The sequence below is a fragment of the Dasypus novemcinctus genome, chromosome 13 (genome assembly GCF_030445035.2).
Source record: "Dasypus novemcinctus isolate mDasNov1 chromosome 13, mDasNov1.1.hap2, whole genome shotgun sequence".
NCBI lineage: Eukaryota > Metazoa > Chordata > Mammalia > Cingulata > Dasypodidae > Dasypus > Dasypus novemcinctus.
This window is the reverse complement of record NC_080685.1, coordinates 22,488,579-22,608,928: the sequence shown is the minus strand read 5'-3', so window position 1 is coordinate 22,608,928 and position 120,350 is coordinate 22,488,579. Positions and strand designations below refer to the sequence as shown.

At 44.3% G+C, this 120,350-nt stretch overlaps 8 protein-coding genes and 1 pseudogene across 17 annotated transcripts; 7 read left to right on the top strand and 2 right to left on the bottom strand.

The window, feature by feature from the left end:
• Positions 1 to 9,192: 9,192 nt before the first annotated feature.
• On the top strand, positions 9,193 to 13,737 carry HJV (hemojuvelin BMP co-receptor). Its single transcript, XM_004480485.5, is given in 5 exon segments — positions 9,193 to 9,408; positions 10,696 to 10,882; positions 11,256 to 11,818; positions 12,276 to 12,829; positions 12,831 to 13,737. Coding segments are annotated over 4 exon segments (1,284 nt in total). The 5' UTR covers positions 9,193 to 9,408; positions 10,696 to 10,779; the 3' UTR covers positions 12,895 to 13,737.
• A 10,687-nt stretch (positions 13,738 to 24,424) lies between these two features.
• On the top strand, positions 24,425 to 28,887 carry TXNIP (thioredoxin interacting protein). Its single transcript, XM_058309609.1, has 8 exons — positions 24,425 to 25,199; positions 25,714 to 25,786; positions 25,901 to 26,048; positions 26,268 to 26,370; positions 26,531 to 26,787; positions 26,879 to 27,035; positions 27,150 to 27,301; positions 27,439 to 28,887. The coding sequence occupies exons 1-8, from the start codon at positions 24,950 to 24,952 to the stop codon at positions 27,472 to 27,474; spliced, it is 1,176 nt and encodes a 391-aa protein (XP_058165592.1). The 5' UTR covers positions 24,425 to 24,949; the 3' UTR covers positions 27,475 to 28,887.
• A 5,146-nt stretch (positions 28,888 to 34,033) lies between these two features.
• Positions 34,034 to 47,187, bottom strand: POLR3GL (RNA polymerase III subunit GL). Its single transcript, XM_004480486.4, has 8 exons — positions 47,008 to 47,187; positions 41,420 to 41,586; positions 40,996 to 41,125; positions 40,176 to 40,244; positions 39,791 to 39,847; positions 39,469 to 39,542; positions 39,220 to 39,333; positions 34,034 to 38,907 (listed from the first exon to the last, which is right to left on the bottom strand). Exons 2-8 carry the CDS (start codon positions 41,543 to 41,545, stop codon positions 38,821 to 38,823), a joined length of 657 nt encoding a protein of 218 aa, XP_004480543.1. The 5' UTR covers positions 41,546 to 41,586; positions 47,008 to 47,187; the 3' UTR covers positions 34,034 to 38,820.
• Positions 43,861 to 43,971, bottom strand: LOC111761146 (small nucleolar RNA SNORA8; annotated as a pseudogene).
• On the top strand, positions 47,166 to 52,296 carry ANKRD34A (ankyrin repeat domain 34A). 2 transcript variants are annotated; one of them, XM_071207393.1, is made up of 3 exons: positions 47,166 to 49,311; positions 49,423 to 49,486; positions 49,870 to 52,296. In XM_071207393.1, the coding sequence occupies exon 3, from the start codon at positions 49,983 to 49,985 to the stop codon at positions 51,468 to 51,470; it is 1,488 nt and encodes a 495-aa protein (XP_071063494.1). In that variant the 5' UTR covers positions 47,166 to 49,311; positions 49,423 to 49,486; positions 49,870 to 49,982; the 3' UTR covers positions 51,471 to 52,296. The 2 variants fall into 2 exon arrangements, with proteins under 2 accessions (XP_071063494.1, XP_023440991.1); XM_023585223.2 differs by lacking the exon at positions 49,423 to 49,486.
• Positions 52,297 to 53,764: 1,468 nt separating this feature from the next.
• LIX1L (limb and CNS expressed 1 like) lies at positions 53,765 to 75,685 on the top strand. Its single transcript, XM_004480490.5, has 6 exons — positions 53,765 to 54,116; positions 64,819 to 64,982; positions 67,414 to 67,554; positions 72,005 to 72,100; positions 73,162 to 73,239; positions 73,540 to 75,685. Exons 1-6 carry the CDS (start codon positions 53,825 to 53,827, stop codon positions 73,780 to 73,782), a joined length of 1,014 nt encoding a protein of 337 aa, XP_004480547.1. The 5' UTR covers positions 53,765 to 53,824; the 3' UTR covers positions 73,783 to 75,685.
• Positions 75,686 to 78,252: 2,567 nt separating this feature from the next.
• On the top strand, positions 78,253 to 80,110 carry RBM8A (RNA binding motif protein 8A). 2 transcript variants are annotated; one of them, XM_058309611.2, is made up of 6 exons: positions 78,253 to 78,397; positions 78,726 to 78,785; positions 78,921 to 78,995; positions 79,171 to 79,307; positions 79,646 to 79,782; positions 79,901 to 80,110. In XM_058309611.2, exons 1-6 carry the CDS (start codon positions 78,331 to 78,333, stop codon positions 79,944 to 79,946), a joined length of 522 nt encoding a protein of 173 aa, XP_058165594.1. In that variant the 5' UTR covers positions 78,253 to 78,330; the 3' UTR covers positions 79,947 to 80,110. The 2 variants fall into 2 exon arrangements, with proteins under 2 accessions (XP_058165594.1, XP_058165593.1); XM_058309610.2 differs by having other exon boundaries at positions 78,918 to 78,995.
• A 6,303-nt stretch (positions 80,111 to 86,413) lies between these two features.
• PEX11B (peroxisomal biogenesis factor 11 beta) lies at positions 86,414 to 91,909 on the top strand. Its single transcript, XM_004480492.3, has 4 exons — positions 86,414 to 86,514; positions 87,305 to 87,420; positions 87,817 to 88,018; positions 90,734 to 91,909. Exons 1-4 carry the CDS (start codon positions 86,459 to 86,461, stop codon positions 91,137 to 91,139), a joined length of 780 nt encoding a protein of 259 aa, XP_004480549.1. The 5' UTR covers positions 86,414 to 86,458; the 3' UTR covers positions 91,140 to 91,909.
• A 661-nt stretch (positions 91,910 to 92,570) lies between these two features.
• On the top strand, positions 92,571 to 112,164 carry ITGA10 (integrin subunit alpha 10). 8 transcript variants are annotated; one of them, XM_004480494.4, is made up of 30 exons: positions 92,648 to 92,795; positions 95,308 to 95,419; positions 95,623 to 95,732; positions 95,952 to 96,043; positions 96,282 to 96,396; positions 97,267 to 97,394; positions 97,556 to 97,704; positions 98,739 to 98,889; positions 99,092 to 99,257; positions 99,393 to 99,466; positions 99,704 to 99,848; positions 100,067 to 100,215; positions 100,450 to 100,593; positions 100,742 to 100,942; positions 101,237 to 101,367; positions 101,752 to 101,918; positions 102,013 to 102,155; positions 102,586 to 102,699; positions 102,918 to 103,003; positions 103,159 to 103,300; positions 103,477 to 103,569; positions 103,743 to 103,819; positions 103,949 to 104,038; positions 104,449 to 104,527; positions 104,684 to 104,797; positions 105,054 to 105,134; positions 105,282 to 105,395; positions 109,573 to 109,668; positions 109,927 to 110,040; positions 110,313 to 112,164. In XM_004480494.4, the coding sequence occupies exons 1-30, from the start codon at positions 92,744 to 92,746 to the stop codon at positions 110,376 to 110,378; spliced, it is 3,495 nt and encodes a 1,164-aa protein (XP_004480551.1). In that variant the 5' UTR covers positions 92,648 to 92,743; the 3' UTR covers positions 110,379 to 112,164. The 8 variants fall into 8 exon arrangements, 5 of the variants coding, with proteins under 5 accessions (XP_071063492.1, XP_004480551.1, XP_058165591.1 ...); XR_011645367.1 differs by lacking the exon at positions 104,449 to 104,527; XR_011645366.1 differs by lacking the exon at positions 104,449 to 104,527 and having other exon boundaries at positions 105,037 to 105,134.
• Positions 112,165 to 120,350: the final 8,186 nt, after the last annotated feature.

The following is a 120,350-nucleotide window of genomic DNA, read 5'->3' as shown; positions in this document are numbered from 1 at the left end:
TCATTTGTTTGTTGTTTGGTTTGTTTTTAGAAGGTACGGAGAGGGGGGATTGGGAGTAGGGGGAGATCAAACCTGGGACCTCGAACGTGGAAAGCAGGTGCTCAACCACTTGAGCTACATCAGCTCCCCAAGTTATATATTTTAAAGTCATGTGAATTGTTTGGATGGGGGCATTTTACATTTTCATAATAACACCCTTTGTGGGAGACAGACCCAAGATCTCTCAGAGTAGGAAGGGAGCAAGAATCTGGTTGGGCAGGAACCTGGTTGAATCAAGAACCAAAGAGGGAAACGGACTTTGGCCCAGTGGTTAGGGCGTCCGTCTACCACATGGGAGGTGCGCGGTTCAAGCCCGGGGCCTCCTTGACCCATGTGGAGCTGGCCCATGTGCAGCGCTGATGCCCGCACAAGGAGTGCTGTGCCACACAGGGGTGTCCCCCGCGTAGGGGAGCCCCACACGCAAGGAGTACCTCCGCAAGGAGAGCCGCCCAGCCCTAAGGAGGGAGCAGCCTGCGGAGGAATGGCGCCGCCCACACTTCCCGTGCAGCTGACGACAACAGAAGCGGACAAAGAAACAAGACGCAGTGAAAGGACACAGAAAAAACAGACAACCGGGGGAGGGGAATTAAATAAATAAAATAAATCTTTAAAAAAAAAAAACAACCAAAGAATGGCAGTAACACCCAGCCTCCTGCCACTAAATCCCTATGCAAGAGAGAGAAATCAAGCATCAGCATAAACTTACCATCATAATCAGATGCCTAGACATCAGCAAAAAATTACAAGCCATACTAAAAAAAATGGCAAAAAAATACAAGCCATACCAAGCAAAGAAATATATCAAAGCCCCAGATGAGACATGAGATTTGAGACAACTAATAAATGAGATTAATACAAATTTCTGAAACCAAATTAATGAGTTGAAAGACAATATGGCTAAAGAGGTAAAGGACATCAAGAAGGCACTGAGCATTGGGAGCAGAGGTAGCTCAAGTGATTGGGCACCTTCCTCCCACATGGGAGGTCCTGGGTTTGGTTCTCAGTGCCTTCTTAAAAAACAAAAACAAACAAACAAACAAAAAAACAAGCAGCAAACAAATGAAGGAAAACAACTCAAGGGAACTGATGTGGCTCAGTGGCTAAGCACCAGCACCCCAAATACAAGGTCCCAGGTTCAATCCTCAGGCCCAAAACCTCAAAAAAAAAAATTGGAGGCATACAACAGCAGGGGAGCAGATGTAGTTCAGTGGTTGAGACCTGCTTCCCATGTATGAGGTCCTGGATTCAATCCCCAAAACCTTCTTAAAAAAACATTAGAGGCATACAACAGCAGACTCGAAATGATAGAAGAAAGGATAAGTGATACAGAAGACAGAACAGCTGAAACTGAAGAGAATGAAAAAATTGCACAAGGGCTAAGGGTGTTGAAGTGTAGCACAAAGCTCAACAGCATATATATCATGGGAGTTCTAGAAGGAGAAGAGAAGTGAAAAGGGGCAGAAAGAGTATTTGAGGAAATAATGCTGAAAACTTCCTACCTCTCATGAAAGAAGTGAATTTATAAGTTCAAGAAGCACAGCACACCCCAATCAGAATAAATACAAATTTTAAAAAATACAAATAGACCTACCCCAAGACACAGACTACTCAGACTTTCAAAGATAAAGAGAAAATTTTGAGAGCAGCAAGGGAGGAGCACACCATCACATAAAAGTGATGCCCAGTAAGACAGTGCAGATTTCTCATCAGAAATCATGGAGGCAAAGAACACAGTAATCTGAGATAACTAGATACTGAAAGAAAAAAATTGCCAGCTAAGAATTCTTTATCCAGCAAAACTGTCCTTCAAATAAGAAGGTGAGTTTAAAATATTTACAAATAGAAAGAAACTAAGAGCATTCATAAAGAAGAATCCACTTTTGCAAGAAGTATTAAAGGAAGACTTACAGCCTTACAGCCCAAAAGAAATAGACTGGAGAGGCGGCGGACTTGGCCCAGTGGTTAGGGTGTCCGTCTACCATATGGGAGGTCCGCAGTTCAACCCCGGGCCTCCTTGACCCGTGTGGAGCTGGCCCACCAGCAGTGCTGATGCAGACAAGGAGTGTCCTGCCATGCAGGGGTGTCCCCTGCATAGGGGAGCCCCACGCACAAGCAGTGTGCCCCATAAGGAGAGCCGCCCAGTGCAAAAGAAACTGCAGCCTGCCCAGGAATGGTGCCACACACATGGAGAGCTGACACAACAAGATGATGCAACAAAAAGAAACACAGATTCTTGTGCTGCTGACAACAACAGAAGCGGACAAAGAAGAAGACGCAGCAAATAGACACAGAGAATGGGTGGGGTGAGGTGGGCTGGGGTGGGCTGGAGTGGGGTGGTGAATATAAATAAATAAGTAAATCTTAAAAAAAAAAAGAATAGACAGGAGAGGCTTGGAGGAGAGTGTAGAAGGCAAGACTAGCAGAAAGGATAAACAAAAGAGTAAAAAGACAGATGAAAATAAGAAATGACATATGTACACCAAAGAATAAAATGGCAGAACTGAATGTGAATATCATTGAATGTGAATGGATTAAACTCCCTAATCAATAGATAATGGCTCACAGAATATATTTTTAAAAAACAAAACAAAAACATCTATATGCTGCCTACAAGAGACGCACCTTAAACCCAGGGATACAAACCAGCTGAAAGGAAAAAGATACTCCATGCAAACAGTAAGCAAAAAAGTAGCTACACTAATATTGGACAAAACAGACTTTAAATGCAAAAAAGTTAAGAGATTAAAAAAAAGTTATGAGATACACAGAAAGCTATTATATATATATATATATATTTCTCCCCAGAGATGTCTTGTTTGTTTACTTGTTGTTTTTGCTCATTGTTTGCTCTCATTTTCTGCTCATTTTTTTTTTGTTTTTTTTGCTTGTTGTCTGCTCATTGTCTGTTTATTCTTTTCTTTTGGAGGCACTGGGAGCCAAACCTGAGACCTCCCACATGGGAGATGGGTGCTTAACTACTTGAGCCACATCCACTCCCTCCTCATTTGTTTTTGTTCATTGTCATTCACTGTTTTTGCTCGTTGTCTGATCATTGTTTTTGCTCATTTTCTGCTCATTGTTTGTCTTCTTTAGGAGGCACCAAGAACTGAACCTGGCACCTCCCATGTGGGAGGTGGGCACTCAACTGCTTGAGCCACATCTGCTCACCTATATTAATAAAAGGAACACACCACCTGGAAGAAATGACAGTCATAAATGTCTGCACACCTAACCATAGTGCCCCAAAATACATGAGGCAAACTCTGGCAAAACTGAAGGAAGACATAGACATCTCTACAATAATATTTGGAGACTTTAACATCACTCACATCATTAGATTGAATAATTAGACAGAAGGGCAACAAGAAAACAAAGAACTGGAACAATACAATAAACAAGCTAGACATAAAAGACATATCCAGAACATTATGTCCCAAATCACTGTATTATATTAATACATTCTTCTCGAGTGCTCATAGATCTTTCTCCAGAATAGACCACATGTTAGGTCACAAGGCATGTCTCAATAAATATAAAAAGATTGAAATTATACAAAGCACCTTCTCAGATCATAATGGAATGAAATTGGAAATCAATAATAGATGGGAAAGGGGGGGTTTGCAAATGTGTAGAGGCTAAACAAAACATTGCTAAACAATCAGTGGATCAAAGAAGAAATTGTAAGTGAAATTAGTAAATATATTGAGATGAATAAAAACAAGAACACGACTTATCAAAACTTATGTGATACAGGGAGTAGATATAGCTCAATGGTTGAGTGCCTGCTTTCCATGTACAAGGTCCTGGGTTCAACCCCCAGTATCTCCTTAAAAGGAAAAAACTTATAGGATACAGTGAAGGCCATGCTGAGAGGGAAATTTATAGCCCAAAATGCCTGTATTAAAAAAGAAGAAAGAGGTAAAAATCACCACTGTAACTGAACAATTGGAGAAACTAGAAAAAGGACAGCAAGCCATTCCCAAAGCAAACAGAAGGAAAGAAATAATAAAAATTAGAGCAGAAATAAGTGAAATTGAGAACAAAATAATAGAGGAAATCAACAAAACCAAAATCTGGTCCTATGACAAACCCGTAACAAGGAAAATAAGAAAGAAGATGCAAATAAACAAAATAAAAAGGAAAAAGGCTAAGTTATAACTGATGCCATAGAAATAAAAAGGATCATAAGAAGATATTATGAGAAACTCTACGCCAACAAGCTAGACAACCTAGATGAAATGAACAAATTCCTAGAAATGCACAAACAACCTACACTGACTCTCAAAAAATACAAGAACTTAACAAACCAATCACATTTAAAGAGATTGGACCAGTCACCAAAAATCTCCCAAGAAAGAAAGATCCAGGACCAGATGGCTTCATAGGTGAATTCTACCAAGCATTTTGAGAAGAATTAACACACATCTTGCTTAAACTCTGCAAAGAAATTGAAGAGGAGGGAAAATTACCAAACACATTTTATGAAGCTAACATCTCCCTTATACCAAAGCCAGAAAAAGATACCACAAGAAAACGTACCAATCTCTCTAATGAATATATATGCAAATATTCTCAACAAAATACATGCAAATAGAATCCGACAGCATATCAAAAGACATACACCACCACTAAGTGGGATTTATTTCTGGTATGCAAGGGTGGATCAACATAAGAAAATCAATCAATGTAATACACCACATTAACAACTTGAAGGACAAAAATTACATGATCATCTCATCCAATGCAGAAAAGTCATTCGACAAAATCTACCATCCTTTCTTGATAAAAACACTTTGAAAGACAGGAATAGAAGGAAAAGTCCTCAATATGATAAAGGGCATATATGAAAAATCCACAGCAAACATCATTCTCAATGGGGAAAGGTTGAAAGCTTTCCCTCTAAGATCAGGAACAAGACAAAGATGCCCACTGTCACCCCTGTTATTCAATATGTGCTAGAAATTCTAGCTAGAGCAATTAAACAAGAAAAAATAAATAAAACGCATCAAAATAGAAGAAGAGGAAATAAAACTCTCGCTATTCACAGACAACCTGGTCTCATATTTAGAAAATTTTGAAATGTATACTACAAAGCTATATGAGCTAATAACTGAGTTCAGTAATTTGGCAGGATACAAGATCAACACAAAAAAATCAATAATGTTCCCAGTATTGAACAATCTGGGGAAGAAATCAGGGGGGAAAAATTCCATTTACAATAGCAACAAAAAGATTCAAATACCTAGGAATTAATTTTAAAAAATACAGGAACTATATTCAGCAATCTACAAAACATTGCTAAAAGAAATCAAAGAAGACCTAAACAAATGGAAAGACATTTCATGTTCATGGATTGGAAGACTATATATTGTGAAGATATCAGTCTTCCCCAAATTGATTTATAGATTCAATGCAATACCACTCAAAATTCCTACAGTCTACTTTACAGAAATATAAAGGCAATTACCAAATTTATTTGGAAGGGAAAGTGTACCTGAATAGCCAAAAGCATTCTTAAAAAGAAGCAATGTGGGAAGATTTTCACTGTCTGACCTTGGAACATATTACAAAGCTACAGTGGTCAAAAGAGCATGGTATTATCAGCACAAAGTTAGACACATTGATCGGTAGAATAGAATAGAATAATAAACCCTCACCTCTATGGCCACCTGTTTTTTTACAAACCTACCAAGTCCATGTTAATGGGACAAAACAGTATCTTCAACAAATGGTGCTGGGATTACTGGATTTCCATCACCCAAAGAATGAAAGAGGATTCCATCTTACTCCCTATACAAGAGTCAACTCAAAATGGATCAAAGACCTAAATATAAAAGCCAGGACCATAAAACTACTAGAAGGAAATATAGGGAAACATCTTCAAGATCTTGTGGTAGGTGGTGGTTTCTTGGATCTTACACCCAAAGCACAAGCAACAAAAGAAAAAATAGACAAATGGGACCTCCTCAAAATTAAGCACTTTTGCACCTCAAAGGACTTTGTCAAAAGGGTGAAAAGGCAGCCAAGTAAATGGAAGAAAATATTTGTAAACTACATATCCAGTAAGGGTTTAATATTCATGATATGTAAAGAGATGCTACAACTCTACAATAAAAAGACAAATGACCCAATTAAAAAATGGGTAAAAGATTTGAATAAACATGTGTCCAAAGAAGAAATACACATAGCAGAAAAACACACAAAAAATGTCAATATCACTAATGATAAGGAAAATGCAAATCAAAGCTACAAGGAGGTATCATTTCATACCTATCAGAATGACCACTATTAAAAAGACAGAACACTACAAGTGTTGGAGAGGATGTGGAGAGATAGAACACTTATTCACTGTTGGTAGGAATATAAAATGGTACAGCACAGTGGAGGACTGTTTGGCAGTTCCTAAAGAAGTTGAATATAGATTTGCCACAGACCCAACAATACCACGACTGGGTATGTACCCAGAAGAACTGAGAGCAGTGACATGAACAGACTTCTGCACACTGATATTCATGATTGCCAAAAGATGGAAACAATCCAGATGTCCATCAACCAATGAATGGATAAACAAACTGTGGTGTACACATATGAAGGAATATTATGCAGCCATAAGAAAAAATGAAGTCATGAAGCATATGATAACATGGATGAACCTGGAGGACATTATGTTGAGCGAAGCAAGCAAGACACAAAAGGACAAATACTGTAGATAGTGCTATTATAAACTAAATATATTGTGTAAGCTCACAGACTTAATAACTAGAATATGAGTCACCAGAAAACAGAATGAGGTTAGAGAATGGAAAGCTGAAGGTTAACTTGTGCAGAATTGGTAAAAAGCTTGTGTGTTAATCTTTAGAAAAGAATAGAAAAGTTGAAAATGCATAGTGTTTGTAACTAGCTTTGCTATTTATTATATGGGTATGACGGGGTTGAAAGGGAAAGACTAAGGTCATGTATATTACTAAGAGGAAAGCTAAAAAAAGTAACATGGGACAGTATAGCATAGCAAAACCTCATATGAAGTATGAATAGGGGTAATATTGCATATATAAGAATGTTTTTCTTTGAAACTTAATGACTGTTATATATGTTACAAGATGTTAATATCAGGGAAAAAACATCAAGAGAAAGAAACCAGACACAAAGTACCAGATAGCATACAATTCCATTTGATAAAACGTAAATACAAATCAATTTATAAAGATGGAATTAGATTAGTGACTATGAAGGACAAGGGAAGGATAGAGGGATTTAGAGGTGACTGATAAGGGATGTGGGGAAGTGGATTTGGCTCAATGGATAGAGCGTCCGCCTACCATATGGGAGGTCTAAGGTTCAAACCTCCTGACCCGTGTGGTGAGCTGGCCCGCGCACGAGGCATGCTGTGCCATACATGGGTGTCCCTCACATAGGGGAGCCCCACATGCAAGGAGTGCGCCCAGTAAGGAGAGCCACCTCACACGAAAAAAAGTGCAGCCCACCCAGGAGTGGTGCTGCACACATGAAGAGCTGACACAGTAAGATGACGCAACAAAAAAAGAGACAAAGATTCCCGGTGCTATTGACAAATATACAAGTGGACATAGAAGAACACATAGCGAATGGACACATAGAGCAGACAATGGGGGAGGGGGGTAGAAATAAATAAATAAATCTAAAAAAATAAGAGATAAGGGATGTGGAATTTTTCTTTTTGGAGCAATGAAATTGTACTAAAAATTTTTGTGGTGATGAATGCACAACACTGTAATTACACTAAAAGCCATTGATTGATTGAACACTTTGGATGGATTATATGGTATGTGAATATACCTTAATAAAACTGCTTTTTTAAAAAACCCTTTGTGATCTCCTTATGTGGTAAAGAGAAAACTAAATTTTAAAGTTCTCTCTCTACATATATAAAGAATGCTGTGCAGGCCTCTAGGTTCTGAATTAAATGTAGAGCCAATTGATGCAGGCATCTTATTGGCACTATTTGGAATCAGTCCTTGCATTAATTTCATTTGGAAAGTACTAAATTATGATGATCCCAGATACACCTATGGCTGCAAAAGCATGGCATGGCTAAATTCTTTGGTTGCAATATCATAAAAGGTCACATGATTACACTACTCCACAAAAACATCTTTCTGAATCTCTTTCTCTCAGTTCACATCTCCAAGTCAGTCTCTCTGTTTCTGACATTCTGCTTCTTTCTCTCTTCCTCTTAATAACTCATTTCATTTTCTTTCTATCTTAACTGGTCATCATACAGAATCAAAGAACCTTTTAATTATTTGTCACATTTATTGAAGAGTTTCATGTTTATTGCTCTTAATTTTTAATGGGTGAGTGGGTTTGTACGTGTTTTTTTCTCTCTACAATAATTAATTTTATTGTTTCTCATTTTAGAGGTTTTAGACTCATTTTCACCTCTCTGTTCCCCTCCCTTGTGGACTAGTAACCTTCAAAATTCCATCCCATTCATTCTTCTCCTCTTTACCTTTCCTAGGCTTTACCCCCAGCAACTCAAGAGGTTATATTTTTTGTGTGCTGGTGATGGGGAGAAAAGGGGAATTGCTGCCCAAGAGAAGGGAATGAAAATGGAAGAGAAGGGGGATAGACAGCTGCAGGGATCTAAGTTGGATGGACTGAACAAGACTTCATCCTAAACAACTCAGAGCTCATATTTCTTCTCTAGACAGCTGGCTTTTTTTAGTCCTACTGAAATACTCTGCAAAGATGGGGGAGGAGCTGTGACTACCTCTGCTATGGATTTTACTTAAAGTTAGCGACCTCCCAGATATTACCTGTAGAAACTGAATACAATATTCAATATAGCAGGGATGAGGATGGTGAAGGAAATGTACATAATTGCTCACTATAATTTCCAAGGCCAGGAGCTCATTATCAAGAATGCTGGAGGGCTGCCTGGAGTAGGCAGTGAAGACAGCCATACAAATTGGAATTGGACATCTGATTTACCTCTTATGTTTCTCTCTCATCTATCCTGCCATTGGCACCTTATACTCTGTATTATTCCTAATCTTCCTACACTCCCCACTCTTCCTACTCCCATACCCTACCCCCGCCGACGTTGCTGGAATTTTGGACTTAGCTATTTTTAAAATCGTCAACTCAGTAGTCACCTCCCTCCCCTGCCCAGCTGTCCAGTACTCTGGCCAGCCGCATACCCTCCCTTTCCCCCACAGCAAGGCTTCTCTGGCTCTCTGACCTCAGTGAGATTGCAGCCGGCTGGGGACCTGAGGAAGACATGGAGAAAGAGACATGGAGAAAGAGATACCCTGGCTGGAGCTAACCGGCAGTGTAGGCAGTCATGGCTGGAGAATTGGATATCAAATTAATGTCTGACCTCTGGAAACAGTAAGTCAAAATGAAATTGCAATTCCTTTAATAAGCTTTTAGATTTGAAGTTAGATTTTTATAAAATCAAAGATACCTACTTGGGGGTCTCTGCTCCAAAAGCTAAGATCTCTCCCATACCAATGTGCCCTAATCTCCATTTCTCCCTCTGTCTCCATTTCTTCCTGGCTTCTGGCCTCTGACCATTTGAAGTTTAATCCTCCTTCTCCTCCAGCAGTTTTAGCTCCCTCCTTACCTTCTTACCTCAAGACTTCTATAAAGTTTTAGGAGGAGTTCCCCACACCCTCCTTTCTGTGGTTTTTCTCACCCAAGGCCAAATTTAACCTCAGATGATTAGTCACTGACACCCTTCTACCTTACTTCTTAGCAGTGCCCTTCATGTTGGGCTCCCAAGGGTGGGAGAATTGTAGCAATTTCTTCCCACAATTCTAGTCTCTCCATCCTATTCTCCCACCTGCATGACTCTTCCCCCCATCATATCCATACCCCAAGAGAGGGAAGTTCAGAAGGAGGGAGTTAGCCTCTCCCCAACCCCTGTTCTCATCAAAAGAAGGACAGAGAACTTCTGAATTTGCAGAGGGAAGACTAATGGAAAGAGCGATTCTTCAGTCAGGTTTAAAAAAATACAAAAACTGTTGACTCAGAAAGCAACAAATTGATTCACATGCTTGGCTTTCATCCCTTTATTCCATGAAAGAGAGAGGGATTATAATTGTTGCTCTCTTGAACAGATAAAAGGATTGGTTCCCTTTTTATTTGAATGCTGATATTCTAGAGAGGGGACATACATTCCACTTTTACTCCTTCTTGCTGAAAATCCTGACACAAAGGAGGAAAAGAAATGAATTCTCCCTGGAGGGTAGCCCCTCCTGATGGGAAGTAGCAAATAAGAGGCAAGTTTCTCAGTATTTTCAGATCCTAATTCTATTGGGGAACCCACTGGAGTGACCAGAATTTGACCTATCCCCATGATTCTTCAATTTTTGACATTTCTGCTATTTGGTAGCTCAGGATGGGTCAATACAATGGACTCTGCCCTGATCCCCACCCCGAGTCCACTCACCCTTCCCTCCACCCCCAGCTAGGGGTATTGCACAAGGGACCTGAAAGTGGCCACTGGGAGCAGGGCATGGAAGCTAAATAGCCACACTTAGAGTTCGGGGAGCCCCATTCTCCCCAAACTTGTCTTCTTATGCTTTACTTGATCTCCCCAAATTCTCTTCACATACCCTGACCAATCTTCAACTCTTCTCTCTCGTCTATGCCCAGCCAAATTTCTTTTTTCAGTCCCTTACAGGACGACCGGTCAAAATTCACTAGGTAGGAAGGTCATCAGCTGGAAAGAGCCGGAGCCTGGGGGGACCTGGTTGGATGGGTATGGGGGATCCAGGCCAGTCCCCTTGTCCCCGGTCCCCCCATGGCAGTCCCCCAACTCTAAGCACTCTCACTCTCCTGCTGCTCCTCTGTGGACATGGTAAGGAAGGGCCAGGGAAGGGTTTGGGGAAATGCAGAGGGTAGGCTGCTTTGTAAGGGAGGGCATGTGCGCATGTATGGGTAGGACGAGATGGGTGCCGAGGAGTCCCAGTCACTCTCCACTCTTAGGTCTTTCTTTATTTCCCACTCAACTGGGGGAAGGGCATTGGGGAAGCCCTTGGTCGACAGGGAGAAGAGATCTAGCGGGATCGCATACGACTGAAAAATATGGGCAAAACTATGGGGCTGGGGACTGGAGAAGGCCCTCACTTGGGTTTTAGGCTGAAATCCCCTAATGAGATTTGGGAGAGTTATGAGGAGACGGTTGGTGCGAGGATCTGGAGATGATCTCACGAGCCTCTCTCGGTCCTCAGCTCATTCTCAATGCAAGATCCTCCGCTGCAACGCTGAGTATGTGTCGTCCACCCTGAGTCTGAGAGGAGGGGGTTCACCGGAAGCACTTCGAGGAGGAGGCCGGGGTGGAAGGGTGGGCTCCGGCGGCCTCTGCCGTGCCCTCCGCTCCTACGCGCTCTGCACTCGGCGCACCGCCCGCACCTGCCGCGGGGACCTGGCCTTCCACTCGGCGGTGCACGGTATCGAAGACCTGATGATTCAGCACAACTGCTCCCGCCAGGGCCCCACGGCCCCGCCCCCGCCCCGGGGCCCCGCGCTTCCAGGCGCCGGCCCCGCTCGCTCCTCCGGACCCCCAGCCCCGGACCCCTGTGACTACGAAGGCCGGTTTTCCCGGCTTCACGGCCGTCCCCCGGGCTTCTTGCACTGCGCCTCCTTCGGAGACCCTCACGTGCGCAGCTTCTATCACCACTTTCACACGTGCCGTGTTCAAGGAGCCTGGCCCCTGCTGGATAACGACTTTCTTTTCGTCCAGGCCACGAGCTCCCCCGTGGCATCTGGGGCCAACGCCACCACCACCCGGAAGGTCAGGGCCTCAATTGCTCCTCCCAACCCACCTCAAGAGATCCTCCCTTGATCGCCCCGGGGTCAAGCGCCCTCCCCATCCCCACTATTCCACCACAACGCTTCCTATTCCTGTTCTTCCTCGACCACTCTCCCATCTTGGGTCACGGCCCTTCTACCAAACACTTGATCCTGTAAATTACTTTCCCCTGATGAGAATTTCACTCAGACACAGAAAACACTGAAGAGAAAGTTGAGGAGAGAAGAGCTGAGGAACCCCAGGTTGAGGAGTTTCAGAAAGAAACTTCCTTCTCTTATGGAAGTTGAGACTGAGACCAAAAAGGAGAGAGAAGGGTTGAGTAGGGATGAGGTGATACTGGAGCATAGGAAAAGGGATCAAGGAGTGAGGGGCACGATAAGCCTTGCACTTCAGGTTGGATCAGATTCCTAATAAACTATTTTCCCTCTGGCCCTCACAGCTCACCATCATTTTTAAGAACATGCAAGAATGCATTGATCAGAAGGTCTACCAGGCTGAAGTGGACAATCTTCCTGCAGCTTTTGAAGATGGTTCTATCAATGGAGGTGACCGGCCCGGAGGCTCAAGTTTGTCCATTCAAACTACTGACCCTGGGAGCCATGTGGAGATCCGAGCTGCCTATATTGGCACAACCATAATCATTCGTCAGACAGCTAGGCAGCTATCCTTCTCCATCAAGGTAGCTGAGGACGTGGCTAGGGCCTTCTCAGCTGAGCAGGACCTGCAGCTTTGTGTGGGGGGGTGCCCCCCAAGTCAGCGACTCTCTCGATCAGAGCGCAATCGCCGGGGAGCTATAACCATTGACACTGCCAGACAGCTGTGCAAGGAAGGGTTGCCAGTTGAAGATGCTTACTTTCATTCCTGTGTCTTTGATGTATTAATCTCTGGTGACCCCAACTTTACTGTGGCAGCTCAGGCAGCTCTGGAGGATGCCCGAGTCTTCCTGCCAGACTTAGAGAAGCTGCACCTTTTCCCCTCAGATGCCGGGGTTCCTCTCCTCAGCAACCCTCCTAGTTCCATTCCTTTCTGGGCTCTCTGCTATGTGCCTTTGCATTTGATAACTAGGCCAGTGATCCCATGACTAGTTTGAGAATAATCTGGGGAATGGGGATTGAAGAGACAATGGAGACTAGGAGACACTTAAAACAATGACATTTATCCAGAGTCATGAGGCTGCAGTCCAGGGTTGAAATGGTCACAGGATAAGGATTCTGGGCAAGGTTTCTGCATTCCAGACTGCTTGATGGGCTTTTCACCAATTTTCCTAGACCCTGGATAGTAAGCAAATTGTTCCAGTTCATCTACTCCTAAGATTACACCTAAAGCTGAGAGGTTTTGGGGATCGTGACATTTAGTAGGAAACCTAAGTATTGATACTGCTGAGAGGAAGGAACTGAAAGAGCAAGGAATGCTCATTATCCATAAGAAATTAAAGATCTAACATTATTTTCTCCTGGAAAGTAGAGAGGTGAGGGAATGATTAGGGAAAGAAGTCTATTTGATGGCAATATGTGGGCTAGGTGTGCCCTTCTTGGTTTAAAAGTGGATCTTAGGTGAAGGGAGTCTCTACCTTTGGAGAATGGCATAGATAGGAGAAAAGCTATCCTCACCCCCCAACTAATCTATCATTAAAGCTATGAGCTCTCCACACCCTTCTCTGTTGCCTGTGTTGGATCTCATTACAGATGCCAGAAATGGAATAAAGGCAATATGTTCAGTCCACTGAAAGTGCCCAAAAGTATCAGATTTTGTCCTTGCCTTCCGGGAATTTACAGGTTGCTGGAGAGACAAAAACTGATCACATGAAAAAATGATGAGTGTGTAATTATTTGCTAAATTCTATAGTACTGAGAAGATGGTTATGAGAAGTGAAGTAATAAAAAGTCATAAAATGTTATAAAGGACTGGGGATTTGAAGTGAGCTTGGAAAGCTGGGGAGGATTTGGATTGTTAAGGACCTTTCAGGCAAAGGCAGCCATCCAGAGTTATACAGATTTGTGATGCAGTGAGGAAAACAGCAAGATTCAAATGAAGAAGACACAGAGTAATGGATAGGTTAGATGGGCAGAGGCCAGATTATAAAGTGCCTTGAAAGTGTGGCCAAAAGTTTTAAATTTGATTAATAGCCAACAGTTTTTGAGTGCTCAAAATCTGTCAAGCAATATTCTATACAATTTTTTTTTTTGAGGTACTGGGAGCTGGGCTTGAACCCGGGACCTGGTATGTGGGAAGCCAGTGCTCAACCACTGAGCCATATTGACTTCCCAGAGTTGTTTTTTCATGTTTTGCTTATTGTTTTTGTTTTTTTCAGGAGGCACTGGGAACCAAACCCAGGACCTCCCATGTGGGAAGCAAGCACTCAACTGCTTGAGCCACATCCGCGCCCTTTAAACACTTTTTAAATATCAATTCATTTAGTCTTCACAACAACTATCTAAGGAAGGTAGTAATCTTATGTCTATTTTTCATGTGAGGAAATGGAGGTATAGACTTGCACAAAGTCACACAGCTAATAAGTGGCAGAGCCAAAATCTGAATCCAGGCAGGCTGGATCCACAGCCTGAACTCTTAACCACTTTAGTATGTTGCCAGACAAAGAGAGTCATTGAAGATTCTGGTTGTGGAACTGGGGGGGGGGGCCGGGTTAAAGTGGTAGATGCCACCACAGAGCTACCTTTTTTTTTTTTTTTAATGACTAAACTACTTTTTGCCTTACCTATACGAAGTTGAAAGGAGAGAGTTGGGAAGAGGGAAAAAAGCCCAAAGGAACCCAGTTTGAAGAAGAGAAGATTGAGAAGAGAAGCTATCCCAGTGTGGGACATTCTAAAGTAACAGTACTATACTGAACAAAAAACCATGAAAGAGAGAACTTTTATCTTCAGTATCTTACCCATTTCTGGTCTCAGTCTCCTTGTCCTCTCCTATCAATTATTCCATTACCAAGGGGCTCCCTTCCCTGATCTAATTAAGTACTTACTATCATCTTCCCCCTCTCCTCTCAGTCCTGCCCACCCCACAAAACTCTCCCGAACACATATGTACACTGGCCAGTGCTTACCAGAGAGGGTGTCTTATCTGGTCTGCCATTTCAAATTTCTTCTGCAATTATACATCCCCTATTTCCTTTTCTCCACCTCCTCTGAAGGCCACAGTCCTGCCATTCCTTCAAAGCAGTCTCTATGCTTTCTGAAATGACCTTTAGCTAATCTAGTAACAACAATGTGGAAGAAAAAAAGGGGGGAATCCAGGGTTGTCCCTTCTTTTATAGATAACATACGTTGTTGTTGTTTTTTTAAACTCAAAATACATTTTTTAAGAAGCTGCTTTTTATACTCATTCCTTTAACTCAGAAGAGTAATTTTTCCCCTCGGATGTGAGAATTTTCAAGTTAATTAAGAAGAATTTCATAGCCAGCTGGTGAATGAGAGTCTAAAATGGTAACTGTCATATAACATTGCTTCCTTTAACCAGACTTAGGGTCAGCCTCTTAAAAATGGGGTTTTTAAAAGTGGATAGCTCAAAATAAACATGTGAAAAGATGCTCAATATCATTAATCCTTAGGGGAAAACAAATTAAAACCACAATTTTGGTAATGGATCATGGTGACGGTATCACAACATTTTGAATATAATTAACAGCACTGAAATATATATTTATTTTTGTTTTAGGAGGTACCAGGGATTCAACCCAGGACCTCATACATGAGAAGCAAGTCCACTTCCCAGAATGTGGATAAATTTGAAATTTGAATGTGGCTAAATCTGAAAGGGAATTTAGATTGTATATGTTACCAGAATAAAAAACAAAAGCAAAAATAAAAACAAAAAACACAAAGGACTGTACAACACAAACAGTGAATGCTAATATAAACTGTGGACTATATTTAATAGTACAATTATAATATTCTTTCATCAATTGTAACAAGCTCACCACATTAAAGCAAGGTGTTAAAAGTAAATTGGAACTATTTTCTGTATGATTTTTCTGTAAAACTGGAATTTCTACAACAAAAAAACTACATACCTACTGGTGTGGCTAAAATGAAAAAGACTGACTTCAAGTGATGACAAGGATGCAGAGATCTTATATAATGTTGGGAATATAAAATGATACAACAGCTTTGTAAAACAGTTCGGCAGTTTCTTAAAAAGCCAAGAGCATGATAGCTGGTGTAGCTCAGTTGTTGAGCACCTGCTTCTCACATACAAGGTCCCAGGTTCAATTCCTGGCCCCAGTACCTCCCCCCAAAAAAGAAAATTTAAAAAAAAGTCAAGATCACACTTAACATACAATCTAGATATTCTACTCCTATTTACTGACCTAACAGAAATGATAACGTGTACACCCAAAAATGTTCATAGGAGCTTTATTTGTGATAACCAAAAATGGATACACAAAGTGTGGTAAATCCATACAATGGAGTATGATTCAGCAGTAAAATGAAACAAACTACTGATACACACAACAGCATAAATGATGCAAGAGAAAAAAAGTCAAACAAAAAAGAGCATGCACTATTTGCTCCCATTTTTATATAATTATAAAAACATCTATAGTGGTTACCTGGGAATGGGCAGAGGAGGGAGAGATGGTTTACAAAAAGGCAGGAAGAAACTTTGGTGAGTGATGGGGACATGTTCATTATTTTGACTGGCAGGGGTTTCATGTTATATTGATGAAATTCATGAAATTACTTACATTCAATATGTGCAGTTTATCATATGTCAGTTATCTCTCAATAAAAATGTAATTCTAAAATTGGTGGCCCACTTTTTCCTCTACCTTTGGTGGATCAAATAAGAGGCAAAGTGCTTAGAATGATCATAGCTTGAAAAGGAAGAGTATAGTCAAGGCATCCCTTCTTTTAGAAAAACTCAGAAGAGCATGATGGGAAAAAGGAAAAACAATGTTTAATGATTTTATATTCTCTCCTATATTCCTATCACAAGAATCATAGTCCTTCCTCCGGACCGTCATTCTCAAAGTCAGAGCATGAAAACGTGTCTTTCCACTCTACAATTGTCAGCAGGTGGCGCTAGTGACTAAAAAAATTACATGTCCTCACCAGGGCTAGAAAAGGGGAAAAAATGGTAATTTGCTAGATGATCTGATATGTTAGCCACTTGGGGAAAAAAAAATAATAGGCATTTGACAGAACTGACAAAACTGATGGCCTACTTCAGAAATAAATTGAAGAGTAAATTAAACTGTTTAAATGAGAAAATTATTTCATGACAAAAGTTTGAGACATGAAATAATCAAAATACATTATTTGACTCCACGATGGATATTATTTACACAGTGATAATAATGTACACACAGACTATTGATTTAGCCAAAATTGTTATATAATTTTATTAGGAGGATGAGGTAAGGGGGAAGAAAAGGTGGGGATAGAGTGCTGTAGGAGAGCTAAAATCTCAATTACTATAACCAAAATACAGAAGATGTATCTAATATTTATAAATTAAGAAATAAAAGAAAGACCAAATCATTAAAAAATATGAAGTCACTAACAGATGAAAAAGCTGAAAGAATTTTAAGACTGCCTTGGTACAGGGATCCAGACTGCTGGGTTTTTTGTTTGTTTTTTGCAAAAGCATTTAATATTATTTTATTTTTAACTCTATTATGTTACATTATTTTGCTTTTAAAAGGAGAAGTATTTCCACCTTGGTTAGTTCTAAGCTTCTCCCCTTCATAAATTTATGGTAACCTCAATTGCTTCTCAAATCAACCCAGCACCTTCCAACTCCCTCCCCACCCTATACATTTCATGATAAGTTCCTTCCTACATTTCTTCTCAAGGAAACAGAGATAATACCCATGACCCAGTAATTGTGTTTTTCAAAATCAGTGCCAGGAAACTGGACCAGCACTAAGGAAGAACAGAGGGCAGAACATTAGAAAATAAAAAGGTCTTCCTCAAATTTTTTGCCTACTCCCAAACCAAATTATTCATCATCTTCACAACAATTAATAGGAAGAAGTAAGTTACATATGTTTCCTGAGATAAAGCTTGTATATAAATGGAGGGTGGGCTTTGAGAATGTGAAAGGGAAACCAGAAAGGATAATTAGATTCTGCCTCCACTGCAGGGTTATTTTGGACTAATTCTCTGCTGTTGGTTCAAAGAGCTTAAATGTTTTTTATTTTTATTTTTTAATGTTTTTTAAAGAAAGGGTTTCATCTGTCTTTGATACAGCATTTTTCTTTTGCTCCTTCCTTTCTCTAACTGTTTAAGTCAGATTTTTTAAAAATTTAGATTAATCAGACTCTTCATCCTGCCCTCCCAGCCCACCTCACCCCAGCCAAGAATTGAAAGGCCCTTTGATAAAAATGACAACATCTGAAACAGAAAGTGTTCTGCTATGGTATTATTGTCTCTTTATAGGGGTCACTTCCCTGCAGGGAATGCCATCAGGGTTGGAGAAGAAACCAAAACCAGAAGGATTCTAAGGTCCACATATGCTACACATTAGCTCATCAAGCTAAAATAACCCTATTGATTTACTCCTATATTGATTTTAACCTTTCTTTAGAATTTTTGAAGAACCTAAACTATGCCAGGCCATAAGAGACAAGGGGCCTATCTTTGGGGAGCTCAGTTTAGTGGGAAGAAATAGACAAAAAAAAAACACAGAAAATTGTAAGATAAATGATTAATATTCATAACATAGAGAAGTATGTCCGACATGCTATAGGAATACAAAGGAGATGGAATTAAATCTGCTTGAAGAAATCAGAGAGTTTTACAAAAGAGAGTATATTGTTTTTAAGGGGCAGTGAAGGCAGTAGTGGAAAGATATTTGAAACGTAAGTCAGATGATCTGGAATTCTGTCCTCGTTGAGTGACCTTAGGCAAGTCACTTAAGCTCTCTGTATTTCCAATATTCTCTTCTGCAAAATAAGACATCATAATACCTGTCTGCCTACCTGGTAGGACTCAAATGTTCGACCAATTGCTTTCTAGCACACATGTATGTAGCTCTGTATGAACTGTAAACGCTATTCACAAAGAAAATTGTCAGTCTGGATAAAAAGCAGAAACCAGTTTAGTATATAGTCTTCCTCTCAGTCATGAACACCAAATTTACTTCCTCTGCTCCTTCTTATAAGGGAAGAATCATCTTCACCACTCACAGGGGTCTGGGTCAAAGTTTCCTGTCTCAGAAAAGCTTATGAGGGTTTGAGACAAGTCTTAGACTAAGAATCTTGACAGTACATGTATCTTCCCACTGGGTGGCAAGCCTGAGCAAACTAGATTCCCAAATTGTGTAAAAAAAGAATTTCTCAGAAAAGGGGAAGTTGGGCTAAGCACACACTGTCCCATCTCCTTTTTTACTTATAAACATCAACACAGTCCAATTTTCTCTTACAGAAAAACCAACCATCACCTCTCACTACCTCGCTCCCTTGCTCTGATACATTATTGAGCCATAAGCTTTGAGGAGGGAAGGGTTATGTATGTCAGAGTACAGCAAAAGGGACTGAGGTTGAGGTTTTAAAGTTCAACAATGATAAGAATAAAACCAGGTTCTGAGTGAGTAGCATATTCTACTCCAGAGACACACCCCAATCTTTCATTTCAATTTATATTTAATAATATATTTACACTGTGAAGTATACTCTACTAGTTACAATGAAGAATACAAAGATAAAAAAGGACATAGTTGCTGCTCTCTAGGAAATCATTAGGAGAGAAAAGACAATTTACACATGGCACAATATAAGTGTTGTATGAGAAATATAAACAACATGCTATAAAGTATTCAAAGGAGAACTAAATTATATTTGGTTGCAAGGATTGGGAAGCAGGAAAGGCTTCAGAGAGGAAATGTCACTTTTTCCTCAAGAGGGGTAGAAAATTTCAAATAGAAGAGATGGGGAAGAAAGGTCAGACATTCCAGGTAGAGAGAAAAGCATGAGCAAAGGCACAAAGGCAGAGGATACATTGGGAGAACACTGAGTACTCAGGTTTGGCTGAGATATAGGGTACATTCAAGAGGAAGTAGTGGGAAATGAGACTGGAAACTGTGGCTAAGGCCATTTTATGAAAGCTTTAAATGCCAGATTGAAGCATTTGTATTTAATTCAGTAAACAATGGGTCCTGGAGCATCACAGGAACAGCAGGAACTTAATTTTTGTTAGATTCATCCAATCTTGGTCTATAGATTATACAACAGGAAGATCAACTAAAAGCTATTAAAATAAACTAGGCAAAAGGAATAAGGGCATAAATCAGAGTGGTAGCAATGGAGTAAGAAACAGAAGACAGATTCCAGAAACACTGGAAAGATGGGCTCTACAGAATTTGGCAGTTGATTGGATGCAGGGAGTGTCAGAGAGGAAAGAAATCAAAGAGAATTCCTGGACTTTAAGTCATGATGATGGGCGATGTAAGTCATGGTTTCATTAAAAGAAACAAAGAAGGAAGGAGAAGAAATTGGTTTGAACACAGGGTGAAAATTATGAGCTTATTATTGAGCAAGCTGATTTTGAAGGGCCAGTTGGAACTTTGGAAACAGGCTAGAGGTAGTGTATAGATCTGAAAGTCATTTACACAGAGTGATGTATAAATAGGCAAACTGAAGTACGAAGTGTAAAGTAAGAAAAGGAAAGAGTCAAGGAAAGATTTCAGGGTGCAGAGAAAAAAAAAGAATCGCTAGCAAAGAAAAAGACCAATTCCAAAAGTCAAGGTAAGTGTTTAAATTTTTAAAAGATGACAATTTTCAAATTACATAGAAATCAAAGGGAATAAGGTCTAAAAACTATTCTGGTTTGCTCTGGAAACCCTGAAGTAAACCATCTCAGAGTTAGCAGAAGCGAAACTACAAAGGACAAGTCCAGTCAACACAGAAAGCTAGTATAAGTTATTCTCTTAAGAAATTTAACATTAAAAGGAAGAAAATATATGGGGTGAAACTGTGAGGAAGGAAGGTTTTTTTCTTTTTTACTATGGATAAGGGAAACTAAGAAATATCTAAAATGTGAACTGAACAAGTTAATTCAGCCCCTCTCCCATTCTTGTCTCCCTAAATTAGATACTATCTAGACCTCCATTCTTTCCTCAGCATAGTAGAAAAACATGAAATGTGGGTTCCCAGATGAATATTTTTAATAATTAAAGCTAAACTAAAAAAAAAAAGAGTCCTCAAAAAGCGTCATAGAGACAACTGTAAGTATCAAGAGTCCTGGTTTTGGGTTGTGGCTCTACCAGCTACTAGCTGGGTGTCCTAGAGAAAGTCACTTTACCAAAAAAAAAAAAAAAAAAAGAGCAGGGGGACATTTTAAAATGTTAAAAGAAAAAAAAACTCAAGAGTTCTTTCTAGCTCTAAAATTCTAAGAGTGCAATACCCTGAATATTTTACAGGACTATTGTGAAGATGGAAAAAAATATTGTGTGTTAAAACACTCACTGAGAGACAGGAAAACACAGTAAAAGAGTATATACTTCAGACAGATTGGGGTTAAAGATATTGTTCTACTTATAAGCTCTGTGACCTTGGGCAAGTTACTTAACCCTTCTGAACCTGACTTAATCAGCTCTGAGTCACAGGGTGATTGGAAGAATTAAATTAAATAATCTAACCTTAAATCCTTTCTGAAAAAAGATAGCCTTATAAATAAAACATCATGAGATGCTTAGGTAAAGAACTTGGTCCATTATATACACTCAATAAATGGCAATTATTTAAAAAGTCATTTTTCAGTCTAAGATGCTATACAAATATTAATACATTCTTATTCATCTATGTCTTAAAACCATGTACACAATTCTTAGTCTCAAAGTCTACACTCCTATTCAAACCTTTATTTGCCTCTAAACTAACATTTCCTTAGGGAAAAAATGGAAAAGGACAGCAGGGAACAAGGTAAAAGGGAAGTTTACAGAGTGGAGGGGGCAGCAGTTATTAAAAGGACAACGAGAGGGGTTTGTTTTGCACTGGGAACTATGAGTCTTTAGAGTTCTAAATGTTTGTCAGGCCAGAGGTTAAAGAAAAGAGAAATGCAACTAGGAACTTGTCTCTGACTGGCAGGAGAGTGCTGAGGGAACTTTCCTCCCTGAAAGCTTTGACTTTACTCAACTACCCACATACAGTAAAGCAAACAAGTAACAGTCATCTCTTGGTTTCCAATTGGCACTTGGAGGGAAGTGAGGACCGGTAAAGATGATCTAACTTGCACAGCTCCTGGATTTCGCCCTACTTGCTGTTCCTCCTGTGCCCTCCCGTTTTCGGCACGCTGCAAGTCTGTTTTCAGGACAGGCGTTATACAAGAGTTTTTCTTCCTTCAACCAGGGAATTTAGAAAGAAGAATCAGGGGGGCAGATTTTTATCAAAATACCAGGTTATAAGGTGAAAGGTTGTAAACAACCTTCTCCAGAAGGGCTCCATTTCAGAACATGCCTTGGCTACAGGCCTGGTAGGCTGCAGCTGCTGCCAAAACTAAATAGTTTTTTGGCATTGGAGGGAAACCAGGCATAACATAGAGTAAACAAGGGGTCTGTACTGATCTCTGCAAAATGGGAAGGAAAGAAAAAAACAGAAGCCAGAAGCCAGAGAGAGTTTGAGAGCAAGATGAGAATTGTAGAATTTTTTATAAAACTAAAAAACTTGGCACTTTATACATGTGCCCAAATAAACAACAGGGTTTCCTTCTCTCCAAGATATCCCAAATTACACCACCCTAATCATCTCTACCCACCTCGCCTCCCATCCTCTCAAAATTTATGTACATATAACACTGTTAAACAATATTGATTCATGTATTTCTTTGTAAATATTTTGATGTTCTTTTCATAATTATGTACACTTTCATATCCATCAAACCGGAAATTCTCCGAGAAGGCATGATTTTTGAATTTGCAAAATTATCTTAGTAAGAGTCACACCTGCTCTGCTCCCAATAACTCAATCGTTATTACTGACCAACCGAAAACACCCCACACTTACTAGTTGGTTAACTTTCTAGAACAAGGTGCCACTTCAAATTTTCACACCCTAAGGATCAACATGTTCCCCTCTTTGTTCCTGGGGATTGGCACCGGCTTGTTTTTTTGTTTTTCCCAACAACAAGAGTCATGATGCCTGATTACTTGAGCTTGCTTAATACCAGGGCTGAGTTATATCTTGTTAGCCTTAGGGTGTCAACCCAGGCAAGGTGTATGAGTAAGAAGAAATGATCATGACAGCAATAAATAAGACTTCTTTTGGCCGAGAGGGTAGGATATCCATATACTCTAATGCTTCTCTTCACTTTCCCACCTCAATCTTGGGGACATTTTCTTCCTCTTTTCAGGATGGAAGTGAGGTAATCATCTTCTGCATATCCCAATACAAATATGGGAGGAGCTCAGAAATCAAAGGAGAGAGAATCCCTGAACCTCTGTATACAAGTTTCTCTTATTACATTTATGAGTAATTTCTAAGGATTCAGCTCCTAAGGTATCTCCTGGCCAGCTAGGGGAAAACCCATCTGACAGCCAAATAAAACCAACAGAGAAGAATGAAGAGACTAAGTCCCTTTTAGCTTTAATAGTGTCCTGGTGACCTTTTTTTCTTCTCTTTCCATTTTCCCTGATTTCTAAAGTGCTTAGGAAATAAATTTAAAAGACAGGGAAGGTCTTCCTTCAAACAGGATACAGCCATCTCTCCACTTACACTTTGGTTATGAGAACTTTCCTGAACTTGTAGGCTGTGAGGCGTTTTGGGGGAATTTATGGATGTACATTGGACTGAATGAACTGGAAAAGGAATGAAGACAGACGTAAAGTCAAAGAATGAAATGCGCGAAGCATTCTTTTTTCTGGTCTTTTTGGGAGGAGGAAAGGGAGATAACGAGTCTTAAGGACACACCTTACTAAAGAGGCAATGAGGTAAATGGGAACACAGTCAAAGTGTTCCCCAACTCTGCAGGTACAAACTGAAGAGACGAGGGGATAAGCAACAGGATGTAAACACACCCTTACTATTTCCGTTCCAAAGAACAGAGAGAACAGAAAAAAGGGTACAGGGGGTGGGTACCAGCGCACACACACAGCCCCAGAACCCCGAGGGCTTTTCAGGGGAGGGAGCAGGCGGACCGGAGTCCCGCACACCCGCTTTACAAATGCGGACTGAAGAGAGGTTTAAAACTGTGACAAGTTCTTCTTTCCTTCAGAGACAGCAGGATTTTTATTTTTATTTTTTTACATAGAGATGCGGAGAAAGAAGTACAAAGGGGCCCATTCTAAACAGCACCACCACCTCTTCCTGCCCTCCGCCCCAATCCTGAAGTTTATTTGGGGCGAAGGGATTGTCTTTCACGGGACTTGAGATTTGAGAGCCTGGAATAAGCGGGTGCCTCTAAATTAATCGCCCTGGCTAACGTTAGGAACGAAATTCCCTCATAAGCACATTTTCCCTTTACCTCAAAACACCGCTGCCGAACAGCAAGCATCCGCGCCCTCCCTCCGACGGCCGCTCGCCCTTGGATAGGTTTGAGGGTCAGCCGGGCCCGCCTCCCATTGGCCGCAAGGGAAGCCGCTCCTCTGCCCCCTCCGCCCCCTTCACCCCCGCCTCCCTCCCAGGCCGCGGTGCGCCTCAACCATTTTCCCCGGCAGGAGCATACCGTGTCCACGCGCTCTGCGCCCTCGCTGATTGGTCGGGCTCCTGGTAAACAAGGGACGGGCAGCCAATGGGAGGTCTGTGCACGAGGGCAGCACGAGCCTCCGGCCCAGCGCTCTCTTGGCCCTGCCTGGAGCTGCTACTATATAGAGCAGTTTCCGGCTCCTTGTGGAAGCCTTCTGTTTTCTCCGACAGAGGTGTGCTGAGGGAGGTTTGGAGCGCTCCAGCTATTGAGAAGAAAGCTGATCTTTTCTCTTGAAATCTTTTAGCGTTACCGATAGCTTAATTTTTCTGACATCTTTCCGAAATTTTACTAGGTGAGAGTAAGTCGTTTGTGGGTTTCTTTAAGCCTTCGTATTTTGTTTTAAAGCCCAACCTACTTGAAGACACCCTCCTTCCTTAGGAAGAGTGAAATAATTTAGTTCCCTGCCAAGAGTCCTCCTTGGTCTTGAGTTAGTGGGTTAGTTTTCGGCTTGTAACTGTTGAGCCCAGTCCGTCCAGCCATGGTGATGTTCAAGAAGATCAAGTCTTTTGAGGTGGCCTTTAACGACCCCGAAAAGGTGTACGGCAGCGGGGAGAAGGTGGCTGGCCGGGTGATCGTGGAGGTGTGCGAAGTGACTCGAATCAAAGCCGTCCGGATCCTGGCTTGCGGCGTGGCCAAGGTCCTCTGGATGCAAGGATCCCAGCAGTGCAAGCAGACCTTGGAGTACCTGCGCTTCGAAGACACGCTCCTCCTGGAAGACCAGCCGACAGGTGAGAAAACCACTCTCCACTCCACTTCTGCCCCTGAGGGAGTGGCCCAGGTTGGGTATTTGTTAAGCAGGGTGTGGAGGGTGAAAGTGGATTAGAGAAGAAAAGGGGTATAATGAATAAGTGAAACCTGTACTAAATACCCAAAGTTGCTGAGGTGGTTCATTTGCCAGCACCCTCTCTCCCCTCGCCCAAAAAGAATGTCCTAAGGTGATTCTGGGGGGAGCTGCCACAGCTCTTCAAGGATTTCTCCATGCATAAGGCTGCTTACTCTCTGCTTGCTTTCTGTTAGAGATGATAGTAGTTTAACTGTCCTGGTTGAGGTTTTGAGTATTACAGGGCTTTGCAACTTTCTGCAGCCAAGAATGCATCAGCATTTTTTCATTTAAGAACATAAGGGGTGAAAATTGGGGATATGACACTACTCTCACATGCGGTGCAAGCCTTTCTTATCACACAGATGCATTTGTAAGTGTAAGGAGAAACCTAATGGATGCTCATTTGTCTCTCCCTTCAGCTGAGAATGAAATGGTGATCATGAGACCTGGAAACAAATATGAGTACAAGTTCAGCTTTGAGCTTCCTCAGGGGTAGGTATCAGCTGTGCACACCTTTAAATCCTTTGATATAAAAATCTTTTCTATGATCATGTACTGTTCTTGGTGAGCACTTTAAAATTAATCGTGTCCTTTTTGTTAACATAGGCCTTTGGGAACATCCTTCAAAGGAAAATACGGGTGTGTAGATTACTGGGTGAAGGCTTTCCTTGATCGTCCCAGCCAGCCAACACAAGAAACAAAGAAAAACTTCGAAGTGATGGATCTAGTGGATGTCAATACCCCTGATTTAATGGTGAGCTTCATTTTAAGATTCTATTCCTCTGGGTCTCGGGTGATGAATTGAGGTATTTTGAGCATTAGACTGAAGTGTACCTCAGGGAAAAAAGTCCTCGTCACGAGGTGGGAGGAAAAGCTTCCTCCTCTGGGTAAGGTGTGAAAAGAAAAGAAAGGCTGGGGAAAGAGCTGTAGAAATTCACAAAGCACCTTTTTTTTTTTTCCCCATTCTACATAGGCACCTGTGTCTGCTAAAAAGGAGAAGAAAGTTTCCTGCATGTTCATTCCTGATGGACAGGTGTCTGTCTCAGCCCGAATTGACAGAAAAGGATTTTGTGAAGGTAAAAATACAGTTCCTAAAGTGACATACTTATAATAACAGGAACTACTACTTTGGAGGCAAAGTGGATGTTGGGGGGGGGGGGCAGGGAGAGAGGAAGCAGAAAAGTCATTAACTGTACTGAGTATCAGTTAATAAATTTTCGTTTTTCTCATTGCTAGGTGATGAGATTTCCATCCATGCTGACTTTGAGAATACATGTTCCCGCATCGTGGTCCCCAAAGCTGCCATTGTAGCCCGCCACACTTACCTTGCCAACGGTCAAACCAAGGTGCTGACACAGAAGTTATCATCAGTCAGAGGCAATCATATCATCTCAGGCACATGTGCGTCATGGCGTGGGAAGAGCCTTCGGGTACAGAAAATCAGGCCTTCCATCCTGGGCTGCAACATCCTTCGAGTTGAATACTCCTTACTGGTGAGTGTGTGGGGGTGGTTCTAGAAGAGGAATTACAGCAGTCTCTTCTCCCAGACCCTCTAGTCTAACATATTTTCAATTTCATTCATAGATCTATGTTACTGTCCCTGGCTCCAAGAAAGTTATTCTTGACCTGCCTCTGGTCATTGGCAGCAGGTCAGGTCTGAGCAGCCGGACGTCCAGCATGGCCAGCCGAACCAGCTCCGAAATGAGTTGGGTAGATCTAAACATCCCTGATACCCCAGAAGGTGAGCCAGACCAAATGTCTTTGCTTTCCCCTTCTGGCTTGCTTGGGTTTGGAAATTGTGATGGGTAGTCATTTCTTGGCCAGGCTGCTTATCTCCCCCTATTTTTTTTTCTAGCTCCTCCTTGTTATATGGATATCATTCCTGAAGATCACCGTTTGGAGAGCCCCACCACACCTCTGCTAGATGATGTGGATGGCTCTCAAGACAGCCCAATTTTTATGTATGCTCCTGAGTTCAAGTTCATGCCACCACCTACCTATACTGAGGTGAGAATCATCATTTTTACCACTATATTTTGTCTTAAGGTTTCTATATAGGGTGTTGATTCAGAGGGATTACTAAACTGTGTTGCTCATTTTGGTTCTCATCCGAACTAAAATAATCTCTTCTTTCTTCCTCAAAGGTGGATCCCTGCATCCTCAACAACAATGTGCAGTGAGCGTGTGAAAGAAAAGCAGCAACTATACCTACTTGTTCCTTTCCACCTCTCTTTCTGGACTCTCACTTTTCCAGAGACTCAGCAGTCTCTACAGTGGGATGTGGGTCCACCCTAGCCTCTGACTCATCAATGTGGGAGGTCGTCAGCAGGCAACCTCCTGGGCCTGTGCCCAGTGTGCCAGTGTGATAATAGGGGTGTTTGCTGGATGGTTTAAAGACACATCAGAAGAACTCAGGTCCATCCCATTTTTTCAAATCTCTTTGAAAATTGAGGCATTTTCAGTAGTTGTGAGTCAGGTGTAGAAATGGTCCTTGGCCTAGTCTCCCCAAACTTTTTGTGGAGGGGATTGTAGGTTGTTACAACATCAGACCTTGAACTTTTGTGCCATATGTGGAGCAGAGCTGCTTTAGTAAACTAGGAAAATGAAAAGGAGAAATTGTGGCCAAAACTGGGGAAAAGGAGGTTCTTAAGATCAGTGTTGCCCTTTGTATACACTTACTATCAGAAAAAAAAAATCCACGGCTAATTTGATGAGGCCTGTGGAGAGAGCTTCTCCTGTGATAAATTAAAGGAAAGAAGCTCTAAGTTGTCTTGGCTCAGAATGTACTTTAACCTGGCTTGAAACAGTGGTTATATGCCTCGCCAAATGTCTTAAAAGCCATTTTTAGAGCTTTTTGAACTGTGTTCTCTTGCAAATATTTTCATATGGGAGAGTGTTTTTATTTTCATGTGACTCCTTGGAATTAATTCTAAGGTGATGTTCTTAGCACTTTAGTTCCTGTCAAGCTTTTTGTTTTTCCATCTCAAATGTAAGCTGAAACTGGTCTACTATGTCTCTAAGGGCAAGCACAATGACAAAAAGAAAAAAGTGTTGCTGTTTTTACTTCTGAGACTTTGTCCCAGTGTACATAATTAAGTCATTCTGACTCTAATCACGTGAGGATTGCTGCTGTCAGCCTTGCCCACTGACTTCTCCAAACCCAAGGAGGGGCTCTAGATCATGGTGTCCTTAACACTGTCATCAGAGCCTCTGAACACTGCCATGAGAAACCAGAGGGCAGGTCCTCACAAAAACCCCCAGACCCTTTCCTGTCTGGTGTTGGAGATGGGGTCATAGACCACCCCTCTCTCACTGTAGCCCCCCTAGCACTTGGTCAATCATCCTCAGCCATAGCACTTTGTTGTTCGCGGTCCTGTGTCAGAGCACTGAGCTCCAGCCTTTTCTTAGAATTACACAGCCAGAAAGTATGAGGGCTGAAGGTGGCTTTGTTTTTGTGTTTTTATAAAGAAAAAAAATGTATCTTTTTGTATGATAAAAACTATATTTTGTACTTAACCAGATATATTTTCTCCCCAAGTAGGGGTATTCTTTGTAAAAAATAAAATAAAAATAAAAATTGTTAATGGCAAAAATGTTTTCTTCTTGTCTGTGATGGTCTTGGAGAAGTTATTAGGAAGAGGGGTATACCTGAAGAATCTTCTCCCTGAAGTTCACAGTTCACATTATTGAAAACTGTGTGGAGAGGATGCTCCCTGATAACCCAAGAGAAGGCATTCAGAGTGTGGGGATAGAGAGGGTGATGAAGAGGGAAGGAATTTGTTCTACATTTGATTTTCCTTCACTGAAAACTGTCACAGGATCCACTAAACTATCAATTCAGTGGTCCAAACTAATTTTCTCTATCCATGGCTAATATTACTAAATTCCCTCAAGTTGAAGTGTTTGAGCTTTTGAAATCGGGAAACAAGGTTTGTGAGGGGATTTGGAAGGAAAGGATCATGGTTCCCTTTTTCATAATTTGGTTTTATCAGGGTTTCTTTTTAGGGTAAATCTGGTTGATAGGCTAGTTATTCAGAACTTAATAGTTTAGAGTTAGAAGTACTAAATTCCTTGAAGGCAAGTGCTGTTTTTTCTTATTCATGCAATTCCTAGCACAGTTCCTATTGAGGCACATAATCATAGCTCAGTAAATGTTTCCTGAATGTTCAACCCCACCCACTTCCCTTAGGATATGCTTCTGCAGTTGCTATTTCTTCCTTGCAGGGTTATACCACACTTCCACCTCTTAATTGAAATCGTTTTTATTATTCTTAAAGGGGTGTCTAGAGTGAAAAACCCTGAGATGGCAGAGGCCAATGGACTTTCTGGTTTCTGAAACCTTAGAGACAAATCTAGTCCTGGCCCTTATTGGGGGTCAGCACTTGTGTGCACCTCCACGTACTAATTCCAAACATCAGACTACTCGATGTTCTACATAAAGTAGAGGTGAATTGAGTAGAATGTGAAGTTGAAAAGATGCTGTTCCATTTCAGTTTCCACTTGTCTTTCATTCTCAGTAACTCTATTGCCTTCTACTGGCTCTCGGTCTCTCCCGGTTTTTCATTACCCAACTGTCAATCTCTAGCTCTTCCTGTTGCCAGGGGGACTCTCACCTAAATGCTTACCTCTGCTCCTCCCTTTCTCACCTATTCAAGAATCCAGTAGCTCCCCGCTTTCCCCCTCCCCTCCCCCCCAATGAATTTGTGACCAGGAAACTAGGTCAAAGTTGGTGGAAAAGTTTTTTCTGCAGCTTGTTTTCCAGGGACTGAAGGGGTGGAGCAAGGACAAGAGCATGCCAGAGGACTGGACAAAGGGATGGAGCTCAGGAGCCTGGTTGTTTATGCAAACAGCCTCAACTACCAGTACATGATATGAGAAGGGGAGGGGGGAGAGAGGATGGATAATGGATACTTCAAATCAAATGTTAAAGATTTGATCCTGGAAGGACCAGCACAAATGTATCCTCTCCTTATACCTCTAAAACTCTTAATTCAGCTGTGTTCAACAGAACTTGCTACAATAATGGAGATGGTATTCTATATCTGCATTGTCCAATAGGATAGCTACTCGCTACATGTGGCTATTAAGCTCTGAATTGTGGCTATTGTGACTTGAACTGAATATTAAATTTTGTTTGGTATAAATAATTTTAATAGCCTGGGGTGTCTAGTGATTAGCATACTGAACAGTGCAGCAAAATCTGAGGAAGGAAGTAGGCAGCTATAGCTGTTCTAGGGGAAACCCATCCCTCCCTTAGGGCACAAAAGACTATAGTACTTCCTTTTCCCTTTTATACACAACGTCTAAACCCCACCCCAGGAGCTTTTCTGCATACCGGCTGGCTCAAGTACCGTACACTTCCCTGTACTAGTACAGCCGTTTCCCCACTAAGTGAGTGAATATTTTGGGTCTTCCTTTCCCATGCTCTTCTCAGATGACTTTTAATTGTTAAAAAGCTGTAACCTACAAGTCAGCCATCAGATAAGATCCAGTTCTGAGTATCATTTATTCATTAGGCCCAACTGGTATAGAAAGATCTGAGAGAAAACAGGAAAAAAAAAAAAAAAAAAGAACTAGAGAAAATAAAATTAACAAGAATTAACAGACTGAAACACAAACCTCCAACCTGGGCTGAGGCACTGGGAGTGAAAAGTGTGGAGAGTGATCTGATCAAGCTCATGGTCAGCAAGAAACAATCACCTAGGAGCTGAAGGGCGTGAAGGAGGGTGGAGTGAACCGTGTCCGGTTCTTTCAGCAACCACTGACCACCCCTCCTAGAAGAGGATCTAGCTACCATAAGATAGATAATTTAAGAGAATCTACCTACCATGGGTAGATAAGGAAAATATTTCACTGACCCTCCAAAGATCAGTTTCTGCCCCAACTCTTCTGACCTCAATAATTCTGGACTGGAAGACCAGAAGCTTGAATTCCCTTCTCTATTCTGGCCCCATTTCCACCCCTATTTCTGAGCTGAAAAATTCCCTCTCAGAGATGATTTTAGGTCCAGGGTTGCAGGTCCTGGCACACTAGATGAATCTATAGCCTGGAAAAAGTTCGGGAATTAGCTTTCCTCTACTGTTAAGGAGAAATAGTATAGTGTAGTAGTTCAGCATGTTGACCCTAGAGCCAAACTATCTAAATTCAAATTCCATTTCTACCACTTAACCAGCTGTTTGACCTTGGGCAACTAGTTTAACCTCTCTGTGCTAGTTTGTTCATTTGCAAATAGTGATAACAATATTGCCTACCTCTGAAGATGGTTTTGAGTGTTGAGATAACATATGTGAAATGTTAGAGCAATGGCAAGTAAGTACTTGCTATCTAAAATTTAAAAAGGATATGTACCCTCCCCTCACCACTACCTTGAAGAATTCACTTTCAGGTGCTTCCCAAAGATTGCTCTTCCTCTCCAACCTATCATAGTTAAGGCAATCTCTCTTTGCTTCCCTTGATTCTCTTGCCGTGTAGGAAGAACAAAACAAGAATCTGGAAAAGAGGCCACTGCAGAGAAGCTTATTCAGCCTGGAGTTAATTGTGGCAGGGGAGAAGAAGTCACTACTGAGGCTGCTGCTCCATGCCAGGAGGAGCCCTCTGCACACCCCCAGCATCTCATGGTATAGCTCTGGGAGCAGGAGGTTTTTCTTCCATGCTCTAAGGGTGCTTCACAGGCCTCTGGAGTAACCCTGTCAGCTTCTGGAAACTAATTGAGCTTTCTTAACTTTTCAGTATACAACTCTAGAGAAAAGCTCTGTATCATTTTGAAACATAAACTGAGGAATGCAACATGACACGACAAAGAACTCTGAGTCCTTATTCTAAGGTATTGCATCTCAGTTTTGTTTTCCCTGAGGTGGATTGGACTGAGCAGCACAAAAGTCAGGAGATGAGCCCATTGAGGAATCCCTATTTAGCATATTTAGACTATTTTTGTCCTGTCCTGGTTTTTCCCTTGGTTTGGCCCTACCCTATACTCTGCTGGGCCTGTTATGCAAGGAGAAAAAAGGAACAGTTTCTGAAGCCTGGGATTTTTCTGACTGCCAATTGATTGGTCATCAGCGGGCAACAGAATGATGGGAGAAGGAGGAGGGCAAGGAGAACATGGGGACAGGATTGCGAATCCCATGTGCCCTGAGTTCTGGGATGCCAAGCAAAGTCCATTCTCATTACTTGTTGGGTGATGGAGCTGACTCCCTCTATGAAGTCAATCAAATGGTCAGTAAACAGATTCTTGGAAATGTCTGGTTGGGTGCCCAGCTTTGATATTTTTAACCTCTTGGACAGATGGACAGAGGGAGGATTTCAGTTGCTGGGGACAGGGAAGGTTCAGAGGGTGTGAGAACTGTGCTTCCCTTATATGGTCCTGTGGCTAAAAGACCCCCCCCCCATCCATCCCACCTGTATAAATTCTGACTTCATCTGTCTAGACTCATGGTTAATCCTTTATCTTCTGTTCTACCAGTTCTCTCTATTCCCTGTCTTTCATGCTTGCCTCTCCTTCCAACCTTGAGAAACTTTGGTTTCCATTCCAGACCACAAATTGTTTTTAGCTCTGTATCCCTGAAGATCAGGAAAAGGGCAGTTGGGCATGATCTAATGGCTCCTTTTCTACCACTTGTGAAGGGTACAGCCCTGTCAGTGGTACCCAGAGCCTTCTCTGCAGTTTTAGGTCCCCAAACTGACCTACAGGAGAGAGCTAAACTCTCCTGCAACCTCATACACCCCTTGGCCCCCAACTCTTGGAAACGGAATTTGATTCATTGGAAGCTCAGGTTTGGGCTTCATATACATTTGGAAAGTAAAAGAAAGGTCAGTGCAGGTCAGAGAGGTTGGAAACGGTGACAAAGTCCACAAGATCTGTTGTCTCTGATTGTGGAAAACTCAGTCACCTGGAAGGTGGAGGTTGGAAGAGAGGCAGATCATTGGCTTGCCTTTGACCATCAGTGAAATCTGGAGATTAGGAATGGAAGTGAGGTAGATGAAAATTACCAAAATTCCCAATTTGGGGCTTCATCCTCCTTTGGTCTTCTCTTTAAATTAGATACCCTTCTATACTAAAGTCTGCTTCCTTCTCTTTCCTTTTCTTTCCTGTATCTCATCACCCCTTCTGATATTGCCCTTCCTGCTTTGTGGATAGAGGAAGGATCCCTGACATAGACACTCCAAGATGACTGGGAAGTCAGAAGAAGATGGGACTGGGGAAGTGAAATCACACTATGACTCATGTTTCTCTTTCTGTCTCTATTTTAGCTGAGGTTGGTGAACTGCAGCATGGCTGGAGGAAACTGTAAGCTAGAGGCAGGAAACTGGGGCCTGTAGGCTGCATCAGTTTGCAGACATTCATATCAGCTCGGGTTGCAAACATTTAAAAACCAGAAGATTTCATTAAGATCTACAGTTCCAGCTTCTCTTAAACACAATCATATTTGATAACACTGGTCCACATTCCTTCATGGTATCAACAGCCTGGCGCTGAATGGGCCAGGTAGGCTCTGGTTTGCCAGTTCTCTCCCCCCCCTATTACTCTCACTTCTTCATTCCTTTATACCTGTCTGACTCCTGTCTGGTGATAGGTTTGTCACCTCTGCTCTATGCAGAGCTTTTCAAACAGTTCCTCTGCAGGGTCCCCAAGATTAAGGAGAGAGAACCATTTTCCCCAGGACTGCCTCCCAGGGCCGTCCAAAGTAGCCCATCACAAGCCAGAAATGTGTTACCTATATTATCTTTGAAAAAGACAAATTTTGATTTATAGTGCATAATATATTTGTGTTGGTTTTAGTACAAAAAAAAAAAAAAAATTTACTTCCCTGACCAAATCTTACAATTGTGCCATGTGTGTTCTGTGGCTTCACATAGTCCTTACCATACCATTCCATGAATAACCAAATTTAAGTTGCACAGTGCTGAAGAAATGAGGTGAAGAAGGACACGGAGAGAAAATAAGAAGAGCAAAAGAATCTGAGAGAAAACAAGAATGAGTCTGAGTGATAATCTCTCTTTCTGGCCCTAAACCACTTGGCCTGGCCTGGCCCAGTCCAGCTCCTGAGAAATTTATAGCCATCCCTGGTATCTCTGGACAGGTGTTAGAATGATGGCTCACGGTGGAAAGCAAGACCCAAAAGAGGAGCCAGGCCAAGTAAGTGAGAGGTGATGAGTAGCCAAGTATGGTCAGACAGTAAAGTTTGTCCACGGCGACAGAAGAGAGGCTTGGGGAAAGGAAAAGAAGGACTTAGAAAAGGGCTGGTCAGCATTTGTCCTTTCTCCCACTGAGCCCAACTTTGTTTCATTTCCTCTTATCGACCCTTCTGAGAAAATGGGGTAAAAGCAGTAACTTAACTTCCATAGATGAAAAAAGTTCCTCTCTAAAAAATCTACATCGCTGGTCCCTAACAGAGCTTAAGGAGATTAAGAGAATTTTACCCTTTTCCGAAAGGGAACTCACTTATTCTCTCCAAAATGGGAGAGAACTCAAATCTGTGTGTCTGTGTCCCTGACTTAGGTGGGTTTCTTCTCTCTTTCCCCCTAAGCCCCCCACCTTGAGTAAGATAAAGACAGGTCTAATGAATCTCCCTCCTAGTCTAGGACCCTCAGCACCGCTCTAAGTGTAATAAAGAATGTTAGAGACAGGATTCAGATATTTTCCCCTCTATCTATAGTGTACACCCAGAGAAAATGAATACTGGATGAGGAAAATTCAGGGAGAGGCAGAGGTCCAAGCTTTGAGGAGTCCAGCACACAGCTGAGGATCCTGGGAGGACAGAAGCCTGACACGGTGGAATAATCGCAAATTCAGAGCCCGTGGACTCATAGCCCCTCCCTGCCTTAGTCAGGACCGGGTCTGAGAAAGCCTTGGACGTCCTCAGGGGAGAGCACTTAGCCTCTCAGATCCTGCAGTTGGGGTTGGATCTGTGTCTTCCCACTGACTCCCACTGGGGTGGGGTGGGGAAACCTCCCTTCCCTCTAGGCAAATTAAGAGGCAAATTAAGGTCTCCTGCGGATAAGGCAAAGTCTTTTCTGTGGTGATACTAGGAAACTCTAACTCCTTATTTTGAGCTTTTTTGACATTTCTGTCTAAAAAGGTGGGTCTCGGTAGGGGAAAGGTCAGGGAAGAAGGAGTCACCACAGGTCGGTCTGGCCACATTCGCTGAGCTATTCTTATCTAGTTCAGTTCTGATCTCTGTCCTCTGGCCAAAGATGATGTATGAAGAGAGAGGGAGAGGACCTGTCCCATCTGACCCTGTCTCCGTCAGAAATCCCTTGGTGGCTTGCCTAATTTGAGTGCTGGCTTCTGAGCTGTGACCTTGAACTCTGCTGCAAGGTTTGTTTCCTTCCTCGCTAGTCGAAGGGATTGCTAATCCTCCTGCTACTTGGGCTGGAGCAGGTTCTCGGAAATGACTGGCTAGATGCCTGAGGTATCCTTACCTTGCCTGGGCTGACAATAGGGTGGGGAAATCCAGCAGATTGAATGAGTTTAGCAGAAACTGGACATGTTCTGACCTTTGTTCTGTCAGGCAGATTAATGTCAGCACTACTGTGGGAAAGTTTGAAGGGTTCTGGTGGACATCAAATCCAAATTCATGTTACACCCATGAGGAAATTGAGGTTTGGAGACTTGACATGCCTTTCTCAAGGGCACAAAGCTATAGAGTGGTGAAACTAGGACCATAAACGAGTGCTTTGTCCAGTTGAGACGGCAGCCCTTCCCCTTGGCTTAATTCTATACAAGGCTACACCTACAAACCATCTATCATTCCTTCCAAAGTTCAACAGCAATAAAAATGAATTGAGACATGACTTAGAACTGTCTTTTCCTCCCTGGCTGTCCAATCACCCTATCCACCTCTGACCCTCCAATTTTCTTTGGATCTCACTCCCAAACTTTTAAACTACATATTGCAACCCAGTCTCCCATTCAGTTGTCCCTCAATCCCTGGAGTCTCTGTACCTAAATTCACAGACCCCACTCTCCCCAAGTTTCCTGGCCAAGGTAGGAGGGGGTCAGGAAACTAGGGATGGAACATAGGTAGGGAAGGATAGGATCTATCCTGCCTGGGGTCGATATAGCCCAGGCTTTGGACAAGGGAGCAATCTTTTCCACACAAGCAGGCCTTTGCAGGCATGTAGCTCAGGGCTACGCAAGCACTATATGGTCCTCTATAAATGTTTGCATGTAGACCTTCAACCCCTAACCACTCAAGTGGTCCTCCAGAGGTTTACTACACCTTAGAGCTCAGCTCAACCTGCCTGCTAAAATCTATGGAAAGTGGGCGAGAGGTCAAGGGAACCAGTCGAGCCCATGCGTGGAACTGCTCAGGAATGTGGGGCAGCTGCTGGTCCTGTGCCTCTGGCTTTGTTCAGCAAGGTCACCTGCCAGAAGGGGCAGGAGGCCAAACCGTGCAGAGTCCAAGAATAGTCTGATCTTTCTAACACTTTGTCTTTGAGCAGGGCAACAGAGCCTAAGTGGGCACATCGACCTTTGTCCTCCTTTTCCCAGTCTTATGAGAAATGATGTGTGTGTATAGAGGGAGGAGGCAGGGCTGTGTTCCGGCTCTCCTCTACTGTCTCTTGTCCAAGATCTTTGTTTCTGCTCTTTTAAGTTCTCAGACTTTTATCAGGTGATATAGGTGATAGGGTTAGGACTGCTACGTGTGTGTGTTCTAGGAGAGGAGGGCAATAGGAGGCTTTTCAATGCTTTTACTTTTGTCTCTTGCTGATTTCTCCCTGGCTACAGTCACAGACTGAAGTACGAGATGGGAAACCCCAGGACATGTCCCCTGGCCCCTCCCCCAACCCCAATCACACAACACCTCAGAGAGCTAGAAAAGGAAACACATCAGTCACCGTGAATTGCTCAATAACTCTGGAATGTTCTGTTTCTATTCCTGTTTCCTTCTCTGTTCTTTTGGCTGCTTCTATCTTAACATCTACTACAGCGCGCCAGCCGGGCTTTCAGGATGCTTTTCCTCAATGGAGTCACAGCCCCTCTTCATTCCTTACAAGGGGGTCAAACACACATAACCTCAGATTGCTAGTCTCTATCACTCCATGCTGTGGGGAATTCAGTCTTCCTGCCTGAATAAAGCTGAAAATTTCTTGAAGGTTCTCTCTCTGCATTCCATCTTAGGGCTTTCAAGTGCTGGGTAGGGTCGCTATGACAGCATCCCAGATATCTGTGCCTGCCTTCTTATTCAGTGCCTATTCTGGACACGCAGCTTGCCCGTGACTGTTGCGTGTCAAGTGCCTGGAACCAATCAGGTCCTCTGGGCCTTCCTCAAAAGCCAATCAGAGCTTAGGGAAGTGACCTCACCCAAGGGAGAGCGGCGTGGGCGAGAATGCATCTCTCAGAGCTGTGAGTGTCCCTAAGTCACTCCCCTCCTCCCCACTCTTACTTCCTGTATAACCAACCCCACCCAACCACCCTCACCCCCCGAAAAAAAAAGGGAGGGGGAAAAGCTAACTAAATTCCACAAAGGGAAGAACCAAAAGAAAAATTGCAAATTAGCCACATACTGGCTCAACACATGGAGAATAGTATCTGTAGGGGGTTTCCTCTGCACAGAGAGACCCTTCAGTGCGGGGTCTCCAGAACCTGCAAGAGGAGGGAATGTAAGCACCTGCTCCCTCCTCCTTCCCCACACCTGACAGCCCAGAACTCTCACCACAAAAATAGCTGTAATCATTCCTTGTAAACAAGGACAAGATCAAGGTCAAGTGTGGGAAAGAGAGGGCCTGTGTTCCAGTGAATGTGTGTGAACAGAAACAATCAGCTGGCCTGGGGATCATGGGCTCAGAAGCCAGCAAGGAGTTGGTCAAATAGTTCAGTCAGGAGAATGTTAGACTGAAGAAGCCAGCAAGGTATGAACTGTTCTCCTTCTCTACTACTTACTCTGCACAGCCCTGCAGATTAGTTTCTGCATGTTCCATAGGAAGGCCAGATTGGGAGAATATGCTTCAACATGGTTGTGTGTGTGTGTGTGTGTAAATGACAGGAAGAATATAGGTCCCCAATGTGTCTCACTGGATTCTGACAGGTAAAGGGAGATGAATGGTTCTGCTAGGCATGCCCCCTTCATTCCTCCAGCCCTCTCCCTCCAGGCTCTCAACCTGGACAGAGATGGATAAAAACATTTTATTAAAAAATATAAAACTGGCTATATCCCGCCTAACTGCTCCCACCTACAATCATCTTCACAAAAAAGCTGTAAAAATGAGTATGGGTATGTAAATAGCTTTCTCAGCTCTATTAGCCCCAGGTCTTTCTTCTTTCAACACTCCTTTCTCCATTTCTTGCAATTAAGACAGATATCAGTGGTGATACAAGGGTGGAAGGAGGGGAAGGGTAAAATAAAGAACTATTTGCCATCATTCTCCACTCCCACCTCCAGGGACCATATGAGTTATCTGAATTCTGAGTAAAGTCAGAGGAATAATTTGCTTGCCTACAAACCAAATAATAGGAACAATTACTCTCTGTATCCTAAATCAAGAAAAATATGAGGGTCTAGGATATTGTTCAGGGCCCTTCTTCAGTATATAGCCTCATCCATGTTGTCATCACTGTCACCCCCAAAGTCCTCTCCATTGTCAAAATATGACATGATGTAATCGGTTTCCTAAAGTGGGAGAAAAAAAAAAAGGGGTGAAAGTCAGGTATCCTTTGGGCATTCTCTTTCCTCCCTATGTATCAGACCCCTTCCTTCCTCCCATCACACCATGAAAGTCCTGGCCCTTCCCTTCCTACAGCAGCTAGCTCTTGAGAAAGCCTTAGGGACAAATGACGTAGAGGAAAGCCCCTACACTGTGGGAACGCTATCTCCCTTGGCCCTCCCACCCTCTGAAGAGAACATCCCTGACGGAAAAGGAGTTGAGATCCCCAGAGTTTCTGGGGGAAAAGAAGGGGGGCTGAGGGTGGAAGTCCCCTTCACCTCTTCATGTTCTTCTTCATCGTACTCCTCTTCTTCTTCCTCTTCCTTCTCCTCTTCTTCTTCTTTCTCCTCATCTTCCTCTGAAGTCACTTCTTCCTCCTTTTTCTCCAGGGTCTTATGTGAAGATGAATAAGAAGAGATAGTCAGACTCAGCTCCCAGAAGAGAAAAATTAAGGCGTACATTTTTAGGCCAAGCTGTGTGGAGCACATCTGGGGCCTAGGAGGCCTCTAAGCACACTTCCTCCTCACCTCTAGTTTCTGTATTGTTTCTTCCTTGTCTTCTGGGGCCTTAGGGGGCCTCTTGGGGAGTAGGATGGTAGTTCCTGGGGGGTGGGGGGTGGAGAGGGATCAAAAGGTGAACGATCACTGGGCAAGCCTCCTTCCCGGTCTTCTACACCACCCACCTGCAGGGACCGCGTCACTCTGCTGCCCTCATGTGGCCACCAAGGCATCCAGCAACAACACTTGGGTTGGGAAGGAAGTTGGGGGCAGGCAAGACCACCAGCAGCCTCCACCCTCCAGCTGATGAAGGAAACCTTTCTTCTCCCTCCTTTTTTCCAGAGTCACTCACGCTCCTTCTGCAGCTTCCGCACCCGTATCTTTAGCTCCCGAGGTAGACGTCGCCAATCTGGGAATAGGGGGAATATGGGTGTCTGTAGGACCTCGCCTGGGGTCTCCTATGAATGAGGACTGGTTTTAAAAGAGAGGGGAGTATGGGGTAAGGGTGGGAAAGCATGGGGCTGGGTCAATGTTGCTCAGAACAAAACTGTGGTTTGGAAGCCTCCTGGGGGCTACTGCATAGGTTTTTCAGGTAGAGTCTGGGAGTATTTGGGAGTATATCTAAGGCTTCTGTTGCCTTAGTAAGGGAAGAGAAAAGTTGAGTGGGAAAGGCTTGTGGTTTGAGGCATCTCAAGTACTTGAAAGTAGGCTAGTCAATGAAAGAGTCCATCACCTACCAGGGTTCCAGTCGATGGCATTGTCTATCGGTCCGGACATCTGATATTTGTCTGAGTAACGTTCCACATCTGAGGGGTCAGAGGTGAAGGATCAAAATTTTGTACCTTCAGAGCCCTAGAACAGGGTCATTTCTGAAAACTCTGCCCTCTTAGTATTCAGGAATTATCTGTTCCCTTTCCCCAAGCCCAGAGCCCAGGGAATCAGCTTTAGTGAGGACCTTCAACACTCTTCTAACCAGCCTCTTTGCCAACCAAAATAACATTTAAAAAAATTTTCCTTATCCCAAAGACATGGCTATATTGAGAGGTAGTGTGATGGAGTGGGACATATAGAAGAGGGTATAGAAACCAGGGTTTTAGTCTTCCCTTCACTGCTTATTAACTGAGTGAATTTAGTCTTTCATCTATCTCTCTGAGTTCCATCTTCCAAGGCTTCAAAATTCTGAAATGCTATAATTCCACAGCATTTGGTAAATATCCAGTCCCTTCTTGGCCACCCTACCTCCCCAAGATCAACTAACAAAAGCCTTAATACTTTACCTAGCAGGAGTTCTCAAAGACTCAGTACCCCGCCCCCCTTCTGATTGGCCAGTGCCCCTGATAATATCTGTGAAATGGGCAACAGAATTTGTAACCTTTCACTCTTTCGAGACTATTGTGAGAATCAACACAAACTATTTCAAATGCAGGAGTAATTATGATGATTTCCCAGATGGGCAATGAGCTTCCTATGTCTCTTTTGGCCTCTCTGGTCCCTAGTGGTGCTGAGGACAGGGTATTGCCCATAGAAGGCAACATGATTACCAGCGTTCCAACTGACCTCTCTTGGGGACAGCTGGCCGGATGAAGTAGGGGAGCTGCCTCATGGCCCCTCGTAGCTCCTGCTTCAGTGCCAGGACATACTCTCCTTCCTCTCCTGAGGGCAGAGGGACTGGGCGGAATTCTAAGGGCTAAGGAGGCATGGGGTAGTAGTCAGTTCAGGGAGAAGATGCTGGAATGCAAGTCTGGGAGGGTCTCTTACCACTGAGCACAAAGTCAAAGAACAATTTGGGGAAAAACAGAGCATTCTGAAAGCCAGGGACCTGAAGATGTGAGAAGTAAAGGTGGACACTTCCTCATCCCATGTGAGTTGGGAGTATAGACACAGGGATGAGGATGGTTTTATGATGGCCCAGGAGGAATCCAGGATTATATACGGTCATCCAGGGGCACACAGGGGTCTTGGGAAGAGAGGAAAGACTCACAGGGAAGAGCGGAGAAGGCTGCAGGGTGGGCGGGGGCAAAGCATCCCCTTTCCCAATGCCTACGGCTTCCATGTTGAAGGTCAACTGGCCTCGGCCACGACCCCGGCCCCCACCCCGGCTGGCCATGGTGGAGGGGGCCTGGGTGTTCAGAGGTGTGGGAGAAAAACCTGATAAAGACAAAAACAAAGACAAAAAGAAGTACAATTGAATGGATAGGAAGCTAAAGAGGTACAAGACACACATTGTTCTCTCCCGGGGACCTGAAAAGCCAGGGTCCTTCAACAAATTTTGACTGAGAAGGCGCAGTGCCCAGCAATATAAACATGGATGAGATATGGTCCCAACAGGGTAGATAATTTCAAAAGAATGTAACTGGCACATCCAAGAGAGTGATGAGCCCCTTGGATAAAAAAATTTACCTACATCTCTAAGATAATTTGATGTTTATCACCATCTGCATTTCCACGTATGACCTTTGATTTCTTTCTCTCCCTGGCCTTCCAAACCCAATCAGGCTCCAATTCAATCCAATGCAATACACATTTCAGCAAGACATTTATTAAGTATCTCCCATGAAAAATGTAATATGCTAGGTACTGTAGGGGCACAGGAATGAGTCACTATTCTCACTCTCAGCCAGAGGGGGAAAGAGACACTGTGGCCTAATTGATGTTTTATAACACCACTTAGAAGCATAGAATCTTAGAATTGGAAGAACCGTAGAACCTCAGAGGTCTTCTAGTGCCAACCTCCTCATAATGCACGATTCCACTCGATAGGTTGTTAGTCATTCAGCTTCCGGTGGCATTTTCCTAAAGACAGGCTGTCTATTCTCCCCTAAGGTAGCCCATTCCACTGTGGTCAACTCCGATGACTGGAAAGGCTCCTTGTACTGAAGTGAACTCTGCCTCTTGTCACCAATCCTGATGGGCCAGTCAGGGGCAGTTAGGATGGAACTAAAGTTACCAAAGGCGAATGAAATTGGAAAGAACCCACATCTCAGGAACAATGAGCACACTAGTGTCCAAATCTCAGTTTTTAATACCATTCTCTAATAAAAGGAACCAAGGCTCCTTGGAGAAATGGCTGACTCTAGGGCTGAGCAAGAATTATACATGATGAACTGAAACATCTTGTAGTGTCAGAAAGCAAGAAGTGCTAAAAACGAACAAACAGAAAACACCTCACATTGACAGGAGTATGTGGTATATCAAAGGGGCACAGGAGTCAAATGAAAGAGCTCTCAAGTCTGAGATGCTCAGCCAAGAGGTGCCTAAGGAGATACTACAACTAAATGTAATATGGTATCCTGGATGGGATCCTGGACCAGAAAAAGGACATAAGGTTAAAAACTAAGGAAATCTGAACCAAGTATGTACTTTAGTTAATAAAAATGTATCGTTATTGGTTCCTTAATTATAACAAATGTAACATTCTAATGGAAAATGTTAATGAATAGGGGAAACTGTACTGTGTATATGGGAACTCTGTACTATCTGCTCTAATTTTTTGTAAATCTAAAACTGTTCTAGGAGATATTCATTTTTAAAAAATTGAAACTTTAGTAGCAATTCAAAGTTCACAAAGACTAGTTTGTGAAAAACGACTAAAATCAATATGTATAAGGTAATCTATTTTGTCAAACATATACACACATATATGAATAATATGAATAAAAATGTTCTTCTTGAAGGTAATACAACAAAAATTAGCATAGGTTAATTTAAGGTGATGAGGGGGTCTTATTTTATTTTTTATTGCTTGCTTATGTGTTTTAAGGTGGTTCTTTTTCCTAAACTGGATGGATACTGCTTTTGTAGAGAGAAAAATAGTAATTTAAAATAAAAAATATATATATAGTAAGAGAATAATCCTAAGAACAGCTATTAATACAGATGTTAATCATCTGTAGCAGGAAGAAGAGGGTAGAAAAATGTGTGTCTGAGGAATGTAAAAAGCTTTCAAGTCCAGCTGCAGTGAAAAATGTGAGGAAAAATGGCTATTAGTTAACAGATTAAATTGTGATCTGTTTGAAAAGGACACATTAGGGGAGGAAGCATGTCTCATGGAGGCTAGATAAAGAGCAAGAATTCATTACCATGTCTTCAGCCTCTTTCAATAGAAAGAACACTCCTCTAGCCAGCTGGCTTACATGTTTTCCTACTTGACAGACACAGTTCTAGCTGTGGAGATGGCAGTTGTTTTGACTGCAAAGCAGTGAGAAGTCAAGAAAAGGCCCTGAGTTCTTCATCTCCATATATTAATGGAATGACCCCCAAAGAGGCAGAGTCAAAAGAAGGCAAAAAATTCATTTTTACCAGTTGGGGGTTGAGAAACTATAAATCATCTCTACCACATACACCTCAGAAACCTAAAATGAATTTTTGCTATTTGAGAGTGTGATTGAGTCTCAATTATTTTCTTCTATTTTTTTGTGGAAATACTGTACCAATAGAAACACCAGGTTTAACATGCACAAAGCCAAGAAAATGAACCATGCCAGATACTGAATTTCTGAAAAAAGCTGCTGAACGCAGATACCATGCAGTACAAGGATCTAAATTCTCGAGGATATATAAGGTATCCCAAAATTTGGTCCCAATCTCCTCTTCCTTCACACCAGCTCTACTGTGTATTATGGTGGAAGTTACTAAGCGGCAGGTTTCAACAAAACATATAGAAAAACATTCTAAACATTATTTTCTTTAAATTCTAAAATTTAAGGAAAGTAGTACAGTGTAGGTTAAGAACATGGATTTGAATACCAGTCTCATCATTTCCTAGCTACGTGACATTTGACAATTTTTTTTTAGGAGGTACCAGGGATTGAACCCAGGAACTCTTACACGGAAAGCAGGTGCTGAACCACTGAGCCACAGTCACTCCCTAAGAACTTTTTTAATACCTCTAAATCTGTTTCCTCATCTGTAAAATAATAATAATAATAATACCATCTTAATTCATTAAACAAATGTGTATTGAATGCTTACTATGTGCCAGGCACTGTTCTAGGTGCTAGGGATATCAATGAGCAAAACAGACAAAAAACTGCTGCACCCATGTAGTTTAATAGAGCTCAGATTCTAGTGGAGTCATCAGTATACAAACGAGATTTCATGCCATGAGACTAGAAGGGATCCTGAAAGGAGTGAATGTGGATAGAGAAGAGATCTAAGGACTAAGCCCTGGGGGCACCCTAATGTTTAGAGTTTGCATATTTGTAATAAATAAGGGAAGAGTTAACATATTGATTATATTAGGGATTCTTAGAAATCCAAATGAAAAAAGTCAACCCAACAGTAAAAAAAAAAAGGGGGGGGGGGACAAGATATGAACAGGCTACTGACAAAAGAATGGCAATAAAATCACTTTTTTGCCAATTAAATTGACAAAGATTTAAATAGTAATCATGCTGTCATGAGTTTTCTGAGGTGAGCACTTTCATACCTCATTGGAAGGACTATACAGTAGCAAATACAGTCTCGCAGGAGAGTAATTTCACAACTTGAATCAACAGTCTTTTAAATATTTATATCCTTAATCAAGTACTGCTACTTCAAAAATCTATTACAAAGGGAAGTCCATGCAGTTCAAGTGGTTGAACTCCTGCTTCCCATGCATGAGGTTCCCTAGTTCAATCCCTGGTACCTCCTATAAACAAAAGGAAAAAATGAACTCTTATCTGGAAAGCAGATGTAGTTCAGTGGTTGTACACCTGCTTGTCAGGTATGAGTTCCTGTGTTCATAAAGAAATTATCAGATATAGAGTCAAAGATATAGGTACATAAATGCTCATCACAGTTATTTATGGTAGCAAAAATTCTGAAAATTCTAAATGGTTCAACAATAAAGATATACTTTTCCTAAGAAAAAAAATATCCATTTTAGACTACTATGTAGCCATAAAATAATGACTTCGAATAATATTTGAAACTTTAAAAATGCTCACAACATAATGTAAAGGGGGGATGATGTAAAATTATATTAGGGAAGCGGACTTGGCCCAAAGGATAGGGCGTCCGCCTACCACATGGGAGATCCGCGATTCAAACCCAGGACCTCCTGGATCAGTGTGGAGCTGGCCCATGAGCAGTGCTGATGCACGCAAGGAGTGCCCTGCCACGCAGGGGTGTCCCCCGCATAGGAGAGCCCCACACGCAAGGAGTGTACCCCGTAAGGAGAGCCGCCCAGCACGAAAGAAAGTGCAGCCTGCCCAAGAATGGCGCTGCATACACGGAGAGCTGACACAACAAGATGACACAACAAAAAGAAACACAGATTCCCGGTGCCACCTGATAAGGATACAAGCGGACACAGAACACACAGCGAATGGACACAGAGAGCAGACAACTTGAGGGGGGGAGAGAAATAAATAAATCTTTTTAAAAAATTATTTATGGTTATCCCTACACATGGTCATAGAATAACAGGTATTTTCTTTATGCTTTTATGCATTTCCAAATTTTCTTCATAAATGTATACTACATCTATAATCAGAAAAGAAAAACATTGTTTTAAAGAAGTTACCATTAGAACAGACCTCCTTCTTTTCCAATGGAAATGCAAAATGCATTTCATTGAGCTATATATTTGTTTCGAATATTTGTTGGAAATTAACTGAAGAACAAATACCCAAAAATGTTACCACCTGCAGTGAGGGAGTTTTCTTACTAAAGATGTTTAAAAAGTTAGATAATTTACAAACTACGGTTTAACAGAGAAAGGATTCATGCTTAGAATAGAAGATTCACTGGGATCTCCATTATCTAGCAGCGCGTCTGACATATAGTGCATGCGTAATAAATATTTGAATAAGTGAAAGAATAAATATTCATGATTTCTGAGGGTCCTTCTAACTTTAGGTCTTGTGGTTCATAAGGCCTCCCCTCACCATTCCAGCCCCCCTGCTCTCCTCCCTTCTCTTGACTGTAGGAGCAATTATATTATGAACCACTAATTTAAAGGTACTTGATTATACACTGTATGGTCTTTTATTGTTTCCTAATCACATTACGATTTTAAATTTGCCTCCCTAACAAGAGTGCTAGTTTCTGTATTTCAATTCCAATCAATAACCCTTATGGGGCATTATGTACTAAGGACTAGTCACTGCCCTCCAAAATCTGTATAATCTAAGCAGGACAGAAATATGAAGAGAGAGCGCACGCGCACTAAATCCTCTAACAGATGCCTGTAGTGCTATCAGAAGTCAGACTGGGAGGGGAACAACTAATTCTGCAAGAAAGGGAGTCCAGGAAAGCTATAGGTGACAGGTACTGCTTAAGTTGAGACTGGTTAGATAAATAGGAGTCTGTGAGTCTCTCAGGAAAGGAGTGGTGGTGGTAATCCCATCGCAGAAGAGTCAAAGGTACAAGAGTGAACCTTTATCACTTCCTCCTTTCATATCTCTCCCCTGTTGCGCGAAAGAAAAGTACAGTCCACTAGTATATAATCGATATGGCAATGGGCGCTCAGGGAAGAAAGGATAGGGAGCGGAAGGAGGCGGGTCCAACAGACTACCGCAAGAGTTGCCTATCTCGCAGACTAGCCCTGGTCGGAAAAGGGTGGGACCCGGGTGCAAGCCTTACCTGCGCCCCTCCCCCAAGCGGAGCCCACGCCGAGGCCAACTTGAAATTTGCTTGTCGTCCTCAGGCCCCGGGCGACCTAGGTCCGCCTCCCAGCTCTCCCGATTGGTGGGTTCTCCGGGCCAATCCAGGAGAAGCCGGGGAGGGACGCCGGCCCACTCGAAGCCTTGGAGGCGACCGAGTGCGGTAGCAGCAAGGCGGAACCCCCGGTAGCCCGCACCTCGGCTTGGGAAGCGAGTCTTGGAGAGAGATGGGGTTGCGGATTCAACTAGGGGTCAGTTTTTCCGATCTCACCCCAGACGAAGGCGCCCTGGCTAGGGAGGGTTCACAAAGGCAACCTGGCATTCACATCTCACGGAAGGATCCTGTGGCGAGGAAGTCGCCAGAGAGGTCAAATGGTGAAAGCCCCGACAGAGGAACGAACCTTTATGAAAGCCGCTCCTTAGGCCTCAGTCCTTTTTGTGACTCTGACTGCACAGCTTGGCCTCTCCTACGTTACTCCAACTTTCCCTTCAGATCCTACCCTGCCCCCTCCAGCACCACCAAGGGATACTTCTTTCCTAAAAATATTTTTCTGTGGGTTGCTGCCGTGTGTGAGAAAAGGTGGGAAGAGGATTTGGGAAAGGTTTGGGGGTCAGAGAACAAGGACTGGGGAGGCACGACAAGGCCCCAATATTTCCTGAAATTTCCACTGCTTTCCTGCTCCTTCTGGTCCTAGATAAAGCTGGGTTGGGGGTGGGGGTCCTATTTTCACAGAACACAGAAACAGAGGGAAAGAGTTCCCAGGGAAGAAAAAATCTAGGAGTTAGTCGAGATGAATTTCCCAGATGACAGGGGAAATGGCCCTGGGAGTGAAGCCTCTGGACTGGGAGGATATATGTATACTGGTAAGTGCCTGGTCTTTGGAAGAGGATAGAAACGTAGCTGTAAGGTTTTGGAGAACTTAAAACCTTGAAGTTTCCTCATCTGTAACAAGAAACTAATAATTCCTACAGAATAGAGTTGTGAGAATTGGAGGTAATGTATGTAAAGCACTTGGCACATAGTTTGTGTTCAACAACTGGTAACTGGAAAAACGGGTGGTTTTCCTGCAAGTATTTCTCTCTCCCCCTTCCCCAGGCACATTATTTTCAGTATCCTGTGTATAGTAGCCTTCAGCCTCTGAGATATTTCAGTACCTCAGATGAGATTTTGAAATCCTTAGGATTGTTTTCCTCATCCCTGACATCCCCTAGTGCCTCCAGCTGGACACAAACTCATTCCTAAAATGTGCAGATGGAAGCTATGGTAACCATGGAAGTAGGGCAGGTGGCACAGCAAGGCAGAGACAGACAGTGAGAGATATTGACAGAGACAGATAGGAAGAGCGAAGGCAGATAAGGAGCAATTCTGACAGAGACCATCAAGGAAGACGAAAAAATAATAAATGTAAGCTAACAGGATTAGCTTTTCTCCCGGCCCCTTTTATGTATCCACTCTCCTATCCCGTGCTCCCCAGAATATGAAAATCGGGCTTGTGGGAATGACTCTTGCTCTATCTAAAAATGACCCCAGGTATTCATCGTTCCCATACTAAGAGGTGTATTCAATGGAACTGAGGTCCGAGATGATCTGTGATGTGTGTTCCGTTTTGGGGTAGGTGTGTTGGAGATGTACGGCTGTGTCTTGCTCCTGGCCGGACCGTGCTCTTCCTGACATTTAAACCACAGGAAGGCAGATCTGCTGCTCTGCACAGTATGGACGCCGACTGTGGATCCCAATCGGCTCTCTCCACCCCTCTGCACAGTATGCCATGGGCAGTGTATGGCAGGTCAGGTCTGGCGCACAGGCGTGCATAAACGCACCAAGCGCAGAGAATGGGGATCTGCCGAAGCTCAGCGAGGAATCGGGACGGTCCGGGTCTGGGTTCGCGGAGGACTCCCCTGAGGAACGCCTGGGTTTGTTGGGGCTGAGGGGAGGTCGGCTGGGAAAGAGAAGTCAGGATTGGAGCCTCTTGGTTCTGAGGGTTTATGGGTGCATGGGTGAGGGAGCGGCTTGGTGCCGGACGCCCCCACCCGCAGAGACGCGGCTATAAATAGCAAGGCAGAGCTCCGCCCCTCCTCCCCCCAGCTTCTTTCCTCCGGAGCCGGCGCTGTGCCCGGGGCGCACCGGGAGGAGGGACCAGGATCCGGCGCCGGGGCAGATACACTAAAGGAGTCCAGGTCCCCCCCACGCCATGTGGGCCCCCGGGAACCCGGCTCCCCCACCCCGGCTGCCCCATGGCCCTGGCCTCAGTACTGGCCTGGAGGAGATTCTGCGGACATTCAGGTACCTATTTGGGCTCACAGCCTGGGAGGGGGATGAGCATGGAGTGATGGGGAGCATACCAGCAGGGGCAAAAGAAACCCCCAATTCTCCCCCCCCCCCCCCCCATTTTAGGTCCCAAACACAAGCTGCTTCCCTCCCCCCACTCAATATCTGGGGCTGTGGCCACCTAAAAGAGGTTAGGAATGGGAATGTGTGTGTGAATGTGTGGGTGCATGTGTGTCGGTGGGTGGCGTTCAGCAAACTAGAAAGGGGGATTCCGAGTGCGGATGCTGGAAAAGGGGGATGATGGAAAGGTCTGATAAGCCTTGGGGTGAGGGTGGGGGTGCGGATATCCCCGCGCGTGCACGTACGCATTTGCACGCGCACTCGTCCTTCAGTGCTGGTGCAACCTTCCCACCTTCTCAGGCATGCGCTAGCGGGGAAGGGGCGGCTCAGAGGCATGGGTTAGAGGAAGGACCGTGTGCCGTGGAGATCTACCCCGCCCCACGCCAGGTCCGTCCATCTGTGCCTCAGTTTCCCTGCCCGAATCCGTCACTAAGGTCTCTCCCTTTCTCGCAGGGATCGGTTTCGCCGCTGAACCCTCGGGCCTCTGCCAGCCACCCTCGGGCTCCTAGCCATCCTCGGCAGGTCGCAGTTCCGGCTCCATCGGTATCCTTGCCCCAGGCGCAGCTATGCTGCACACCGAGGGCCACGCTCTTCTTCGAGCCGTGGGTCAGGGTAAGCTACGCTTGGCCCGTTTGCTTCTGGAGGGAGGCGCCTACGTGAATGAGGGCGATGCCCAGGGAGAGACTGCGCTAATGGCTGCCTGTCGGGCCCGCTACGACGACCCCCAGAACAAGGCGCGCATGGTACGCTACCTCCTGGAGCAAGGCGCGGACCCCAACATCGCAGACCGCCTGGGGCGCACGGCGCTCATGCACGCCTGCGCCGGAGGTGGGGGCGCCGCGGTAGCCTCGCTGCTCCTGGCCCACGGCGCAGACCCCTCGGTCCGGGATCACGCGGGCGCCTCGGCCCTTGTCCACGCCCTGGACCGCGGGGACCGCGAGACCCTTGCCACACTTCTGGAAGCCTGTAAGGCCAAGGGCACGGAGGTCATCATTATCACCACCGACACTTCGCCCTCGGGTACCAAGAAGACCCGGCAATATCTGAATTCCCCACCGTCCCCAGGGGTGGAGGACCCCGCCCCCGCTCCCTCAAGCCCAGGCGTCTGCACCTCGCCCTCGGAAATCCAACTGCAGACCGCAGCAGGAGGGCGGGGGCTGTTATCTCCGCGCGCGCAGGAGGAGGAGGAGAAGCGGGACGTGTTTGAATTCCCTCTTCCCAAACCCCCCGATGACCCCTCCCCTTCTGAGCCACTCCCCAAGCCACCCCGCCACCCCCCAAAGCCACTCAAAAGGCTCAACTCCGAGCCCTGGGGCCTGGTGGCCCCTCCTCAGCCGGTCCCGCCGGCCGAGGGGAGGCCGGGGATGGAGCGCCTGAGCGCCGAGTTCAACGGCCTGACCCTGACCGGCCGACCCCGGCTTTCCCGACGCCACAGCACGGAAGGCCCGGAGGACCCGCCCCCGTGGGCGGAGAAAGTGACGGGCGGGGGGCCGCTCTCGCGTCGAAACACCGCGCCGGAGGCTCAGGAGGCCGGTCCGCCTTCAGGGCTGAGGCAGAAACTGAGCCGCATGGAGCCGGTGGAGCTCGACACCCCCGGACATCTTTGCCCCGACTCGCCGGAGTCCAGCCGCCTGTCCCTGGAGCGCCGCCGATACAGCGCCTCCCCGCTGACCCTCCCTCCAGCCGGCTCGGCTCCGTCCCCGCGCCAGTCCCAGGAGAGCCTGCCTGGGGCGGTATCTCCCCTGAGCGGGCGGAGGCGCAGTCCCGGGCTGCTGGAGCGGAGGGGCTCGGGGACGCTGCTCCTGGACCACATCGCGCAAACTCGGCCCGGCTTCCTACCCCCGCTCAACGTCAGCCCCCACCCTCCCATTCCCGACATTCGCCCCCAACCCGGAGGTCGGGCGCCTTCGCTGCCCGCTCCGCCCCAAGCAGGGGTGCCAGGCTCTCCCAGGACCAAACGCAAGTTGGTGAGGCGCCACTCCATGCAAACTGAGCAGATCCGCCTGCTAGGGGGCTTCCAGAGTCTAGGTGGGCCAGGGGAGCCAGGGCGCTGAGAGGAGTGAGAGGAGCCAGGAGGATGAAGCCGATGGGGGAACCAGCTTACACACACATCTCCGACATAGGGGTCACTTGCATGTGCTCATGGGCACGGTGCACGCACACATGGGCAAACATGTGTCCACAAGCACAGTACTTTTTATTTGTAGGGAAGGGGAAGTACCCATGCATTCATGCCCTGGTCACGTCACATCACATGGGGTTATTGTGTACCCATAGGCACAGCACACCGATAAACACACGGGACCACTTGTGCTAGGGCTCCAAAAGGGCCCCAAACTCACTTGCATTTGTTCAAAAAACAGTAGGGAATCCCTACTTATGGGTAGTTCCTGATCTCTTTGCCCTCCTGCTGAAAATTCCCCTCAGTGGCAATCCCTTGCTTTCCACCTGTGCCCTGGAACACAGGCCCCTCTCTTCATGATTTTGCACATACTACTGTCTTCAAGATTGTCCCATCCCGTTCTGCAGGCCTTGCTTTTCCAGCTGGGCTCCTTGTTCACACACTCCTTCCAGCCCCATCCACTTTTCAGGATATCTTCACTCTTCCTGGGGGTTTCCTGCAGTAACCCTCAGGCTCAGTTCTGCTGCTGCTCTTCCTGCTTTCAGCTTCCCTTTCAAATTCATGCTTTTTATTCCCACCCTGTACCCCCAACTAATATCTTAAGCAGGTTGTCTCGTTTTCCTAGAGGGCAGGTCATGGGCCCTAAACTGCTCTTCTGTTCTGTCTGAGCTTATGAACACCCCACAGGTAGAAGTGAGGAGTAATCCTAAATCACTCCTCTCTCCACTTGACATGTCAAATAAATGTGTTCAGAAGTCTCTGTTTTGTCACTCTTGGGGGTGGGAGTATGGGGAATGAGAAATGGGTAGGGAAGGAGGGTGATGCTGACCAAAGCTTTAATAATTCAGGAGATACTTAGGGGTTCCAGCCACCTTCTTTCTAGGAGACCATTCACCAATTGTGTTTGGAAGAAAAGGTAAGTGTCCTGAAAGTTTTAAGGCATTTGACTGTGTTTCCTTTCTCCCAGTCTCCTCTATGTCTAACCTCAAACCTCTTTAACTTAGATTCCTACAGATCTACCCTCAACAGATATATCCCGATAGATTAACTGTCCCTCTTCCAAGCTTCCTGTTTCTTGATCACTCAGCCTTTTTCCTTGGAGGTACATCTCATTCATTTCCTTCTAATTCTGGCTTCTGCTTCCCCATCTTTGATTTCTGAGTCACTGTAGAGCACAGAGGGAAAGAGAATAAAGGGGGTGGGGGGAGAAAGAGTAGGAGACAAAGAGCAGGAGAAAGAAAGCAGAGTAATTAGTATAACCTCACCTATGTGAACATGACATGATGGTCAACTGACAAAGGGTCTGTTGTGTATATAAAAGAGTAATCAGAAGGAACCCACTATGACTGGTTCTATAAACAAGGATGACTATCCTAATCTGCGCCCTGGTTTGCTGGTTTGCTGGTTTGCTGCGCCTCTCAGTTTGCTGGGTTTTTGCATATATTCTAGCTTTTTCACTCTAATGGGAGGTAAAAAGTGCTGCCCATTGTACACTTCCTTACTTTCTCCTCCAGTTTAGAAAAGGGCAAATAAGAAAATTACCCAACAATGTGGTATAGTGAAAAGATAAAAATACTGCGAATCAGAAGTCCTATTTCTGAACCCCTCTTCGCCATTTCTTAACTATTTAATTTTGGGCACTTTAAGCTCTCTGAAAGTGAGCTTCCTTATCCGTAAAATAAAATTGAGCTGGCGATGCAGTAAAATATATTACATAATGTCTGACATAGAGTAAGTACATGCTCATTAAATGTCAGTATCTTTCTTTGCCTTGGCTCTCCCACCAACTGCGAGTGATCTTGACCTAACTTCTCTGAGTCAGTTTCTTCATTTACATCTATAAAATGAAGTGATCGGACAAATTATCTTTAAGAATCCTCTCGTTCTGTCTGCAATTTTCCCCAGCTTTGTTTTATCAAGTCCTATTTTTTTCTGTAAGCTCCGCCCCAGGGATCTGGCCAGTTTTCTTGTACTCACCACGGGATTCCCAAAGATGCGCCCAGGCTCTGCTTCTCCCTTTGAGAGGATACTGCCTCTTCTCTTTGCAGTTGGTTGCGCAGAACCTCCGCCTTCCTCAGTCATTGGCCTATGGCTGAGCTGGAGCCCGCCAGCTCCCGCCTCCTCGCCGATGATTGGCATAGGGCCCGGCTAGTCTCCGCTTCGGCTTGGCTGACTGCTGGGCGGCGGCGCCGCCCTCGCTCCCCCGGCGCTCTCTGGCGGGGGTGGCTGGGACCGTTAGCTCGCCAGGCTGGCGGACTCCGGGCCGTGGCTCCACCAGCGGCCGGGATGGAGACGATGCGGGCCCAGCGCCTGCAGCCTGGAGTGGGCACGGGCGGGAGGGGCACTCTGCGAGCGCTGCGGCCTGGAGTGACCGGGGCCGCGGCTGCCGCCGCCACACCCCCAGCGGGCCCCCCGCCGGCCCCGCCGCCCCCCGCCCCGCCCCCGCCGCCGCTGCTTCTGTCGGGCGCGTCGGGGCTGCCCCTGCCCCCCGGCGCCGCCGGCAGCCCGGCTGTGCTGCGGGAGGCGGTGGAGGCCGTGGTGAGGAGCTTCGCCAAGCACACGCAGGGCTATGGCCGAGGTGAGTCTGCGGGTCTGACCTCCTGCGGGGCACCCTCTGTAAAAGAGCCTCGCCCCCCCACTCCCAGGCCATCAGATCGCTTTTCTTGGCGCAGAGCCGTCATGCATATCCTTTTGGGGAGTTTCTTTCTGGGCTACCATACGCACGCAACCGCACACAAACACGCGTTAAGCCTCCCGCCACCACCCCCTTTATTGAGTTACTACTATATTCTCGAGCGACACAACCCTCTTTGCTTCTCAACCTTTTCTCCTTCAGAAATGGAATTTCTCCAGTAAGTTAATGTCTTAACAGCTGTCTTTGAGGACCCATCCCCTTGTTGTGATATCCTATCCTTTAGTTTAGATTCAAGACATTTCTCAATCCGAACCCCCCAGTCTTTCTTCTGTGAGCTCAGCAATTCCCCAAGGGGTTCCCGTGTTTTTATTCTGTCTCCTTAACCTTGACTTTTTAATCCTTTTGCTACTTCACTCCAAGACTTCCAATCCAACTTCAGATTTGCTGGGGAATTAGATAACCTTTGCGCTTTCACAAATCACTCAATAATTGTGCCCTTAAATCTGGGACCCTTACTATCAAGTCCAGGCACTCCTGCGACTTAGTACCTCACTTTGGTGTCTTTTGTACTATGGATCCCCACAACCCTGGCTTCTGTCTGGCTGACTGTGTTCTTGGCCCTTGCCCAGAAACTGAGGATAAATCCCAGGCCTTGGCTCCCTCAATGTTAAATTCTGTGGAAATGAGCCAGGCAGAAACCCTATTTCCAGTAGAAATCTTCATCTTAAAGATGCCTAATTTCTAGGGTTTCTGGGAAGGGGGATTTGAGATTTTCCTTTGTTGTTTTGTTGAACCAATGTAGAATTTCCCTCTTGAGTTTCATTTCCAGATTCAGTGTAAGTAATAAGGAATATATAGTGAGGGGTGTGGAATATGGAATTTAGGTCTGGAATTTTGAGACATTGCTTCTGTCTGCTTGGCCACATCCTGCTTGGCCGGGAAATGACAGTATCTTTAACTTTCTAGTTTAACAATAATACAGAGAGAGTTCGCAGGGCTTTCTTTCGATGGTTATCACTTCTTTTGTTTTTGAGAAAGTGCAGTGAAAAGAGCACACACAAGTTTTGGAGTCAGACATGTCTGGATATAAGCCAGATTAAATCTTTGCAACCAGCTATGTTCCTGGTGAAGTGGCTTAATTTTGCTAAATTTCACTTTCTTCAAGGGTTGTGATGTGGATTAAATGACACATAATGGGTACCTTCTAAAAACCATTTAATATCTCAAATTTATTGGTTTTTATTTTCCCAGGGAGAACATATCTCATTTTCTCCCATTCTTAAATCCTGACAGTGTAAACGCAAAGATTTCTATGAAAATAGATTTTAGATCCATTTTGCTGTATGTGCCCAATGATTTATTTATGATCAGTTTCCCTTTATTCTTCATATATTTTGAACCCTATCATGGGTCAGACACACTGCTAGGTGTTAGGGATGCAAATAGATGTGATTCGCAAATGCATCGTGAGGGGATATAGTTATTTTCCAGGTTAATTCCTACATTTAACAGGGCTGTGTGATGGAACTGCCATCTACTACTGTCCTGCAGCTTTGGGACTCTATAGGTGGAGACCACGGGAAGGGCAAAGATTTATTTATTTATTTAATTCCCCCCCCCCTCCCCTGGTTGTCTGTTCTTGGTGTCTATTTGCTGCGTCTTGTTTCTTTGTCCGCTTCTGTTGTCGTCAGCGGCACAGGAAGTGTGGGCGGCGCCATTCCTGGGCAGGCTGCTTTTTCTTTTCACGCTGGGCGGCTTTCATCATGGGCGCACTCCTTGTGCGTGGGGCTCCCCCACACGGGGGACACCCTTGCGTGGCACGGCACTCCTTGCGCGCATCAGCACTGCGCATGGCCAGCTCCACACGGGTCAAGGAGGCCCGGGGTTTGAACCGCGGACCTCCCATATGGTAGACGGACGCCCTAACCACTGGGCCAAAGTCCGTTTCCCTCTTTTTTTTTTTTAAAGATTTATTTTTTATTTATTTCTCCCCCTCACCGTTGTCTGCTCTCTGTGTCCATTCGCTATGTATTTTTCTGTGTCTGCTTGTATTATCCAGCAGCACTGGGAAACCGCGTCTCTTTTTTTTGTTGCATCATCTTGCTGTGTCATCAGCTCTGCTGCACTTTTTTCACACGGGGTGGCTCTCCTTGGGTGTGGGGCTCCCCTACGCGGGGGACACCCCTGCATGGCAGGGCACTCCTTGCACACGGCAGCACTGCGTATGGGCTAGCTCACCACACGGGCCAGGAGGCCCTGGGTTTGAACCCTGGACCTCCTATGTGGTAGGCAGATGCTCTATCAGTTGAGCCAACTCCACTTCCCCAGGAGTAGCAGTCTTAAACCTGAAGAATTCCTCTTGGAAATTTCCAGGTGCTTATTAAAATTCTAGAATATATCTTTTCTTGTTTGTGAAAACGTTTTCCATTTCCATAGAAAGGATGGGAAACAAGGGAATTGTGCTGACAAAGAACAATCAGTTAGGCTTTAGACTCTGGTGATTTCTCCTCCAATCTCCCCACCTCTCACCACAGGCCTTCTCATAATTCTTGAGTTTCTCATTTCCAGTCTGGATATTCAGCCAGTACTTTGGGAGAGTTTGGCAGATAGTTCATTTTCAGGCAAGCAGAATCTCTGCTGATTTGGCTCAGGAGCCTTTCACCACATGGAATCACTTATTCTGCTTCGATTAGTAGGCAAAGCTGTCATTGGCATGTACCCACATACCCATGTGCCTGATAGCATAGGTATTTGGAGGCTGGCTCTGTTCTCCTGAATACAACGTACTTTGGCCTTTGCCCAGACTATTTCCCAGACCATCAAGTCTTTACTGTACCGTCTTCAGTGCATATCCTTTATCTTCTCAGCTGCTCCAAATCCACTCTTTTCTAGTTGTAATCTTTAGATTTACCCTCACTCATCTAGGATCTCAGGATTTATACAAAAACTCTTCTGATATTTCACCTGTTTGTCCTTTTATTACCTACCCACTTTCCAAGACACATACACAGCTCAGTATGCTGTAGGACCTTAATCAATAGCAGCTGTGTGATCTTGGCTAAATTGCTTAATCTCTCAGACGCCATTTATTGATCACCAGATGCATTGGTGAACAAGACAACCATGGAGCTCACGGTCCACTTTACAGAGCAAGTGTGGTGAGGCTTAATGAAGCAGGAGAGTACAATAGAAAGAGGGTTGACTTTGAAGCAAACCAGCATCCAAATCCTGGTTCTGCCACTGTGGCCTGATCCTTGTTTATTTTTATATAAAATGAGCATTATAATACCTGTCTTAATAGTTTAGTGTGGATTAAATGAGATAGTGACTGTAAAGTGCACAGTTTATAGTTGGTACTCAATGAGTGGTCGCTATTACTGTGCATCCAGAATTGTTTTGAAAACTGTTAATATGATAGGTATTGTTAGCATTATGTATCCTTTGCCCCCTTTTTCCACATGGCATATAGTCCTCTTCTTCTGATGTTTGACAGCTGGCAATCCCTAAATTAGCATAATTGCCTGAATGGTCAAGTCATTTTCCTTGCTCTGTAACTGCATTGCTCTCTTCAACCCTGTTTTATCGGAATTATTGCTCTCCCTTAATGTTATAGCATGGCTATGTAATTGGAGATTGTGCCCAGCTACTTCTCTAGGTTGTGGAGTATTTCCTGTTTCATTGTTCTTTTTCCTCAGAATTGTAGGCAGCTTTGCCTATAAGTGACTGTGGAGTTAAAATGATTGGTCTGAATAGTTCAAATTTTTGGAAATGTGTTATTCCCTGTATTAGTTTCCTGTGGCTACTGTAGCAAATCATCGCAAACTTGGGAACTTAAAACAACAGAAATTTATTCCCTCATCACTCTGGAGGTCAGAAGTTTGAAATTGGTATTTCTGGGCTAAAATCAAGTTGTCAGCAGGGCTGTGGTCTCTCCAGAGGCTCTAGGGGACAATCTGTTCCTTGTCTCTTCCAACTCCTGAGGGCTCCTGGTATTCCTTAACCTGTGAGTGTATCACTCCAGTCTCTGTCTATGATCACAGTGCCTTTTCCTCTTGCTTGTGCTGCCCTCTTATAAGGACACTTGTGATTGCATTTAGAGCCTGCCCAGATCATCCAGATAATCCACTCACTTCCAGATCCTAATTTAATTACATCTGCAAAGTCCTTGCCATATAAAGTTACACCCACTGGATATCAGAGCATCCCAGAGTCACTAGTGCCTCACACTTCCTCACTTCCAAGGAGTCTGCTCACTGTGGGTTTCTATTCTCCCTCCCTGTTGAATGAGTTACGATCTCTTGCTCCTTGAGGATAGCTCTGGATTTGTGTAGTTGTTTGAAGAGTCTATATGTTTATGTTAAACTCTGGCATAGTGGCATAGTGCCCTATCTAGGAGTTGCATATATTTTATAGATCTCTTTATAAAACGTGCTGTTAGGGGGGAATGGATGTGGCTCGAGCAGTTGAGCACCTACCTCCCACATGGGAGGTCCCAGGTTCGGTTCCTCATGCCTCCCCACAAAATAAATGAAAAAAACAACTCAGAGACCACATAAAAGGTCCTGGGTTTGATCCCCGGCCCCCGGTACCTAAAAGAAAGAAAGAAACAAACAAACAAAAAACCCTACTCATTGGTGTCCCTGAGCAAACAAAATAAACCATCATCCAGTACTTTGGCTTTTCCATTACTTATTTTCAACAGGTTGTGTGGCAGCAGTCTTTCTGGGATTGGTCTGGAAGAGAATCTTTGGGGGAAAACTAGCATTTATTTTAAGTAGTATCAAGGAAATATGGGTAGAAGTGCTGTGGAAGACTGATTTTTTTTTTCTGCTTTGAAATGCACTGAAAACCGTATTGTAATTTTATGTTAATGGGTCTGCATGCCCACCAATTAACAAATTGCTAGACTGGAAGTACCTTTTCTCATTGACTAGCACAGTTCTGTGCATATAGAGAATACTTTATACATATTTATTGAAATAAGCATAAAATAAATACATAGACGTTAGAAGGCATGTAGCATATTTGGTGTTGAGGTACCTTCTAAAGATTGAAGTTTCAGATGAAATATTTTTAATCAGCTTCCTTATCCTGCATAATAATGTGAATTAGGACAAGCCATCCTGGGTGTGCTGAGGAAGAACCTTCTCACTTCTCAATTTAATTATCTGTTTATCCATGTTCTCCCACCACAAAATTTTTTTTTTATGATGTAAAAGTTTTACTATAGTTTCAGGTGTCGTTTTACCTGGTGGGTGTATGATCTGTACTGCTTGTTCCACTCGACATTCATCTATTATTTTATCACCTAAGGGCAAAAACCAAATTACTCTGTTTTGTTGGGTGTTTCTTCAACGTTAAGGTACAAGCGGTTAAGTATTCCTCACCGTCTTGGTCTTGCTTGTCCCTTTCAGCCAGCACCTGTCAGTGACTTCCACCAAGCAATTATAATTGTCAGCTGTGGGGAGTTCAGTCCTTTCCACCCTTCCACCTCTCTCTTCTTTAACAATCCTTATGTAAACCATTACACTCGTGGTTCCTCACTGAAAATCCGATAAAAACTATGAGCATTCCCTACAACACGCACACAGTCATATGCATACATACTCACAATTTTACTTAAATTTTTATGGGGCTTTGTAACCCCCCATAAAGCACAACCATGGACCGAACCATAGATTCTGGGTTATGAGTTCCAAATTGGAAATAACATTGGCATCCTACCCCAGCTCTGTGACCTTATCCTGAGTTGGACTAGTTGATCCCTTCCAACTCTAAAACTGAATGAGTTTAGTGATGGATTAAAAACAAACAAACAAATGTAATCCCACTCCCTCTGGTGGCGTAATCTCCAAATAGTCACTGGATTGATAATTTGGTTAAAATTTTCAAAACTGATTGGGAACTCTTTTATTCTTAGTCTTCTTTTGACCCAAGAGATACTGACACTAAATCATCTCTTCAAAGGTTGTCTTTTAGTGCTAAAATGTTCTTATAAGTGCACAACAAAAGCAGCAGCCACTACTTTTCATATTTCCTAATGTCTCAGGTCCATCATGCCAATGATGAGAAGACAGAAATTTCTCTTAAATAAATCTAAGCACCCACCATTTACTTTTGCAAATCAGAAATTCAGTTCTTAAAGTTTTAGGATCTTGAACAGATACTACTTTATTATTATGACTAATATAAAATAAAAATAACCATTCTGCCCTAAAAAAAAACACAAAAAACTGAATGAGTCTATAACCATTTTCAAATACAGATCACAAGTGGTTTTTATTTCCTGACCACTTTCTCCATTTTCCCATTCCATTCTCAGATTTCTGAAATAAGATTTCACATTCCTTTTGGCCATGAGTAATCCTTTAAAAATGATCCATGCATTCTGTGCCAAGAGAGATTTAACTGGATAGAGAATGGACATATGTTTTTGAATAGGACCTTCCCCATTATAGTGGTCTCCTCCCTTTCCTCTTTATTCTAATATTCTCCCCATGGTTTGCCTGTTAGAGGAGCACTGTCACTCAGTGCATTGGTGAAATTGCTTCAGAGAGGGAACTGGGGCTGAAAAGATCTCAATTGAAAGAACAAAGATGGCTGTTTTCCGGGCAGCAGTGACCTTTGAAGAGCCCCTGCCAAAACTAAGGGTGGGAAAAAAGAATTTCCTTTTCATGCTGTCTTTTAGTGGAAAAATGAACATTCTAAAAAGTCAGTTAAATGTAGAGTATTAGAAAACAGCTTATACTGCTTTTCTTTTTCTCTCCCCTTCCCCACCCCACCCCAAGTTGTCTGCTCTCTGTGTCCATTTGCTGTGTGTTCTTCTTGTGTCCGCTTGTATTCCTGGCAGCAGCACCCATATCAGCTCTCCGTGTGTGTGGCGCCATTCCTGGGCAGCCTGCACTTTTTTCGAGCTGGTCAGCTCTCCTTACAGGGCACACTCTTTGTGCATGGGGGTCCCCTATGTGGGGGACACCCCTGCATGGCACTCCTTGCGTGCATCAGCACTGCACATGGGCCAGCTCATCACGTGGGTCAGGAGGCCCTGGGTTTGAACCTTGGACCTCCCATGTGGTAGGCAAATGTCCTATCTGTTGGGCCAAATCCGATTCCCTATACTGCTTTTCAAACTCTAACTGGTACATGGGATACTTATTTCAGTTGCAGAGCTGGTGAGATAAATTTTTTTTCCCTCCCCTCCCTATGCCCTGCTGTTTTTGCCGTCTGTGTCCACTCACTGTGTGATCTTCTGTATCTATTTCTCTTTTTGTCTTCTCTTCTCGTTTTCTCCTTTAGGATTCACTGGGATTCGATCCTGGGGACCTCTGATGTGGAGAGAGGGTCCCTGTCACTTGTGCCACCTCAGTTTCTGGTTTCTGTTGTGCCTCACCTGACTCTCCCCTTTGTCTCTCTTTTGTTGCATCATCATCTTGCTGTGTGACTTGCTTGCACGGGCACTCAGCTCACCGCGCGGACACTGGTTCACTGTTTTTTTTTTTTAACCAGGAGGCCCCAGGGATCAAACCCGGGTCCTCTGATGTGGTAGATGGAAGCCCAATCACTTGAGCCACATCTGCTTCCCTGGTGAAATAAATTTTATTATCTATCACTAGATTTTTGAGCACTTTGCTGGCAGGGAATGCATATTATTCATCTTTGCATCCCTAATGCCCAGCATAGAGTCATGTACCTATTAAGTGCTAAAAGTTTTGCATAATGTGTATGCAGCAGCCATAAAAACATACTACTCAGATCTCCTGCTGTAGGGAGCATAACTACCTGACAGCCTTAGTGGCTGTCCCCTCTGGGTCCATCACCACATTTGCACTGAGGCCACACTTCCTGAAGGCTGTTTCCAGCAATGATGAGCACAGCAGAGGTACAAAGGCAGGCATATTCCAGTGAAATGTGGAACTCCTTTGGCTAGAGGACTTCCCACTGACTTGGCCAAGCCTTTCTCAGAATGGCCTTGTTCCCAATCCTCCTTCCTTCCCTCTCCCCTTCCACAGGTGTCAGACCTTCATTGTGGTCTGAAGGCTCTCCCTGCCTTCTCTTACTCCTTCCCCAATAAGTTTCTTGCAAGTCTTTCCAATCTTGGTGTCTTCCTTCTTGGTAGACCTGAACAAATATAACATGAAAGAATGAATAAATGAGTCCTTGTTGAGATTAAGGAGAGTGGTCATGTTACAAGATATTGTAGAGCATGTGTGATAATTTATTACTATGAAAACAGGGGAGCAGATGTGGCTTAAGTGGTTGAGCACCTGTTTCCCACATGGGAAGTCCTGGGTTTGGTTCCCTGTGCCTCCTTAAAATAAAACAGGCAACAAAGGAAAAAACGAACTCAGGGGAGCTGGTTCAATCCCCAAAACCTAAAAAAAAAATTACGGGGTACTGGTATAGCTCAGTGGTTGAACACCTGCTTCCCATGTACTAGGCAACCCAATATCATCCCTCTTTCCATTTAAAACCCTTCAGGAGAAGCGGATTTGGCTCAACAGATAGAGCATCCGCCTACCACATGGGAGGTTCACAGTTCAAACCCAGGGCCTCCTGACCCGGGTGATGAGCTGGCCCACGCGCCATGCTGATGTGTGCAAGGAGTGCCCTGGCATGCAGGGGTGTCCCCCGCATAGGGGAGCTCCACACGCAAGGAGTGTGCCCTGTAAGGAGAGCTGACCAGCATGAAAAAAGTGCAGCCTGTCCAAGGAGTGGCGCTGCACACACAGAGAGTTGACACAGCAAGATGATGCAACAAAAAAAGACACAGATTCCCAGTGCTTCTGACAAGCAGACAAATGGACACAGAGAACAGTCAACTGGGGGGGGGGGGGCAGTGAGATAAATAAATTTAAAAAAAATAAATCTTTAAAAAAGTAAAATAAAACTCTTCAGTAGCTTTCTATTGCTCTTAGGATAAAACCAACATTCTTTTCATATCCATGAAGATGTGAAGGAACTCTAGAGACCCATGGAAGAGTATTTCCCAGAATACACTTGCTCCAAAAATTATTTATACCCAGTAAAGCCTCAGAAGAGAAGCTCTCTCCCATAATATACACTTGTGGTGACCAGGATGGAAAAGGAATCTGGCCATGGGTTTGCCCTCCAGAAGCATAGGCTGGAGAATGGCTAATAGGGCCATATTTCCTTGAGAGGCAGTACTGCCTAATGGTTAAGAACATTGATGTTGGAACCAAGACTACCTGGGTTTGAATTCTAGCTCCAACTGTTAAAACCTTGCACAAGTTATTTAACCTCTCTATGTCTCATTTCCCTCATCTGTAAATAACCTTCTAAGGTTGTTACAAATAAATGGGTAGGGAAGCAGATGGCTCAACTGATAGAGCATACACCTACCACATGGGAGGTCCAGGGTTCAAACCTAGGGCCTCCTGACCCGTGTGGAGAGCTGGCCCACATGCAGTGCTGCTGTGCGCTAGGAGTGCCCTGCCACACAGGGGTGTCCCCCATGTAGGGGAGCCCCACATGCAAGGAGTGCGCCCTGGATGGAGAGCTGCCCCGCGTGAAAAAAGTGCAGCCTGCCCAGGAGTGTCACCACACACATGGAGAGCTGACGCAGCAAGATGATGCGACAAAGAAGAGACACTGATTCCCCGTGCCACTAACAAGAATACAAGAGGACACAGAAGAACACACAGCGAATGGATACAGAGAGCAGACATCCGGCGGGCCGGGGGGTGGGGATGGTTTGCAAAGGGGAGAGAAATAAATAAAAAATAAATCTTTGAAAAAACAACAAATAAATGGGTAAAGCCCTTAGAGAGGGAAGCGGACTGGGCCCAGTGGTTAGGGCGTCCGTCTACCACATAGGAGGTCCGCGGTTCAAACCCCGGGCCTCCTTGACCCGTGTGGAGCTGGCCCACGTGCAGTGCTGATGCACACAAGGAGTGCGGTGCCACGCAGGGGTGTCCCCGCGTAGGAGAGCCCCACGCGCAAGGAGTGCACCCCATAAAGAGAGCCGCCCAGCGTGAAATAAAGTGCAGCCTGCCCAGGAATGGTGCCGTGTACACGGAGAGCTGACACAACAAGATGACGCAACAAAAAGAAACACAGATTCCCAGTGCTGCTGCTAAGGATAGAAGAGGTCACAAAGGAACACACAGCGAGTGGATAGAGAGAGCAGACAACTGGGGCAGGGGGGAAGGGGAGAGAAATAAATAAAAAATAAATCTTAAAAAAATAAAAATAAAAAAATCAAGCCCTTAGAAAAATGCCTGACATATAATAAGTGCTCAATAAATGTTAGTACTCATTATTTTGGTGCTTATTATTATTCTAGGCCATCTGACTAACTGTGGAATAATCTACTTGGACTTCATCAGGCAGTGCTAATGGTCTGTGCCTTGGAAGCTCTACCTCCAATATTTAAGTTTTTCTCCTTTGGTGTCTAGGACTAATCCAAATGAGAACTGGGGAGGTAGAGGAAGAGGCCAGGCATACTTTGGTCTTCCTGTGTAAATAGACTTAATCACAGTACAGTCTAGGTTAATTAACGTAACTGCTTTTAAACGGGGATAGGTGGGGAGCTGAGGGGTGGACTCCTAATGTAGGTACAGGTACTGTATCGAAGAACAGCACCACCTGAGGTTCTCATTGCTGAACTTCCTACTTCTCTTTATAGTGAATGTGGTGGAGGCGCTTCAGGAATTCTGGCAGATGAAGCAGTCCCGTGGGGCTGACTTGAAGAATGGGGCTTTAGTGGTTTATGAGATGGTGCCTTCCAACAGCCCTCCCTATGTCTGCTATGTCACCCTGCCTGGGGGAAGTTGCTTTGGGAGTTTCCAGGTAAGAGTTGCCAGGCAGCAGTAACAAATGTAAGTGCTTAGGTGCTGGTAATGGCTTTCTTCATTGCTTTGGCCATTAAATCCCGTTCAGAAATCACATCCTTCAGAAACGGACCCATTCTGGCCAAATCATTCTGGCAAGCATCTGAGGCCCATTTGACTGCAAAAGAATCTAACTGCCTGCTTTTCTTTGAGCCTGCAAAAACACAAACCCTTTTTTAATCTGAGCAATTATGAATATGCCCTTACTCAATATACACACCACCAGGACCTAACCCATGTTTTGCTCCAGCTTCTATTATTACCTTCCAAATTCTTGCCATCTCTTTTTGAAGACTTAGAATAATATTCCTTACCCCCAGTCCTTTTTCATAGGCAATTACTAAAGAAAGTAATGTTTGAGTTTTCCAAGAGATCAAAAGTATGTATGGTTGAGAGAACTACTACTCATCTAAGAATTCAGAGATCCAAATACTCATTTCCCTAACAGCCAGCTGGGCTAATTAGGTAACCTCTCTAGGCCTCAGTTTCCCCATATCTAACATGAAGGAGATAGGTTTGATTATTTCTAAAGTCTTTCTAGTATTAACAGTCTACAGTTATATGAAAGACTTGTTATCTATGAGGAGGAAAATAGTGGTTGCTATCATAGATAATTTGACTAGTGTGGATATTATCATCACAGATGCATTTTTGGGCATTGCACACAGGAAGACAGCCTTCTACATAGAATATGAGTAGGAACTTAGAGAAGAAAATAGACAATCTTGTTCAGTTTCCCATATGGTTTGAGTAAGCTTCAGATGAGGTTAGACTCTCTGCTATGTGCTTCCATAGCATACCTTGAACTTCCCCTATCATATCACTTATCACAACATATTGTAATTGATTGTTTGTCTCTCTTAGTGAACTATGCTCCACAGGGGTGAAGATGGAGTCTGTCTTCTCTCTTGCTCAGTATTAAATCTCTAACACCCAACTCAATGCCCAGCGCATAATAGGTGCTTAATATATCTGTTGCATAAATGAGCCTCATTGCAGCCAGTTCCTGCCTCAAACAGAAATAGTCCTAAGGAAGCTTCATTGCAAATAAGATGATGATTTTTTTCCCTTAAAACACCAGCCATTTCTGAGAAATAAATATATGCCTAGAATGACTAATGTTTACGCCTTCTCTTCTTAAGGAATAAGACCTTTCCTTACCCCTATCATCTCTTCACATTGTTGAATATGGATTTGATAATTTTATGGCAATGCCATATGGACCATTATAATAATTTGATTTCTGTTATTTTCTGAAAGAGTGGAATTATCTTTCTTGGTTCCTTTTAGCTTATACCTTTTGTATTCACTTTGCCTGGTGAAATTTCTCCTGAAAAAGACCAGTGGTCTTCTTCACAGATGACTTTTTAAAAAATAGCACTGTATAGGAGATTGAGCATCAGGCTAGTAAATACAGAGAGAAGAAACAGAAACTGAAGAAGCAAGCTCTTTATGCTCCTTTAGCTGTTTACTAAAGGAAATCGGGGATTATTAAGGATGGTTAATTAGGGAACATTATCAGTCTAGCTTTGTAAACTGTAATATCACCTTCTTCCTTTCCTTTAATCCTAATTATAAATGACAAAGGAATAATATTGTGCCTATGGATCTGAAGTTGAATATTTTAAGAGTCCTGAGAAATCAGACTTGCTTTATGGTCTCTATATTGGATACAATGTAAAAACATGAACTAGTTTTTCATTATCTCTTGCTTTCCCTGGGTTGGATTTTCTTCCCCTGGCCACCTCTCTCCACCTTGCTGCCACTGGAAGGGGAAAAAAAGACGATAAATTCCTTCTTCAGACCTTAGACTCTCTTCAGGGATAACTCCTTTGGGTGACTACATAATTGGGAAGTGTCTGCTCACAGTTAAAAGTAAAGTCCAAGAATCCCAAATGGGTACTTCTGATATAGCCTAGAGGCCTCCTCTGCAGAAGCAGCCTAGACATGACTTTGTTCTAATCTTGGGTTCTTTAGAAGGATCCAAAAAGCCTTGCCTGTCTGCAGAACACCTGAACATGGTACGGATTTCTAACAGGCTGGCTACAATCTAGCTTTTGAGTAATTAATTCTGTTGACAGTTTAAACAGAGGTGTTTTTCTTCGCCAAAGATTATATGCTGACTTCAGCAACCTTCCTCATTCTGCATTCAGTTTGGTATGGGCTACAGCTGTCTCCAGCTCCTTAATGACTTCAGGATGTTGACTCCAAGTTGTGTTTGCAAGTTCCCCAACCATTTTACAGTAAAAACTTTGGAGAGTAGGTTAAACACAACAGATTTATCCAAAGAGAATCCAAATGTCTTTTATCCTAATCATTTCCCTCCCACTTTTCTTCTTCTCAGATGCATATATACACACACATATTATCTCTCTCTCTCCCCTGCCTAGTTTTGTCCCACAAAAGCTGAGGCCCGGCGGAGTGCTGCAAAGATTGCATTAATGAACTCTGTGTTTAATGAACATCCTTCCCGGAGAATCACTGATGAGTTCATTGAGAAGAGTGTCTCTGAGGCCCTGGCATCTTTCAACGTAAGTTCTTTGGACTTGGAAGGAAGGAGCGTGGGGGATGGGAGAACTGGCTCTTGGAAAGTCTTGTAAATTACTGGGAAACAGCATGAATTCTTGTTTTCTTTCTTGTCTACATCTCTGTTCTTTTTTGTTTATTCTCTGTCAGTCTTTTGTATGACATGCTGCCTATGTCTCAGTCTCTAATTCTTTATGTGTATTTATGTGTTTGTTGATGTTTTGTCTCTTTCATCATGTGTCTTTGGTACCTTGAAACCTTTAATTCAAGATTTGTAGAATTTTGGAGATAAACCCCCCAAAAATTTTTTTAAATTTGAATTTAGCTTTTCCCAATCTTGGTTTAAGGCTTTAGTCCCTTTTTCCTTCACTGTTCTTTTTTTTTACATGCCTGTTTTTTATTGTCACTTGTCTCCTGCCTCCATTATGTCATCTTATTAATAAAGAAGCCCTTTATGATACAGTGTCCTGTCTTTTTTCCTTTTAGGAATGGGGAAAATAATTTATTGACTCTTTTTAAAAAGAACATCCCTTCTTTCAAATGATGATGATAATAATAACCACAGTTAATCTTAACTGAGTATTTACCTTGTGTCAGACACTATTTTAGGTGATTTTTATTATTTTATCTCATTTGGTCATCATGACAATCCTGTGAGATGTAAATACAATTATTATCTCTGTTTTACAGATGAGGAAACTAAAAACACAGAAGTGAAGTAATTGGCCTAGAGTGGCATAACTAGTAAGTGATAGAGCCAAGATTGGAACCCAATCAGACTTCTAGACCTTTCCTGGTTTGGAAGGTTATTTTCTAAATTAATACTACCTTCCTACCTCACCCATAAATTCGTTAATAGGGTAACATACTAATTTTCTTTTTATGTTCTTGTTGCTTTTGGTTACAATGTAATTTTGTGTTAATTATGTTAAATTGTCTCAGTTATCTGTTTTGTGGATTATTTGTTGAACATTTTAAATCATAGATTGGCTTCCCTCTGTTACCTAGGACCCATCTGTTTTTCTGCCATTATGGTTTGCCTTGATCACCAGCAGCTGTAGGGAATGAAAATATTTTTATATTAATCAAAGCCAGTTAAAATTATGAAGTACATTTTCCACTCTTAAGTCACCTAATGTATTATAAAATGACATTAGTTTGGATTGTGGAAAGAGGACTGTGCAGTGGTTATAAACATGGGCTCTGAATACATTTTTTTGAAATGATTCTACTATTTATGTGACTTTGAGCAAGTCACTTAATCTAAGTCTCAGTTTCCTCATTTGGAAAATAGGATAAGTAACAATTATACCTATCATATAGGGTTCTTATGAGGATAAAAGAGATCTTGTGTTTAAGTACTTAGCACGAGTTATCTGTTTAACTATCTTCGGCTATAAGTAACAGAAAATCTCACTTCATATTGACTTAAGGAAATAAATAAAGGAAGGGAATGTATTATCTCACCTGACAGGAAGTCTAGAAGTAGGGCAGATTTCAGCGCTGGTTGACTCTGTGGATCAAGGATGTCATCATCCATCAGCCCAGATTCTTTCCATCTCTCCTTCACCCAGCCACCCTTTATTTGTTGGCTTTGCTCTTGGGCTGACTCCTCTCAGGGTACAAGATGGCTGTAGAATTCCAGGCATTAAATACAGACATAACTACATCCAGAGACAGAAAGAGGCTATCCTTTTAATATCTCTAATTAATTGTAAGGAATTCTTTCCCTAAAGACCCGAGCAGACCTCTCCTCAACCTCCCAAAGTCCAGAATTTCCACTTTAAAAGCAATTACTGACACAGTGGATTAGGATTTAACCTCTTGAGTTGGGATAAAATCACTCTTCCCTGAGGCACCTGGGTGAAGGGTAGACACTAGAACAAGGTTAAGAAGGGAAGAAGAAGGAAATAGATGTTGGGTAGGTCACCAGCAGAGTCTACTATGAAGTGTTTAAAACTGATTCTATTTTTTTTTTCCTTTCCCCTTTCCCCCCCACCCCAGTTGTCTGTTCTCTGCGTCCATTTGCTGAGTGTTCTTCTTTGTCCGCTTCTGTTGTTGTCAGTGGCTTGGGAATCTGTATTTTCTTTTTGTTGCGTCATCTTGTTGTGTCAGCTCTCCGTGTGTGCGGTGCCCCTCCTGGGTAGGCTGCACTTTCTTTCATACTGGGCAGCTCTCCTTACGGGGCGCACTCCTTGCGCGTGGGGCTTCTCTGCGCGGGGAGCACCCCTGCGTGGCACGGCACTCCTTGCGCGCATCAGCGCTGCAAGTGGGCCAGCTCCACACGAGTCAAGGAGGCCCCGGGTTTGAACCGCGGACCTCCCCTGTGGTAGGCAGACGCCCTAACCACTGGGCCAAGTCTGCTTCCCTAAGACGGGTTCTTAACCCTTTTTGTTCCACGGACCCCTTTGCCAGTCAGGTGAAAACTACAGACCCCTTACTAAGTCCACACTATACTGTGCATTATTTAATAAATATATCACACCAACATGTCCCCACAAGAATAACGTTCTACCTGGGACCCATGGTCTGTTATTTTCTCCCATTCCTCGTTACTCACTACCTGAATAAATTACTGGCCTAACTAAAAAAAGAGTAATGTTTTTTGAATTTTCAATTCAAGCTCAGAGACCCCCCTGAAATTTTTCCACAGACCCCTTCCATGGATCCCTGGTAAAGAATGCCCGATTTAAGACGTGAGCTGTTGTTATTCCCATGGCACTATTTCTCTTTGATTAACCCAAACAATTGAGAATTTAATGGATTTCTTATTAATATCCCAGTGTAATCCCATTCTCCAGAAGAATAATTTTCATTCAGTCTTAGCTATGTGTAAAGAGTGATGTCCACAGTCTTTGCTTTCAGCAAACAATCTGATACTATGTATACTATGTTTTTTGATAAATTACCTAGCCTCTCTGGGTCTGAGTTTTCTCATTTGTAAAATAAGTCAGTTGAGGGAAGCGAACTTGGCCCAAGGGATGGGGCATCTGCCTACCACACTGGAGGTCCATGGTTCAAACCCCAGGCCTCCTTGACCTGTGTGGAGCTGGCCCATGCGCAGTGCTGATGCGCGCAAGGAGTGCCCTGCCACGCAGAGGTGTATCCCGCGTAGGGGAGCCCCACGCGCAAGGAGTGCACCCCGTAAGGAGAGCTGCCCAGCGCGAAAGAAAGTGCAGCCTGCCCAGGAATGGCACCGCACACACGGAGAGCTGACACAGCAAGGTGACTCAACGAAAAGAAACACTGGTGGGGCTGATAAGGATAGAAGCAGTTACAGAAGAACACACAGCAAATGGACACAGAGAGCAGACAACTGGGGGGAAGGGGAGAGACTTTTTAAAAAGTAAATAAAATCTAAAAAAAAAATAAGTCAGTTGAATTGGAGTTGGTTTACCCATGTTAGGTATGGAAGTATCATATGAGGCAAAGCTTATTGATATTCTGGTGTACTCCAAATACATTACAGGTATGTAAAAAAAAGTGATCCCTGAGCTGGGGTGGAGGTGACGGTGGGGTCTGGTTGGGCAAAGCTTGAGGCTCATGGATCCCTGTTGCCCTGCAGTCATTCTGGTTGCCAGCAGCTTCCGATGTATACCCTAGTTGGCTTCCCCCCATCTTCATCCCCCAGTAACCTCTAATATATTAATACTTTCTGTCTCTGCAATTTACTGTTTCTAGTCATCTAAGTGATATCATACAATATTTGCCATTAGGTGCCTTGCTTATTTCACTGAAAATGTTTTCAAGGTTCTTCCATGTTGCAACATATTTAATAACTTCATTCTTTCTTATGGTGGATTAAGATTACATTATGTGCATGAATCATGTTTTGTTTATCCATTTGTTTGTTAATGGACACTTGGGTTTTTTCCTACCTTTTGACTATTGTGATTAAGGCTGCTTTAAACATCGGTGAGGACAGTTTGTCTTAGTTCTATTCCTGAAGGGTCAGGTAAACAATAGAAGGTACACTAGGCAAAAGTCCAGGCCAAACTGCCACCCGGAATTTCCCACACTTCTGTCTCCTACTGTTTCCTTTTGAAATGCATTTGCCCGACTGTCCTCTGGGCTAGTTCAGTCCTGTATGCTGAACCCACTCCATTATTTTGGCTAAATCAGGGCTCTTCTCTATGCCTCAGTGCTTCCCCTTTGTAAAATAGGGGAAGTCAGGTGGACCTTTCTCTACCACCCAGTTAAAATGTGGACCTTGGATCCCTCAGGTCTGTGCTGACCAGTAGGTAGCCACTAGCCACAGACATCTACTGAGCACTTGGAATGGGGCCAGGAGGAATTGACATATGCTATGTAAAATAGATACCAGATTTTGAAGACTTAAAACAAGGAAAAAATGTAAAATATTTCATTAATAATTTTTATATTGATTACAGTGAAAATAATATTATAAATACATTGGATTAATATAATAAAAATTTTCTTTCCCTCCATTACCAGGGCAACAGGGAGGAGGCTGACAACCCAAATACAGGGATTGGTGCCTTCCGATTCATGCTGGAATCCAACAAGGGCAAGTCAATGTTGGAGTTCCAGGTAGTGTTATACCTACTTCCCTGGCTCTAATGACCCGGGTCAGCCTGATTCTGTGGCCCTGGGCTCTTTTTTATTTTATTTATTTATCTGCCCCCCTCATTGTTTGCACTCACTCTCTGCTCTCTGTGTCTGTTTGTTGTGGGCTCTCTGTGTCTGCTCATCTTCTTTTTTAGGAGGCACCAGGAACCGAACCCAGGACCTCCCATATGGGAGGGAGGTGCCCAATTGCTTGAGCCACATCTGCTCCCTGCTTGTTGTGTCTCTCCTTGTGTTTCCTTATTGTGGATCCTTGTTGTGTCAGCTTGCTGCCTTGCTCATCTTCTTTAGGAAGCACCACGAACTGAATCTGGGACCTCCCATGTGGTAGGTGGGTGCCCAACTGCTTGAGCCACATCTGCTTCCTCCCTAGGCTCTTTTCTCCTAATTAACCCATTCTTCCCATTCCTTTAGTCCCCTATTCCCCTTGGATATTACTTCATAGGCCATAACATTATTCAGAATTGTTGGAATAAAAGTACTTTATAGTCAATAAAGCACTATATTAATGTATTTTTAAAGCTTTGTGCATTGGTCTTTCCTGGGAATGGATCTGATGGGAATAATAAGCCATTCTAACTTCTTAAGTTTCTCTGGTCTAGAAAGCTCATCATTACATCTCATTTTCAGTACCTGATACTTTTCAAATATAAATAGCATTCCATCAAAGCAGCTGCATTTGCCCAAAAATAGATGGCTTCTGTTTTAATGAGGATTTTAAAGTACATGTAGACTCCATGGTTTCTCTCTTTTTAAGTTAAGGTATGGTATTCTTTATCAGAGAAATGGTAATACCTCTTAAAAATCCCAAATTCATTGATACTCAATTGGAAAGGAAAGGAGAGATGGTTATAATATAATATTTTTCAAAATATAAATACCTTCATTTTCCTAAGGGCATTTATCAGAGTTGATGAAGAGAGATTTTTCCATAAATATGTTTTGTAAAAGTCTCCCCCTGTAAATATGATGCAAACTCCCATTTTAAAATCATTGTCCTGGCACTTCATATCTTCTTCCTCCAGGAGTTAATGACAGTTTTTCAACTGCTGCACTGGAATGGCAGCCTTAAGGCCATGAGGGAAAGACAGTGCTCTCGGCAGGTAAGGAGATTTTATGGGTGGCAGAAGGACAATTTTGAAGTGCCCTCTGTGTTAGAAATGAATGGGCCTATGATTACCAGGCTGTGGATTGTGAACGCTTAATTGCCCTATTCTCACCTATTTAAATCTTAACTGTTATTCTTTTGCCTGCCTTGCTTCCTCTATGGGGAAGTTTCCCATAAGAATCTCCTTGGAGATTTTAGGTGCTGGCTTCAGTTAGGACTCTAAGGCTAAGTGTTGGGTCAGCTTAGTATGAACTTTTACCTGGTCCGTGAGGTTCATATTCTTCTCCCCCACCAGGAGGTGCTGGCTCATTATTCACACCGAGCCCTGGATGATGATATTCGCCACCAAATGGCATTGGACTGGGTGAGCCGGGAGCAGAGTGTGCCAGGGGCACTGTCTAGAGAGCTGGCCTCCACTGAGCGGGAGCTGGATGAAGCCCGGCTGGCAGGCAAGGAGCTGCGCTTCCACAAGGAGAAGAAAGATATTCTCATGCTGGCTGCTGGGCAGTTGGGCAATATGCATCCTTCCAACTGTTAGGCATGTACTCATATACTCCCCATCTTCTCCAGGCCGATTTTTGTACTTCTCCTTTTTAAGATTTAGGATGATTTCTGTAAATACTTTCTCAATTTTATACTTAAATATATATGTGTGTGCGTGCGTGTGCACGCAAATTCTACACCTGGATTCCTATTTGCTAAGATATCCTTTTTTTACTTCCAGTTTTTGGATGTAGCTTCATTTGAAATATCCCCTCTCCACTGTATAAGAAGAGAAGGCTATCTTTGAAGCTTTACTAGCTTCCATACTCCCAGCTTAAGTCTGTATAATCATTTCAGTAGCACAAAGCAATTGACTAAGTAAGTATTCATGTCTCCTCCTTCTTTTAAAAGAACAGATAGCCTGAGTAAGGACATGTGTCTTGCCCTTACCCTCATTATTGCTCTCTCTTGAACTCAAACAGGGTATGAGTATGAAGCCTTTGGCTTTGGTTTTTCTTGAGCTGGACCTGCTTGGTACGAGCATCACCCTACTCCTTCCCTAACTCCAAATGCTACTTTATTTCAAGGCTTCTTTACCTTAATTATTTGGAAGGACCTGGAAAACTGGTTTCTTATATTTAAAAACTGCCCAGGAACAAGAGAGGAATTATAAACACAATTCATGGGGCTTTACTACCTAAGTTGCTTCTGGGGAGTATCTATACCATATCAACTCGACATTTCCGGATGCCGTCCATACTACAGAAGGGGATATTGTTTACCTTGCAATATTCCCATTTCATTCCTTCTTTGCTCATTCAACCTAGTTAAGCACTCAGACTTCCCGGCCTGGAGAGACGGGTAGAAGGTAAAACACATCTCCCTCTTTGATCTCCTCCCATTATTTTGCTTTTCGGAAACATTTGTCTTATTTGGTGAAGGCCATGTTCTTTTCGCTCTCTCTAAGTTGCTGCTGTTTTCTACCTTAGATGTTTATACCTGAGATTCTCATTGTTTTCTCTTTTGTTTTTCCTCTTCCTCTACTTTATTAGAGTATGAGTTGATCGAGAAAATTAGATGAGATTTTGATATTATAGCATTTCCTAATTGGAATCTTGGGAGACTGCAAATGGGGAAAGAAAATCAATGATCAACTATTTGTGTTTTTAACATTGTTCTCTTCCCTCACCTCTCTCCTGGGTGACGTAGAAGAGAAATTATCTGAAGTATCAATAAAGTGTTCTCCTTTTAGAGAATTTTTTGGGAGGTTTTCTAAGATATATTTCTCCCTTGTTTCTCTGGTGTCTTTTATATTATATTGCTTAGTGCACTTTCTAAACTGAGTTTAAGAAATTTAGTGCTCCTGCAATTGGACTTGTCCATTTAACAATTATACAGAGTTTGCTTTTAGAAATAGGTTGGGAAACAGTTTACAATTTGCTTTTTTAGATTACATAGGAGTAAGATGAAAGGCAGCTTTCTTGCTTTTGAAATCATCTTGGTAACCAGTACTTACGGGATCCGAGATGAGGAATCCCACTGTACTTGTGTTAGTGCTTGTAAAGGGCTTCCTTGAATTCTCTAAGCACCATCTATATATTCCATGAACCACATGGAGGGCTGGAGTAGAAACTTGTATTCTGCATTAAATAAGTGTGTCTATTCTGTTTTTATTAATAGTTGTAACCCAGAAATCATAAACCCTCCAGTTTCTCCTATGCTCTTTTTTTTCTGGAAAGAAGTATTATGGGGTGTGAATTGTAGGAAGAACTTGTCTTGGGACCTGCTGGACTTATTTTTCTCAAATACCAAACCAATAAGATCCTGAAGAACTTGAGAAAAATTGTTCCTTGATCTGTCCACTTTAGGTGTTAAAGATTTTACTTATCTTTTCAGTAATTTTTATGTGTTTGATATGTATAATTTTATACAATTAAAAATAGACTTTTGACTAGTGAGCCAGATTGATTCTTTCTTGAAACCTATGAACAGAGGAGCTCCAAAATGATCCTTTCTTTCACATATATACCAGAAAATAATTTTGGGGGATGGAAGAAATAAGACTGTACTGCTGGGGAAGGAAGGCTGCCTTCCCCCTCATCGGACATTTAGGGAGCTTGCATTCTGTCCTTGGTCTTCTTCTCTAGCTCTGCCCACTCCTGCTGGCAGTTTCACCCACTATGGTGGCTTCAACTCCACCATCCACATAATTCTGTAATCTAATTCTTCCACCCCAACCTATTTTGAGTTTTACATCTGTATTTTCATGTGTGGGACATCACTATCTGACTATACCACAAACACTTTAAACTCACAAACTCACATATCCAAAATAAAACCCATCTTCACCACTTGCTCCTCTTTGACTCCTCAGGTTCGTTATTGGAATCATTATCTATCCAGTTATTTAAGTTAAAAACCTCAGATTCATGCTTAATTCTTCCCTACCATGATCTAAGCAGTTGCATGTTGTTGTTGTGTCTACCTCCAATATAAACATCCTATTCTATCTTTCTATACTTACTACCTTAGTTCATGTTCTTATCAACTCTGGGAGGGGGAGGGGAAGGGGGAGAGTGTAGAAGTGTGGCATGGCCCAAGTGATTGAGCTCCTGCCTACCACATGGGAGGTCCTTGGTTCAGTTCCCAGTACCTAAAGAATACAGCGAGCTGCAAGCTGATGCAACAAGATGACACAACAAGAGACACAAGAAGAAAAGACATAACAAAGCAGGGTTGAGGTTCCCAGTGCCTCCTAAAGAAGATGAGCAAGACAGTGAGCTGATGCGACAGGCAGGTGCAGCAAGCTGATGCAACAAGAGAGACACAAGAAAGAAAAACATAATGAGAGACACAGCAAAGCAGAGAACAGAGGTGGCTCAAGCGATTAGGCACCTCCCTCCTACATCAGTGCCTCCTAAAGAAACAAGGAAGAAGAACAGCAAGGTGGAGGGGAGAGATAAATAATAAACCTTAAAAAAAAAAAAGTTGCATGGCATAGATTTGACCATAAACTGCATTTTCAGCTTTATTTCCCAGGCACAAAGCATGAGACATAAAATTTGTTATTCTGATATTCACTCATTAAACAAATATTTACCAAATTTACCTAGGAGGTAGGCACTAGGCTAAATTTTGGGGATATAGCTGTAAATAAGAATCTCTGCCATGAGGGTTACATGCAGTGGGGAAAACAGACGTTAAGTTGGAAAGTAAAACAGTTATTAAAGATTCTGACTGAAGTTCTGTGAAGAAAATAACCAGAAGGGTAGGAGGTAAGAAGGGAGAGACCTCTTTGGGTGATAGCAGTATTGAGACCCAAAGGATGAGGATGAACCAGCAATATGAACAACTAGAAGAACAAAGTGCAAAGGCCCTGAGATGGAAAGGAGCACGCCATAGTTGAGGGAAAATAGTAAGAGCTTGATTTAACTGGTGAGGACAAGATTGGTGTGTGTGTGTGAGGGGAAAGGTTGGAGACATAGGCGGAGCAAGCTATGTGAGCTTGAGTTTTAATCTAGGTACAACAAAATGTCAGGGGAAGGTATTTAATAAAGATGTGGCCAATTGATTTTTTTTTTTAAAGATCACTTTACTTACTGTGGGGAATGCAAAGTGCTCCCTCACAGAGACCTTCCTTACTCCCAGTTCTATAAGAAACTCTTGCTTTGCACTGACTGCCATAGCATTTTGTCTGTGATGGCAATTATCACTTTCATAATGTATAAAGTGATTGCTGATAACGCAATTATTTGTCCTTGTATTGCCAGCACTTTGTCTAATGTTACACACACACATAGGCACTCAGAACCATTTGATTAATAAATTATTAAGTGAACCTATTGTTGAAAGCCTACACTGGAATTCCAGAATTTGGGGTTAGTATGGGTTTTGCCCAACTCTCAAGTTTTCAGAAGTTAAATATCTGCACCGTCCTCAAAGAAAGCTAAAAGCCGTTTTGTGTAAGACCATGTTCTTGTTTTTAATTCCAGACAAGCTAGACAGAGTTTGGGAGTAGCTTAAACATGTCGATATCCGTGTCTCACCACGTATCTCAAAGGCAACGTTAGTTTCCTTTAAGAGAAATTTCGAGCTGCAGTACGTTCCTGAGGCAGCTTTCTAAACTTTTTTTTTTTTTTTTTTTAATGCTTATATCACTAATTGGGCTGCTCCTCGGAACAGCCCTGGAAGTTATGAGGGGGAAAAAAACTTTCTTCAACCTCCAATTCATAGCTCGGTTGAAAAGCGACAAAAAGCAACCCTGTAACAGAAAAATTAGGCCGGACTTCACTGACGGCAGTATTTCTCATCACTGCGGTAACGAAGGGGGGGGGCGCCATTGACTCCGCCTCTCCCCACCCACCTAGTTTGACCCTCACTCGCCGCTGCATTCAGCACGCGACCTGCTCAAGATGGCTACAGGGGCACTTCCGGCATCTTCCGAACTAGGCCCGCCTCCATTTGTGTATTTTCACCGCGCCAGGGGCGGGATTTAGAGTTAGTCTTTGATTGGTCAACACTGGCCGGCGACCTTTACTCTCCGCGACAGTTTCCCGAGGTGCCTAGAGCCAGAGCGGCACAGACGAGTTAGCACTAAGGCAAGATGGCGGACGTGCTGGATCTTCATGAGGCCGGGGGCGAGGATTTCGCTATGGATGAGGACGGGGATGGTGAGGACAGTGGAGGCGGCTGCGGGAAGCGGGGAAGGTGCGACTAAAAAGTGTAATAGGAAAACAATATACCTTCTCCCCAGCAGCAGGGAGGATGGGAGCCAGGGAACCGGGTTCCGGTTGGATTCAGAGTCTCCGCCCCATTTAGGAGGACTGGCAGCGGGGCGGGACCGGGAGGGGACGCGGAAGGGACCGGGACCGGGACTGGGACCGGGACTGGGACTGAAGGCGGTGGGGTCTGCGTTTCACACAGTGTCTTGGAAAAGAGACAATTCTTACAAATGGCTGTTGCCTTTGTTACTCATTCATTTTTCTTCTGGGGCTCCAGAGAGCATTCACAAACTGAAAGAAAAAGCGAAGAAACGGAAGGGTCGCGGTTTTGGCTCTGGTGAGTGTGGGGAAAATCGGGTGGAATGGTCTAAAGCGGTGGGAACTACAAGATTTGGAGGCCCCATCCAGACTCATGGGGATCATGGGCAAGGAGGGGAATTACTGGTGATCTCGTGTATGTACCTTATAGAAGAAGGGTCCCGAGCGCGGATGCGTGAAGATTACGACAGCGTGGAGCAGGATGGCGATGAGCCCGGACCACAACGCTGTAAGTGAAACAGAGCCTATGGGATCTTTGTCTGTAGGCAGTTAGGAAGGAATAAAATAAAATCCAGTAGGAATGGGGTTGGACATGACATAACCAAGCTCTGCAGTCTGCGGCCACCCTACTCCCCTAATGTTTTTTCTGATGTGCTCAAACAACCTACCTCTATTTTCTGTAGCTGTGGAAGGCTGGATTCTCTTTGTCACTGGAGTCCATGAGGAAGCCACCGAAGAAGACATCCACGACAAATTCGCCGAGTATGGGGAAATAAAAAACATCCACCTCAATCTCGACAGGCGCACGGGGTACTTGAAGGTATCCTCAGTGACATTTCATTGCGTCCTTTGCCTTCTAACTCTTAGGCAGCATTAGTAGTTAGTTCTCCCATGTTTGCCCTGCTTGGCCAAGAGCAAAGCTGAAATAAAATGACACTGGAATTGATTTGTTCTGCACAGCAAAGAGACAGACAGACAGAAACGGACATCTTGTATGTATAACAGAGATAAATGATAAACTTTTTTTTTTTTTAAGTTTATAGCTTTCCCTATTTAAAAATGTGTATAGACTTGAGGAGGCTATCCAGTGACACCTGGTGAAATAGGAAGGTTTTGATATATGGGAAGGTTTTGATATATGTCTTTTCACTTTCTCAGGGGTATACTCTGGTTGAGTATGAAACATACAAGGAGGCCCAGGCTGCCATGGAAGGACTCAATGGCCAGGATTTGATGGGACAGCCAATCAGCGTAGACTGGTGTTTTGTTCGGGGCCCACCCAAGGGCAAGAGGAGGTAAAGTGGAGAGTTGGGCTATCTTGATGAAAGGATTGTAAGTGAAAACAGAGCAAGGACATTGTATAATATCATTCTGATGGTGTCCCCTCTTCCCCATCCCCTTCCTTTTCTCTAGAGGTGGCCGAAGACGCAGCAGGAGTCCAGACCGGAGACGTCGCTGACAGGGTCTCCATTGTCCAGGTGTTCTTTCCAGAGATTGCATTTGATCATGCAGCCTTGGAGAAATTGGGCTGGGGTACAACTTGTTATGCTTATATTTAATCCCTATCCTACCTGTTAAGTGTTTCTTTTGAGTTATGAATAAATGTCCAATTTTTGTTTTCTACATTTAAAATTACTTTCTTGCTCTAACATTGGAAACTCTGAAGCACTATTTACAGTAAGGCATTGTGGGTCATTATGAAGACACTTTCCCCAGGAACTGAATTCTGTGTGAGTTTCTACATTTGATATACTCTCACGTCTCAGCTGGAGTTGGAGTCAAAGTAGAGACACTGCTCCTTTTTTTTTCTCTCTCTTTCTTGGAAGCTGAGAGAACAAGAATAGATGCAAGATGTACTTGGCATTAGAGAATAATTATTCTGTTCCTATATACTTTGTCTTGAGCAAATAGATGTTATAGTAATGTCTCTTTTGTTTCTCCTGCCTTTTTTGCCATCACATTTTTTGTACTTCCAGTTGTCTAAGGGCTTGACTCTCCTGTCCAGGCATTCCTCCACACCCTCCTTCCCCTTGAAGTCTGCACCGTGTTCTTGGTACCCTTTTCGGCAGCCAAGGGCAAAGGCTCTATAGAGAAGAGGATCCAGAGTTGCACTGAGGAGACCAAAGAGGAAAAGGGTGTAGGTGAGGCTTGGAGGGACTTCATTTAGCATGGTGGGAGAGAACCAGTTCCACAGACCCATCAGGTAATAAGGTGTCCAGGAGACAACAGGTCAGCAAGACAAGCAGGGCCAGACACAGGGATGATTGTCTAAGGAGTTGGGGGGCGGGGGGCATTTCCCCAGCAGGTGCTGGGAATTTAGAAAATAATACTCAACTCAGAAGGGGTTAAACTGACAGGGGTAGAGATAGTGAGATGAGGCTTTCCTACTACTGGAGGTAAATGCTGCAGGCCCCCTTCCCAACCTGAGACTATATGATCCCTTTCTGCAGGGATTATAATAGACATGCTGGGAAAAGGGTTTTGACTGAGGTGTTCTGTTCTATGAAGCCACTCAGTAGAGATACCTTAAGATTTGATAGGATCATAGAGTAAAGAATACTGATCTCCTTTCTCCCTGATCCTTGCCTTGCTAACTTAATGTGAGAAGATAGCTAGAGGCCAGTTAAAATTGAAGGCATTCAATAAAATTAGCATCATGCTAGAGATATGGGTAGGATATCACTTTGTTTTAGTGACTGACAGGCAGCAGTCAGATAAATAAAGGAGGCTAGAGGCAAGGGTCTGGGGATTGGAATCTCACCATGATTCCCCTTCCTTGTCCGGGGACTGGTCACACTGAGGACAATATGGCTATAGCAGATGGCCACAGCTATCAATGGCAGCGGAAAAAGGCAGCAGAACATGAAGAGGTTATAGGTGATTTTTTGGCACTGATACTTGAAGCAGCTTTCTGTGACACACTGAGTGAAGGAGACTGGACCAGCTCGGCAGACAGTATGAAACAGGAACCGCTGGAATAGAGTTGAAGACCATTAGAAATGGTCCACCACACCCCAAACTACCCACAGTATTTCCTCCCAGTTCATTCTTAATCCCATGTGCCAAGTAATGGTTCAGTCATAGTGACATTTTGAAAAGGTTATAAATGTATCTTGAAAAATCCCTATCTTCCCTTTTGCTTGAATTTGGAGCTAACCCTTAAGTTTGTTAAATCCTGGAGCTTAGAAGAATTCTGCTTTCTTAAGTACTGTGCTTACATTGCATTTTATAAAAGGATGATAACTAACTATCATGGTAAAGCAATGTTATATAATAAAAGTTTAACATTTTTCAAAGGATGGTGGCTGCCCTTCCCCCTTTTTGGTAAGTTGCCGGTGTTTGAATAGGTAAGGAGTGCTTTTCAATTAAGAGCTTCACAGTTAGTACCTTGGTTTCCGTAATGTAGAATAAGGGGCTGTTTGAAAAAGGCCAGCTCAGTGGCTATCAGATTTCTTGATAAAAGGCATTTAGAGGAGCAATTTCAATAGGCATGAGGGACGTTTAGGAAGGGCAAACAATATGACATAAAATTTTATTAACTGGTTATTATCAGGCCACTCTGAGGTGGTTGAGTAATGGTGTCTGATATATATTTCTGTTTTATTGTTACGTCTAGAAGTACATTGTGAGAACAGATTTTAAAATAGTCAAGTTAAAAATTGTCAGGACTCCTGGACTTATTGTTTGGTTCATAACCTGCTTCTACCTCTCCTCCCCTATTTATTTCACCTCTTCATCCATCCATCCACCCCCCCTCCGTAACCTGCTTCTCCATCTCCCCTATTTATTTATCCTCCCTCCTCGTTTGCACTCGCTGTCTGCTCTCTCTGTCCATTTGCTATGTGTTTTTCTGTGTCTGCTGCTTGTCTAGGCAGCAATGGGAACTGATCCTTACTGTCTCTCCTCTGTGTCTCTTTTCGTTGCGTCATCTTCCTGCGCCAGCTTTCCGTATGCTCTCCACTTGCGTTAGCTTGCCACGCAGACCAGCTTGCCTTCACTAGGAATCCAACCTTGGACCTCCCATATGGTAGACAGGAGCCCAGTCACTTGAGCCACATCCACTTCCTTCCTCCCCTCTATATGCAGTTTACCACCTATAGTAGAAACCTTCCTTCCAACTACTTCTGATTCTTGGAATCTTGAGTCTACAAAAGTAAGTATTTTTACCTTTCCCTAATATTCCCTCAGCACACTAAAAAAATTTATTTTATTTTGATTCATTTTATTTTTTTATTTTTTAGTTAGGACAGTAAAAAAGAATTTATTTGGGAAATGGGGGAAAGAACATAGCTTGCTGAGAAATGGGAGAGAAAGACGTACATACCAAGATTTGGTATGGGCTCCTCTAGGCAGAGACTGCTTGACTCATTTTAAATAGTTATAGCCTAATGCAGAATTTATGCAAGAAATCAGTAATTTGGAACCCAAAAATAGCACCTTTTGCACATATATCGTATGTGTCATTACCAGTGTGTCATTGGAGCAAATAGTTTGCAATTTTTGTTAAATTGTCAAGCAGTAAGGATGAAACTCATCTTCCATTATCTTGTGGCCCATGGATTTCAAGTAACTTAGCCAAAGTCATTTAGCTGGTTAGTGATAGAGTCTAGACTCAGAAAAAAAGCAAAGTAAAATAACAACAAAAACAGGCTTCTAATTCCCAGTCCACATCTAAAATTTGCTTTAGGTGAAGAAACTAAATTCTAATTCCTATTACATTATGGCAGTAGGCTGACTATAGTCAGGCAAAGGTTTAGTAGTTACATTTTTAGTATTTGAGGAGTTAAGGATCACATTTTAAATCTGAATTTATGCCTTATTCCAGAAATTGAAATCATATACCTTTCTTAGCCTTCTTCAGAGATGATGCTCTATCTTTTTTATAACGGTAGATTTGGGTTTTGTTTTGCTTTGAAGGAATTGCTTTATATATAGCTTTCTTCTATATTTCTAGCTCCTTTTCAATATTTACATCTGATTAGCTGGTACTCAAGTTCAGATGTTCCCTGTGTTTCCAGTTTTGATACCCATTCTTTGATAGTATCTTCCTCCACTATCCTCAGGATATAGTACCAGTTCAATAATCTGTGACCTGAGCCTTCCTCTCCAGGCTTATTACTTACCGTTTTCTAGTCCCCAGCATTAACAGCAACCACTTTGAGATATATCTGTTCTCTACTCTACCCAGCATTCCTCTCACTTTAATTTGATTTGCAACTATCAAGAATCAAATTATAATATCTTTGGAAACCGTAATCTGATTGTACAAGATTGGGTTGTACAGGCACCCCTCCATTGTTCTTTAGCTCCTTATGCTTACCTTTAGCATAACTTTTTTTTTTATTCTAAGTTTTGGGTTTTGTTTTTTTTTTTAATTTTAATTTTTTTAAAAGATACTTAGATAACATAAATGTTACATAAAAAATATAGGGGACTCCCATATGCCCTGCTCCCTACCCTTCCCACAATTTCCCATATTAACAGCATCCTTCATTAGTGTGGTACATTTGTTACAATTAAACACATTTTGGAACATTGCCAGTAAGTGTGGATTATAGTTTACATTGTAGTTTATGCTCTCCCACACAATTTTGTAAGTTATAACAAGATATACAATGGCCTGTAACGTCTTTGTAATGTCATTCAGGACAATTCCCAAGACCCAGAATGACCTATATTACACCTATTTTTCCCTTTCCCTCCCTCCAGAACCTCCAGTGGCCACTGCCTCCACATCAATGACAAAAATTCTTCCATTGCTAGAATCACAAAGGCTATGGTAGAATAACAGTAAGTCTACTCTAGTCCATCATTCATTCCCCAACCCTGAGGATTCTATGATGGTGGTGACCTCCAGTTGAGAGGGGTCATAGATTTCATTGGGCAGATAGCATAATACTTTGGACTGCCTACTGATTTGTCTCCTGCTCCAGTCTAAATTTCTTGAAGGCTGGACTTCTTTGCTGTGTCCTGTGTCCTTGAATGTACCTGGAGATGATGCATATTATTTTTTGTCAGTGATTGACTGTACAACAAAGTTACCCAGAAACATCACTTTTTTTTTTTTAAGATTTATTTTATTTATTTCTCTCCCCTTCTCCCTGGCTCCCCCCCACCCATTGTCTGCTCTTTGTCCATTCACTGTGTGCTCCTCTTGCCTTGTCATGCGGCACCGGGAAACAGTCCCTTTTTTTGTTGCATCATCTTGCTGCCTCAGCTTTCCATGTGTGTGGCACCACTCCTGGGCGGACTGAGCTTTTTTCGCGTGGGGCAGTTCTTGCAGTATGTATTCCTTACGCATGGGGCTTCCGTACACGGGGACACCCCTGTGTGGTAAGGAATTCCTTGCATGCGGCAGCATTGCGTGTGGGCCAGCTCACTGCACAAGTCAGGAGCCCCCCCGGGTACTGAATCCAGGACCACTCACATGGTAGGCGGACGCTCTATCAGTTGAGCCACAACCACTTTTCAATATCACTTTTTTTAATAGACCCCCATATATTTCCTCCCTGCCCTAGAGTTTTTCTGCATCAGCTTCCTAAGGGAGGTGGAAACAAATTGCAATAATAAAGCAAAGCTGAAGGAAGACAATACTGCTTTAAAAGGTACCCTTAACTGAGATGCACAGGAACCTGCACATGATCTTAACTTGCAAATGAGATCGCCTCATTAAGCCAACCCTGAGGATTAATGTCTGATGGAGTTGTGCAACACCCATGACTCCCAAGGCTAATACTGTGCACCCAAAGGCCTATCCAGCAGGCTTAGAGTCCCAACAAGTCACTCACCTGAGCAAGGCAAGCAGGAAACTAAGTCTCCAGGCCGCCCCGGAAGCTTCCTTTCACCTGAGGGAGGTCTAAGTGGGTGGAGTATTGCTGCCTGGCAGTGAAGCCCAAAGACCACCAGCAGTAAAGGGGTGCATACATGGCCATTAGTTTCAGGAACATGAGCCTTCGATTGTACTGTGTCCCCAACCAGCCACTGAACAGAGAATCTATGTTGCATCTAGGGGCATAACCACAAATGTGACCAGTAGGCTGCCAGCTGCTAAGTGGGCAAAGAGTCGCTGGACCGAAGGGGGCAAAGCTGGCTGGGTTGCGGCTACCTCACTGACCACAACACAGCCAGGCTCCCTACAGCCGAAGAGGCAAACAGCACAATGGTTACTCCTACTCAGGCTTTGGCTGCAGCAGAGAAGGTGGGCGACTCTGAGGCCTCTGCTTCCATTACTGACCCCACCCTGATCTCCTCCTGCTTCTGACCTCCGAGGCCATTGCCTACAGACATGGTGGCCTGGAATGGAAAAGGAGGAATGACGTGCGATTATGAAGTGATTAGCTTCACCCTCCCTCTTAGGATCCGGAATTTCGTCCACTAAAGCCTCTGTCTTTGGAGACTCCATCTGTGTTCTGGAGGTCACCTATCCATTTGTCAGGGTCCTCTGCAGGGAAAGGGGATCTGGTGCTGATCAAGTTCCTTTCTTCTTGCACAAACTAGTCACTGCGCTTCGATCTTCTGCCGTAGATACCCTTAGCCCCCAGAGCCCTGGGTTCAGTCAGGCGCGCGCGCGCAGGTGTATATGTTAGGGGTGGTCTGATGGCACCTACTTTTGGGGAACCCAAACCAGGCGGCTGCAGCAAGATCACTGCGGTGCTTTCTCACCCAGCCCTCACCCTTCCCCTCCAGGCCCCGCCCCAGGTCTGGAATACTTAAGGAAGAGTGGGTCGTGGAGGCGTGCTTAAGGAGAAACCGATCATCCAATAAAGTGACGCTCAGACGGAGACACACGCACAAAAGCGCCCATCGACAAGCACTTCTGGTCCTTAAATTCCGCTTCAGGGGCCGGCTCCACGCGCTTCCTTTTCTGACGCTGTTTGTCCTTCCCGAGGCACCGTCGAGTCGCCCAAGAGGCGTGTCCAGGGGCGGGAAGTGGGGCGGGAGCGGAGCGGCGGGGCTGGGGCTGCGGCTGTCATGGACGCCTGGGTCCGCTTCAGTGCTCAGAGCCAGGCCCGGGAACGGCTGTGTAGGTGCGGCCCAAATAGGAATGGCGGGGAGAGCAGAGAAAGGAAGACCCTGCCTGAGGCGATGTCGGGTCTCACTACAGAGGTCAAAAAGGGTCAACTCCGGCTACGGGGGCCCGGACGGACCGCGAGGCGCAGATTTGAGCCGACCTTGAGGGGATGATTTGTGCCTTCTCACCAGAAAGATGGGGAAACTGAGGCACGAGTGGCCCAGCGGCGAAGCCGCACAGGGTTGCCATATCCACATAGGACCAACAGTTTCCTTACTGGGCGGTGGCATAATACAGGGCATTCGTCCCGCGGAGGATAGTGAACGGGACTGTCTCGGGAATTGATGAGGCGCTCCAACTTTCCCTCTTCGCTTCCGCGGCGGTTACCCAGACACCCTGCCTCGGTTCTGTCTTCTGGTCTCAATTTAGCTCGAGGGCGTTAATAGCTCTTTTAAGAGATGTGCACCTATCAGCTATTCTGAGGAATCTGCTCTCCTGCTTTCCCTGACTCCCTCTGCGTATCCCGTACTGGCGCCCACTGATGTTTAACTTTACCCTTTATGCCTCATCATTGTCCAGTATTTTGTTTTCTCAACTCTAAACAGTGCTTCACCCACACCTCCTTTAGGCTCATTTTTATCCTTATTCCTTTCCTTGTCCCAGCCTGGAGGAGAAAGGGTAGGATATGAGGATGAAGAGGAGGAGGAAAGGGAGTCGTTTCAAAATAGGAAAATTCCTTTTGGAGGGCATTGTAGAGGTGGAGATTAAGGCGGTCTCCCGTTTATTTTGCCCGTCCTCTCCTCCAGGGCTGCCCAGTATGCTTGCTCCCTTATTGGCCATGCACTGCAAAGACATGGGGCCAGTCCCGAGTTACAGAAACAGATTCAACAACTGGAGGGTCATCTGAGTCTTGGAAGAAAGCGTAAGTAACTGTGCCTTTCCTTTGATCAACCCATTTCCTCCATCCCCAGCTATTCTCTGTTGGTCCCTCCTTCCTGCTTTTAACCTTTTCTCCCAGTTCATCACCCTCATTACCCTCTGCATGCCTTCCAATTGAGTTATGAAAACAGTGGGGTGTAAGGGAGTAATGAAGGATTGGAGGGAAAAACTAAACTGGAACAAAAATGAATTAAAATTTGAATTTAAAAAGAGTGAACTGTGTCTGCGACGCCCCCCCCCCCCCTTTTTTTTTGGTCTGTTTGTTATTCTTGTTTCTGTCACTTGCTTGACTTTCACCCTTTTGGATTCTCTTTCTCAGAGTCTTGCTCTCTGTCTCTCTCCTTCTAAATTCTTGCTTTTCCTTGCTTATCCCCACAAGTTCTACGCCTGGGTAACTCAGCAAATGCCCTTGAGTCAGCCAAACGAGCTGTGCACCTATCAGATGTTGTCCTGAGATTCTGCATCACAGTTAGTCACCTCAATCGAGCCTTGTACTTCGCCTGTGACAATGTCCTATGGGTTGGAAAGTCTGGACTGGCTCCCCGTGTGGATCAGGAGAAGTGGGCTCAGCGTTCATTCAGGTTTGATATCCTTTCATCTCGCAAGACTCTTTGTGTTCTCCATATTGCATAGCTTGCTTTTTACGAGAGAAAGATTCTCTCTCAGAGATTTCCCAGAGTTATACACGCCTTCATCAATCACTTGATTTTCTATCTTCATTTAGATCTTAAACTATCAGAGAATAATGAATGGGGGCAGGTGGAAGCAGGTGCTCTTCCATGATGAATGACTAAGATTGGGCCACATAAGATATTACATTGCTTTAATTCTGCTATCATCTATACTGCAGGTTATGCCTTCTCACAGTCTGCTCTTCATTCTTCCAAAAATATTTATTAGGTGCTACTATAGCCCAAGGGATAAAGTGAAGAGCCAAATAAATAGGGTTCCTGCTCTCATGAAGCTTATAGTCTAGTGGAAAAGTTAGATCTTAAAACAAATAACCACTCAAATATATTTGTGGAAAAGTTTGGGTATTATGGTACAGTATAGCAAGGGAACTAATTTGGTTTGAAAGGTCAAGGAAGAGCTCTTTGAGAAAATAATATTTAGTTCAGACCTGAAGCCTGAGTAGGATTTAGCTAAAGCAAAGAGTAGCAAAGAAGACTTTTTCAAACAGAGAAAATAACATGTTGTTAAGACCTTGAAGTAAGAAAGACTGGGGGGAACAGATATAGGTCAGTGATTGAGCACCTGCTTCCCAAGTATGAATGAGGTCCTGGGTTCAATCCCCATACTTCTTTTTTTTTTTTAAAGATTTATTTTATTTATCCACCCCCCCCCCCAGTTGTCTGTTCTCTGTGTCCATTTACTGCGTGTTCTTGTCCACTTCTGTTGTTGTCAGCAGCACGGGAATCTGTGTCTCTTTTTGTTGCGTCATCTTGCTGCGTCAGTTCTCCGTGTGTGTGTGGCACCATTCCTAGGCAGGCTGCACTTTTTTTTGTGCTGGGCGGCTCTCCTTACAGGCACACTCCTTGCGCATGGGGCTCCCCTACGTGGCACGGCACTCCTTGCGCACATCAGCACTGCACCACATGGGCCAGCTCCACATGGGTCAAGGAGGCCTGGGGTTTGAACCGCAGACCTCCCATGTGGTAGACGGATGCCCTATCCACTGGGCCAAGTCTGCTTCCCCATACTTCTTAAAAACAAAACAAAAGAAAAGCTAATGTGGCTGGAGCATAATGATTGAGGGAAAGAATGGTACAAGATGAAATTAGAGAGGCAGGAGCCAGCTGTTAGTTTATCTAAGGTGTCTAGATGTTATTTTAAATGTGATATCAAGGAAGCCATGGAGGCAGCGGACTTGGCCCAGTGGTTAGGGTGTCCGTCTACTACATGGGGGGTCCGCAGTTCAAACCCCGGGCCTCCTTGACCCATGTGCAGCTGGACCATGCACAGAGCTGATGCGCGCAAGGAGTGCCCTGCCACGCAGGGGTGTCCCCTGCGTAGGGGCGCCCCATGCGCAAGGAGTGCGCCCCGTAAGGAGAGCCACCCAGCGCGAAAGAAAGTGCAGCCTGCCTAAGAATGGCGCCGCCCACACGGAGAAATGACACAACAAGATGATGCAGCAAAAAGAAACACAGATTCCCTTGCTGCTGACAACAACAGAAGCGGACAAAGAAGACGCAGCAAACAGACACAGAGAACAGACAACCGGGGAGGGGTGAAAGGGGAGAGAAATAAATAAAATAAATCTTAAAAAAAGGAAGCCATGGAAAGGTTTAAGAAGGGGAGTAATGATGTAATTTAAATTTGTGCCAGCTACTATATGAGATTAGATTGTTGGGGGTGGGGGAGCAAGAGTGGCCATGGAGAGACCAGTGAAAAAGCTGTAACAATAGCCCAAGCAAGAGAGTGTAAGCTGGCTTAGACTGTGGTGCTGTGGTATGATAGAGGTGATTGGAATTCAGGATATGTTTTAGAGGTAGAAAAATTTACTGGGTGCAGACCACTGTTGTCAATGCTCTGAGTGGATTAAAAATTAAAAAAACATAGACTTTGTTCCTAAAGAATTTATAATCTAAGGTATTTGACAAGTTATTTAACATCCCTGGACTTTTTTTTTTTTTTTAACAAAAGGATTAGATTTAAATGATCCATAATGTTTTTGTTTCTGAAACAACTGAAGCTTGTTCTTTCAAAACAAGTTTGCATTATTGTAGTTCAAATTGAATATGTAGGGAAGTGCCTTGGCCCAGTGGATAGGGCATCCATCTACCACATGAGAGGTCCACGGTTCAAACCCCAGGTCTTCTTGACCTGTGTGGAGCTGGCCCATGTGCAGTGCTGATGTGCACAAGGAGTGCCCTGCCACGCAGAGGGGAGCCCCACGCGCAAGGAGTGCGCACCGAAAGGAGAGCCGCCCAGCGTGAAAGAAAGTGCAGCCTGCCCAAGAATGGCACTGCGTACACGGAGAGCTGATGCAGCAAGATGATGCAACAAAATTGAATATGGATATGTTAATGGGTTGCTAAGTGGAACCATGAAAGTTGAGATTGATCTTGGAATATTTCATGATAAACTCAAGAATTTTAAACCACAATCTTAAATTATACTAGACGTATATTAGTTATAGGAAGACAGGAGGACATTTCTAATAGAGGGTAAAAGCATTCACTTCTGGTATTCTAACGTGTAGTCCCTTTGCACTAGGGAAAAGAAAAGGTTAAAAGTGGGAATATTTTAAGCACATTAACTTACCCTCACAGTCCCTTCTGCCCTTTGTATCCTAGATACTATCTGTTTTCCCTCATCATGAATTTGAGCCGTGATGCCTATGAGATTCGCCTACTGATGGAACAAGAGTCTTCAGCTTATAGCCGGCGACTGAAGGGTTCTGGGGTAGGAGTTCCAGGAGGAATTGACAGTGAGGGTAGCGGGGGGTCAGGGACTCCAGGAGGAGGCCTACCCCAGTTGGCTTTGAAGCTTCGGCTCCGTGTCCTGCTCCTGGCTCGAGTCCTTCAAGGTCATCCCCCACTTCTCCTGGATGTCATCAGAAATGCCTGTGATCTCTTCATTCCACTGGACAAACTAGGCCTCTGGCGCTGTGGCCCTGGGATTGTGGGGCTTTGTGGCCTTGTGTCCTCCATTTTATCTATTCTTACAATAATATATCCCTGGTTACGACTCAAGCCCTGACATTCTGGTGCAAAGAAGGAGGGGACTAGAATTGGTAAGATGGAATCTTAGATCATCCTTGATGTACCAGGTAGAGGGAAGAGCTTTGGGGAAGTTGAGATAAGGAAAGGTGACATTGATGTCAATAGGGGAATTCTGATTTCGAAATCTGCCTGAACTTTTTTTCTTTTCCTCCTTTATTGCATTGTCTGTCTCTCTTGACTGTTTTTATTTTGTCCCTCTTAAGTTTAAGCATCTGTTTCATACATCTCTCTGACTTACTTTCTCATTCTCCTATCCTAGGAATGTAACCAGAAGTGGCATTACCTTTCGGGGAACTGAAGGAGAGGTGTAAAGTTTGGTCTTTAGGTTCTAACTACCTTCTTTCTTTTTCTCACAGAGGTGACTTGTGACAGATTTTAACCTCTTCAGACTCCAAGTCATAATATTTAAGATTTTTTATGTTCTAGTGAACTCTCCCACATATCTCGGCTCTAGAGGTTGTTTGATGCTTCCTCTTCTGCCCTTATGTCTACCTCACCAGCCTCCCTCATGACTTGACCCTTACCCTTACCTCTACTCACTCCTGCAGATTTCTGCTTACACTTTAATTTCAGAACTCTGTTCCCTAACCTGTTCTTACTCCTTCTTAGCCAATCCAAAATACTGCTGCTGTGTCTAGGATCTTGCTGTAAATACTGTACAATGATTCTGTATAAATAGCTATGGCTCATGCCCAAGATGTGGAACAAGCCTTCCAAGTCAGCAAATAAAAGATCAGTTTGCTCATAGATATTTGGTCTGGTCCCTCATGTTCTCATCATCTGAGACCCTTACTCCTGTCTCTTTGGTTTGGAATTTCCATGGGATTGGCCACTAGCGTTATCATCCATAGATTTTTATTTCCCATCTACGGTATGCAAGACACAACACTAAATGGCAGAGAGACAAAAAGCTAAGAAGTTTCATGGTCCCAACCTCAAGGAGTTTACATCCTAGTTGAGGAGAAGGGGTCTATGGCCTAATGCTGCACTAATGATACCAGTTCCACAAAATATACCCCATACAAATTCCCTCCGAAAATTATAATGCCACAAAGCAACATAGGCTAAAGGCTACAAATAGAACTAAGTGCAGGAGCCCATACAGCTTGGTTTGTGGGCTTTGTCTTCACATTGGAACTCCCGTGGGTGGGTGGGAAAAGTATATCATTTCTATCAGGTTGAGATAAATAAGGTTAGGAAGTAAAAAGAACCTCTCTCTCAGCCCTACCTTCTATTCCAAACCTGAGGAAAACATTATTGACCTGGCAACAACAAAGGGAAGTGAAAATGGAAGAGAAAGTAACATTAGAACAGAAATGGTGAAGAATTGTGTTCTCTTTAAATTTTGAGACAAAGCCTCCAGGGGGCAGCAGCAAGGCAGAAAAATAGGCTAAATTCACTCAGTCCTGCTTTCCTTGGTGTGGGGCTCCCCACAGTTCCCCACCATCACTCCTCCCATTCCTTCCAACTTTATTTTTAGCTGCCAGTGGGAGGGGGCAGGATGAGAGGGAAAGTAAAGAAAACAGAAAAGGAGGACAGAGGCACTGAGGACTTCTCGTTCAGACAGAAGAACAACCAGGCATGGAGCTCCCCCTCATCCTTCACCTGTTCTTGCCCCTGATGTTCCTGTCAGGTGAGGGAGGTTAACTTCTTGGTTTCTGGTGGGAATGAAAAGCATATGGATCATTTGGGGTTAAAATTCTTTGGGAGTTACGGTGAGAGGTAAATACTGGTTCTGCATTTCTAGTGTGTGTGTGCGGGTGTGTGCATGTGTGTACACTTGTGTTCTTGTACTCACACATATGACTGCTTTCTTACTGAGAATGACAGGAACTGAAGCTGCCCAGGGCCTTGCCTAAGATTTATGTCCAATTATCTAAAGCCTTTGTCCTGAGCCCCTGGAGGAGTGAGGAGACAGAAAAGAAACATGCTGTGGCCTTCCACGTGGCTAGTCAGTCCTGTATTCTCCCTCCCTACTTCCACCATTGGTGGTCCCTGGGGCCTGAGGCATAGCTGACTAACCCATGTGGTCAGAACTCTGACTTTATGGAACGAATGGGCTACAGTCTCTGGTCATACAACTCTTGCTAGTATTCTGGATGCAAAAAAGGGTTCACAAACAAAATACCCACTGGTGGCAGTAATTGGGTGTCTTGAGGGGGTTGCTTGAAAGGAAGGAATAAAACATTGGGGCGGGGGGGTGGATAGGAAGAGAACTCTAAGACAGACCAGAGGTCTAGAATTTTTCCTCAACAGTGCCCTATAATCTTTAGTTCCTAAAATACCAGCTCTGAGTTTAAAAAAATTTAGGGTGGGGAGGGAAGAATCAGCCAGGACATGATGGCGACCTGCAGAAGGGGCTGAGAGCTGAGGAATCCATGGAGGTGGGCAGGGGGACAATTGGGAGGGTGAAAGGAAGAGAATTGTGGGAAACTTTGGGGTGGTGGGACTCCTGGCAAGAATGGATGGCAAACCATATGTGTGGGCAGGCGGGTGGCCCCACCCAGTTAATTACCACTGAGGTTTCCAGGGCTAGAATCAGCCAGAGACCTAGACATTGGAGAAAGAGAATGAGAGTGTAACATTGACAATGGGAGATGAAGAGATGGAAAGAGAAGGAGACACCCAGGCCCAGCGTGCTCTCTAACCTCCTCTTGTCCTCCCTGTGGTCCTGGGGTTTGGGAGAATTTAGAAGGAATGGTTGTACTGGGACTGCAGAAAGCCCCTCTCCCTCTTTTGACCTTCACAGTTTGAGGAGGAAGATGTGTAGGAGGAATTATGGAAAAGAATCCTTTCTAGACACATCTGTGAAAGATTTCAGGGGCAGGAATGGAAAACACAGCTGTGCATAGCATGGCAGAAGGCCACCGGTTAGACATGTGGACCCAAACGTAGGAAGGGATCATCCATGTTTGGGGCTCTGAGTACATGACATTGACAGAGGCCAGGAGAGTGTGTGAGAGTGTGTGAGGAGGAAGATAGACTGACATAAAAATGTTCCCATAATACCAGGAGTTAAAAATGCTTTTTGACCTGAATAAAAGGGGGAAATGGAAAGGACAAATGAGTTTATATGGCTATGAGTCTCCAGAAAGAGCCGGGAGGTTATCAGAGGGGTTGCCCTTATGCACACCTGAGCAGAGTCCCAGAGACAGATAAAGTAGATATTGGTTCTTCTGAGGGCTACAGAGAACCAAAGGTTCTATGGTCATGGCAGATGGAGTTTAGTGCCATGTCAGTTGGCCCTACTTTGGAGTTTGTGTTTCTGTGTGATGGAGCTGGACTTAGATGCGATCTTTGTCCATAAGTCTCTCCTGTTACTTTTACCGGAACTGTAGTTGTCGCTGGGGTATAATGTATACCCAGGGGACCTGAATCTCTGGACTGACCATGTGATAACCAGGCCCTGAGCCTCAACAGACTTGCAACTCCTACACTCTGGTTTATTGGACTTACCCCACTCATCTAACATGAAGGTGAAGAAGGTCAACCACCACACCAGGGAGCCAAGAGTGCCTACAACTGAAAGCAGGGGAATTGCATCCAGCATCCATGTGGAATCTAAGCCCCCTCTTGATATAGATGTGGAGTGGACACAACCATTCTAAGGATGGAGGAAGAGTATGGATTAGAGTGGACTTACTGATATTCTATTCATGAACTATTGTAATTAGTAATTGAAGAAAATGTGGCATTGGTGTGGAGAAAGTGGCCATGGTGGCTGCTGGGGATGGGAAGTGGGAGGAAGAGATGTGATGTGGGGGCATTTTCGGGTGTTGGAGTTGTCCTGGGTGGTGCTGCAGGACAGTTACCGGACATCGTATGTCCTCCCATGGCCCACTGGGTGGACTGTGGGAGAGTGTGGTCTATGATGTGGACCATTGACCATGAGGTGCAGCGGTGCTCAGAGATGTATTCACCAAATGTAGTGAATGTCTCATGATGACTGAGGAGGTGGTTGTTATGGAGGGAGGAATGGGGTGAGGGGGGTGGGGGGTATATGGGGACCTCATATTTTTTTAATGTAACATTATAAAAATAAAGACAAAAATGATCCCTCATAACTTTTCTCCGACTGTACATCCCTGGGCTCTCATTGGCTTCTTCCACTGCTTCATGCTAACCATATGATCCTGGCCTTCCAGGTCTCTGCTTTCCCTTTAACCTGGACGTGCTTCACCCACGCCTATTCCCAGGGCCACCTGAGGCTGAATTTGGATACAGTGTCTTACAACATGTTGGGGGTGGACGGCGATGGTGAGAGAGAAACCAGAGGGCCATGGGATTGGTATGTGATGGTGCTGGTAAAGGGGAGGCAAGGTAGCTGGAAAGCTAAGCTGATTTATCAGGTCTTTTGGAGGTAACTAGGCTCAAAATTTGCCAACCCCATTCATTTTCCCTTTGGCCTGTATCTCAAAAGTCATGCTCACACTATGCTCATATTCACACCCTCCTTCCAGGATGCTGGTGGGTGCCCCCTGGGATGGGCCTTCAGGTGACCGGAGGGGGGATGTCTATCGCTGCCCTGTGGGGGGACCACCCAATGTCCCATGTGCCAAGAGCCACTTGGGTAAGAAGATGCGTGACTCTTCTCCTAACCCCTTACCTTGATACTCTGGTAGTTTGGCCCCCTATACCTCACTTCTTCACTCCCATAATTTATATACTTCCCCTCCCTGACTCAATCCTCACTGATACCTTCTCATTCTCTTCCATAGTCACCCTGAATTCAAGCACATCCATCTGTGACCCTCTGATCTTGTTCTCTCTGCCTTGCTCTCTCAACCAGGTGACTATCCACTGGGAAATTCATCTCGACCTGCTGTGAATATGCACCTGGGAATGTCGCTACTAGAGACAGATGATGATGGTGGATTCATGGTGAGCTAAGGAAAGGGTGGTGGCATGTCTTTGAAGTTTCATAGCAGAGGAAAAAACAAGTTGTGGTAAGGGAAACTAGTCTTTGCTGTGGGGACAAGATGTTTAAAAAAAACACAAAAATCTAGAAAGCAAGGAAGGGAATCTCTGGGAGTGGTCTCAATGCTTCTTTCAGTTGGGAACTTGCTCTGTGGGTGCTCTCCCAAGCCTGGGAGTAATTCTTTCCCCCACCCATCCCCAGGCCTGTGCCCCTCTCTGGTCTCGTGCTTGTGGCTCCTCTGTCTTCAGTTCTGGAATTTGCGCCCGTGTAGATGCTTCATTCCGGCCCCAGGAAAGCCTGGCACCCACAGCCCAGCGTGAGTTAGAGGAAGGGCCTGACTGCTCAGTCCCCAAGAGGGTGTGCAGGGTGGGAAAAGATGGGCAAAAGGGGATAGTGCCTGTCCGGGGGCCTTCATGGCTATCCTCATTGCTTATGTGCCCTGCAAAAGTTCCATGTTTCCTAACACATTAAAATGCAGGCTCCTTACTAAGGCATCAGAATCCCAGATCTGACCTAAACCAACTTTGAAAACTCAACTCTCAGGAAATCCTCCACATACCACATGCCTTGGCCATGGCATTCACCTCACCATTCTCCTATATATCATCTATTTTCATACCTTCATCTCCAAAGGGGGATTTATTGACTCATGGTTGCAGAGGCTAAAAGGTTTACTTCCTCTCAGGACTGGTTATCTTCTGCTGGCCAGTAATCTTTGGGGTTCCTTGGCTTTTCTGTCACATGGCAATGCACTTGGGATCATCTTCTCCTTTCTCTTCCATATTCCATGACTTCCAGCTTCTGGCTGCTCCCCTTTGGCTCCTCTGCCTGTGTCCAATTACCTTTGCTTATAAGGACTACCACCATATTTGATAAGGCCCTTCTCATTCCTTTTGGGCACACCATAAATAATATCTTCTAAGGTCTTATTTACAAATGGGTTCACACCCATAGGGGTTGGGACCTGAACACACCTTTTTGGAGGACATGACTCAATCCCCAGCAGCCTTTCTCTTTTATTCATTTCTGCATCGATGCAGGCCTGGCACAGTACCCTCTTTGCACATATATAAGTGCTTAATAAATGTTAGAATTGAATATACATTCCTGTGACCTCTTCCCTTGTGACCCACATACCCAATACCCTTCTGCCACTCTTTGCCCATCATTGTATCCCTCCTCGTAGGCTGCCCCACCTACATGGATGTTGTTATTGTCTTGGATGGCTCCAACAGCATATACCCCTGGTTTGAGGTTCAGACTTTTCTACGAAGACTGGTGGGAAGACTGTTTATTGACCCAGAGCAGATACAGGTAAGACAGTATGGATGGCTTGCGGGGAGAGTGACAGGGAGAGAATGTTGGTGGTGTCTTCGGTGGTATCCAGATGTTCATCTCCCATCCCTCACATACTTTCTTCTCCAGCTCCCAACACCCATACACACATTCCATTTGAGTGCACACTTTATTCTCAGGTGGGACTGGTACAGTATGGGGAGAGCCCTGTACACGAGTGGTCCTTGGGAGACTTCAGAACCAAGGAAGAAGTTGTGAGAGCAGCCAGGAACCTGAGCCGGCGGGAGGGACGAGAAACAAAGACTGCTCAAGCAATAATGGTGGCCTGGTGAGGCATGGTGAAGGGGAGTGTGGGAAGCCTGAGTGGTAAGGGCCTAGATGGGTTAGGGGAGGGTTGGGAGTGCACTGTGTATGTCCCAAGATGTCTTGCATGCTTACACTTCTGGGCTCATTAGTGGTGGGCAGGGGAAAGCTAAATTGGCTGTCATTGCACTCTCATTGCATGTCTCTCCATGTCTCTGTTTTGTTTATTTCCTCAGACAGAAGTCTTTCTCCATCTTCATCTCTCACCCTGATTCTGACCCTCAAGTTCTCCACAAACTCACATTCTAGCCCACTTTCCAAACATGATTCAAAACTCTTCCCTGGGCTGACTTCCCTGATCTGACCATTCTCCTTTATTCTACATTCCCTTAATATTTGTACTTTTTTTTTTTTAAAGATTTATTTATTTATTTAATTCCCCCCCTCCCCCTGGTTGTCTGTTCTCTGTGTCCATTTGCTGCGTCTTGTTTCTTTGTCTGCTTCTGTTGTCGTCAGCGGCACGGGAAGTGTGGGCGGCGCCATTCCTGGGCAGGCTGCTCTTTCTTTCGCCCTGGGCGGCTCTCCTTACAGGTGCACTCCTTGCGCGTGGGGCTCCCCTATGCGGGGGACACCCCTGCGTGGGGCTGCACTCCCTGCGTGCATCAGCACTGCGCGTGGGCCAGCTCCACACGGATCAAGGAGGCCCGGGGCTTGAACCGCGGACCTCCCATGTGGTAGACGGACGCCCTAACCACTGGGCCACGTCCGTTTCCCAATATTTGTACTCTTAAATGCAGTATTTGTTGGATGAATTTATGAATGGGTTGATTTTGTTCTTATTTGCATTGGTGTGCTGCTGTGTATATTAAATGACATTCAAGCATTCGTAGTTTTATTGGGTGTTAGTCTCCACGCTAGACATTGTTGGGGAGATGGGGAAAAAGGCAAGGTGCCTGACCTCAGTGAATTGCTGATGATTTCTTAAGTCCTGTGTGTGTGTGTGTTTATGTGTGTCTGCACACATCTAGTCACGTCTTACTCCTTTTTTTATCTTCTCAGCACAGAAGGGTTTAGTCAGTCCCGTGGGGGCCGACCAGAGGCTGCCAGGCTACTGGTAGTTGTCACCGATGGAGAATCACATGATGGGGAGGAGCTTCCTGCAGCACTAAAGGCCTGTGAGGCTGGAAGAGTGAAGCGCTATGGGATTGCCGTGAGACTCGATTCTGGATCTGGGAGGATTTGGGGGAAGGGTGTGACATTTAGGAGTGGGAACTTCGGGAAAACAGGAGCAGTGACTACTTCCCAGACTTCAGCCATATTTCCTTTCTTTCACTTTAGCTGGCTGTTTTCTGTACCATCTCTGACACCTCATTCCACACAGCCAACAGACCCCAATTTTGATCTGACCCCAGGTCCTTGGTCACTACCTCCGTCGGCAGAGAGACCCCAGTGCTTTCCTGCGGGAAATCCGAACTATTGCCAGTGATCCAGATGAGCGGTTCTTCTTTAATGTCACAGATGAGGCTGCGCTGACTGACATTGTAGATGCACTAGGAGACCGGATTTTTGGCCTTGAGGGTAATTATTGCCCCAGAGAAATGGAGAACAGAGTCAGGGAATCTGGAGTGTAGGTTGGGTTCTGGAATGAATTCAGCAGGTCAAAGGAGGAACTGTCTTCCCCTGATATTGCCTTGATATTTTCTCATGCTCAAGGGTCCCATGGAGAGAATGAAAGCTCGTTTGGGCTGGAAATGTCTCAGATTGGTTTCTCCACTCATCGGCTGAAGGTTGGACTGACTCTGACTCTTTCATGTTCCTGTCTGACCTCTGACCCCTTCGTGACTCCTTCCTACCTCTGACCCAGATAACCTCAACCCCTGTCCAGAGTCCTCCTGTAACCAACTCTACACTCTACTTCCCATACCTTTCCAACTGCCTCCAGCCTACCCTTAGTGACCTTGGAGAGTTTTTCCTCCTTATTCCCCACTGTCTTTTCAGTGACCTCATCTGGTTCTGTCTCACAGGATGGGATTCTCTTTGGGATGGTGGGGGCCTATGACTGGGGGGGCTCAGTGCTCTGGCTTGAAGAAGGTTACCGCCTTTCCCCCCCACGAATGGCCCTGGAAGATGAGTTTCCTCCTGCATTGCAGAACCATGCGGCCTACCTGGGTGAGTAGCAGAAAGTTGAACAGAATTGGTTGAAGTTGGGGAGTGCACTGTTTTCCCAGTTGGGTGTATGAAGTACTCCCTCTTAACTCATATAATCCCCTGCTTCTCACTAACCTCCTTCTACTTCCTCTAGGACCTCCTCCGGTGCCTTTCGGGAATCCTCATACACTGACCCCATCTTCTTTCACTTTAACCCCTGATTTCTTCCCCACCTCTAGGGTACTCTGTTTCCTCCATGCTATTGCGGGGTGGTCGCCGCCTATTTCTCTCAGGGGCTCCTCGGTTTAGACATCGAGGAAAGGTCATCGCCTTCCAGCTTAAGAAAGATGGGACTGTGAGGGTCGCCCAGAGCCTCCAGGGGGAGCAGGTAGGGCATTCAAGGGAGGGTGGGACTCTTGGATCTTGGAGGCACCTCTGGGTGGTGGGGAAGAATGTGAATGGGCAAAAGAGAGCCCTGAGAAATCTGTGCTGAATTCTGGTTGGCAGAGTCTGTCAGGGGTGAGGACCAGATTAGCAGGCTGGTGAGTGCTTCCCACCAAGTCCACTTGTCCACAATCACCTTCCCTTTTCTCTGGGGTCACCATCATCCACCACTCCCCAGATTGGCTCATACTTTGGCAGTGAGCTCTGCCCATTGGACACGGATGGGGATGGAACAACTGATGTCTTACTTGTGGCTGCTCCCATGTTCCTGGGACCCCAGAACAAGGAGACAGGACGTGTTTATGTGTATCTGGTGGGCCAGGTGAGACTTGCTGGGATCCCCTAGGATGTGTGTGTGTGTGTGTGTGTGTGTGTGTGTGTGTGTGTGAGAAAGTGGAAGGGAGGGAAGGCTGGCTGAGAGGTTAGCACTGTCAGACCAGCATCTTCAATCTTCTCTTCACCTCCACCAGCCCTTGCTGACACTTCAGAGAACACTTCAGCCTGAACCCCCCCAGGATGCTCGGTTTGGCTTTGCAATGGGTGCTCTTCCTGACCTGAATCAAGATGGCTTTGCTGATGTGGCTGTGGGGGCACCCCTTGAGGATGGGCACCAGGGAGCACTGTACCTGTATCATGGGACCCAGAGTGGAGTCAGGCCCCATCCTGCCCAGGTGAGGAGTGCCCAGATGAGGCAAGGGAATGGTTGTAGGAAGGGGAGGAGAGGAGCTCTCTTGGCCTATCAAGAGTCCCCTTGACTTGATTCCCAAACTGAGCAAGTGATTTAATCAGTAGGCTACAAGGTGAGGAGATGGGATAGGATACAGGGTGCTGACCTAGGGACCACTGAACACAGTTACTTTTCGTTTATTCCCATGCCTCATGGGAGGATTAGAGAGAGCCAGGTGAGAGGCCTGGGAAACCGGGTGTGTTAGTCCCTACCTCAGTCTCCTCTTCCTTCCTTTCAGCGGATTGCTGCTGTCTCCATGCCTCAGCCCCTCAGCTACTTTGGCCGAAGTGTGGATGGCCGACTAGATTTGGATGGAGATGATTTGGTGGATGTGGCTGTGGGTGCCCAAGGGGCAGCCATCCTGCTCAGGTGAGGGGTTCCAGCTCAGGTAGCACTGGACCAGGTAGCATAGCCATTAAGATTTGATTACCTTGGTCAACTTAATCTCCTAGTTTATAAATTGGGAATAATAATAGTACTTAGCTTAGAGGCCTATTTTGAGGATTAAATGAAATAACCTACATAAAGATCTTAATGCAGTGCCTAGCACATGGTAAGTGCTTATTCATTAATGTCAGCCATCACCTCAGTTCTGTCAGGGGTGTCAGGAAATGGTGACCCATGTGCACCTAGTCCCTGTGGGTAGAGGTGGAAGTGGGGCAGCATCGTTCTTGCCTTTGACCACGGAGAGACAAACGCTTCTCAGGAAGCTTCCCTCCTTCTGCTAGCATTTCTTTTCTACCCTGTCTCCAGCTCCCGGCCCATTGTCCATATATCCCCTTCGCTGGACGTGACCCCACCAGCTGTCAGTGTGGTTCAGCGGTACTGCAAGCGGCGAGGCCAGGAAGCAGCCTGCCTGACCGCTGCCCTTTGTTTCCGAGTGACCTCTCGTACTCCGGGCCGCTGGGCTCACCAGTTCTGTAAGCAACTCCAGTCCTTCTCGTCAACCCTCAACCCCTTGCCTGCCTTGGTTTCCGGACCCCTCTCTGCCTCATTCTTGCCTCCCCTATTCAGATGTGAGGTTCACAGCTTCACTGGATGAGTGGATGGCTGGGGCCCGTGCAGCGTTCGATGGCTCTGGTCAGAGGCTGTCCCCTCGGCGGCTCCAGCTCAGTGTGGGGAATGTCACTTGTGAACAGTTGCCCTTCCATGTGCTGGTGAGGAGGGGACAGGACCTGCTTTAGAGCAGGGCCTGGGAGTGAGGGGGAGGCTGAATTTGAGGAGGAATGCCAGCTAGATCAGCATGAAAGCAGAAGCCAGGAGAGGGAGGGAGGGGACACTTACCTGACCTGGGGTCGGGCTGATCTGGGTCTGAATCCTAGTCTGCCATCTACCAGCCATGAGCTCTGGTACATCACTTAACCTTCAAACCTCAGTTTCCTTGCCTGCAGAGGGGAACTAATACTAATACTGCCACCTAGGACTTGTGTTAGAATGAATTTAGTCATATCAATAAAACCTTAGGTCAATGCCCAGCAAACAGAAAATCCTCAGTACTTCATCACTATGATAGTCACACCCTGCCAGGGGCCTGGGATGTACCGCTGGCTTTGGCTGCACATGACCCTTGACTCTGGTTTCCCCCAGGATGCATCGGATTACCTCCGGCCAGTGGCCTTGACTGTGACCTTTGCCTTGGATAATACCACAAAGCCAGGGCCTGTGTTGGATGAAGGTTCACCTACCTCCGTACAAAAGCTGGTCAGCAGTGCCAAGCCCAGCTCTGCTCCAGGGTCCCGACACTGTCCTTCCCAATGAATTCATGAGAAAGGGGAGGATGGAGGCATGACAGCACAGTGAAATCTGGCCTGGGACTCCCCCTAATTAAAGAATACTCACTCTTCCACCTTCCTTTCCCCCTATCCCATTTTTTTCTCCTAGCCTTCCTCTCAGCCTCCATCCCATTCTCTCCCTTCTAGATTCCCTTCTCCAAGGACTGTGGCCCTGACAATGAATGTGTCACGGACCTGGTGCTTCGAGCTAATATGGACATTAGAGGCTCTAGGTGGGTTAGACATGAACTGGCTAAACCAGGGTGACCTGAGACAGATTGGAAGGGACTAGAAGGGTGCTGGGGGGTTGTTGCTCACCCAAGATAACAGGAGTGAGGCTTTCGGTTCCCCTTCAACTCCTGGCCTATCCCTTATCCACCCCTCCTAGGAAGGCCCCATTCATGGTTCGAGCTAGTAGGCGGAAGGTGGTGGTGTCAGCCACTCTGGAGAACAGGAAGGAAAATGCCTACAACACTAGCCTGAGTCTCACCTTCTCCAGAAACCTCCACCTGACCAGCCTCACTCCTCAGGTGCCCTTGGGGGAGGGGGTTGGGGAAGAGGGGAGAAAGAAGGAGAATGGAGATTGGGATATTGGCCTCAGCCTTGAGGTACTCTGGAGGAAGACACAGTTTGGAGGCTGGGGGAGGAGAGCTGCCTTACAACTACAGCCCCAGGTCCAGCCTCCACCCCACCTCCTCTCCCTCAGAGGAACAGCCCAGTGAAGGTAGAATGCTCCGCCCCTTCCCCTCATGCCCGGCTCTGCAGTGTGGGACACCCTGTCTTCCAGACTGGGGCCAAGGTGAGTTAGGGCCCAGGATGAGAAAGGAGCTCTGGGAGAGTTGGGGCTGGGATCTATGGGGCCTGGAGGGAAGGAGGCATATAAAGTTCCTGTCCAGAGGAACAATTCCTGTTCCTCTGGAGTTGCCTCCTGCAGAAGAATCTACCATGGTCCTATGTCCCCTGCCCTGCCAGGTGACCTTTCTGCTAGAGTTTGAGTTTAGCTGTTCCTCCCTCCTGAGCCAGGTCCTCGTGAGACTAACCACTACCAGGTAAGAACAAGGGAAATTCCTCTCAGACCTCTTCTTTTGGGTCTTGACTGGAGGGGGTAAGGGGATGCTATCAGAGAGAGTTGTCTGAGGAGGGCTGAGATGATGTGAGCCTCTCCTCCTCACCTACAGCAATAGCCTGGAGACAAATAGGACCATTCAAGATAACACTGCCCAAGCCTCAGCCTACATCCAGTATGAGCCTCAGCTCTTGTTCTCTAGGTATGACCCAGCTCCCAGCTGGGACCCAGTTCTGACACCAGACTCATAGTGTTTATGTTTTCTCCCTCTCCCTCCATGTACTTCAGTGTTCATAGAACCCCCAAATCTTGGGACTGCTCCTTTTATTTGCTCTTAATCTCACTCATCTGTGAAACCTTCTCTTTTAAGAATCTTATTTTCCTAGGAACAGAGTACCTGGGGAATGGAGCTGGGGGAAGGAGGGATGGATGTGGCCATGAAGTTTGCGCCAAGTCCATGTCATGTCCATTTCTCTTTTCTCCATGTGCCCCCACCTCTTTATCCATGTGCTGGCCCTGTCTTCTCTGAATCCATGTCTGTGTGCTGATCATATACCCCTGTGTCTGTGTCATGGCTGTGACCATGTACTTCCTGACTTGGTGTCCACGCAGTGAGTCTACCCTGCACCGCTATGAGGTTCACCCATACAGGGTCCTCCCAGTGGGCCCCGAATTCAAAACCACTCTTAGGGTGAGAAGCCTTGGCATGAGGGGGAGGAGCAACAGTTGTGTGGGAAAAGAATGGAAAGAGTCTTTCTTGGATCTCAATGGTATCTGGGGTGAAGGGGAACAGATAAGGAAGGGTCTTTTGTCTCCCACCTCCTCCCATTTCCAATCTTCCTCTCAGGTGCAGAATCTTGGCTGCTATGTGGTCAGTGGCCTCATCATCTCAGCCCTCCTTCCAGCTGTGGCCCATGGGGGCAATTACTTCCTATCCTTGTCTCAAGTCATCACTAATAATGTGAGTCGGGTTAGACTGTGTGGACACTTGCCACCTTGAGCTTGTGGACTCATTGAAGCTAGACTTCCACCCACACTAGCTACATATCTTCTGGGTCCCCTGGGGGAGCCTCCTTTTCTGTATGTGGCTCTTTAGGAAGAAAGAAAGGGATTATCTGGGCAAGAACTGCAAGCATATGGGAGGTATGTTCCTGCTCAGCCTAGGGTGGCCGGCCTCTTACCATCAGGAGGGTCCCTCAGGTTGGATCTTCCTCCAGGCAAGCTGCACAGTGCTGAACCTGACAGAGCCGCCAGGATCCCCTGTGCATGCAGAGGAGCTTCAGCACACCAGCAGACTGGTATGAGTTCCAAGAGGAGGGTGTCCAGAGTGGGGATGCAGTGGGGAGCAGTGGAGTCCGGGGAGCTGTGGCACAAGGTAGTGGGGCCACAAGAGGGGAGGAGACCTTTCTACCCCACAGTCCTGATTGGTCTCTTTCTCCTGGTAGAATGGGAGCAATACCCGGTGCCAGGTCGTGAGGTGCCGCCTTGGGCGGCTGGCAAAGGCGACTGAGATCTCTGTTGGGTTACTGAGGCTGGTTCACAATGAATTTTTCCGGAGGGTAAGCCTTTCCTTTTGGCCTCTCCCTGCTTCTGCTCCTATCAGGAACTTTAGCATAGGTTTCCGAGAGAGCCAAACCTGTGTTCAAGTTCTGTCTTTGCCTCTTACTAACCTGTTGACCTTGAGCAAATTATTTTATCTCTCTAAACTTTTCTCATCTTTAAAATGGAGATAATTTTTATTTCTTTGGTTCATTGTGAAGAAGAAATGAAACAATGAACAAGACATATGGTGAATTTTATTGAGTAATGAAAATAGTTATTATCTTCGTATTTTTTCCACTTACCATTCCTTAGTGCTATATTAATAATGACTCAACATTTACAGATTAACTAAATCTGATCAATTAATAATCCATCAAGTGCAATTTACTTTATAAAGGGCACTGTGTTAGATAGATTCTGAGGCAAATACCTCCAACCTTCAACACTAAGCCTAAATCATTGTAGGTGCTTAATACATTTTTGCTAAATGAATGAATGAGTGATTGATTTTTTTTTTCACATTTTAATTAACTATAGTCCATGGTTTAATTTAGGCCTTGCTGTGTTGTGCAGTTCCATGAATTTTTTAAAAAAATTTATTGTAGTAACATATATACAACCTAAAATTTCCCCTTTTAACCACATTCAAATATATAATTCAGTGTTGTTAATTACATTCACAATATTGTGCTACCATTACCACCAACCATTTCTAAAACTTTTCTATTATCTCAAATAGAAACTGCATATTTGAAGCCTTAACTCCCTAGTCCCTATCCTATTTTCTAGATTCTGACTCTCAGAGTTTGCTTGTTCTAATTGTTTTTATCAGTGAAATCATACAATATTTATATCTAATTTATTTCACTCAATTTGATGTCTTCAGGGTTCATCCATGTTGTTGCATGTATCAGAACTTCATTCCTTTGTAGGGCAGAATAATATTTCATTGTATGTATATATAACATTTTGTTTATCCATTCATCAGTTGGTAGACCCTTGGGTTGCTCCCATCTTTTGTCAATTGTGAATAATTCCTCTTTGAAGATTGGCATGCCAATATCTGTTCTAATCCCTACTTTCAATTCTTTGGGGTATATACTTAAAAGTGGGATTGTGAAATTGTATGGTAATTCTGTACTTAACTTTTTGAGGAACTGCCAAATTGTTTTCCACAATTGGCTGCACCATTTTATATTACTACCTGCAATGAGTGACTGTTACTATTTTTCCACATCCTCTCTAATACTTGTAGTTTTCTTTTCTTATTATTTTTTATAGTAGCCATTCTAGTGAGTATGAAATGATATCTTATTGTGGTTTTTATTTGCATTTCCCTAATGGCTAATGATGTTGAATATCTTTTCATGTGCTTTTTGGCCATTTGTAAATCTTCCTTGGAGAAATGTCTCTTCAAGTCTTTTGCCCGTTTTTAAACTGGGTTATTTGTCTTTCAGTAGTTGAGTTGAAAGATTTCTTTATATATTCTGGATATTAAACCCTTATCAGAATGCAGTTTCCAAATATTTTCTTCCATTGTATAGATTGTCATTTTACTTTCATGATAAAGTAATATTTATTTATTTATTTATTTATTTATTTATTTATTTATTTGAGGTACTGGGACTGGGGATTGAACCCTGGACCTCATATTTGAGAAGCTGCGGCTCAGCCACTGAGCCACATCTGTTCCCTGATAAAGTCCTTTTTTTAAAAAAAAGATTTTATTATTTTATTTATTTCTCTCCCTCCCCCGCAACTGTCTGCTCTCTCTGTCCATTTGCTGTATGTTCTTTTGCGTCCACTTGCATTATCCAGTGGCAATGGGAAACTGCATCTTTTTTTGTTGTGTCATCTTGCTGCATCAGCTCTCCATGTGTGTGGCGCCACTCCTGGGTGCCACATGGAGCAGCTCTCCTTACGGGGTGTACTCCTTGCACATAGGGCACCCCTACGTAGGGGTACCCTTGAGTGGCACAGCACTCCTTGCATGTGGCAGCACTGTGCATGGGCCAGCTCACCACATGGGTCAGGAAGCCCTGGGGATCGAACCCTGGAACCTCCATATGTTAGATGGACGCTCTATCAGTTGAGCTACACCTGCTTCCCTGATAAAGTCCTTTGAGGCACAAGAGTTTTTAATTTTGATGGGCTTCCATTTATCTATTTTTTCCTTTGTTCTTGTGCTTTGGGTGTAGAAGAAACTATTGCCTAACATGAGGTCCTGAAGATACTTCCCTACATTTTCTTCTAGAGATTTTATAGTTCTGGCTCTTATAGTAAGGTCTTTGATCCATTTTGAGTTGATATTTGTATATCATGTGAGATAGGGGTCCACCTTCATTCTTTTGCAAAAGGAGATCCAGTTTTCCCAGCACCATTTGTTGAAAATACTATTCTTTCCCAATTGACTAGACTTTGCTCCTTGTCAAAAATCAGTTGGCCATACAGTTCCTCAGAAAGCTAAGTATAAAATTACCATATGACCCTGCAATCCCACTTCTATAGATATATACCCAAAAGAACTGAAAGCAGAGATTCCAAGAGATATTTGTATGCCAATGTTCAAAGTGGAATTATTCACAATTGACAAAAGATCGGCGTAACCCATGGGTCTACCTTCTGATGAATGGATAAACAAAATGTGGGCATATACATACAATGGAATATTATTCAGTCCTACAAAGGAATGAAGTTCTGATACATGCAACAACATGGATGAACCTTGAAGACATCAAGTTGAGCAAAAAAAGTCAGACACAAATGGACAAATATTGTTTGATTTCATTGATATGAAGCAATTAGAATAAGCAAACTCATAGAGTCAGAATCTAGGTTACAAGGGGCTTGGCTTAGGTAGGCAATAGGGAATTAATGCTTAGATAGTACAGAATTTCTATTTGGGTTGATTGTAAAGTTTTAGAAATGAACGGTGATGATGGTAGCATAACATCGTGAATGTTAATTAACAGCACTGAATTATATATATGAAGGTTGTTAAAAGGGGAAATTTTAGGTTGTATAAATGGCACTAGAATAAAAATTTAAAAAAAAACACATAAGACCGTACAAATACTGAACCCTATTGTAACAATGGGTTATAGTTAATAGTACAATTATAAAAATGTTCTTTCATGAATTATAACAAATATACCACACTAATGCAAGTTGTTAATAATAGGGTGGCATGTGGGAACTCTGTATTTAATATATCTTATGCATGATTTTTCTCAACCTATAACTTCTAAATAAAATTTTAAAAGTTCAGTTGGCCATAAATGTGAGCATTGATTTCTGAGCTCTTAATAAATGATTGATACTACATGCAGAATTTGTATTGGGGAGTAGCAGGAAGTAAAATAGTATAATTTTAAATTATGAAAGGTCTCTAAAGATAGAGAAAACTGAATATGATAAACCATCAGAAATCAGTGTGAGCTCCTGAGTGAGAAATGACATCATAATTATAGCAGCCTTCATTTATTTAGCACTAGGGATTTATATTGTGCTTTCCCATATATCATCTACTCTGAACAACACAAAATTCTTGTGATATAGGTATGTATATTAGGCATATTAAGTCTGGCAGGCGACCCTTCTCCAAGTCTAATTCCATATGTATTTCTCTTTGGTGACTTTTTTCCCCATTCATTTATTCATCCTTTCAACAAGGATTTATTAAGAAACCTCTATGTACTTGTACCATGCTAAGCACTAGGCCCTGGGACCACAAACATTAGTAAGACACAGCCGTTGCTTTCAAGTTGCTGATAGTTCAGTGGTGAAAGGCAGAGAAGTAAAGAGAGTATTACAGCCTAATACAGGTGGTAGATTAGGAGGGGGAGGGGGGCAGATGTAGTTCAAGTGATTGAGTGCCTGCTTCCCATGTACAAGGTCCCGAGTTTGATCCCTGGTACCTCCTAAAAATAAATAAAGAAAAAAGGGATAAGGGTTAGCCAAAGGAAAAGGGAATGGGATGCATTTCAGGTAGAGCAAGCAGCATTTATGATGGGCCAGAGGCACTTCCTTTTATTACTTTTCCTATCTTTTCCCATTGGTCTCCAATCTTTTGGCTCTGGTCTTGAGTGTCCTGGAAGTTGTGCCTCTCAGCTATGTCTTTGCTTTCGGGATTCCAAAGAACCAAACCACCTTGTCAAGGCTCATTCAAATGCCTTCCCATTTACTCTTCTACAGGCCAAGTTCAAGTCTCTGACAGTGGTCAGCACCTTTGAGCTAGAAACTGAGGAGGGCAGTGTCCTACGACTGACTGAAGCCGCCCGTTGGAGTGAGGTGGGGTTGGGGACTGAATTTAAAGCTGTGAAAATAGGATAAGGATGGGGTAAGAGCACCCTGGGCACCATTAGGCAGCTGTTGGTGAGTCACAAATGATAAATCAGTGTACAGGGCCCCATTCCTGCTTCAGTTTCTTCCCTTTGAATAGAAAGAAGTGATTATTTCTTCTATTTGGGGGCTGGCTTTGCTATTATATGGAGTGAGCCTAGCTGGGCTAAAGGGTACAGGTAAAAAACAACCTCTCTTCCCATACAGAGCCTCCTGGAGGTGATTCAGACTCGCCCTGTCCTCGTCTCCCTGTGGATTCTCATCGGTAGCGTCCTGGGAGGACTGCTTCTGCTTGCCCTCCTTGTCTTCTGCCTTTGGAAGGTAAGCACTGCTTTAGTGGGAAGTATGGAGCTTGGTACCCATGGTTTGAGGGATCCAGGAATAGGGCAGCCAAGCAGACAGTGGGTATCATGCTTGGATATCCTTCACTGTATTTTGCAAGTGTTGGTTGATTTAAACTAAGCTGAATAAAATAAATTTTAATTCTGTTTTTGGAAGCAGAACAAAAGTACAGACTTCAGATAAGTCTGAGAGCTGTTGGCAAGATCCCCAGTCAAGGCATTTGGTAATGACTCTTATCTCTTTCTCTACAGCTTGGCTTCTTTGCCCGTAAGAAAATCCCTGAGGAAGAGGAAAGAGAAGAGAAGTTGGAGCAATGAATGTAGAAGAAGGCTCTAGAAAGTCCTCCCTGGCAGCTTCTTCAAGAGACTTCCATAAGAGTGGAGGTTTGCAGGGTCAGATGAAGTCTCTGGTCCCTTTCCCCAAACCTGCAGTCTGACCTGACTTGAGTCACGGGGAAGCTATCGACAAAAGATGAGGCTTTGTCTATGACAAGAAGGGCTGGCACGAAAACACCAGTGCTCCCACTTTGTGCTTCCCTCCTCCTTACGATCCTGGTTCCACAGCTGGCATTGGGGTCTCTGAGGATGTTTTGATGTTTTTTTCTTTTTTCTAGGAATCAAGACTTTTTTTCCCTAAGTCGCTTACACCTTTGAGAGTCCCTCTATGCCTTCCCTCACAATTTGGAAAGGATAAGGGTTATCCTTTTTCAATCCCTGCCTTCTCACCTTCTTGCCTGCCCCCTACTCCACAGGAGGGAGCTGACGTTGGCTTGAAAGAAGTAAAGTCAACATCTGCTGCTTTCCTGTGGAGTCTGGTGATTCAGAGGGCCGGATGGGGAGAGTCAACAGGAAAAAAGGAGGGAGGGGAAAAAGCCACAGGAGACATTCTGTACGATTCCAAGGAACAGAGGAGCCTTTAGACGGGCAACTGGCATCCCCCTGAAACCTGAGACTTCGCGCGCTCACCCGCCCTCAGGTGCTGGTGAAACAGAGCTGCCCCCAGGCTGGCTGGGCATAGGCTTCCCAACCGGGCAGCCTTCTACGGGAGCAAAGCCAGGGCATGGTGCCTGATTTTCTGGAGCCAGGGGCCCCCAGGTGGCTAGAGCTGGAATAGCAGAGAAGACCAGATACTTCAGGCTGTGTTTTTGCCACCTCTCTCAGGCCTTCCCCACCCTTTGGCCTGCCTTGGTGCCTCCTTATTCTCCAGAGATAAGGAGACGGCGGAAAATCCTTTTGCTTTATCAGCTTTGGGAAGCAGCAGTCCCTAGGGTTCTAAACAAGTGGGGTCTGCATTAAGGAAGAAGCCAAAGTGTGTGGTGTGAGGTGTCTGGGGAATAAGCACTGGTTGTGTAGCACAAAAAGCTCCTTGGAAAAGGTTCCCAATCACACCTACACTTTGTAGAGCTTCTCTGGTGCTACCAGTTGACCAACCCTTGCCTGATGTCTCTGGACTCTCTCCCACCCCCTTCACTCCCATTCATTCCCATTGTTTGGTCATGGCCAGTAAAGGGAATTACATTCTCATCAACAGCTGGTAACGTATTTCTTCAGAGTGCAGCTCTGGCAGTCATTTGAAGAATCAGCAACCATTTAGAGCTGAGAAGAGAGGAGATCTGATCGTACAGTCGCCTAGCAGCCACAGAACCTGTCCTTCAGGGTTGTTCGTAAAGTGTTTATTTTGGCATGTCCAGAGACATTCTGCAGAAAGCCACCCTCATGGGCATTGTCTTGTTTCCCAATAGGGTAGACAGTATATCAGAAGGTCAAAACAAATAAAGTTCAGTGTCAATGACTTCAGGCTTTGAGTTCCCTGATATAGACTGCTTAGGAATGGTGCGAAGTGGATTCTTGGTTCACCTGAGACCTTACACGTTGGAGTCTCTGGAAGGCAAAGTTATGAAGTATTTGAAATGTTTTCTTGACTTTCCCACTGGAGATATGCTCCAGCCTCCTGCAGTTCCCACCTATTTAAGAGACCATAGACTATAAAGTGTAAGGATTTGTGCAAAAAACTGCAATAAGTTTGTACACTTTTGACATAAACTGTAAATGACTACAGTAACTTATGGTTTCCAACTAAAATAAAATTTAATTCTGACTCTTACTACCCAGAGTTAAGCCAGACTCCACAAGATAAGAGCACAGTACTCATATGGCTGCTTTCATGCAGGCCTCCCTCACTCTGACCAACTACAAATTTGGGGGTTTCCACCCCTCTCAAACTTTGTTAGAATGACTCACAGAACTCACTGAAAGCACTCAACTTGCAATTACGGTTTTATTATAGCAAAAATGATATAAATAAGAAGAGATGTATAGGCAAGTTCTTTGGAGGGTCTCAAACACAAGTTTCCGTATCTTCTCCGTGTGAAGTCAGAATGTGTCACCACCCCACCCCTGTGCGTTCATTGTATTTTATCAATCGTGGAAGCTAATCTGTGCTTCCAGTGTCCAGATATGGGGTTTCATTACATAGGCATGATTGATGGAATCAAAGCCCACTTGGTTGAATTTGATCTCCAGCTTCCCTCCCCTTTCTGGAAGGTTCAGCTAATAAAACCTAGCTCAAAGCCCCAACCCCCTAATCACATGGTTAGTCTTTCTGGTGTGACCAGTCTCTATCCTCTTTTTCCCCCCACAAAAACTATGAGTGTGGTTGGCCCACCTTGTCATCTCGTTAGCTTAAACTATTCAGGCATGTTCAGAGGCCCACCATGAGTAACGAGACTCTGGTCATGGGAAATTACAAAGGTTTAGAGGTTATCTGCCAGAAATTGGGGACAAGACTAGCCCAGTTTTTTATTATATAGTTTCAGAAGCACTTAAGTCTAGATTGAAACACCAGGTTTGCCATTTATTAGCTATGGGGCCTTCTGCAAGTTATAACTTCCCTGGGCCTCAGATAATAATACAAGCTTGCATAGTACAGTGGTAAAGAATATAGACAGATTTGGGTTTAAATCTAGGCTATAAAATTTAAAACTTGTTTGACCTTGAACAAATTTAACTTCTCTAAGTCATGCTTCTTTGTCTTTAAACCATTTAGGGTTGCGAGGATTAAATGAGATAATCTAAGTAAAATGAGCATATAGTAAATGCTCAATAAATAATTGTTATAAAATAACCCATCCTACCTTGTGAGGATGGAAGCAGCAGGTAGTGGTTCTGATCTGGTAAGCTACCCACTTATGAATGTATGCAGTAAATTACAGTAGTATTCATTTCCTATCACATTACAGTTGTTGCATATCTCAAAAAATCGCTTACACTCATCCATACTTCAAGATTATGGCAGTTGTTAGACCTAATGCTAGTTGAGTATCATAAAACTATCTGTGGTTACATTCTGAGAAGGGGTCTGTGGTTTTCACCTGACTGGCAAAGGGGTCCGTGGAACAAAAAAGGATAAGTACCCTTGCTCTAAAATGATAACTAGCTAATTAGCTTAACAATCTAATGGTAGAAATTAAGTCTATAACAGACCATCCTTCTTAAGACATTCGTGGTCTTACTAGTATACCCAAGGGATATGTGCCCTTAAGCAATAGCTTTCTAGAGACCGTGCCTCTGCCTCTGTTGCCTAACCCTGGCGACCTATCTGGCCTGATCGGGCAGAGACAGGCATTCTTCGTAAATCTGGTGAGTTACTTTGTGACAGGAGAGGCCCCTGGTGGCCCTCAAAACCCGTCATATGGGCTATAACTTGATCAACCTTTGTGGAATATTCTGTTTCTGGGATTGGCACTGAGGCCAGGGATATGAATAGACCTCCATTCTTTGGCCCCAGTCAGCCCCGAAAGGGAGGTGGATTTCCTTGAGAACTGGTTCTTCTAAGTATTTTTCTTTACATTAAAAATGCTTTTTTTTTTAAGGAGGTACTGGAGATCGAACCTGGGACCTAGGACACGTGAAGCAGATGCTCAACCACTAAGCTACACCTGCTCCCAAAAATGCACTTTTAATATCTTTCTTCATCCAGAGACCCCCCCTCCTCTTCATTCCTCAGCTTGAGTAGGGCTATCTCTACCCGTCTCCCACACTTTTACTCCTTCTTTTGAAGCAGAGCTAGTTTGAGAAGCAACTGTACCAACAATAGGTTCTCCCCAAGCACCTGAGTGTTCCTTCCTTTCTTCTTAGTGTTGCTCCTTTTTTCCCTCCTCCCTTCTTTCATTCATTCACTCATCAGACTTTAAGCACCTAGTATATGCCAGGCAATAGTGATAATATAAAAACACAACTCCTGGGAAACGGACTTTGGCCCAGTGGTTAGGGCGTCCGTCTACCACATGGGAGGCCCGCGGTTCAAGCCCCAGGCCTCCTTGACCCGTGTGGCGCTGGCCCATGCGCAGTGCTGATGCGCGCACGGAGTGCCGTGCCACACAGGGGTGTCCCCCGCGTAGGGGAGCCCCACGCGCAAGGAGTGCGCCCATAAGGAGAGCCGCCCAGCGCGAAGGAGGGAGCAGCCTGCCGAGGAATGGCGCCGCCCACACTTCCCGAGCCGCTCACGACAACAGAAGCGGACAAAGAAACAAGACGCAGCAAAAAGACACAGAAAACAGACAACCGGGGCAGGGGAGGGGAGGGGAGGGGAGGGGAGGGGAGGGGAGGGGAGGGGAGGGGAGGGGAATTAAATAAATAAAAATAAATCTAAAAAAAAAAAAAAGCTCATCTGAAAAAAAAAAAAAAACACAACTCCTACCCTAAAAGAGCCTAGTTTAGGGGAAACAAACATGTAAACCAATAATGGCAACTATAGAAAGGTAGTTGTTATATAACATTGCAAGAAGTAGTACTAGGATAGGAGTATGTCACACACAAGAAGCACACTTTATTGGGTAGGGATGGCAGGGTTTTAAGGGAAAGATTTACAGAAAAATATTTGGTGTAGGGGAATTGTAGTTTAGAATAGATGGGAAGGGGTCTCTCTTCTCTCCCAGAAAAATAGTTAGAGGACAAGCAGAAATGGCCTGGAAAAAATATGTTCTAAGGCTGGACACTACCTAGAAGAGAGAGAGGCACAGGAAAAGAACCTTGATGGAAAGACCATAAGTAGACTGCAGCTGCACCCACCGGTGCCTTTCCTCCATCCTACAAGCAGACAATTTTGAATTCTTTGGCCTTGGGCTGGCAGCTACCGACAAAGCGGGCTGCAGGGATCCACCTACCCAGGAAAGGGGAGAGAGGAGGAGGCAACCCAACGTTGATTCAGCTTTTGGCTCACATATTTGGTCTGCTAGGTGCCACAAGCTCTTCCAGGCTGGTGGGGTCACACCACTCTTTGCCCTGGACGCCAGCACGGGACTAAAGAGATCTGATTCTCACAAATACCCTCCCTATGGCCTGGGACTGGTTGTTGAGGACACAGGGGAGTGAAATTATTTCCTACCCAGGAAAAGGAGGGGGCTGCCGGCAAAGGCTGTAAAACAGCCTAGGGGAGAGTTTGAATTGCAAAGCTCTGAACAACGTGGAGGCAAGATCCTCTGTCACATTGTTGCTGTCCCTGTTGCCGCTAACACACTCCAACCAAGCCTTGAACTCAGAGGGCTGGTGAAGAGCATCATCTGGCAGACCAAGGAAGTGCATGATGGGAAAATAAAAGTAAATAAGAGAGGCTTTTTCCCAGATGTTACAGCCTCCCTCCTCAAGGCCCTTGAAAATAGAACTGCAACGCATTACCAGGTCCATGTTCCAGATTTGAGCTACTGAACAGGGACAATCCTAAAGAGCTAGAACATGTTGAACCAAGAATCAAACAATGGCAGTAACACCTACCCTCCTGCCATTTAAATCCTATAGAAAAGAGAGAAATTGAGTATCAAAATAAATTCATCATCATAATCAGATGCTTAGAAATCAGAAAAAAATTGCAAGCCATACTAAGAAAATGGAAGCTGTGACCCAAGCAAAGGAATATATCAAAGCCCCAGATGAAACATAAGATTTGAGACAACTAATCAATGAAATGCACACAAATCTCCAAAATCAATGAGTTAAAAGACAATACAGCTAAAGAGATAAAGGACATCAAGAAGACACCGAGTGAGCACAAATAAGAATTTGAAAAACTGAATAGAAAAATAACAGAGCTAACAGGAATGAAAGACAAATGAAAAAACATTAGAGGGAGCAGATGTGGCTCAAATGATTGAACACCTGCTTCCCACATGGGAGGTCCTGGATTTGGTTCCCATTGCCTCAGAGAAACAAAACAACAAGCAAACAAATGAAAAAAAAACAACTCAGAGGAGCTGATGTGGCTCAGTGGTTGAGCACTGGATTTCTACGTATGAGGTCCCGGTTCAATCCCTGGCCCCAGAAGATAAAACAAACAAAAAAACACTTTAGAAGGGAGCGGATGTAGCTCAGTGATTGAGCACCTGCTTCCCATGTACTAGGTCCTCGATTCAATCCCTGGTAGCTCCTAAAATAACAACAAAAAACAAAACCACAGAGGTACACAAAGCAGCCTCGAAATGATAGAAGAAAGAATAAGTGATAAAGAAGACAGAACAGCTGAAATTGAAGAGAGAGAACAGAGAGAAAAGTATGGAAAAAATTGAGCAGGGTCTCAGAGAGTTCAATGATAACATGAAGCATATAACATACATGTCATGGGAGATCCAGAAGGAGAAGAGAAGGGTAAAGGAGCAGCAAGAGTATTTCAAGCAGAATGGATGTAGCTCAAGTGGTTGAGCACCTGCTTCCCATACATGAGGTCTTGGGTTCATTCCCTAGTACCTCCTAAAAGCAAAACAAACAAATGAAAAAACCAACTTTCATTGGTGAGTGGATGTAACTTTCATTGGTGAGTGGTTGAGGGACTGCTTCTCATGTACAAGGTCCTGGGTTCATTCCCTGGTATCTCTGGAAAAAAAATTCAAGAGAAATTAGTAGATATCTCAAGATGAATGAAAATGAGAGCACAACTTATCAAAACTTATGTGATACAGCAAAGGCAGTCTTGGGAGGGAAATTTATAGCCCTAAATGTCTATATTAAAAAAGAAGAAAGAGCTAAAATCAAAGATCTAGCTCTTAACAGGGAGCAGATGTGGCTCAAGCAGTTGAGCTCCTGCCTCCCACATGGGAGATCCTGGTTCAGTTCCCAGTGTCTTCTGAAAAAACAAAACAACAAGTAAACAATGCAACCAACTCAGGGAAGCTGATGTGGTTCGGTGGTTGACTGCCGGCTTCCCACATATGAGGTCCTGGATTCAATCCCTGGCCCCTCGTACCTCAAAAGAAAACAAAACAAAACAGCTCTCAACAGGGGAGCAGATGTAGCCCAAGTGGCTGAGCCCCTGCTTCCCATGTACGAGGTGCCGGGTTAAATCTCTTGTACCTTCCAAAAATCAAAAAAAGAAACAAGAAAAACAACTCTTTTTGGGGAATGGGCATAGCTCAGTTATGGAGCACCTGCTTCCCTGAGTCTAATCCCCAGTAACTAAAAGAAAAAGAAAAAAAAAAAAATCCGGAGAGAGAATGTGGTTCAAGTGGTTTAATGCCTGCTTCCCACATTTGGTTCGATCCTCGGTCCAGTACCTCTGTAACAACAAAAATCTCCTAACAAAGAAAAGTATGAGACCAGATGGTTTCACAGGTGAATTCTACCAAGCATTTCAAGAATAATTGACATCAATCCTGTTTAAATTCTTCCAAAAAACTAAAGAGGAGGGAAATTACCCAACACATTTTATGAAGCCAATATCACCCTAATACCAAAGCCAGATAAAGATATGACCAATCTCTCTAATGAATGAATTCTCTAATGCAAAAATTCCTAACAAAATACTTGCAAATAGAATCCAACAGCATATCAAAAGAATTATACACTATGACCAAGTGGGATTTATTCCTGGTATGCAAAGGTGGTTCAACATAAAAAAAACATCAATTAACATAATACACCACCTTAGCAAATTAAAGGACAAAGCCACATGATCATCTCCACTGATGTGGAAAAGGTATTAAACAAAATCCATTGTCCTTTCTTGATTAAAAACATTTCAAAAGATAGGAATAGAAGAAAATCCTCAATATGATAAAGGGCATATATGAAAAATCCATAAGCAAGATCATAGGCAGTGGGGAAAGGTTGAAATCTTTCCCTCTAATATCTGGAACAAGACAAGAATGCCCACTGTTATTCAACATTATGCTAGAAGTACTAGCTAGAGCAGTTAGAGAAGAAAAAAATAAATAAAAGGTAGCCAAATAAGAAAAGAGGAAGTAAAACTCTTACTATTCACAGATGACATGGTCCTATATTTTTAAAATTCTAAAATGTCTATGACAAAGATACTTGAGATAAGTTCAGCAAAGTGGCAGGTACAAGATCTACACACAAAAGCCAGTAATGTTTCTGTACACTAGTATTGAACAATCTGAGGAGGAAATGGGGGGGGGGGGGAATCCATTTACAACAGCAACAAAAAGATTCAAATACCTTGGAGTCAATTTAACCAAGGAAGTACAGGACCTATATTCAGAAAACTACAAAACAATGCTAAAAGAAATCAAAGAAGACCTAAAAAAATGGAAAGACCTTCCATGTTCATGGATTGGAAGACTAAATATTGTGAAGATGTCAATCCTACCCAAACTGATTTATAGATTCAGTACAATACCAATTAAAATTCCAACAGCCTACTTTACAAAAATAGAAAGGGCAATTTGTCAAATCCATTTGGGGGAAGTGGACTTGGCCCAGTGGTTAGGGCGTCTGTCTACTACACGGGAGGTCTGCGGTTCAAACCCTGGACCTCCTTGACCTGTGTGGAGCTGGCCCACGTGCAGCGCTGATACGCGCAAGGAGTGCCCTGCCACGCAGGGGTGTCCCCCACGTAGGGGAGCCCCATACGCAATGAGTGCGCCCCGTAAGGAGAGCGGCCCAGCAAGAAAGGAAGTGCAGCCTGCCTAAGAGTGGCGCCACCCTCTCGGAGAGCTGACACAACAAGATGAGACAACAAAAAGAGACACAGATTCCTGTGCCGCTGACAACAACAGAAGCAAGACCCAGCAAATAGACACAGAGAACAGAGAACTGGGGTGGGGGGGAGGGGGAGGGGAGAGAAATAAATAAACATTAAAAAAAAAAAAGAAATGTGAAAGCACAACATAGTGTTTGTAACTAACAGTGCTATTATATGGGTATGACGGTGGTTGAAAGAGAAGGTCTAAAGTCATGTATATTAGGAGAAGGAAAGCTAAAAAATATAACATGGGACTGTATAGCTTTATAAAACCTCATGTGAAATATGAGTAATATTGCATATATGACTGTTTTTCTTTAAAAATGAACAAGTATGTATGTTAATGTTACAAGATACTAATATCAGGCAAAAACCCGACAATATTATTATTGTGTTATTCCATTTATATAAAATGTAAATATTAACCAATTTATAAAGATGGAATTAGATTAGTAGTTATTTAGGGCTGTGCAAGAGAGGTGACTGCTAAGGGATGTGGAGTTTTTCTTTTTGGAGTAATGAAATTGTTTTAAAATTTTTTTGTGTGATGACGAATGTATAACACTGTGATTACACTAAAAGTCATTGGTCGTTTAAAAAAAAAGACAGATGGCCCGTTTGGGCTATTTTGTGAAGGCAATGAGAGATGAGACTGGAGAGGAAGGCAGGGTCCAGGCCCTGTGAGCCTGTTAGGGCCTTGCAGCCATGTTAAGAACTTTCTCCTGCAGACTTTTCCTGTCTTTTATTGGGGTCGGCTCTGACTTCAAGGAAGGGAATGGAGCATCAGAAATATCCAGCCTGCTGCGACTGTTCAACAAGAAATTGCTAAGAATCTAAACCTAAGGGGCAGGAGAAATAGTGAACACAGTTTTGTTTTGTTTTGCTTTTGGGGGAGTGGGCTAAAAGAAAAATTCTCTCCCCCTCCTCCCTCTGCCCTTTTCTAACCCACAGGTGCTTAAGAAGTTGAGCCTGATCCTCTCTCACTCAGGTTTTGTCCTCCAGGTTGCGCGGGGCCGGTGTATTATCCGCACGCAGTTCTCTGCTCCGCACTACAGTTTTCTCTCGTTTCCAAACGGCTCTCATCACATCATTTTTTGTGCCCGGCTTTTTGGCCGGTGCATGGGGGAAGGAAGCGGAGGTGAGTGGGGCAGACGTCTCTGGATATGAGTCCCCACCAGGGATGAAAGGGAAAGCTGGGACGACGCGAGCGCCCGTAGAGCAGCGAGGACCACCTACCTCCCGCCGCCGCGTTCGCGGGGCTCGGGCTGCGGGGGCTTCGCGGAGGTGCGGCGGCGGGACAGCGAGGCGGGGCGGGGCGG

Excerpts from the sequence above, each read along its gene's own strand:
- ITGA10 (XM_023585222.3), top strand. The coding sequence starts at position 92,744 with ATGGAGCTCCCCCTCATCCTTCACCTGTTCTTGCCCCTGATGTTCCTG. Across the intron at positions 99,849-100,066 it reads GAACCATGCGGCCTACCTGG|GGTACTCTGTTTCCTCCATG; the intron begins GTGAGTAGCAGA and ends CCCCACCTCTAG. Across the intron at positions 101,368-101,751 it reads GGGGCAGCCATCCTGCTCAG|CTCCCGGCCCATTGTCCATA; the intron begins GTGAGGGGTTCC and ends CCCTGTCTCCAG.
- TXNIP (XM_058309609.1), top strand. The coding sequence starts at position 24,950 with ATGGTGATGTTCAAGAAGATCAAGTCTTTTGAGGTGGCCTTTAACGAC. Across the intron at positions 25,200-25,713 it reads CCTGGAAGACCAGCCGACAG|CTGAGAATGAAATGGTGATC; the intron begins GTGAGAAAACCA and ends CTCTCCCTTCAG. Across the intron at positions 26,788-26,878 it reads GAGTTGAATACTCCTTACTG|ATCTATGTTACTGTCCCTGG; the intron begins GTGAGTGTGTGG and ends TTTCATTCATAG.
- POLR3GL (XM_004480486.4), bottom strand. The coding sequence starts at position 41,545 with ATGGCCAGCCGGGGTGGGGGCCGGGGTCGTGGCCGAGGCCAGTTGACC. Across the intron at positions 39,848-40,175 it reads TGCCATCGACTGGAACCCTG|ATTGGCGACGTCTACCTCGG; the intron begins GTAGGTGATGGA and ends CCCTATTCCCAG. Across the intron at positions 39,334-39,468 it reads AAACAATACAGAAACTAGAG|ACCCTGGAGAAAAAGGAGGA; the intron begins GTGAGGAGGAAG and ends TCTTCACATAAG.
- ANKRD34A (XM_023585223.2), top strand. The coding sequence starts at position 49,983 with ATGCTGCACACCGAGGGCCACGCTCTTCTTCGAGCCGTGGGTCAGGGT.
- RBM8A (XM_058309610.2), top strand. The coding sequence starts at position 78,331 with ATGGCGGACGTGCTGGATCTTCATGAGGCCGGGGGCGAGGATTTCGCT. Across the intron at positions 79,308-79,645 it reads GGCGCACGGGGTACTTGAAG|GGGTATACTCTGGTTGAGTA; the intron begins GTATCCTCAGTG and ends TCACTTTCTCAG. Across the intron at positions 79,783-79,900 it reads CCACCCAAGGGCAAGAGGAG|AGGTGGCCGAAGACGCAGCA; the intron begins GTAAAGTGGAGA and ends CCTTTTCTCTAG.
- PEX11B (XM_004480492.3), top strand. The coding sequence starts at position 86,459 with ATGGACGCCTGGGTCCGCTTCAGTGCTCAGAGCCAGGCCCGGGAACGG. Across the intron at positions 86,515-87,304 it reads GCCCGGGAACGGCTGTGTAG|GGCTGCCCAGTATGCTTGCT; the intron begins GTGCGGCCCAAA and ends CCTCTCCTCCAG. Across the intron at positions 88,019-90,733 it reads TGGGCTCAGCGTTCATTCAG|ATACTATCTGTTTTCCCTCA; the intron begins GTTTGATATCCT and ends TTTGTATCCTAG.
- LIX1L (XM_004480490.5), top strand. The coding sequence starts at position 53,825 with ATGGAGACGATGCGGGCCCAGCGCCTGCAGCCTGGAGTGGGCACGGGC. Across the intron at positions 67,555-72,004 it reads AGGCCCTGGCATCTTTCAAC|GGCAACAGGGAGGAGGCTGA; the intron begins GTAAGTTCTTTG and ends CTCCATTACCAG. Across the intron at positions 73,240-73,539 it reads AAAGACAGTGCTCTCGGCAG|GAGGTGCTGGCTCATTATTC; the intron begins GTAAGGAGATTT and ends CTCCCCCACCAG.